The 144179-nt window shown below is 40.9% G+C and overlaps 4 protein-coding genes across 7 annotated transcripts; 2 read left to right on the forward strand and 2 right to left on the reverse strand.

Annotated features, from left to right (window-relative positions):
• Positions 1-7874: 7874 nt before the first annotated feature.
• Positions 7875-63622, forward strand: jph3b (junctophilin 3b). The gene is made up of 6 exons (XM_004564613.5): positions 7875-9699; positions 27594-28080; positions 29258-29623; positions 44472-44596; positions 46856-47832; positions 61203-63622. Exons 1-6 carry the CDS (start codon positions 9318-9320, stop codon positions 61281-61283), a joined length of 2418 nt encoding a protein of 805 aa, XP_004564670.1. The 5' UTR covers positions 7875-9317; the 3' UTR covers positions 61284-63622.
• A 1507-nt stretch (positions 63623-65129) lies between these two features.
• Positions 65130-93938, forward strand: zcchc14 (zinc finger, CCHC domain containing 14). Of its 4 annotated transcripts, none has more exons than XM_004564614.3 (14): positions 65130-66508; positions 68659-68883; positions 77240-77468; positions 81990-82060; positions 82202-82273; positions 82706-82770; positions 84529-84701; positions 86282-86318; positions 86428-86941; positions 87082-87179; positions 88527-88624; positions 88937-89089; positions 89323-90567; positions 91194-93938. In XM_004564614.3, the coding sequence occupies exons 1-14, from the start codon at positions 66014-66016 to the stop codon at positions 91247-91249; spliced, it is 3531 nt and encodes a 1176-aa protein (XP_004564671.2). In that variant the 5' UTR covers positions 65130-66013; the 3' UTR covers positions 91250-93938. The 4 variants fall into 4 exon arrangements, with proteins under 4 accessions (XP_004564671.2, XP_004564672.2, XP_004564673.2 ...); XM_004564615.3 differs by having other exon boundaries at positions 88530-88624; XM_004564616.3 differs by lacking the exon at positions 88937-89089.
• Positions 93939-96626: 2688 nt separating this feature from the next.
• Positions 96627-105770, reverse strand: map1lc3b (microtubule-associated protein 1 light chain 3 beta). Its single transcript, XM_004564612.6, has 4 exons — positions 105499-105770; positions 102247-102302; positions 97583-97689; positions 96627-96941 (listed from the first exon to the last, which is right to left on the reverse strand). The coding sequence occupies exons 1-4, from the start codon at positions 105536-105538 to the stop codon at positions 96764-96766; spliced, it is 381 nt and encodes a 126-aa protein (XP_004564669.1). The 5' UTR covers positions 105539-105770; the 3' UTR covers positions 96627-96763.
• Positions 105771-115140: 9370 nt separating this feature from the next.
• Positions 115141-128820, reverse strand: det1 (DET1 partner of COP1 E3 ubiquitin ligase). The gene is made up of 9 exons (XM_004564611.4): positions 128633-128820; positions 127692-128014; positions 127273-127539; positions 126969-127181; positions 126663-126886; positions 122687-122816; positions 119927-120117; positions 117920-118111; positions 115141-115981 (listed from the first exon to the last, which is right to left on the reverse strand). Exons 2-9 carry the CDS (start codon positions 127938-127940, stop codon positions 115792-115794), a joined length of 1656 nt encoding a protein of 551 aa, XP_004564668.1. The 5' UTR covers positions 127941-128014; positions 128633-128820; the 3' UTR covers positions 115141-115791.
• Positions 128821-144179: the final 15359 nt, after the last annotated feature.

The raw sequence follows: 144179 nt of genomic DNA on the forward strand, positions 1-144179 counted from the left end.
GACTTTCACGCAGCATCATTCATTCCTTTTATTCCAAAGTCATAATTGGGTTGGTGTGCCCTCTGCAGATGGCTGTTGGCAACAAATTTTCTTTCTCTCGCTTTGACTGGGAAAAGCAAACAAGCTCAGCTGAGCCGGGGAATGACTGCATTTGAGGAGGAGGAGCAGAAGAGCAGGGAAAGGTGGAGAGAAAGCCGGAGTGTTTTACAGGAAGATGGCAAAAGGAAAGAGGAGTGAGGCATGCAGGGAAGGATGAGAGGGCAAGTGCACGATGTCAGGAAAGACATCAGTCACCGTGTGAGCACCAGCCTATCCCTGGGTGACCTATTTTATCCTCCGTCAGCATAGCAAACAAGGGATGAGAAGAGACTGATGAATAATAGAGGAGGAGATGGCTGCCTTCCTCTCGTTCACCCTCTCCCCTAGTGCGACCCCACCCCCCACCCACCCCTCTTTTTTTTTTATTTCAACTGCGGTACAAAAAAAGATTTTATAAATAACTTAAGAGATTTTTTTGGGGTGTGCTGCTGACGTGGGGGGCACGTAGCGTGCAGTCGTCAGAGATACGTCAGCCGTGAGTGTGCGCGAGAAAGACAGAAACTTGTAGAATGTGAGTGCATCAGTTCGAGGCAGAGGGATATTTCTGGATATTTCTGTTCTCGCTGTACATTAAATTGCAAAAATAGACGTGCAGGGTTTTCATTCAGTCGTTTCAAAAATGCACACTTGTGTAATGATTGACCACGCAGAGGAGCACTCTTATTGATTGCTTGGAGATATCACCCACTGTATGTACCGAGCAGATTGTGAGCAAACAGTGAGCTGCTGGATGAGGTTGCCTAACAGCGAGGAGAAACGGGTTTAGAGACAGATGTGGGTTTCTTTACTTTACCATCAATGTCTGAGCCAGTATGGAGGAACTGGCCTCTGACATTCCTAATGGCTGAAATTTATATCCCCGGAGCATTTAAGGAGTCATAATTCTCACTATAACGCTGACACACATGAGTGAAACCATGCTCGCCAAAGCCGTTTTCATACAGGCGCTGCAACTGCACACTGACTGCAATAGAAAGACTAAAATAGATTTTTTTTTAAACTGTAATTTGTTGTGCTTTGCTTCTTTTGAAGCTACAGATATCAGATATCCCTAATATGGCCATCTGAGCACAGAAGCTCCACCTACCTGCTATTAAACCCTTCTGATTGTGAGGAGCAGCCAATCACAACAAAGCTGGCTTAAATCTGGGGCGTTACGAGTCTTGCTAAGCTAGAATAAAAATAATGAGTTGGAAATAAATAAAATGAGAACTTTAAATGTGGCTGGAGCTAGAGTGACCAGATGTCCTCCTTTGTGTGGGACTCCACATCATTTGTGTTCCTTCTCCTCTGTCCCACATTATCCTGAGGTAATGTCCCACATTATGAATGGTTACGCAGCACAAGCTCTTTTCTAAAATCTGGCTTTTACCCAGTGAGTATGGAAGGAAGGCATTTATTATTAGGAAGAGGAAGGTTAACCTGTCTAATCACTAAACAAAGGTGTGACAGTCTGTGATACATTCCTGGATAAACTATTATTTAACATAAAAATTTAAGATTACCGCTCAGCATTGCTGACATTTCCCACTTTGTCCCACATTTTTTTAAATGAGTGAATTAGCTGGTGGGGCCTTGTGGACTTAGCTAAATTATCCTTACATCAACCTGCATATAAAGATAACAAAATATGAATATCTGCTGTCTTGCTTTGACTAATTAATTTGCAGTTAATGTGAACCCTGTTTGTACTCCAAGTTTGGAGTTGAAGTGGCCAATCTCCACCCCTCACCGTCTGAGTGCCACTTTTATTCAGGGCTCCTCTTCATTCACTCAGTCTTCCTCCTCTCCTCACCCCATGACATTATCCGTGATTAAGCCAGTGCTGTAATTGAATCTGTTCAAATGATGTCAAGGATTTGTGAACCTTCGTTACTCTTTTGCTTCCAACTTCTCTAAATCCTAATCCATTTGTTGTGGTCAGGAAATCACACCAACCCAGTCTCACTCTGTTGCCCGCTCACCTGCTCACCTTCAGCCTTCCCCCACCTTTGTCTCTCTGTCTGCTGTGTTTAGAGGTCTAAGCCTTAATCCCTACCCTCAGTGATTTTATTACCATAATCTGGGTCAGAATTGGCTTAGCTCTCATAGACACTGCCATGCGGAAGGACAAAGACAACAACAGCAAAAGGACAGCAGTGTGAAGAAAGTGAATGGGAAAGGAGGACGCGATAAGTCTTGTAGGAGAAAGTGAGAGACACAGGTGTGAATGTATTATGTTTTACATCACACATTGAAAATGAGCCACACTGGCATTAAACATTACATCCACTTGGAGGTGTTAAGTTCGCTGAGGTACACTTGAGGCAGAAATCACACAGAGAAGAAAGAACAGCGCTTCGAACCCCGGCCAGCATAGTGGACGAGTCAGCAAAAAGGTCAGCAAAGAACAATTTTGGTTTGTTAGAACTGAATCTAAAGTAGAAAAGGCTCTGTAGTGTCTGCCAGTGTTTTATGGTTTTCAAAGTTTTCGGGAGCAGCTCCTCTACCTGCAGCCTTTCAGATGTCAGCAGGTTCAGTGGTTCATACCTCTTGCCTCGTGAGCTGCTTATGCTCCATTGAAATCGCTTTCCTCACCCTGAGTGTGATGTTATGTAACAAGTGACACAAAGACATGGCCAAGTGGAGCGTAGCCCCAGCTGTCTTGGCTGCAATATCACAGAGAAGAAGTTGAATCCCGCTGGAACCAAACTCGGAGACGCAACTCTATGGCGTTATTTTTGTGACACTATTCTGAGCGCACGTAAAAAAAAAAAAAATTGAGCGCATGTAAAAAGAAAATTTGCAGGTGCAAGTGTTGCATTTTGAGGAGAAATTTGTTTTGAGCTAAGAAAAGCTCAATTTGAGTGAACAAAATTCATTGCTGCGTGCAAAAATGTATTTCAGTGTTTGCTATTATCCATACATACAATAGCACAATAGGATATTGCGTTTCGTCATTTCGAGCTGGTTGGAGACCAAAACAGCCAATCAGATTTTTTTGCAAGTCTGTGATTAGCTGGTTTTGTGGCACAAATATAACGGTGTACAGGAACAGTTGAGCGCGCACAGGCAGAAATGTTGAGAGCGCAAGCAACACATAGCGAGCGAGCGCAAATGCAAAAACTGAGCGAGAGGGGCTGCTATTGTGTGTGTGTGTTTGTGGATAATAGCAAACACGGAAATACATTTTTTGCATGCAGCAATGAATTTTGTTCACTCAAATTTAGCTTTTCTTAGCTCAAAATAAATGCAACACTTGCACCTGCAAATTCCTTTTACGTGCGCTCATTTTTTTTTTACGTGCGCTCAGAATAGTGGCACAAAAATAACGCCATACAACTCTTTGGAGTGGCCAAAGTTGGTACAGCACTTCATGCAAGGCACCCATAAATATTACAGCAAAGCAAAAAGGAATGCTTTTCTTGGTACTTTACATGCCATTGCACACAAACATCTAATATTTTTAGCATTTAATATACCCCCATCCAAAAACACAAGAAAGAAAACAAACAAAAGGTAAAACCACATCTCTAGTCCATTCTGCAGCAGTTAGCTTAGCCTCAGTGAAGACCACGAGAAAACCACAGGAACTGAGGAAATTAAGCCAAAAATGAAATAACCCAAAGTGTATTCCTCTAGTTTTATTTATAGCTCATCCACCTGGATATTGGGTCTTAGTTATGGGTATCCCAATAGTGAGAGCTGTAGTCAATCTGCTCTGCTATTTAGCTAGCCACCAATCTGCCTTTATGCTGTGCTTGTGCTACTGTTGTCTTTTGGAGGATTTCTAACGGCCTGTTGTGTGGTCCAGTCTGTCCAAGGGACATTGTGCTTCAGTTTTAGTGAGTAAAATTAAACTATTTCATTAGTTTTTTGAGTATCAATAATTAGCAGATATGAGTGTCTGTGTGTTTGCTAACTGAGCTAACTAGTATTAGTGTATAACTTAGCGCTCCACCCTTTGAACAATACATATGGTTACTTCTGACTCCAGGAAATTAACAGCTATAATGATGTTGAAAGCTTATGGCTCCAAAACCAATCAATGGCCACATCCACGTTTTATATATGCAAGCAGTACATTGAAGTTCTTCAGAAGCAGGTCCACACACGTTTGCATATCAGAGACTAAGAAAAGCACTCTAGCTAAGCACACAATGCACTTAAATGAAATAATTAAATGACACTGTGTTTCACATTAATTAGTCTGTGTCTCCCTCCTGCTACAGAGTAAACCGGATTCTTCTGAACCCAGCATGAAGCCTCTGTAGGTGCTAGTGAGCATTACTGATATTATTATGGGTAGATTAATCGAATTTCATCATTAAATTGGAATCCTTTTTTAAGAAAAAAGTTATAACTGTAATGCATCACCGAGTTATTCATTACTTCAAGAGATTGCATTATGACAGATTTGATTAGATGTTGCTTTATGATGATAAACATATGAGAAAAATGAGAGCCTGAAATTGATTACTCCTCTGCAGATTTCCAGATTTCTTAAGGCATTATTAATTTGAGCTGTTTATGTTAACATCTGCAACAGAAATGGAGCAGAAACTGAAATCGATTATAGAATACATACACATCCCTGGCTTTTTTTTTTCTATGCCTAGGTACTTTTTAACCTAACCTTCACACACTCACACTCTGATGGATGCATCCAGGGCATCTCAGGGTTTGGCATCTTTAGAGATACTTCAACATCTAGATTGAAGGAGCCAGAGCTTGGACCACCCTCTTTCTTAACAGTAGACACCCACCCTCTTCCTCCTGAGCCACAACCGCCTTTAAAGGAACATAGAAGACAGGATATGCAGCATATTGCAAGTTTGGCACACGGCTCAGGCAGCATCGAGAGATTACTGACGACCTGTCTGTAAAAATAAAGAAAAGGCAGGAAATTAAAATGACAAAAATGAAAAATGCTAATAATAGAAAACAATAATGGGATGCTCCCAGCGCTCCCATTGAAACAGATTACCTTCCAGCTTAGTGACAGATCCGACACCAAGGCAATATACAAAGGGCTGAACATAATCATGCAGTATACAGAAGCATCACAGAAGACGTGGTGGACATGTAAGGAATAAAAAGAGTCTGCCGATTTATTCAAACATGGAACAAGACAGCTTTAATGGAGCACTGTAACAAAAAATAATTTCCCCCAGGGATCAATAAAGTATTCTGATTCTGATTCTGATTAATTTCTCATTAAGCCCACAGAGAAACACTTTTCCTGGGTGAAATCCCCAGTGATGGCATCATCACCTTAACGCTTCACACCTGTGCATCTTTATGCCAACAACCACACAACACATCTAAATCCACCTGGTTGTGTTCTTACAGTTAACTTGTGACAGTCCATGTGACAGCATTTGTATTGGTCGTGACGACAAATTTACTTGAAATCTGTTTTCAAATCTCTAGCGCATTTCTTAGTAGCGCAACTTGTTGCTGGTACGCTAGCTACCTCTCACAGTCCAAAGGTTTGCGGTTTAAGTTAAATGACAAATTGGCTGCATGTGTAAGCCTGAGAGTGTGGAGTCGTATGTCTTTGTGTTAGCCCAGCTACGGATCATAACCTGTACAGGATGTACACCAACCTTAGCCCTATGATAGGTGGGAATTACCATTGATAATTGTGAGTAGTTGAAAGTTGATTAAAACTGTGAACCAAAACATGTGGCTCAATATTTAAGGTCTGACTCTCATTATCCACTGGAGCACTAATTATGTGTCATTAAAAAAACTGCAACACTGAGCAAACACTGTCCCCAAAGACACAGTTGCCAAGGAAGCAGAAGAACACCATATCAAAGATGATCTGGGTAAATTTGGTTATCCCAGCTGAGCATTTGTCAAAGTAGAGAAGACACCTAAAGAAAGCTCCAGGCGATCCAAGACAGAAGAAAAAGGAAAAAAACTGCCTGAGTGAAAACCATATCTGTGATCCTGTGTCTGTCAGCTGGGTGTATTTTTAAAAGGCTCGATCTCTGTGGTTTATAAGCCCCAAAACATGCTACACCAGAAATTAGTCCACCCCAGGGCAAGCCGGCTGTTTATGTAATAAGCAAACAATCATCTTTGAATTGAAGAGTGGACCTAAGAGTACATCTTTGAACATCTAACTATGCTTTGATTGCAGCCATTCATCAATTCTCTTTGTATAGCGCACATGGCCAGTGATTAATGGCAATGACAACTTTGCATATCAGTGATCTTGAATCTGATCTCATGACTTATTGCTATGTAGGGGTGCTGGTGTTGATCATTAGGGAGCTATGCGTTTTTATAGGGTTGTGGAATCTGCTGTCAAGTGAGACTGAACTCGTGTCCAGATGAACTGAATGAAACTCCTAGGATTAGCTGTGATAGGCTCCAGCCCACGTAACTATATGTCCAATAAGGAGAGATCCTTAAAAGAAGCTGAAAGTTTATTGATATACAGACAATGCTATTTGGCTATAAGCCTCTGATGGCCCATCACAGCAGAACACAATCGCAGCAGTGATCGGAATTAGGGAAGGATAATCAGAGTCTAGGCACCGGTGGGGAAGAAGATAAGATGGAGGCTTGGATGGCGCACTGAGTGACTTGTGTTTAGGCGGAGGTGGGTTGCGCCACAAGTGAGAATCAAAGATGAGCAGTATGATTTAAAGTATGCAGAGTGGAGGCTGATTGGCTTGAAGAACCAGGGCAGAAAGATGGCTGGGCTAGAGCGATAATGTCAGAATTGAGTTCTGCTGTGTAAATGGTCTGTATTTGTATAGTGCTTAACTAGTCCCTAAGGACCCCAAAGTGCTTTACACATTCAGTCATCCACCCATTCACACACTGGTGATGGCAAGCTACATTGTAGCCACATCCACCCTGGGGTGCACTGACAGAGGCAAGGCTGCCAGGCCCTCTGACCACCACCAGAAGGCAACGGGTGAAGTGTCTTGCCCAAGAACACAAAGACCAAGACTGTCCAAGCCGGCGCTCGAACTGGCAACCGTCCGATTACAAGGCAAACACCCAACTCTTGAGCCACGAGCCCTGTAGGTCTTTGATCCACTGCGTCCATAAGTGGTTTATCCTCTGCGTGGGCTGCCTTCAGATTGCCTGTTTGATGAAATACTATCCATCTCTACAGTGTATAGAAGTGGAAGTGATGTAAAGAACAGACTAGCAACCAAACACCCTAAAAAGCAGACAGATTAGTAAATACAAAACTTCCTTATTGCACTTAAGCATAAGCTTCATTTGGATAAATAGTTAAGAAAATCGATGGATTAATGATTATTTCTTCAAGGCTATATTCTACAGAGCCTGCAGTGTCAGAGAGAAAACCCCAACAATCTAATCCTCTTTGAGCGATTACTTGGCAACAGTGGGAAGGAAGAGCTCCCATTTAACAGGAAGAGCACTGAGATCAGGGAGGGGGATTAATTTTGGCATGAATCTTTGGGGGATGAAAGAGAGACCACAAAGGACAAACAAGGCAAACAGAAACTACCCAGTAGACAAAAAGTTAATGACATGGAATAAACCATCCTCAGGACTTTTAGAATCAGTATCATCATCCAGCCCTTGTGTATTCAGGCCAATAAAATTAGAGATAAGCCGAGATAATGATAAACAGTCTAAAAAATAAAGCTACAGATGAGGGTGGCAATAGAAAGTTGTGTGTGGCGTTTCTATCTCTTTAAGAACTGGATTGTGCTATTGAGCAGGGAAGGAGGGGGGTTGTGGCTGCATTGGAACAGTCCTCTCTAATGAGCAGATTTTCTGAGAGAGAGAGAGAGCGAGAGAGAGAGCTACAGAGATCCAGCCGTAGGAGGAGAAGAGATTGTAAGACCAAGGCAGCAGGCAGGCTGTGCGTCAGCCGGCACTCCATAGGGAAACATGGAGACGAGCAGGCGATGCTGAAGAGGACAGAGCGCACCTTAACAGGATCATATAGATGGATGGTATTTCATCAAACAGGCAATCTGAAGGCAGCCCACGCAGAGGATAAACCACTTATGGACGCAGTGGATTAAAGACCTACAGTCAGACTGAGAGAGAGAGGAAGACGGGGAATAGAAGAAGAGAAATTAATCAGTTCAGTTATTTATTTTCATTGTCTGTGTGTGCGCACTTTCTGTCAGAAGGAGTGTGTGTGCATATGTGTGTGTGCCTGCATATAGTGTATGCGTGCATAAGGCAGGAGACTGCATTGCTGCTCTCCGGCACCACAGGACAGACGAAACAGGCAGCCAAGCAGATTACATTCTGTGTTTTTCCCATTATTTCTGTCTCTCTCCCTCTCTCTATGCATGTGTGCGATCCCTGGCTGTGCAGCAAAGCGCAGTATATGTGTGTGTGTTAAAGCTGAGAATGAAGTCTGGTGTGAGCCACAGAGTCTCACTTTAAATATTTTTGTCTGATCGTCAACAACAGACTTGGAGAAAAAGAAAAATCTGAGGAGGAGAATCTTTTTTTTTCCTTTTTGTTTTTTTTTTTCTTCTTTTGTCAAATATCATGTCACCGCTCCAGCTGAAGCCTCTGTGCTGATCAGGGTGGCGTCTATGCTGGAGGCTCGGAGGTTTGAAGGGCTGCCACCGGGAAAACTTCTCGGCTCTACACCCCAGAGAGGTGGAGGCATCATCAGGTAGGAGGTGGCAGATTGAGTGGGCCTGAGCGGAAGGCAGGCAAGAGAGTAGGAGGAAGAGTTCTGCGTTTGTGTCGTAGACTGTGTAGGCAGGCCGATGGCAGGCCGGCGGAGCTGCCTCATGGATTAAACTTCTGCTGAGGGAGAATAATGGCAGCTCTGGCCCTACTCTCCTCCTCTCTCACCTGGAAAGGCCACAGAGAAGCTGGAAAGTGCTAGCCAAAGCTACAAAGAGCCTACGAAGAGGATGGAGTGAACAGCAACCTTCTACCTTTCCCCAACAGGCCGGGAGAGCCCTGACACAGCTGTGAGGGGCCACGCTTTTTTGTTTGTTTGTTTTTTTTTTAGTCCACCTCATTTCCAATTCTTCCACACCAAGCTAGTGGGAAACTGAAAGTGGCCTATCTTGATTTGTGTGGGAGTTCACTCCCTCCCACTCCCTCCTTCACCTCCTTACCCCTACCCTCACCAACCTCCAAACTCCGCTCCATGGATTGGTTCTAGCACCAACCTGTCCTTTTTCCTTCCTTCTTTTTTCTTTTCTTTTCTTTTTCTTTTTGTCGAGGCTTCAGGGGAATTGCCAAGACCTGTTTCATGCATGTCCACTGGCGGCAGGTTCAACTTTGACGATGGGGGGTCATACTGCGGAGGGTGGGAGGAGGGCAAGGCGCACGGTCACGGGATCTGCACTGGACCCAAAGGCCAGGGCGAGTACTGCGGCTCCTGGGCCCATGGGTTTGAACTGCTGGGTGTCTACACTTGGCCCAGCGGGAACACCTACCAGGGCACCTGGGCTCAGGGCAAGAGACACGGTGTGGGCGTTGAGAATAAAGGCCGCTGGGTGTACAAAGGCGAGTGGACGAATGGCTTTAAAGGACGCTATGGCGTGCGGGAGAGCACGGGGACAAGCGGGAAGTACGAAGGGACGTGGAACAACGGCCTGCAGGACGGATACGGAACAGAGACGTACTCGGATGGAGGTAAGAACTATAGGAGATACAGAAGGACAGATGCATTGTGGGTGTTTTGGGAGTTGGTTTGCGTGTGGCAGAAGGCACACCACTCAGTTCCTGTCAATGAGCGATATTTGACAACTGTCCTCTGTGAAAACAGCCTCTTACTGGTTGATGATTGACAGGCCGAGAGCAGATGCACAGTAGGAGGAACTTTTCTAAAGGTTTTCTAGGGTCATCCTTTCTTCTATCACGCCTTGTTAACACACACACATGCTCATGCTGAGGCAAGAGGTCGCGCCAGGACAGCTTTTGAAAATGTACTTGCTCTCATTTTCTGTCTCTGATTCCTCCTTTCTCTGTCTTTCTCCTCCTCTTCCTCGTGTCCTCCCAACCCTCAACTTTCAATTCAGCTGCTGAGGACACTCTGTGTATTTAGAGTCCTTCAATTCAGGCCACGCAGTCTTAAGGGATGAGTGAAAGGTTAGAGGGATGGAAGAGGACATCAGCTCCCAAGTAACAAGCCCCAAAAACATTGCTGAACAGAGGACAGACATTGCATTTGTGCACTTTTTCATAATTTCCTAGTTACCTAAAATTTGAACTAGTTTGTATAGGACAGAAGTTTTTAATCCATCTTGCACTTGACCTGGCTGCAGTATTTGCTTTTATAGGGAGGGATATTTTCTCTACTTGTATTAATGGGCTTGAATTGCTGGAGGAAAGTGCTATCAGAAAAGATAGATTGCTAATGCATGTTTTTCTGTTATACCAGATGCACCAAAACTACTCGTAAGTCTTATATTTTTGGTGTTTCTTTTCAGGAGATTAAGCAAGCTTTTAAAGGGTCTTATTTTCAGACGTTTGAAGGCTTAATTTTACCCCTGAAGCCAGAAAAAAGTCCCAAAAAAATACATGAAATCTTTCCCACTGTTCTTTTTTTTCCTGTTTCAGGACCACGGACAGTGAATAATGTTTATCCAGGAAAAGTAACAATCAGAAAGTAAATTAAAAGTTGGGAACCGGTTGGAGGTCAGTCTTGTGATTTCCAAATGGTGTGCAGTTACCACACAGCCTTGGTGGCAGCAGCGTTCCAGATTGAGAATTGCTGGTTAGCACAAAAATAAACCGACTGTTCATCAGTGTACACATTATTAGTATTCCAGTCCCGCTGGTGCTTTTCCCCCTCCACTTTAAGCCATTACAGTAATTTCCCCTGCTTATTAAAACTGGCCCTACGCATCTACAGTCATGTTAGTCAGTCACATGCTGCAATAAATACGAAAGTCAGCATCCTGATATCTTTATGACAAGGGAAATGTAACGTTTATATTGTTTATCATTCTTTATTAGCATGTTAACATGCTATAATTTACTGATTAGCAATAAACCCAGTGGCATATGGCTTATCTCCCCCCAGTTTGACCAGAATAACTATATTAAAATACTTTTTAATTGGAATTTTGATCCAAAGAATAAAAACTATCATAGTAAATCTGTGGAGCCCATAAATACATTCACAGTTTGATGCTATTCCATCCAATAGGTGTCAAAATATTTAATTTTATGATGAAATGATAATCATAAGAGCCACTAGCATGACTACAAACACAGCCAATATCAGCACACTATTTGTGCCAAACACCCAAAAGCATCCATCAGTCTGCTAGGGACACCAGATGAAATGTTGGTCGCTTAAATGCATGAAATATGTCTGTGTTTGAAAAAGCAAAACATGTAATTATACATTTGATTCTTCTTCTTTCATTTGTAAAGTCTTCCAAATCTGCATCACAATTGCCTAGAAAATGAAATCAGTTGCATGTTGAGTCTCTTAGGTTGTGACCTAGTTCAGTCGCTGTGGGTGTGACTGCACATGCATACACTGCACAGCCATGAAATCTGGTAGTATGTGTGTAAGTATGGAGCTGACAGTAGCATACGTGCCGCTAAAGCCTCGTTACATAACTCTACAACTACCAGGCCGCATTACACTGCTCTTCACGACACACAAACACACACAGTCCTGAGCAGCCCGATAAAATCCGCAGACCAGACTGGTTTTAGGGGTTGATTCGGTACAAAGGAGAATAATTCGGCTTGATAGATGACCAGACAGATGGACGGACTGACAGAGGGAGGCATAGATGATTCAACAGATGTACAGATTAATGGATGAATAGATCACTTATATGATGAACTGAAAACTGAGAGATGGCTCACTCGGTGGATAGATGATTATCGTGATTGTTATGAGAGATACTCTCTAATCAGGAGGCGAGTGAGATCATTAAAGAAAGAAAGAGAAAGACAAAAATGGGCCTTTCAGAGAGGGATATGTTGGAGCGTAACTGTATCATTTGAACCCACATACAGTAAATGCAGCAGAGATTGGCCTAGTTACGCGTGGTTATCTAGCTCCAACAGTACACAGTGTCCTTATTATAACAGCATGCATCTGTTCTTTTTATAGATCTGTGAGGTAATAAAACTAATATGTTTTAATAGAGGAAGTAACCATTGATGCTGGTGCAGAATTTAAGAAACAGAAAACAATAACCAGAAAAAGATAAATAGTTCAGTAACCAAAGAAGAAATGCGAACATGAATCTTGCCTTCCTGCGGCCGAATGTGTTCCTGACTTTACTTGTAATTATAAACCTGCATCAGCGCCTCCATAGTGTAGTGATGAACACATTTGCCTCACACACAAAAAAGATGCCCAGTTCAAAACTGGGAGGAAACAAAATCCCAGCCTCAGTGGGTAACACGCTAGTATGACTCCTAGGGTTCCTCCCAAGCCTGGATAAATGTGAACGTCAACTAAGAAGAAGCTGGTGGAGCCCAAAAGTTGTTTGCACCAAAAAACGATATTTTCTAGCTGTCCGGTCTGTGTGTAAAGAGAATGTGAGCTTTTCCTACTTGCGTTCTATCCTTTTCCTATTTTCTAATCTGTGCTAATGCAAACTTATATTGACATGTGTAAATTGCTTCTTCGAATGCAAATGCTGCATAAATAATGTGTAAAAATTACTTGTTTTATCATCACTTTGGAAGAAGACATGCAGCACAGTTCAGTCCGTTTTTTTCCATTATCCAAGTTGTACAATCACTTGGATAAGTGACTGTACAACAGGTATTTTCTCGGCAAATGAAAGATACAGTAGAGGCTATTCAGAGAACATGAAAGCTATCAGAAAATAAAGTGCAGCTCAATATACAGACAGTATTCACAGAAGCAGCAAAGTTAATCTGTTCATCAGGTTTTTCTACTTTCATTCGAGCGGCAGTCGAAGGCTACATCCTGAACTGACATCACAGTGTCCATGTCATGAATAGGGAGAGTAGTCAAAAAACTTTTATTTTGAAAGTAAATCTCCAAGGAAATTACTAGCAATCACGATATATATAATCTGCTATGTATCAAATAAGGTTTATCCTTACACTTAACACTTATCCTGAGAACCCGGTGGTTGACGAGGCGTCACTGCTTTCAGGGCTGAGTGAAAGGGGCCTGAATGACTTGACCCTACACTGTCACAATTATTGTGACATGTCTAAAATATCGGACAAGTTAACGTCACATAGTTAGTTGTCATGTGACTGCAAAACTTTAATAAAGTCTAAAAAAGAACATGAATCTTATACAGTGTCAGAAAACCTGGGACTTGTCAGTCCTTTTTGCCCCTCAGCCATAAAAGGGTTATTGGTGTCACGTGGACACCCAAGTTTGTGAAGAAGATATAGGAGTTTAAAATTAATAGCTGTTAATTTCCATGAAAAAAACACGAGCTTAAACTATGCCAGGTCTAACTGTTGTTGCTTATTAAGACAGCTTAAATGTGATTTTAAATGTTTAGCTTAAAGCTGAAATAATCATTTTCCTTCATTGGTTTTGTGATACGGTCCAGTGCAGAGCGCTTCACAGTAAAATCTGCCTTACAGACTCACAGCTCAGTCATCTCCAGAGCAATATGAGCCAGAAGCCACAGCATTCAAAGATGCTCTGCTGCCTACATACTTTTGAAACACGCTGTGCAATTTGAGTCAGCTACACTTCCCCTCCAACTCCACCTGATGCCAAATTTCTAGGAAACACTCCTCCTCCGTCTCTACCGCTGCTGTTTAGTTTTTCTCTTCGTTACTCTCCCACGTCTGCCAGCATCCCTCTCTCCTCTCCTCCCACCTCTCTCCTCCCTCCCTCAATTTGCTGCATTTCCACTGAGCCGCGCTGTACAGTAGGGTTTCCATAGCAATGCTCACTGACATGCAGCAGGTCACTGTGTCACGAGGGACTTGATGTTCCTCGCTGCTATTGGCCGCCCAGCCGGCTCTGCCGAGCCTGGATTGGCTGGTTTGGCCTTCCGGGCTAATGTTGTTTACTGAGAAGAAGAGCTAAGCTGACTGATTACCAACCACATAGAGAGAGAAGGAGAGAGGGAGTGGAGTAGAAAAATGAAAAGAGAGCAGTAGACGGATTCAGTAATCACTTTAGTGAGAGTTGAAGTCACAAAGAGAGATTACAGCTGTCACTGTGTACAACAATGCTAACTGCTAGAGATTACAGCAGTAGTGGTGAATATGCTATTGTCAGAGATGTACAAACTGACCTAAAAATTCCCCTTTCCAACTTATGTGAATATGAAATGTCAAAAAGACAAGAAAAAGCACGAGAGCATTCATATCATGGCAGATGCTCAATCACACGAGGTGTGCGGCCGCTCACAAGTATCTCTGAACCTCCCTCATGTCCTCCAGCTGTTGGTAAATATGCTAAATCTGATTTATAATTGTTCTAAATTAACACACCCTGCTAGCCTGCTAAAAGCCGCTATCACTGCTGTAATTATTCTCGCTCTGGCCGTGTTATGTAAGCATAATAAATCCGCATAATAAATAATAAATCCACTTATCTTGTTTTAAACTCACCCTGCAACGGTAGGTGGGCCAAATGAGATCAAAAACCTGTTTCCTTTGGCTCGCTGATTAGTGAGACATGCATTTTACAGGAAAAATAACAAGCATGTGTAAAAGAATATATTTGAGAGAATATATTTTCAGTGTGTGTGGGAGGAATCACTTCGGTCAGAAGTGCCACTCTGCTTTCTTTCACCCAGTCGGCCATGTAGTTAGCTCATGCCCTATAGCAACTCATGTAACCAGCATATAATGGACTTATTACACAGAATTATCTTAGACATGGCCAAGATAATGCTCGAGGTCTCAGACAACCCTAACAGGCTTACAACCGTGAGCACGGCTGAAGTCTTCTGAGCGTTGTCTCAGTCCCCGTCAGCTTCAGGATTGCTGTTTGCAGGAAAACCTTCACTTCTCACCTCTGTGTGGAAGAGAGGAAGGGAAAAGCAATTCACAAACAGTTTGAACTCTTATTTGTGACTATGACAAGTCACAAGTAGGAATTGCATATTCAGACAGCCCTTTCCTCTCATTTGACTCAACTTAGTTTCATGTATTCTGTCCTTCTACTGTCTATTTTTATGATTAGTTTATTTTTAAGATTTTTTTGCTTTGTAAAATCTCATCAAAAAGAGAAATATTGAAATTTCCCAAATTCTGAGGCTTATCCTGTTGATTATTTTAGCCTTGAAAGAAAGTAAATTCAAAGGAAGTGTCATGCAAGTCAGGTGAATCCAGTATTTTACCTGCAATTCTTAGACTGTCCATTCGGATGAAGAAACATTTGAAACCAGCAGATGTTATGCATTTTGGTTTAAAACATTATAAGCAACGATTAAAGCTGTTTACAGATAAATAAATATTTCAATCATGTTATTTTGATGTCATTATCAAGGTAGGTTTGCTGTTAGCAAAGTTGCTGATGTTGGTTTGCTAGTGGTAGTTTTTAATAGCATTAGTTAACTTGTTAACTGAATGCTATTGAATGTGATTGGCCATCTCCTTTCATTTCTGCCTTCAGCATTTCTAGCAGCTATAGATTGTTTTTGACATGCTCACCTTTATTTGTGTAAACTGTATTTCTGTAAAAGCAGGAAGTCCTCAAGATAAATTCCTGGGAGGTCTGCAATATGATAGAAGGTTATAAGTCAAATCAAAGCATGTTATTTTCAAAATAAAAGCCCTAAAGTTGTGAGATACCTTTCTTATTTATTTATTTTTCAGTTGTTCTTTTGCAGTGCACAGTATTGATATCCTTTGTTATTTTATTTCCTCTTTTTAGAGAGAACACCTAAAAAATCCAAACAAGGTCACTAGAGGGTTAGTGATGATGTATGCTTTGTCCCATGGGATTTTTAGAATGTTGAGTTTTGTTTCAAGATGTTGTGTGGCACCATTGTTGTTTCCTTTTATTTTTTACTTTCATATTCACACACTCTTTGATTAGTTCTGGGTACCAAAACTACTTGGTTAGATTAGAAAAAACATTATATAAGTCACAAAGTTCAATTGTCCATCTGGCAAAGCTGTTAAAAGGATTAATCCTGGCTCTACAATGGAACTAAAAAACATGTAGGTATCTCACCATTTTACAGCCTTTACTGTAATATTACTACATTTATGGCTGAGGCCAAATGTAAAGTTAGGTCCATAGGGTTTTTTCACAGGGAAACTTTGTTTGGTTTTGTTATTTTGTTGTAATTGTGGTCTTTTTTAATGTGGATTTTAAATAAAACAATCAAGTGAATGAATTACTGACTTTAATTTCTTTAATTTAATTTCAGCTCCTGGGCATAGTCCCTATTTCCAGAAGTTAAAAAAGTTAAAAAAGTAATTGGACAAACTAACACAATTAAAAATTATGTTATGCAAGTCTAGAAGTCACAGACGTCAGCAAATGCTGAATTTCTTCCATTGTGATGCCAGGCCTTTACTTGCTGCTTGTTCGTGGGTCTCTCCTTCCAGTTTTGTCTTCAGTAACTGTAAAGCGTGCTGTATTGGTTTGAGATTATGTGACTGTCTTGGCCATTGAGGAATATCCATCTTCTTTGTCTTGAGAAACTCTTGGGTTGCTGTAGCAGTATTCCTTGAGTCAGGAAGTCACCCTCAACCAACTGCTAAAAGCATTCAAATGTCTAATAGCAATATTAGACATTTGAATGCTTTTGCTAAAGGGCGACCCAAGTACTGCTAAACTGGATATGTTGACTGTGTTGGCAGTAACCTTATTACTAATAATCTGTATTAGTTATAGTTAGCTCCATACATCTTTGGGAAATATTAGCTTTTTTGTATTTTTAAATCCAACAAGATGTGATTATGATTAAGGGAATTAACTAAAGTATTACATTAACTAATCAGGAATTGTTTAGCAGAAACTAATGCCACTTTAAGTATAAAGATTGTTTTCAACGCTTGGATGAAAATATTTTGCTGTAGTGCCTGTTTGAAATTTAGAACTCATCAACAAATGCTGTGTTTCATCCCTTGAGATGCTCTACCAGGCATTTACTGCAGCCGGCTTCAGCGTCTGCTTGTTTGTCTGCATCCAGTTTTATCTCCAGTGTTGGCTTGAGAACAAGTGACTGTGAAAGATCTCATATCTTCGCCTTAGGAAACTCTCGGGTTGCTCTCGCGGTATACTTTGGGTCATTAATCATTTGCTCTGTGGAGCACTGTCTGATCAGTTTTGCAGTATTTGGCTGAATCTGAGCAGAGTATATAGCACAGTCACATCATCAATAAACACTGCTGACCCGCTTCCACTGGTAGCCATAGATGCCCATGCCATAACAATACTTACCCCCATATTTGACAGATAATATGATATGCACTGGATCGTGAGCTGTTGCTCTCCCTCTCCATATTTTTGTCTTTCTATTTTTTGAGTACAAGTTAATCTTGGTTGTGCAGCTATTTTAGATGTTTTCTGGTAATGTCTAATCTGGCCTTGCTGTTGAGTGTCACCAGTAATTTTCACCTTGTTGTAAACTCTCTATGTTTACATTCATGAAAGTGTGTACCTTGGAAAAGAGATGCCTGCCTCCTAAAACGTGTCCCTGACTTGGTTATCTGTTTTGAAGTTGTTTTTCTTAAATCATTCTGTGCTGTCATTCTGATAGTCTTATATCTAACTGTAGCTATTAAAGAAAGGGATCTCACCATGTTTAGTTAAGGTTTGCAACGCGTCATTTCCAGGAAGTATTTATATTTGTACTGATTAATGGTTTTCAATACCTGCCATCTTCTTGTATGGACCAGTTGACAGGGAAAACTTAGGAGGAAAAACGAAAGAGAACATGAAATTACTATATTCTCATCCATCTGTTGATAGGTATTGTACTGTAATGCCAGGTCACCTTAATAGTACTGGCTGACAAATCCAAATGTCCAAATCCTAAGTTGCTGCTAGCAAGGTAAAAATTGACAGCGTCTTCTTTGGACACGTTTTTGAGCTCCCTTTCGTGATGAATACTTTAAATTGTACAGCAGAAAGCTGTCGTCCATTCTTGCTCGGTGGTCACACAGTATCTCGGTTAGTACAGGATCTATTCTCTGTGAAGCCCAGTGGAGCTGAATGATGACTAATTCCTTTATTCTGTGCAAGATGATCCTGTTAAGCACTTTGCCTGGTATGGATAGGATTGTAATCCCACGGTAGTTTGCACAGTTGATGAGGTCACCGATTTGCTGTATTGACGTAAAAGGAAAAGCATCTTCCCCGTGTTGCTGCCAGGTCATGATCCCTTTCCAGATTCCTTGTTTGAGTTATTTATGATCTTTGCTGCTTATCCCCTTCAGTATTTCATCTTCCACTGGTTTTCAGGAATCTTTTACTTGTCTGGTAAGAGCGCCGTCATGCTGCTAGTTTATTTATGAATGCCAGGCCACTGTGCTTTTCTTTTTCATGCTCTTTCTCATTGAGCCATTGACATCATGCATTTTCTTCTTTACCATTTCTTTCTGAAAGTAAAGCGTGTTCTGTTGGTAAGAAAGATGCACATACGTATACGACATTGAAAACTTAGCACAGGATTGTGGAACTCCATTTGATTAAGGGTTGCACAAGAAAATGGGAAGTAATTTATACACATGCATTTATAAAAAAAAATATGTAGCCAATTTGATCCACATGAAGGTCTCAACGAATGAATAAATGCATCAAAAAAGCAAAGTGATCCTGAAGTCTTACAAAATCCCACCGACTGTTTCACAGCCCAGAACATCCAACTCAGTGACTGTGAAGCAAATCATGCAAGCCTGAAATGGGGAACAAAAGAACACCAGTTGACGAACATGGATGCAAACAATGAGAATGTTAAACAGACTAAATGTTTTATGGGGAACAAAGAAATCTGACTGACTGAGGTTAAGGACACATGACAGTATTTGTTTTTTGCCAAACCATTCATAGTTGGATAAACTATTATCACCAAAACACTGGTTACAAGATGACAGAAAATTGTAGGCATTTTTTCAATGTGCAGGTCATCAGAATGTCATCGCGTTATCGCGAGCCTTTTTTATGAAATTTCTGAGCAGATGAATAATCCTCAAATTGCAATCTGAAAGACTCAGACAGAAAAAAGGGGCCCAAGCAAAATCCCTTAAACGGATAATAGTCCCACACAGCGATTTAGGCAGGAAGAGGTTTAGCTTTGAACAGACTTTCCTTGCTTTCAGTGTTCAGTGATTTGACCAGTTTAGTGGGTTTGTCTGCATGCCTGCACAGCCTGACTTTACTGCCCTTTTTCTTGGCTTGTTGCCTGTTGGTTTTCTTGTCTACCTGTCTTTAGTTACCATCTGTCTTTCCTTCTGTTTGTGTAGTTGCTGTTTTTCTCCCCCAGCCGATGTGTCCGTGCACCGTCCTCAGGGCTCTCTCTCCCTTTGCCTCTCTTCAGTAGTTTTTCTCACTACAGACTGCTCCACTGTATAGCATAATAATAAGAAGAATAAGAATAATATAATCAAAAATTATTAAGGAGGATTGATGCATAAGATTTAATTCTCCCTGTTAAACTAAAACATTTTTTTTAGTGAAAAACGCCCATAAAAAACAAGTTTTCAGTAACTTGTTGTTTATCTTTTTTTTCCTAGGGTCATTACTATTATGTGCCTTCTATAAAGCCAAAACAACAACCCATCTGCAGGCTTTAGCTTATGTAACGGGAGAAGTTTTATGGTTGCAGTGAGGATTAATGGTGCTGACTAAATCATGAAACTCTAAATATCTGTCTTGGAAGTCTGCCCCGCACTGTTGTTGATGCGTTACTAACTGCGTAGATAGAGTTTGCCCGAGAAGCACTTGCGATGGTGTAGTGTTATATGAACAGCAACTGCCTGGGCTGGAAGCATCATGATCCTCCTTCATGATATATAAGCTATAAGGGGTTGAACCGTTACAGTACTGACCCATGTAAGTTTCATTAAAGCTTATACGTATGCATTATTAGGGGAATAGCCAGCACAGGGGGCTGTTAGCCACTGTCTGCTAGACTTCAGCTAGTTTGAATAAAACTTCAGTCACACAGATCTAGAGACATGTTGGAGACCACTTGGCAAACTCCATGGTTGTCTGTAGTTTCGAAGATGCCAATGTGTCTGAAAACACTCTCCAGTTCATTATTCAAGTTGTAGTGAAACTTGAAAAAGTGCATCGCGAGTGGAGAAAGATCACCTTCAATGTAAAACATCCTGATTTTATCATGTTTACTTTATTTCACCTGTTCTGTTCAGGTATAGCAACTCAGGATTGTAGCTCTCACAAACTCTCTCAGTTTGTCTCTGAAAGATTTAAATCCATACTCAATATCTTAGAAAACAATCCACCTCGTCAAATAGCCGTTTCCAGCCTCTCCCACACTGTAGCCAAACTGAGGGAAAGCTCGTTGCTGTGCACAGAGGATTCTTTACCTAACTTGGAGGACCACTGCTGAGCAGGACCTCAAATCTTGTATGGTCAGACATATTGAGTTATCTTGTGAAGATGTTTGATGAGAGGGTTTCAAGTGCTATGGAAGGCCTAAATATATTGAAAAAACTTTTCATGTATGACATATCGGGTCTATTACCAGATTCAGACTTGTCATTTTCTTTTCTTAAGTGGTAAAAATGTGGTGCACGCTGTCATGTCCTGTAGCTTGACAGCTTCATGTGATCCTTAACCTACTGACTAGTGCAGTCTAAGGGATCTGCTGGAGGGGAGAGGTTTGCACTCATGCGTCCCCCTTCTGTTTGGCTTGCTACAGCCTCATAGATGTTGACTTCAGCGAGGGCTGCCTCTGCATCACATTGCTGATGAAGCGCTTCTAACGTGTTTCTTCCTTGCTTAGCTCTCATTTCCATTCATTCCTTCTGAGTGAATTCTGCTCTTGTTTTTGCAGTTTCTGCCTTTATGCAACCACTGACTGCAGCCAGCTTGCTGATGGCTTACTGGAAGTCTTCGATGATTTAGAAATGCGTATCCATATAGATGTAGTTTATCTGTAGCGTATCTGTCCACCTGAGATTTATTACTGTAGACGCAATTTCCCTTTTTATTGTTCTGCCATTACTGACCTAAGCAGATTGAGAGGTTTTCAAAAAGCCACAGGTGTAATGTCTTTTTTTAAGACGTTCCCTTCAGCATGCTAAACAGAAACAACGTGTTAATTTCTTTCAGAAATTAACAATAATATTTTTAAAATGGGTGTATAACCAGCATCAAACACACATACAGTAAATTATGTAAAAGAAAGCCTGCTAAATAATTGCTGCCAAGCTATGCATTAGACATGAAGAGTGTTATATAACTTCACAAAACAAGTGTAGATGAGCAGTTTTCACAAGCACAGTATAGCTGCACATCTGAAACACTCACAGAAAACACAGCAGATAGAACATAATAAAACTTACAGCTGCATAGCCATATACAGGGTGTTTGTTCATATAAAACACCTTCAATAATAAATCCAAAACATACTAAAGCCCCCAAAATGATGACTGAAATTATTTTAACAACTTTGCAAGCAACAGAGAGGCTAAACGACAAAGACTTCAAGCTCTTCAACTTTCCACTGTGAGAGCACATGTGAGTTGCTGCCTGTTTCTCGCTTTGCTAAGTCCAGATTTACTCCTGCAACACATAAAATATGAAGACAGAAAACAACGTCCCCACCGGCTGGTGAGATTTAATCTCTGCTACCACAGCTTACATTCTGCACGTTTTGCTGTTTTACCCTGCAAAATAGTTTGCAAGTGTTCGCCGACAAGTCAGCATCTTCCAAACTGCTGGTCACCACGGCAACCTACTAGATCCCAAAGCAATCGGTTTTTGGTGCAGTCGTAAAGCTCTTTGTGACCAGTTTCACTCCAACGACCACAAGCAACAACCAGCCATTTGTACCGAGTGTCTGCAACATAAAGGAGAAAAAGTGTTTGATAAACTCGGCCTTGTCTTGTCTTATGTTTTTCTCCCTCCCCATCTCTCTCATATGCACAAGGGCAAGTGCTGACATGGTAAAACAACACATTTATAATTCATATAATAACCAGTTTGAGCTCCTTCCAGCTTGTCTTGCTCCATGTTTTGTTCTTTGCAAGTGCTGTGCATCACAAATCAATACTTTGAGTTGTAAAGTAGTCTGCTATGCAATAATGTGGACACACAAGAACCACAGACTAAGAATCACAGACACCTAGCCGTGTAATCACATTTTTTTTGTGTGTGTGTACAGTCCAGTAATACTTTAAAGATTTCTGTTTGCTGTGAATGAAATACAGACCCTATAATGCAGAGGGTTTTTAACCTAGAAACAGAGGACAGACACGCGCATTTGTTAAAGAGACAATTATGAATTCAGCCTGGGGGTTGGCGCGTGATCAGATCGCTGTGACTCTGTGATGTTTCCGCAGCTTTGATCTCACCGTGTTAACTCTTTCCGCGCAGCTGCCTTGTCCTTGCTGCAGTAGTTGCAATGAGAGTCCACTTTGCTTGTGCCTCCCGTTGGCTTCCAGGCAGAATCAGTGAAATTTTGTCGGCGTGGGAGCTGTGGAGCAGATTCTCCTTGCGACTATACTCCTGAGGTTGAGGCGTTGACATCCCAACAGTGTTTGTTTTGTCAGTGCAGCCACGGCAGGATAATCCAATCCAGTGTATCTTCTGTCAGAAAACTCCTGTACAGTTACCCCACTGCACTTGCTTTCAGTTAAGACTCTGTAAGGTGTGATATTGCAGTAAATCACTGCCAGCTGCCTTACGCTGTATTTTTCAGCACCATGGAGAGCGACAGGCAGACTGAGAGTGGTATACGCTTCCAAGAAGTCATGAAAAAGCTCAAACCCACATACTGCTTCACATATATTTATTCATTTACACACTCACTTGCCATTTTCTTTGGTGCACCCAGCTGCAGTTAACACAGCCTTCAATAACTCCTACATGCTTGAAGGTTTCAATGTTTCAGTGTGTTAGTGCTATAGAGAGGTGCTGATTCAATGTAGCAGGCATTTTTAAAGCTGCTGATATCTTGTATTGTGCTATACTGCTTTTTTCAGTATTTACAGAAATATTAGTGTATTTAAGTCTATGAATCACAGAGTTAAGTAATAACCTAGATGTAATTTAGCTAATAATAATCCAGTAGTTTAGAAATGTGGGATAAATACAGGTTCATAAATGTGTAGGGCATACAGGACAATGTAAAACATTTACACGTTCTTCTGGGTTCCTGTGCTCATCGTACACACTGAGCTTAGCAGGACGGTGCCGAAGCGGTTACTTCTTGGTTCAATTATTATGTCACAGTTTAGCTTGTTGTTAGCTATTTTAAATATTTATCTGTTATAATAACTGGACTGTAAACAGCAGCGCTGTAAACAATGATCTGCACACAGAGACACTAGTACACTAGTAGCTCAGAAACAAGCTGTCCAGCACAGTGAATGGGCCCTCAGAGTGTACTACATACTACCTATAGTACACTGTATATAGCATAAGAAATCCTCCTATTTGGAGGTTTTACTGTAACAGCAAATGAAACAACACTTGTCCCATTTTTCGCATTTTACTCATACCGTTAATTTAAAGGGATAGTTCATTATTTTGGGAAGTGTACTCATTTATTGTCATATTTGTATGGTTGATGCAAAACTACAGTCAACTTTGCCAGACTATTAAAAAATTCAGTAGTTCAAAAGCTGACAATTGAAGTACGAAACATTAAATTGTTGCCTTCTATCTGAAGGGTTATTAGCAAAAGGCTTGGCCCTGATTTTTTCTTTTTCTTTTAGAAATATCTTCAAGTGGATTGGTAATAAATGAAAGTGTTGGTATAATGAGTTTTTAAGTACCTGTGGGTGAAGCCGACAGCTTCATATTCTAATTTTATTTTTAACCGTGAGCAGTTACTCCTTTACATTTTGTACATTTGTGTACAGGAGCAGCATTATGAAAAATCAGTGTAATAGTCGTACTTTTAAAAAATTTATTTTGTATGTTTTTTCCTTTTTGGATGCGGCTGGTGCTTCTTTTTTTAAAATCATTTACACAACTGCCTTTTTAAATGAACGTGACCTGTTGTAGCAGCGGGTTATTTCCGTTCTGCTCTGTCAGCACAAACACGCACTCGCAGGTGATGCTCGCTCTTCTTGCGCCGGCCTTGGAGCATTCTGGCGGCCATTTAATGAAATGCTGATCTCGTCAAGCTGCTGCACAGGTGCTCGTTTGTGCATGTGTGTGCGAGTGTTCTTTGATCCGCCTTTCATATGGTCGTACAGCTGTGTGCTGATGTGATTACAAAGGCCTTGCCAGATGTGCTCGCCAGCTGTCTGTGACACAGCCTCTGTTTGTTTTTGTGTGTGTGGGGGGGTGAGTGGTGGTATGAGGCAGCACTTCGTGGGGGCAGGTTCAGATTTAACACCACCGCTCACACGGGCTTTTTTGAAAGCGGCGTCTGGGTGCTTGTTGTGCCCGTGTGATCATGTTCTCATGTGTCCTGGAATACGATTGGCTTATAATATTGTCTTCATTCAGCACTTCCCATTTCACCGACACTTTAGCCCACTAGGGAAACATTTGTGTGTGTTTGTGATGGAGACAGAGAATGTGGTTGCAGTCCTTATATGGTCATGTAGTTTGGTTTTGAGCGAGTGCGTTCGCTACAGAATGAATCAGAGTGCTGTTACATCAGAGGTATGGGCAGGCGGGATGGATTACTTGGCCTCCTATTGGAACACACACTTCCATGGAGAGTGAGAGAGAGAAAGAGGAATGACGGCACATGCATGCATATGCATACTCAGATGCCCTACTTTTCTGCAACACAGAGATATAGGGACTGTTATGTAGCAAGGGATGCGGACAGTGCAGATTCATGGTGTGAATGAATGGGAGTGACAAAAGGAAGCCACTCCCCTGTACTGCTTCCCAACACCTTAGCACAGAGAACACAAAAAAGAGGAACTAGTGAAATCTACAAATGCTTGGCAATGAATGAAATGCAGAATGAATTACACCAAACTGCAGGTTGCTAGGGGGCTGGAGCCTATCCCAGCCTCCACTGGACACCGTGGACAGGTCGCCAATCTGACGCAGGGCCAACACGGAGAGACAATCGTTCGCACTCACAGTTAATTAGTTAAATTAAATACCAGAGAGTACAAAAAATCAGTACTTTGCAGCAAGTGGTGTAAGTGTTCATTACTCACAGATGAACTAAACATCACTGGATTAAATCTGTTCTCCAGTAAATTTTCATTATCATCTGTATAACGATTAATTGAGTCATTCAGGAACTCCTCATTAATGATGCTTTAATGGTCATGTCTGTATTGCCTTTATTGAGAAATAAAACCAGAAGCAGATGCCTTCATTTTCAAATGTTGCCGGGAAACTATTGTAGTTTTGGTGTTTTTATATTGTTATTTCAGGTCTTTAGTTTGACTTTGAAATGTGGATTTTTGGGTTAAATGAACTAAGTAGTCCAGAGACCATAGAATAGAGGGTTTTATAGATAAATACTAATATTTGGTATGAGTAAGTCAAGCTGAGCTATGGAGCTAAGGAGTTTTTTTTACTGACCTCAGGAAACCTTTTTGGCTCCAAAACCGACGTCCCTCTCTCTTCAGTAATCTTCTGCTAAATCAAATGGTTCTTTCGGGGTCACAGTAGCCGTAGGTTAGTGCACCTTACCACATAACTGCAGCACCCACTGTGTTAATGTCACAAACCCCTCACTGCTCTTTACGCCTCCTCTCCTTCAATATCAAAAACAAGAGTGCGCGATGGTGAAGATACCAGCAGAGCAAAGCAGAAAGAAAACAGAGAGAAGCTAGCCCAGCCAGACAGCTAGCAGGATGAAAGCTGTGATGTTGTGCATGCTGATAGCTACTATTTACTGGTAAAAAAAAAAAAAAACCCTTCCCACCTATGGGTGGTTTTTGCCAGGCTTGCAGTGTTTTTTCAAATTCTTCATTTCGTATTTGGTGGTGAGTCTAAAACATATATATATATATATATATATATATATATATATATATAATCTTAAACGTATGGATATTCATAATTGCTCTATGTGTGACGGTGTTAAAGTTTCATTCCTACAATTTCTTAAGGAGACAAAATTGGTAAATACAGGCAAATATAAATGAGAAATTATTAATACATTTGAGTCTACATGTAGTATATGCTGTAGGTTTTGGAAATATTTCACACTGTATACAAAAGATGGCCTCTCCTGGGAGAGCATGCTGTGGCTTTTTGGATTGTTTCATTGAAACCTCCATCGCCATCTCGTTTTCATTTGTTTGTTTATTTTTGTTTGTTAATGTATTTGTAAAGGGGGTACACCTGCTAATTTGATCACTGGCTTGCCAGCAATTAATTGACAGCAGTGTTAAGTTACAGTCCATTATTTACTAATTGACTTTAGTTGAGTTCCACTGTTATCAGCAGATATATTAACATTAGAGACCAAAACCTAAACATGTTTCTTTCTGCTGATGGGTATTGTTAGATCCCAGTTACCCCTGTACACAAAGTCTGGACCTGCTCTTCTTGTAAAGAGTCTGAGTGGCTGATCCTGTGGGCATTACTTATCTTCCTGTATATTGTGACCGTTTTACAGAAAGACTTCCTGTTCATGCACGTCTGTCATTCAGACTCATTACAGAATAATTATTTTCACTTATTTTGTTCAATTTATAATGCTGCATTTCAAGTTAAATTACCATTAGTGCAATCACATCCGTATATATCTCTGAACTCCATATTTAGGGACAGATATTAACCTTTAAAGCCTGAATTGTGAAATTGTTGCCAGAAAATTTAAAGTTAAATTTAAAGTTTTTGAAAATTAAGCATTTATTCAGGCAATTAAAAACAATCAATTAAATATTAATGTGCTTAAATTCGTTTTAATCTTTTTATCATATTTGCTACATCCCACATTTTTTGCAATGTATTGATTAAAATTTATCGTTTATGTAAGTTTTGACAAAAATTAGGCGTTAAGGGGTTAAATCCCTTATTTAGACAGTCTCAGGTGGATGAGGCCTCGGGGATCTCAGTCTCAGACATTATGTTAACAACAAACTCTATGGGGATTTAACTTGAGCTGCCCTACACCCGTATAACAACTGCAGTTTAACACTTTTGTGTTGACGACAGGTATTTCTAGGCAGCACCTTTTGGCACATTTTAATTAATGCAACTGTAAGTATTTTGCATAACAGCTGACTGAAATGATCACTTGTGAAATCCCTCATTTAACCCATAAAGAAATCCATTTTCTTCCCGTTTTTGAATTCATTATGTATCTGACTCTGTAGCTGTGGGAACTATAGTGTCAGTCGACACAGTAAAGGTGTACAAATTAATCATTATGTGCGAATTATTATCACTTCATGACTTTCATTAATGCCATAAAGCATTGATTGTTGTCAGTGGTTGGGATTTTGTTGTTTGTTTATGCATCTCCATGTGATCTTGATCAGGTCTAATCAGTGTTTTCTTCTTTCCCCCTCAGGAACATTTCAGGGTCAGTGGGTTGGCGGGATGCGTCATGGCTACGGAGTTCGTCAGAGCGTCCCTTACGGTATGGCAGCCGTTATCCGCTCCCCGCTTCGTACCTCCATAAACTCTCTCCGCTCCGGTTCAGAGCACAGCAATGGGACAGCTCTGCTGGACCGGACTGGGGCAGTGGTTCCTGGACCTCCCCCCCTTCCCGGCACGCTGACCACCAGCGTCTCCATGTGCAGCACAGGCAGCAGCGGCAGCAGCCCCGCGGTGTCTCGGGGAGGTTTTGTGCTGACAGCGCACAGCGAGGCTGAGCTGCTGAAGGGGAAAAGGAAGGGCGGGCTTTTTCGAAGATCCATCCTGTCAGGTCTCAAGCTGAGGAAGTCAGAGTCCAGGAGCTCTTTGGCCTCCCAGAGGTCTAAACAGAGCTCATTCAGGAGTGAAGCTGGCATGAGTACCGTGTCCTCTGCTGCATCTGATATCAACTCTACCATCAGGTAATGGCACGTGGACAATAGAGGTGGTAGGTTTGGGCTGCTGCAGGATACCAGATATAAAAGACCCACAAAGACCTTTTTGCACATATAGTTTTCATCCAAATTTGGGGCAATCTGCCAAACCTTTTGTTCTCAAACATAATTTTTCATTAGTTTGAAGCCTGTTTCACGCTGTATACTAGGGCACCAGTTTAGCTCACTGGCTGAGCAGGTATGCATATGCCTTATGACTAAAACGCAGCAGACTGGGTTCAAGTCTAACCTGCAGCCCTTTCCTGTCTACTCCACACTGTTTAACTATCAAATGAAGGCAAAAAGCCCCAAAATAAACCTTAGAAATCCAGCATACTGTGTTGGTTAACTAAAACTGATCCTTCCTTGACCAGTTCCACAGTAATCATACTGATACTCATCATCGTTGTCATGTTTTAGTTATGCAATCTAATATATTTATCCCTGAAAAGTTCAAATTTACTGTAAAAGTCAGACATTTAACACTCTAAGAAATTCTGGCAGGATTTTAACTCAACAGCAATGTTTACTTGAAAAGTATGTCAATCAAACATGAGTCTATCCACCAAAAATCATACAAATAACACCACCTACTGTGGTCTCCTTTCTTGATTCACGCAAGAGGAAGTCTAGCTTTGAAAGATTGTGACTGGAATGACTTTGGAACGTGGTTAGTCCAACGTGGTGAGTCAGATATCAACTCTGTGGCAGGGTAGTGGAATGACGTACTATGAAGTGACCTGTCCTTCATTTGGAGGACAGGGATTCAAGGAAAAAACAAACACCCATTCTTCTTAAGTGCCTTTAAATGGATTGGCATGCATTCCAAAGGAGACTATAGGTCAAAGGTCAGTATGTTGGTCCACTGGACCGGTGCCTGAGGAGAAGTTTAATGCCAGTTTCATTCATTGTGTGAACTTCAGCTTCTTAATCTGGCTTAGATGTTACATGGAAGTGCTTGGCGTCAAACTCCAGGTATGCTGGATTGAGCCGGCTTATTTTGACTTGAGTCGCTACCTCGTAACCTAATGGCTGGCAGTAGTAGATATTCTTAATATAGTCACCGTGGCACAGAAGTCTGGCTCTGGCTGTTTCATTTCAACATTTTATGATCCTTCCATGATTGATTATTTACTATTTTAATGTAACCTTTCACCCTTTCCAGCCTTGGAGATGCAGACACAGAGCTGACAGTCGCTGAAGACGATGTGGACGCCACAGCAACAGAGACCTACTGCGGGGAGTGGAAGAACGACAAGCGGACCGGATTCGGCGTGAGTCGGCGGTCCGATGGGCTGCAGTACGAAGGGGAGTGGCTCAGCAACAAGCGGCACGGCTATGGCTGCACCACGTTTCCTGATGGCACAAAAGAGGAAGGGAAGTACAAGCAGAACATCCTGGTGAGCGGCAAGAGGAAGAACCTGATCCCCCTCCGAGCCAGTAAGATCAGGGAGAAGGTGGACCGAGCCGTGGAGGGAGCGCAGAAGGCAGCAGATATCGCCCGGCAAAAGGCTGAGATTGCTCTTTCCAGGTAGGGAATTATAGGCGCGATACCTTTTAATGAAGTCATGTTCTAGGTCCTGGTTAATTTAAAATTCAAGTTGTTTGAAGCTGGCACAGTTCATCTGAAAAAAAGTGCTTTTAAAGTCATTTTTTATGTTATACACCAATCAGAATTTAGTGATACTTAAATCAACAGATGATGCCAGGTGTGGGGTTGCTTTAAGGCCACTGCTAATAAAATCTCACCCACACAGCCCTGATCAGGCAATTTCTCTAAGTGTTAATAAAAAAACGATAAATAAATAGTCATTAAGGGAAATTCCCCCCTAACTTCATAATTTGTCGTTTTTTTATGTTATAGAGCAAATCCAAGAGCCTGAGATTGTAATTTGCTTTGCTTTTCTGACCTTCCTCATATTTACAGCTCTGCAGTAATCATCAGCAATAAGGCTAATAGCATATTTCTTGAAGTGTTAGCATATTTACTAAAAATGTTGTTGTGAATTTTTTCTCATCTAAAGGCAAAAAAAAACTATTATCTGTTATACTATGCTGCATTTCTGTTAGCAGAGGATGCTAACCAAAAATCAGAGAATTTCGTCCCACTCTTCTTCACAATGTTGCTTTAAATTTGTTGCTGTTCGTTTATGCACAGCTCTCCTGAAATCCTGCCAGAGCCTTTAATAAGGTTGAGGTCTGGACATTGACTGGGTCATTACAGCGACTTGATTCTTTTTTCCTTTTCAGTCATTGTGTTGTAGATTTGCTGCTGTGCTTGGATGTTGCGTGATGCAGTTTTGGCCAACATAGATTAACAACAGATTAGAATACTTTGAAGACAGAGGAGTTGGTGGCTGCAAGACGAAGTCCAAATCATCAGCCCTCCACCACCGTGCTGACAGCTGGTGTGAGGAGTTTGTTCAGATAAGCTGTGTTGGGTTTTTGCCAAATGTCGTGCTGTGCATTATGGTCAGACGTCTCCACAGAAGTCTTGATGCAACTTTGCAAGCCTGAGCTGTGCTGCCGCGTTCTTTTCAGAGAGAAGAGGCTTTCTTCTGGGAGCTCTTCCAAACAAGCCGTATTTGTTCAGTCTTTTTCTTATTTTCCTGTCACAAATTTCACATGGCCTGTAAGATGTAGCTCTTGGGTTTTTCGTCGTTTATCTGAATGTTGCACGGTCTGAAGTTGTTGTGATGACCATAACTGGAAAGATTTTGTAATTGTGTTAATACACACCTGAACTGAATGCTCGGGACCAGCAAACTGCCAAAATTTCTGCTTTTACAGAGTTGCTCACACTTTCTGATAATCAGTTATTTAAATGAATCTGATTAGCAGCACCTGGCTGCTACTTACTCTCTCTTGAATCCTTTAGAAGCAGTAAACTCGCACCTCACAGGACGTGTAATGTTTAAAACGATTAATATGATACTATTATAAAATGGTTCCCATAGTTTAAACAACTTGTCCATTATATTGCCTCAATGCTTTTATCCTCTTTATTAAGTCAGCTTACTAGGTACATCAATTTAAACATGTTCATAGCAAAACTGTGTTTCCAGGTTCTGGCACGTCTTTAATAAATGAACAAGTTTTACCTGGGGTGAGTCAGAACCCCCAAGGAAGATGGCAGTGCCAGGGCTGCATCTCAAAAGCCCAGGCATCAACATGTTTATATCCACGGGGTGCTGTTATGTGTTAATCCATCTTAAAACAGCTGTTTTTCCGTCTTTCACCTGTCCATCCTCTGCTTAAAAACAATTGCTGATGGCTTTGTTTTACCATGTAATTGAGATCAGTGACATATTAAAAATAATATTCAGGTTAAGGTGAAATTAGGGTTACAGAATGATTGAAATTGGCAAGCCAAACAAGCCCATCTGGAGCTGTTAAGACTCTGATAAAGCTGTTCTGCTGAATGGAGATGAGAGCTGATTCTCATTAAAACTGAGTTCATTCAGCTAAAACAATGAGAGCAGTCTGTCTGATGATGTTAATGGGCTTGCCCTGACCTTCTTTACAGCTGCAAGAAACTTTTGGACAGCAATATAGAACAATTTTTGTTTTTTTATTTGTTTTGTTTTGTTTTTTTACAGCTAAGGACTCAAAACAGAAAATAATTAGCTGTCCTGGGACCTGAAGCCACAGATACACATTGATACTCTTGTCAAGTGGGGACTCATCAGAAGTAGGCCCATGGCCTAGTTTGTGTCCAGACCTTGTTGTTTCGAGGATCCAGGGTATGGCTACAGTACCTCTGGTGGTGACAAAGCTGCTGCTTTTAAACTCTTTCTGTAGAGCTTAGACAGGAAGGAAATAACAGGTACCAAGGAAAAAACTGGAATACAAATGAAAAAAAAAAAAGCCATTACGAGATGAAACTCTTTGAATTCTTTTAAAAAACATGAAGTTGTTAAATTCCTGATCAGGCAACTCAAACTCAAACATCTCCATGTAGATCTCTTGCCACCTGTAGCATCTATGTTATGAAAAGTCCTGCTGTGATTTTGGAGATTTAGCATCGACTTGGTACCAAAGTGTGACATCCCATGTAAAGAGAGAGAGGTGTTCTGCATCTGTGCATTTATGCACATATATCTAAGTGACATAAATTTTGTCAGCTGGCTAAGTATGTGCTGTCTTTCATGAACTCCACATGCAGAATTTGACACTGCACGGACGGCCTGCACAGCAGAGGCGCCGTTATTTGTGTAACAGATTTCACACCCTTCGTACTGTTTCTGATTTGTTCACACTGTTTTCTTTTTGATTTTTTTTTTCATGTCATTGAGCCAAACACAGAAAAGCAAACTAGCTCTTGTTCTTGCAGCCAGAAGTTGCCTTCATGCTTTCTGGAGCACATGGTCGAAACGCTTGAACGTATTAGAGAGGAGCGGACCCAAAGATGGCACCTGCTCGCTTAAATAAACACATGAGTCCCTATATTAATGTGTCTGATCTTCTGGCCCCACTCACAATAACCTGCCTAACATTGTGATGACTTAAGAAATTTAAGGCTCAGTTTGTAGGTTTTGTGTTTGTTTGTTTATTATAAAATGGAATGCATTAAAGTGCTTTGGAGGACTACTGGTAAAACTTAAAGCTTCGATTTAAAGGCTTAGCCAGATTCTGGTCTATATCTGTGAGTGTTTAGTGTGTGCAAGTTGACTATTTTGAGTTAAGATATTTTTCCCAACACAAGAACACAGGAGCAGTGAATTGGCTAATAAAAATGTCTGAATCTTCCTGGATTTTAAACCTAGTAATCAGTTATAACATCCTCCGACTTCTGTTTCTAATCTTAAAGGTTTGAATGTGGGTCATAAAATAATTTATATATAATCCATACATTTTTTTGGGCTGTGGATCATTGTCCTCTCTCAGTTTTGGTTGTGCTTCACCCAAATATGAAGATCTGAACTTTGGCTCTGTCTGTGACTTTGTGTTTACATGCTTTGTTGTCATGTTAGTATTGCATAGCTACAGATCACGCCTTTTCTTCTGTACAACAGATACTGAAGAGTGTGATTAGAAACAGCTGGCTGCAGAGTGACAACAGTGTCAGTCAGCGTGTGAAGCAGCTGTCTGAGCTGTTTTTTTTCTGATTAGCAGTTGACCTTGGAGCAGATCAATAATGCAGTAATGTTTTGCACTCTGTTAATGATGTACAGCATATACGTTTAGGAGCAGATCGCCAATTTTCCGCAAGATGTCAAGTTGCTTTCTGAGATGGATGAGCTCGTTAAAATGGAAATATTGAAAACACCAGAGGGTGTCAAAGAAATGATGTGAGGTGGGACGAAGAGAAAAAGGCATAATAAAGTGAGAGAAAAAACCCATTAGAAGTGAGGGCAGATTTCCGCATTATGCCAACAACACTGGCAGAGCGCCTGAAAGAGCAGAGAGGCTGAATTACTCTCTCACAGACTAACCTGCTCTTGCTTATAAGCTTACCTGTGTAGATCGTGAATGAAGCTGCTGAACATGTCTGTGTTTGTAGAGTGCATGCATGAGGAGCTGAATAAGTAAAGATCCAATCCTATTAGTCCTGCTGACGGTCTTCCGCTGAGGGCAGTGTGACCACAGCGAGCTACAGCTGCTCAACTAATTCCTCTCACACTGTTGAGAAGTCACGTACATAGAAGAAAGAAAAACAAATTAAAGGTAGCAAACACATCAGCCGCTCGGTTTCTTATATTATGATGACAATATATTTGCATTCGTAGTGACTTGTAGGCTTTTTACAGCACAGGCCAAAACATCATACTGTAGGTTGGCTCACATAGTTTCCATGGTTTCATCTTTCTTGTGAGAACTACTTTATGAATTTAACTGTGCTTAAATGCTCAACTTGACAGAGACCATTTTTTAAAATAAAAAATAAAAAAGTGCATTAGTTTGCTGTAGTAGCTAGTTGAGTTATGGGTGAGTAACTTTTGCTTCCAGTTTACCTGTCGATGCTAAATTAGGCTTCAGATTGTGGACCTTTCTCTGGACACAGACTGATACATCTGGGTCACTCTGTAAAACACTGAAAGTGCTGACTTTTGGTTTTAAAGGCATAAAAATCCCTTCAGTTCACTAAATAGTCATATTAGTTATTGGTGTTCAAATAAACAAAGTTTATTCATCTAATATTCAGTGTTTATCTCAGTCACCGTATTTAAAATATATCTAGAATATATTTATTTAAAACTTTATTTTAAATTTCATAAAATATCTGCCACACAGAATGACGTCAGTGGTGCGACTTTTACTTTGAAATAATGAAGTTTTTCTCGCTTTCAGAGGTCATTACATTCCAATTTTAAGCCTAGTGTCTTCCTTCATTTTTAATAAAATGCCGACTTATTTAACAATTTAACTTAAATTTCATTATTGGTATAATTCATTTCATACTCGCAGGGTTTCCTGGTTTATATCTGTTCTTTCCTCGTCACCATTTAATTCTGTGGTTTGCACCAGTTTCATTTTTACTCTTTCTGAACTCTTTTTAAAAATATATATATATTCTAGGTCGCATATTCTGTTCTTTGTTGCAGTCATACCTCAGTTTTTATATGTTTATCCAAAATACAACCTAAAATCTTATCCTAAGTCTCTAACATAACATGAAATGTAGCTGTGTGGTTGGAAACGGTGCTTTGCAGCTTGATCTTGCAGGTCTAAGACATAAAATATGGAATAAAGACTAATGCCGTAAAAGTTAAGCTAATGAATGCTGAGTTAAATTGTGCTTGAATATTTGGAGGGCAAGAGCTCATGCACAAGTGGGTAGGCCTGAATTATTTTTGAGGAGGGACGGAGTGTCCTTGTTTAAAGTAGGGTGCCACTCTATGCATGCTTAAAGCAGATAAACCCAGATCTTGACACAAACAATATTTAAATGAACTTTTTGCATGATAGCAGTTGGAACAAAACCGAAACTAGGCATCCGTAACAATATAAATAGTTTTGCAATGTGTGCTGGAATTTTGAGTTAAATGCAAACTACGATATTGCAGGCGTTTGGGCATATCTTTACTTAAAATTAGATTAATGGTAGTGGCCAGTCTGTAGCTTGTGTCATGGTTGTGTTTAAGAAACAAACTGGTAGAGTGTTTTCCTTCTGAGCTGCAACTGTCTTCTTAGACACATCTTCATGTAGCTTTAATCTGTGCTGTGTTGTGTTTATTGAAGCCCAAGTGTGACCACAAAACTAGCAATCTAGGTGGCGCCCGTGGACAACTGCTTTTGTTTTTCCAACATTCTGCAGGTTTTTGCTGTCTCTTGCTGTTGAGTTTCATCTATTAAAACTGCTACGTAGGACACCTGTGTGTGAACTTAAATATGGATGTCTAACTGACAGCAATTTGTATAAAAGGAAAGCATTTATTCCACTGAGAACTCCAACTTAGGGCCCTCATTGGACGTTTGTTTCAACTATCTGAAAAAACTCATGTAAGGTCTTCTGAATGGGTTTCATCAGATAGGGCATCTGGCATAAAAAAATCAAAAATACGGAGCTACCTGCTGTGGTGACCCCCAGCTGAAAGTAGCTTTACTACCGCATTAGCAAAAATAATGTCTGTAGACTGTGGGACGATTGGCGATCCCATTGCCTTTGAAATGGTTGCTTCAAAGGAACCAGGTCTGTGACCTCTTGCAGTCAATTGCTGCCTTCAAAATGACTTTGATGTATCAAGATAGCAATAACAAGTCAAGAAGAAGGAAAACGTCTGCTAACAGTTTGGGATTGAATGGACTGAAGTTGGCAAAAAACTGATAAATTTGTGAAAATCATAAATCGGTTGCTTCTAGACTCTGCTTACAATCAGAGTCCAGTCTGAGCTGTAACAATACAATTTTATTTATATAGCACATTTAAAACCAAAGGTATACCTAAGTGCTTCACAATAATGCAATAAGAACGGCTCCATAATTTAGTGATTTACGCATTGACATGGCTTTTAAAGGGTTCCTTGTTTAAGTTCAGCTGGAGATGATCTCGGGGTTGCATCACCATGGCAGCCCCTTAGAACCTCATAGATGTTATACGGGGATTCAAAGATTCCTCCACAAAATGGGACGTAGTTTCATCAGGATGACAATGTAACTGCAAAATGGCACTGGCACTTAATATTCAATTTAATTCATTTTAATTTATGTATCTGCCACCAAATCACAACAGGAGTAACCTCTACAGCTACAATAGCAGAGAGAAAACTCCAACAATCAAACCACCCCCTTTGAGCAAGCACTTGGCAACAGTGGGAAGGAAAAACTCCCTTTTAACAGAAAGAAACCGCTGGCAGAACCAAGCTCAGCTATGTGCTATGACCAGATAAGGATTGTGGGGGAAAGTATATATAAATGAATATAGGAGTATAATGAGAGTACAATCAGTTGAATCAAGCAGTCATTCTGAGTCGAAGAACAGTTTGACTGCCTTGAGATCAAAAACAGTTGATGCAAATACTTGTAATTGGACTGCAAAATAAATCCAATGCAATCACTGGGCAACAACCGATTTTTCCTAGTCATAAGGAGGTTGTTGTTCTATTTTTACTCTAGCGTGATTGAGTGTTTCCACTGTTACAAAGCCCACAGTCCACAATAGGAAGGGCAGTGTTGGCACAAACACACCTGAAATCCCAGACTCATCTGGAACCAGTTTTTTACCTTTAGGTTTTACTTTCTGATTACTTTCATTCTTACTCACAGTTTGGTTATGTTTGGCCCAGGAAATTACACAGAGAGGTAAACATGTGTATGAAAGAACCATTTTCTAGTAAACATGTAGAAGCTTATACAAGTAAGGCATTTTAAAATCACTTATTCACACATAACTGGCACATAGGTGCAAAACTGTGGGGGGGTTCTTTGGTTTGCTGATTTGTTGTCAAAGCTGTGGGCAAGATGTGCCAGCTCAAGGGCAGTAAGGGGCAACAATATGACAATAAACCCCTCTGAAAGCATGGATTTGTAAACATATCATCCTGAGTTGGGTCATTAAAAGATCATGATGTCAATTGATTGCGTTGTTAGTGAATGCTCCAACCTAATTCAGGATGTATTAAGCATTTAATGTTATTTCCACAGAAGCATAAATATATATATATATTTATGCTTCTGTGGAAACAAAATGGTAAAGTCCAATTTATTAGTATAGTACGTTTATTTTGGCCTGTTTTTCATCATTTAACATCAGGGTTCTGAGACTGGAGCATGAAGTTGTCGGCATATTGCTGAGGTAACATGCAGATTTTACTAATTTGATGAGTAACAAAGTGGTGATGCTTTAAATATTTGCTCAGAGCAGGTTGCTGATTTAGGATAACGGCACAACTTTACTTGCCCAGAATAACCTAACTGTACATACAGTTTTAGCCTGGCCTAGCTCTCCGCTCTCCTACACACACACACACACACACACACACACACACACACACACACACACACACACACACACACACACAGAAATGTCTAACCCAGATTCGGGCAGCAATGTAGCACAGCACAGAACAGCCTCTCTGTATGTGTGTGTGTGTGCGTCCCAGAACAGAACAGCAGGGTATTTCCTTGTGGAACACCAGGAGAAACCCTGAGAGGTGAAACAGTCACAGGATAATTGCTTCAGTTCTCTTTGAGCAAAATGAAAGCACAATGTGTGAGGATTTGTGGCCCTTTTTCGTCGATTTCTTGCTGTGTGTATGTGCGTCTAAAATTGTCCATAGGCTGAGTTTGAATGTACATCCTACTTGTTCCTAAAGGCAGGGCAGCAAGCAGTGAGGTCAGGGGTCGGGTTTATCTCCTGAAGAGAATCCAACAGCTGGTAGAAATTCAGGGTCAGCTGTCCACGTGCCTGATGTTACAGTAAATCCCAGATTTGTTTATATGTGTGAGTGTGTGTGTGTGTGTGTGTGCGATACCAAGCTCATGTGCCCTGATTACTGCTGTCACATGTGCTGATGTAACTGATTTCTCATCAGGTTACCTGTGATTAGTCAGTACCAGATAAACACACCAGTGACTCACTGTGTCACAGGACTCCAGTCGCTGAAGTTCTGTGACCTCGTTTCATTGGTAAGCCTAAAGTTCAGCACAGAGACACACACACACACACATTGAGTTTCCATCACTTCACAGGGCGTTACACTGACTTACATTCATTTGCCGGTGATTTATTCTAACTTTAATCCAAAACTGTATTTCATACTGTGTACTCCAGTATTTACACTTACTATTGTGAGCATGATTATATGAAGTACTGGGGCTTTGCAGTCACACGACAGCTTAACCGCATGAGTTTAGCCTCTCTCTACCAATTTGGATGTGTGACAATATAGAGTCAAATAAATAAGGCCTAGACACTGCCTGTGACTACTCGGCAAGCACCAGTCACAAGGGAATAATGCGCATTTCCTGGCAAGTCGTTGCTAAAGGCTGATAAGAGCTGCTTTGAAACGGTCACACAGGCCTAGAGACGAGTGACCTCCTGGAAACCACTGGTCTCTGTTTCTGGTTGGCGTGTTTTAAGGCTTTTAAAGCTGTTTTACTCCAGCTCAGCTAGTAGCTAGCAAGCATTTGCAGACAAGTTGACATCTTCTGTGCAAAGTGTGGAAATCCCAATGCCGTAAAAGCATGCCTGGATAGAAAAAACCCACAGTGGAACACTAAAAGTTATGGATTGGCCTCCATACGTGGAAGTTTAGGAACAGAAATATCCCAACTGAGACACAGCGGAAGTGTCCATGCTGAAATTGACAGATTTACCTTATGGGGGCTTGTTTTTGTTGGAGTCCCGGCACTGTTTAGACAGATTTATATCCCCACAACATGAGTAATACAGACACACACACTATTAGCAGTGATGCAAACCGGAAAGCTTTGTGAGATATGAATCATCCTCATCATCATCAACTGGTTCAGAGCGATGACAGAGATGATGGAGGAGCTTAGAGCGTGAGCCCCGGATTAGACTTTCTCTTCCTGTCTCTTTCCTAACCTCATCTCATTGCACTTTGTTGTCTTCCTCCGTATCTCCTGCATCGCTCTGTTTTCATTCTCCTCATGTCCCCTGTCCTATTATTTCGCCTGTCCTTTTGGCCTTGATATCCCTGCTCATTTAGTGTCCTCTGAATGTGTCACGTTTTAAGCATCAATGCGGCTTTCTCAAAGTGTGCCGTCAGTTAAGGAACATTTAGAAGGTGTCTCCGAGATGTAAGTTAGATGTGGGGGTGGGGATTGTATGAATATACAATATTTTATTAAGCCTTATTTCTTTCTTTTAGGGATCTATTTTAGCACTACTGTGCACAGCAGGTGCTCTACACAACCTCTGTGGTGCAGATACTGTATCTGTAGTAGCCATCATACGTTTTGAGAAACTTGCTTTTTTGTTCCCTAGCAACAGCCCCAAACCCAAAGATTTGCTGTCTGGCATTAAGTCAGGCCACTGGTTTGTTTCAGATCATAGACTGTATACAAATGATGAATGTAGACAGGTTTAGACAGGTCCACGTTTACAAAGTGAAGCCGATGCTGAAATGGCTTTGAAATTTGTTCTTTTTTAACACCAGCAGGGGGCGACTCCTCCGGCTGCAACAAGAAGTTTATTTATATAGACGTGTATTAGGAAATATATCTACTTCTCATGCAATATGTGACCTCAGTAAAAACTTTCTTGATTAATTTATTGTCTCAAATGCTAATTTGAAGTCTTACAGTATGATATTAAATAGGTGATATATGAGGATAAGCTTTCAGGCTGGCCTCTGTTGTGATTGTCACTAACACGTGAGCACAGTTTTCCTTGCTTTCTCAGCAGAGTTATTGTCAGTTTTGTTGTTGCTGTGTTTAATAACACATTGTTTGTTCATCCATTTTCTTCCACTTATCCAATTCAGGCCTACAGGGTGGAGTGCTGGAACCTATCGCCACTTTCAAAAGCTGAAAGGCAGAGTACACCCTGAACAGATCACCAGTCTATTGTAGGGTTAACACACAGAGGCAGACAGCCATTCACACTCACATTTACACATACTACAAGTTTATGGCAAGCTGCCCCTAATTATTTTTCATTGTATTTATTTTTTTATGTGGTGTTTGCATGTTGTCCCTGTTCTTGTGCAGACTGCTTCCACCTACAGTCCAAAGACATGCATGGATTGGGTTAACTGACAATTCTGAATGGGCCACAGGTATGAATGGGAGTGTGAATGATTGTCCAACTTGCTCATTTTGGTCATCCTTTTATTTTGATATCTCAAATTTTACTTTGAAATCTGGAACTGCGGTCAGCTACGTTTCCCAACAGCACAACAAAACCTTTGGTATCCTATTTATTTTTATTTTCTTAACTGAGCTTTGAATATGATAAGACTATGATAGTACTAAAATCCAGGTCTGCATAAAAATATAGCAGCAACAGTGCTAGCTTGTTTCCTCCTGTCCACTCCTGCCATGACTAGGATACCACTGGTTATCCTCCTTCCCACAATTAACCCGACAGTGATTTGGTAACGTCGAATATGTAACATCTTTTAACTCAATCTTTCTTTCAGTCTCACACCAATCTTCTTCACTCTCCATCCTCACACTGTACCTGTCCTTTGTCCTCCTTCCCTCCTCCTCATCACCTCCCTCCAGCTCTGCTTCCTTTCCTCTCCTCTTCCTGCCCTCCATCTGTAGCTCTTTTTTTTCGTCTTCTCTTGGACAGGATGCTGTGTTGTATAATCGAGCCCTCTTTGAACAGGCAGCTCCTTTCTCTCCAGGCAGTTGATTCATCCAGAAACAGGTTGTTCCCTGGGAAGACGGGAGCAGGACAGGAAGTTGTGGAGGAAAGGATGACACAGAATTAGACAGAGAGACTTTTTTAAGAGTGGGCTTGTGTGTTCGTGACATTTAAACCACATGAAGATTTTTTTATTTATTAAAAAAGCACTATCCTTGATTATGCTGTGTAAATTAAGGAAACAGTCTTTTCCCTTTCTTTATACCTCACCTCCCTTACAACCAGGAGGCGTGCACTCACATGGTGGTGTTGTGTATGCTGTGAGCCTGACACAGTGGATGCTGGCAGAGAGTCCACAGAGGGGAAAAGAGAAACAGAGAGGCCGAGAAGAAAAAATCAATAGCCATCGACATGCAACACTGCATCAAGACTGTTACTGCCCAGAGAGGGAAAAGGGACGGATGGAGACGCTTTTGTAGACGAGTGGAGAGCCCTTGGATAGACAGAGGAAGATAGGTGAATGGAAATATAGAGATGATGGGGAGAGGAGGGTTGTAATTGAGAGAAAAGATCTATTTGATATTACCAGAGAGAAAGAAAAGAGGGTGGGACAAGAGGTACATGAAAAGGGGTTTGTTATAAAGAAGGCAGGGGCAATTAGAGAGAGGCAAAAAGAAAAATGAGGAATAACAGAAAGAGTGAGAGAGTGGTTTTAAAAAGGAGACTGAAAAAGAGGCTGTTAGTGAGATGAAGGGGATGTGAAAAGCCTGACAGCCTGAGAGGCAGTGAGATGAATTATTTTGTGATAGTAAACACATTTTCAAGCAGAAGATTACAGCGCCTGTAAACAGATGAATGCATGCTATCTCATCATATTGTGGCTCTGTAGTAATTGTCCCTCCGCAGCTTCTGTTTGAGGTATCATGTAATATGCTGATGCCTGCGCGTGTTTGTCACCTTCTGGCTCAGGTGTCTTTTATGAAAGAGATTCCATATAAACACAAAATGAATAATGCCGGTTCTGTTAATAAGAATACCCCAGAATAAATGCTTTATATGGGCACAGCAGTGATGTGATTGATGTAGGTGTGTTAGTCAAGCTTCCATAATGACAGGAAAAATGTTATTATACAACCAAAGCATTATGACCTTTTCTCCAGTTGTGTTTTTTTTTGGCATTCATAAATTTTCTCCTACTTAGACGTAATTTCTGCACAGAGTAAAAATGACAAAAATCACCTGCTTGGCTCTGAGACGCTCTATTATGCTCATTTACACCTCAGTTTATTTATTTATTTATTCAATTCTTGGACTTTACTAGAGGTGCTGTGCATGATTCACATCTCAAAAAGTAATCATTGATTGTCTTATACTGCAGCACTTCAGTTCATTCACTCTCTAAAATTAATCGTTTAGCTTCTCTTCTTTAAAGCACAGCCTTTAAGCCTGCTTTCTTCTGATTGGCAGCCCCTGCAAAGCAAAATGTTTTAATAGCAGGTGGGTGGAGCTTCTGTGGTTATAGCTGATGCCAACAGTAGGAAAATAAACTGCCTGGAACTGAATATTTGGCTCAGAGAGATACTTAAGATAAGATAAGATAAAACTTTATTAATCCCTCAGGTGGGTTCCTCTGGGAAATTGTACATACACTGACCTCACTTTCTAAACTTTATCCATGTTTAATATGAACATTTGTTGCCTTGGAAACCCAGATAACCCACCTTCTCTGGGGGAAAATACCCATACAGCCAAGGTATGCAGAATAGCATTTCTTTTAATGCAAGATATGTCAAAGTAGCAGAAGCACTGTAACTACAGAGGGCAAGGCCTTACTGAATGGTTTGTTGAATATGAAAAACATATCAGTCTTATGTTGTGACTTTCTTGGTTATCAGATTTCAAACCACTCAAATAGTTATAGTAGGTTTTGGACATGCGTGTCAGACAGCACTTTCTGCCATTTAAAGCACTAAATGAAGTTCTTTTTTTTTTAAAGAGTGGTGTAAATCCCTCCATTGGATTTCCAGGAAGGTACAGAATCAGTAAAAATGTGCCGTGATGCTGTGATGCCCAATATGACAGCTGTTGGCTTTTTCTGCTAGTTTGAGAAACAGTCAGCCAAAAAGGTTGCTCACAGTGTCTTCGCTTTTTATATAATGAGCTAGATACTTAGCAATGTTTATTTAAAAAAAATCTATTAAAGGGAGTCCCTGTTTAGAATAACTGTGACAATAAACAGATTTTAACCTTCCTTTTAACTATGCAAGTGTTCAAGCTACTACAGTGCGACATCACCCTTTGGGCTACAAACACCGGGATCTAATTAATGGAGCAAAGTTGGTGTGTTCTGTAGGTGCTGTGTGAATAAGCCGGGGCTCAGCCACAAATACCCCTGTATCAGTGAAAAACTGAAACACTGTGGAGCATTGTTGGCACTTTTATTGTTCGAAAGGTCAGTTTCTAATGACTTTTTTAAAATTACAGTATTTTTGGACAGTGGTTTTTCTTTTATTCTATTCTTTTCCTTATCTCCCTCTAATGTACTGCACTGTTTTATATTCCCTATTTTTAGACATGTATAGCTAAAAACTCCTACTTAACACTGTTCTACAAACTTTTTATAAAAATAAAAGAATTATAGCCTCAACTGTGTCTATTTGTACGCACAGTTGAAGCCATAAGTGCAAAAGCCCCACCCACTCTCTGGTCAAACCTTCTTCTTGCAATGGTCTGATAATCATAATATGGTTGATTGAAGGAAGGGGAAAGGAGACACAATTGATTATTCCAGCTAGTGGATGAGCTGAGGAGATGCACCAGAGGATCAAGGATTATTTTTGTGGCTCGATTTCCTCAGTGTGTGGTTTTTTTGGGGTTTTTTTGTCCTGTCTCTCTCCCCTAACCCCCAACCGGTTGTGGCAGATGGCCATTCCTCCCTGAGCCTGGTTCTGTTTGAGCTTTCTTCCTGTTGAAAGGGAGTTTTTCCTTCCCGCTGTCACCAAGTGCTTGTTCAAAGGAGGTGGTTTGATTGTTGGGGTTTCACTGTATTGTTGTAGAGTCTTTACTGTCCAAAATAAAGTACCTTGAGGTGACTGCTGTTGTGATTTGGTGCTATATAAAAATAGAACTGAATTAAATTGAAATTTTGAGCTGTAGTTCATGCAAATGTGCTCTAGTATAGTCCAAGCATGAAAACGTGAAACTGGAAATGAGCAGAATAGGTCCCCCTTAAAGATTAAAGATTAAAGTTGGCCTTTTGTGCTGTATTCATTTATGTTAAACTGGTATGTTTTAAAATAGATTTTAAGATTTTATTGACTGACTTTAAAGGGTTTTCATGAACCATATACACCAGAATGTAGTGAAGGGAACAATGGTTACAGTCAGGGCTGAGTGGGCTGAGTCAGTTACTATATTTAAGTTTCATATTTCAATATATTTTTAGGGGAAAAACATTCCTGATTTTTTTAAATACATTTCCCAAACCGTTTCTCTCTCTTTTACTTTTACTATGGTTTAGCTGTCCTCATATGCGTTTTTTTCAAATGTTTGCTTCATTTAGTTGCTGCTGTCAAAATGCTCAGCAACAGAAAATTTGCTCAGAAAATTTGTAATATGCTATATAAATTAAAGTTATTATTTTTACTATTCTGTGTTTCAGGACGGCTCACGCACAGGGTAAAGCTGAGGCGGCGGTAGCAGCAGCTCAGAAGGCCCAGGAAGAGAGTCGCATCGCGAGGGTCACTGCCAAGCAGTTCTCCCCTTCTTTCCAGCACCCAGGAAATGGTGGGCAACCATACATGCACTGATTAAAAATTTTATATATAGCACATGTTCATATCCGTCTCTATAGAGATCCAGAAACCAAGCCAAGCAGGCAGCAATACGTAAGCATACACCCCGAACACACAAAACACATCAAGAGCTGTGTGTGTGGTAAAGGTCAACGCCAACCACCCTCCAGCTTTGCGGTTCTGCAACTGTCACTCATACCTGTAGAACGCTGCAGGTAGCCTACACAGTCCAACATGCAGCGTGACACACACGCACACAGTGACTTCATGCCGTGCGCTGTACACACACACGGAGCTGAGATGACAGTGATTGTTCTTTTGCCGTCAATTCTGCTCGTCTGCTTCTTCGCACAGCTAAAAAAAAACCTCACACACACAGAGTTGTGAGAGCATCTTTGTCAACAAGCATCAGCGCTGACATTTTGCAGGATGTTTGTTTTGATAACCTGTTTTGATAATCATCATCTACCTTACTGTTGCCGCCTCTTCTGCTTTCTGACAAAAAATAAAGGACTGTATAGAAAGATGTAAAGGTGGAATGGATGAGAAGATCGATAATGGAAGGATCTTTACACTTCTTCTCCTCCCAGTTTAATTTTTGTAAATGTTTTTTTAAACAGGCTTATAAAAAATCAGTGAGATGGCTTGTGTTTTTATACTTGACATATTTTTTTTTTATTTGGAAGGCATTGCCAGGCAACTTTGGCGCCATGTAGCTGATTTGTTAATGTTAATCAAGTGGACTTTGAGTGGAGGGAAACTGCTGCAGTGCACAAGTCCTTCAGCAGACACAGAACTCCCTACTGTGCTTTGTTCACTGTTTACGTAACAGTTTCAGAAAAACATGGAGAGTAGCTAGAATATTCACAATTTACCGTGTGATATTTTTTTAAGTTTATTTATTTATTTATTTTTGTAAAAGTCTCAAAAACTCACAAAAACTGTATGTATCAAATGTGATACACTAGCCATAAACCCGGCATGCTTGTGCGTGGCTTGTCCGTAGTTGCTGTGCCCATGTTGTAGCTATTTACTGTCAGAAGGGGGCAGTGTCCTGGTTGGCCTGTCACTTAGGGGCTGCTATGGAGAAAAGTCATAATTTACAAAAAATACTTATCAAATACTGCAACCATTGTTTGCAATTTACACAAATGCTTTTTGAAAAATGTTTTGTACAGTCTTTACTGCTCGCAGAGATCTTGACATCAACTCTTTTCTGTTCAAGCCAGCTTTTTAATCAGTCAGCATTTGACCTATATAGTCATCAAAAAGGAACCTGACAAACCAGTGGGTGACATCTACCTACAACCATCTCTTATACTGTGTGATTGGGCTACACACTGCAAGCTTTTTGGTGTTTTTGTGTTGTTAAATTCCCACAATCCCAAAGATCTGCACAAACAGAGACTTACTTAATAATGCTTTTTTACTACAAGCCAAAGTTTCACATTTTACACAAACATTTATTCATTTATTCTGGGCTTTTGAGCACTTATCCTCTGTCACATATACACTGAAACTCTAATGAATACACTGAATCGGGGGAATTTGGGGTTCAGTATTTTGCCCAACAATACTTCAACATGCTGACTGGAGCAGCTGGAGGTTGCTGTACCATAAATGCTACAGTCGTCTGATGACTTCCCTTCTCTTCTTCTTCTGTCTCCTCTCCTATGTGCTCTGTGCTCTGTCTACCCCACATTGCACATGCACAAATTAATTAAATCAAATGAATTATTTTTGCTTTGATCATTATGTTTTCCTCTTTGGCTTCTTGGTGATGTGGGAGAAATGAGAGTTCTGTTGGCCCAGTGGCTTTAATCCTGTAAGCAGATGGAGTAGGGAAAACACTGCAAACATAATGTCTAAAGAAAATTGTATTGTTTTCTTGACAGTGTTAAATTCAGCCCCCACTCTAACCCAGTCATTTTTACACATGTAACGAGATTTTATGCAGTGTTGTGCAACTTGTGGGATTATTTTCTGTGGGTGTTGTCACACTTACTCACCAGCCTAAAACAGTTGCATGTGATAATTGGAATTGCAATGATATATTTTATGTAATTGTAAGATTTAACCCCATCATGTTTTTACAACAGGCCCTTACTTTTTATTTATATAAGTTTTATGTTATTTTTTTCTACAGTGATACTGGTGTATCATTTAGAAACCCAGATTGGGTAATTCCAACAAGTAAAACTCCTTCATCTCCTCCTTCTCATCCTGAATGCCTTTCTGATGTCTTCTGCAGGTATGGAAGTGCAGCGTCCCAAACGTCAAGTGTCCAGTGAAGTGGAGGGCGAGGGTTTGTCGAGTAGCGCTGGTACGGCCGACAGTCCTGACCTGTATGTGAAGAGCGCAGCCTCTGACGACCCCTCTAACGACGCTGCAACCCCTGATCTCAGCCCGCCTTCGTCTTCGCCACCCCACACTCCGCCGCCACCTGCCCGGCCGTCGCAACGCACCAAGAGTGCCCGTTTCCACCGGCAGAGCGCAGTGGACCATGGGGACAGGGGAAGGGAGGGGGGAGAAAGAGGTGAGAAAGGTATGGGGGTGGTGCAGACAGAAATTCAGGTGTTGATGGAGGGAGGCAGTGTGGGAGGCGAAGGTGTTGGAGGTGGAGGAGGGAAGGGGGAGTATCCACGGGCCAACAGCTGGAGTGAAGACAAAAGACGGGGAATGTTGTCAAAAGGAGGTGGGGTCAGTGGGAGAGGCACTAGCCGGACCAACGGACACAAACACAGCTCCTCTAATCACAAGTCGCGGGAGCACAGCTCTTCCAATCACAGACAGGCCAGGTGGACAGAGTCATCCTCATCTGCCTCTTGGACGTCCAGCCACAGGGGCGTGCACGGCAGGGGAGGCCGGCTGCTGGAGCAGGACGAGGAGAAAATTAGCAACTACGAGATGGAGATGAAGCCTTTACAGCCCAGAGACTCAACCACCCACAAGCCCCATGGGCACGGGGAGGAGAGGCACGGTCACGGAGAGGGGCGTTCACACGCCGTACAGCGACAGAGGCATAAGAACCGAGATGGGAGGGAGGGAAGGGAAGGGAAAGAGGGGAGGGAAGGGGGAAAGGACTCAGCGCACAAGCTGGACAGACAGGGGGAGAAGCTGGACTCACGGCCTCTGCGCCGGGACCTCACCCTCTCCCCCCCTCTGAAATCCTCCCCCATCACACCGATGCAGCAGGACCACAGCCTCACACAGAGCAAAGGCAATTCGGTAAGACCGTCTTATTCTCTTACACGCCGACACTTTACCAGCTCTAAAAGACGAGGTCAAAACGGCACAAGGGATTTTTTCCCCACAGAGCTGTTGATTTCTGGCACTTAACGTCTAAATCATCACTTGCGCTTCACTAGCCACTGGAATATAACAGCTGACTGCTATAATGTTAGATTAATGATTCTTCAGACCATTTTTTTCAGCTTTAAATCTTAAGGTTGCAATCAGACCTGAAAGTTAAACTGTTACAACACAAATACCTCTGATGGCACAAAACTCAGCTCTTATGTTCCTTGCCTTGAAAACAACAATAAGTAGTTTTCTTGGGGTACTGTGTGTGTGGTTGCATTGCATGAGAGAGGACACAAGCAGCTATATGTAATATCCATCCATCCATCCATCCATCCATCCATCCGGGGGAGGGGAAGGGGGGACTGGAACCATTCCCAGGCACAGGGGATAAGAGGAAGGGTACACCCTGGAGAGGTCACCAGTCTGTCACAGGGCTTTTATGCAAGAGTTTAATAAATTTGTATGATTTGGGCTTCAGTTAAGATTAGTTAAACCTCTTAGCTCCCAGAAATCCTGCCTATGCCAAACTTGCTCAATAGTACACCACTCTGGTTTCTGTGCATTTTGTGGCCATATGCTGTGCCTGATGCACATTGACCGTGATGAGCTCTCTCATTTATTATCACGCTTTGTGCTGATAAATTTGTGCTGAAAGCATTTTTATTATTCTCAGGAACAAACAGCTGCAGAGCAGATTGGCAGAGTCAGCAATTTCTTTAATTAGTTTGATTTGTTTTACTGAACAGTAACACAAACCTTTCCTCTGGTTTGAATCCGGTCGTCTTAATAAATACTGTCGTATTCCTGTGGATGTGGCCATGTGAAAGAAACATACAGACCTGTTTCAGTAATTATATATGTGTGGAAGCAGTTCCTCCACTAAGTCTGTTTGGGAGAATTACCTTAATGTGCTTAAGCTTAACTTCATATAATTCTGTGTTTAAACCTGTCGGAAGGATTCTGCAGCCCTGTCTCAATAAAGTCATGACATAAATCATGACTTAAACAAGCCCATTTAAAAAAACACAACATCTGGAAAGGCTGCACTCAAAAAAATAATTCATTGGATGAACGTAATTTTATCTTGCCTCTTATATTCCATCTAAACAAATCATGTTATATTAATCCATCTTGGTTGTGTTGTGTCAACACGATATATGTGTGTAGGTTTAACGTAATATTAACATTAACATTCAATTAATTTGATTTTTGTTCAATCAACATGTTTGTACCACGTTAGTCTAATTAGATTTATTTAAATTCATCTTATATTGTTTAAACACTTTGGCACATCAAAAGTCTTGTTACAGGAACTAAAATATTTGTTTGTTACACCAACGATAATCTTGTTGAATGAATGAAATGTGACTTATGTCTGTAGTACATGTTGTATTCATATTACATAATGTTCAACAAAAGAATTCAACGGATTTACAGCAACTTCCAATCCACCCATCTCCTTATCTTTATCTGGGCTGCGGAAGTGATAGGGTAACAAGGGCAGGGTACACACTAGGTCGCTAGTCTATCATACAGAGACAAACAACCATTTGCACTTCAACACCTTTGGGTAATTTAGAATAACCAGTTACCCTTTAACTGTGGAGGAAACCAGAGTACGCAGAGAGAACCCACTGCAAACTTTGCCACATTGTGGATTTGAACCCAGGATCTTCTTGCTCTGAGGCAACAGCACGAATCACCATGGCATTAATCTGTCAATACAGACTTAACAAAAGTAGGAAAGCTATGCTTGATGATGCTTTATGTTGTTGTCCCTGACAAGTTAAACCATAAGAAATAGTAACAGCATACACGCGGTGTGGTTGTCTGCCTCTTGTAACCCCAGTGATTTTCCAGTGGTTTGACATCTAACGTGATCTTGTGAATTTCGTGAGTCAACTCAAAAAATGAAATTGGGTGGTTGTTACATGCACAAGATCCAAACTTGTAATTTGAACTAAATAATTCCATGTTTCTATGGTGAACGTAATTAAATCATGTAGCATCTGCATGAAATTCAGCAAATTAATTTGTTCTTGTTGAGATGACATGATACAATCCAGTAAGAGTGGCTGGATCCAGGCAACTAACCTTTAAGGGTGACATCACCCTTAAAGGTGTTTGTGTCACCCGTTATCTGCAGTATTGTACGCCACAGTACTCTTCTTTCATTTATCACTCAACTATTTGTGCCACTTTTTGTGTGTACTAGCCAAAAAAGCACCATGAGTGTGTCCCCAGTGAGACTTTCTGAAAATGTGTGCTAAATGCCATCACATCCCCATCAGTGCTTTAATGACAACCACCTTTTCACGCTGCCTTCCAGTGTGGCTGTTCAGATCAAGTGGAGACCTCCCCCAAAAAAGAGTAAATGTGAGGGACCAAAATGCCCATCTTAACCACACCAATTAAGATTATGGAGAGGTTAATGTCCACCTGTTTAGTAGCATTACCAGTTTTTCTGGTCATTTTGGAGCAATGAATGTATATAAATAATATACAGTGGGGCAAAAAAGTATTTAGTCAGCCACCGATTGTGCAAGTTCCCCCACCTAAAATGATGACAGAGGTCAGTAATTTGCACCAGAGGTACACTTCAACTGTGAGAGACAGAATGTGAAAAAAAAAAATCCATGAATCCACATGGTAGGATTTGTAAAGAATTTATTCGTAAATCAGGGTGGAAAATAAGTATTTGGTCAATAACAAAAATACAACTCAATACTTTGTAACATAACCTTTGTTGGCAATAACAGAGGTCAAACGTTTACTATAGGTTTTTACCAGGTTTGCACACACAGTAGCTGGTATTTTGGCCCATTCCTCCATGCAGATCTTCTCGAGAGCAGTGATGTTTTGGGGCTGTCGCCGAGCAACACGGACTTTCAACTCCCGCCACAGATTTTCTATGGGGTTGAGGTCTGGAGACTGGCTAGGCCACTCCAGGCCTTTCAAATGCTTCTTACGGAGCCACTCCTTTGTTGCCCGGGCGGTGTGTTTTGGATCATTGTCATGTTGGAAGACCTAGCCTCGTTTCATCTTCAAAGTTCTCACTGATGGAAGGAGGTTTTGGCTCAAAATCTCATGATACATGGCCCCATTCATTCTGTCCTTAACACGGATCAGTCGTCCTGTCCCCTTGGCAGAAAAACAGCCCCATAGCATGATGTTTCCACCCCCATGCTTCACAGTAGGTATGGTGTTCTTGGGATGCAACTCAGTATTCTTCTTCCTCCAAACACGACGAGTTGAGTTTATACCAAAAAGTTCTACTTTGGTTTCATCTGACCACATGACATTCTCCCAATCCTCTGCTGTATCATCCATGTGCTCTCTGGCAAACTTCAGACGGGCCTGGACATGCACTGGCTTCAGCAGCGGAACACGTCTGGCACTGCGGGATTTGATTCCCTGCCGTTGTAGTGTGTTACTGATGGTGACCTTTGTTACTTTGGTCCCAGCTCTCTGCAGGTCATTCACCAGGTCCCCCCGTGTGGTTCTGGGATCTTTGCTCACCGTTCTCATGATCATTTTGACCCCACGGGATGAGATCTTGCGTGGAGCCCCAGATCGAGGGAGATTATCAGTGGTCTTGTATGTCTTCCATTTTCTGATGATTGCTCCCACAGTTGATTTTTTCACACCAAGCTGCTTGCCTATTGTAGATTCACTCTTCCCAGTCTGGTGCAGGTCTACAATACTTTTCCTGGTGTCCTTCGAAAGCTCTTTGGTCATGGCCATGGCGGAGTTTGGAGTCTGACTGTTTGAGGCTGTGGACAGGTGTCTTTTATACAGATGATGAGTTCAAACAGGTGCCATTCATACAGGTAACGAGTGGGGGACAGAAAAGCTTCTTACTAAAGACGTTACAGGTCTGTGAGAGCCAGAGATTTTCCTTGTTTGAGGTGACCAAATACTTATTTTCCACCCTGATTTACGAATAAATTCTTTACAAATCCTACCATGTGAATTCATGGATTTTTTTTTCACATTCTGTCTCTCACAGTTGAAGTGTACCTCTGGTGCAAATTACTGACCTCTGTCATCATTTTAAGTGGGGGAACTTGCACAATCGGTGGCTGACTAAATACTTTTTTGCCCCACTGTATGTAGTGTGTGATTAAAACAATGGTTAAAGTCTCTGCAGATAATTTTTCCTTTACTGTATGGGGTTGAATTTTTCTAAGAACACATGCATGTAAACCTATTAAAGTTAAAGGTTGCTGAAATTAGATTATTTTTATGTTATGCTACTGAGATACACATCATTGGCGTTTTGAAACTTTAATCAATATAATATATGTCTAACACTATGGCTGAAATTTTCCTGGCAAAATTTTTTTGAGGTGTTTTATTCAGAGATGCATTAAAGCGTGTTTCTGTCTATTTAGCTCAAAATTAAATGTGCGCTCAAAGATGTTTGAGGTACTGAGTATTTTTGTAGCCACCCACCATGCTCAAATTAAATTTTCTCTTATATCAGTTTTCGATCACTTTCATATCTTGATTAAATCTTTCCCCACGCTCATCGCTGTCATCTAGATTTAGTGGGAAAAAGTCAACAAGAGAATGTAAAAACTGCTTCTTCAGTGACAGTCTGGCACTCATTAGCTGATATGATTTCAGCATGTTATCCACAAGCTCAGCATAATTCTCTGCTCTGTGATTGCCAAGAAAATTCTGGACAACCTGCATGGATCCGTCCTATGCTGCTGATGTAGTTGGCTTCAGTTTTTTTTGAACTCACGCATCAGTTCATGAATTTCAGAATCCACAAAGACCAAACCTGGAGACCAAATGTAACTCTTAAATGCTAAAATGCATCAGCATTCCCACCTGGTCATCCTAGTTATCCAATTACTAGAAGATCATAACAACAACAAAAAGAAAAAATGTTTTTTTTTGTTGATGCTAGATAAAAAATAGCTGTCAGTTTTGGGGTCACCAAGTAAAATTTGTAAAAGCACAAGTAGAAAAATGCTTGTTGACCAGTGTAGCATTTGCTGATAATGTAGCACTTCACCTTCTTGTGGAAACACTCCGACTGCTAGCTGCATAAAAGCAAAGATGATGTTCTCCATAAGAGCAGCTTTAAGTGATGCCACAGTGGCCAAGTCCATATTTTATGTACAGTCTGTGGTTCAGGGCCTTTATGAACACATTCAGACAGCATGTCTTAATAACTCTGTAACGCTGTAACGAGATAAGCTCTGATATCGTCAGGAACACTCATTCTCTTACAGTTACAGGACTTGTAGTAAGTTAGTGACTCATGGACCTGCCATATTTACAAAAATAACCATTTCTTCTGGAAATTGTATCTGTCTTTTTCATAAAAAGCATGTAGAAAATAAACATTATTCTGGTTTTAGATTGTTTTGATACCTTATTTGTCTTTATAGCCTTTTAGCTCCCTTCACTTCTATTCACTGAGGACTATCTTCCAAGCGCCCTCTACTGTCCTCGAGTCTGAACTGAATCTAGTTTCTGAACCCTAAAGAAAGTGGAATGGTAGCTCTGAGTTCACCAGCTGTTCATTAACTTTGCCTGCAATTTAGTGCTGGGCAAGTAAAGAGAGATTTTATCAAACTTTTATTTCCTGGAAACACTCTGCTGCTCAAACACGTTTTATGCAAGTAAGTATGAAGCCAAAAGGCACTGAACAACTTTGGGTATAACATAAGTGACCCATTACACTTTACATTAAGCAATTTGACTTCATATAAAGTTGTTTACATAAAATATAAGTTATTACTCGGAATTTTAGCATGAAATTCTCCACTTGGCTTCAGTATCAGTGGACAGCAGCTGAATGGAGCGTTTTTCATATCTGTCATGTCACTGCCACACATTGATTTGACTAAAAGGATTTGTTGCCCACTGTCATGAGGATACATCCCATCCCCAGTGACATAACACAATGTTATCCCACATATTAAGATAATCCGGGTGGAGAGGCACAAGGTTTAACCTTATGAAATAAAGAAAGATTTTTTTGTACTGTGAGCGAGCGGGGAGGGATTATGCTGCTGTAATATAATTTTTTGGCTTCATCTTGACTTAGGCTGGTGGATGGCCCCATCCATGCTAATCCTGGGTGATAATATGGTCGCGGCATTAGCTAATGAAAGCAACAGGAAAATCACCAAGTGAAAACCACACATCGTACGCCGCAGACGTTCACTGAGCACATAAGGACGCACCCCATTTCTCCCTCTCGCACTCTCACTTTGCTTGTGTGTAAACTGCTAAATACAGTTCCTCGCTCCTCAAACAACTTGCTCACTTTAATCAGAATTTTTCTGCAGCAGTGTGATGGCTTTAGTGGCTGAGGCCGGTTGCTCATCAGTTCAGTGTGTGCTGCTACCTGCTACATGCAAACACAAAGCCTTAGACACATGGACACACACACTGATAGAGATACACAGAACCCCAGCAATCCTCTCTGCACCTTAGTAACAGCAGACTGGCAAACTAGCCCCATCCTCACAGACGGCCCCCTATTGGTTAACCAGCGCTCTGTTGCTAGGGAACAGCGTATGCCTTGCTCCAACGGCGCCAATCAGTGGGCGCGTGTCAGTGACAAAGGGGGGGGGGGTGGAGGTAGGGTGCTTGTGTGTGTGTTTGTGTGTTTGCAGCCGCAGAGAAACAAGTGAGATTTGTGTATGACAGGTTCACAGCATGCACAGATACTATCACACTCAGATAAATACACAGCGAGAACGCCATGGGAATGGACACCGGGGCCCCTTCCGCATGCAGATGTGCAGCAGCACAAACACAGGCCCTCAAAATCAATCAGTCGATTGATCACTTACATCCGTCCATGAAGTGTTCGTACAAGTTTGCAACAGAAAGATGCATACAATAAAATTACTTTAAAAAAAGATGTGTTTTCTTTACCGTGTCTGCTCTAACATGAATACTCTGGACTGAAATAGTCACTCAAGAACATCAACTCAGCATCATGTAACACAGAAGCCAACCTCTGTGCATCCCATAGGCTCATATTTACATGAAGCTGCATCCCCATGGCCCATGTCCTACAACAACCATTAGTAACTCGATGACGAAGATATCTAAAAAGTAAACAACTAAAGTTACATTTAAAAATAAAAAGCATATTAGCGGATACATCTGAGACAAGCGCTGAAAATATCTTTAAGATTAGCTACCTCTGGAGGATCCCAGACTGTTTCTTTATTAGTCTTAGTTGCAGATTGTGGAGGAACAGGTGAAAAGCCCGAGACAGATGAAAGAAAAATTAGCAGGAATGTGTAATAAAAAGCATAAATAGACGTGTAATCAGTCACTAAAGTAAACTAGAAGCAGAAAAAGACAAATCTACTACAGAAAATAATCTGTCCTCTCCTGCTAATCCTGGTCAGCACACCTGCTGCATTTTGGCTTCTCTGCAGTTCATCCAAATCTTCCTTGGTATAGGCCACAAAAGAAACCATTACAGTACAGTTGTCAACCCCTGTAAGTGATAAAAGCACGAACAGGTCTCTCTGTATCTGCGTGGGAGAGATATGGCTGTGCTTTTGCAGCATTTCTTAAGATGATAAAAAGGCAGTTTTTGCGATATTTTGTCTGTGCACTTCAAAATTCAGATGAGGATCAAAACGCACACCAAGGTTACTAGCTTGGGGCGTATGTTGTGTGCTTGTGTTAAGGATTTTTTCAAAGTCACCTCAAAACTGAATCACTGCTTTAATTATCAGAACCTCTGTCTTTGATGCCGTGTAGGACTGTTTGACGGATAAAAACAGTCGTATTGTGACTTGTTGCGTCTACCAACAAGCGAGTGCCTTTAATGCAGACTTTTATAGCTATATGGATACTCTCTTAATTAAAAACATTACGGTAATTTAATTGTTGTGTCCTCCAGTGTTAATATTTCAGGTCTGAAAAACTAATTTTTTCAGGCTGGGCATCGTGATGGTGTAAATAACAAGACTTCAAACAAAAGTCCAGTTCTTTCTTTTTTTTTTTTATTGAGGCTAAATTTGGAATGCACCATGCATACTGATGCTAAATTTTTACTACCAAAACATATTGTAATGTAGACACGCTAGCTGGTGTTTTCAGTGCACAGGTAGTACAGCTGCATCAATCTTCTAACTCTCAGCATGATAGCAAGTAATTGTGTTTTCCACAAAGTGCAGCTATTCATTTGAGAGGCACACAGCATCCAGCTCAGTCCCAATTCACTTCAGTTTTATTTATACTGGACCAGTCCACAATAAAAGTCATGTCAATGTTCTTTATGTTGGAAGGAAAAACTCCCTTTGAACAGGAAGAAACTTCCAGGCAAACCAGGCTCTGGGAGCGAACAGGTTCAGGGGAGAAAACACGAACTATGGGAGAGCACAGGTAAAAGTTAAGTGGGATGTAAACATGCTAGGAGTCAGAGAGAAATGCTCAGTGCAGCATGAGAAGTCCCTCAGAAGTCTTAGCCCATAGTAGCATAATTAAGACATGGCTGATGGTCATCTGATCTAGTATTATTTTGAGCTTAGAGAGAGTTTCTCTCTCCTGAAACCCAACCGGGAGCTGGTTCCACAGAAGAGGGATCTAATAGCGGAAAACTCTGCCTCCCATTCTACTTAGAGTACAAAAAAGTCTGCAGTGTAAGAGCAAAGGCCTCTGTTGGGATAACATGATACTATGAGATCTTTAAGACATGATGGGACTAAATTTTTAAGACTTTCTTTGTTGGGAGAAGGATTTTAAATTTAACAGGGAGCCAATGAAGAGAACCCAATGTGGGATAAATATGCTCTGTCTCTTTTTGGTACCCGTTAGTCTTTTCACTGCAGCATTTTGGATCAGCTGAGGTTTGTGTAGGGAGCTGTTAGAGCAGCCTGATAATTAGAAACTAGAATAGTCCAGCCTTGGCAAAAACAGTGCATGAAATTTCTAATTTTAGCAATATTGTGCGGATGAAGATATATGTTTGTGGTGTGTGCTCCATATATTTTACTAATTGAAAATACTAGTTACAAATAAACGTTCTCCAGAACCAATGAAGGAATTAGACTTAAGGCCAATCTATTATATAATCAAGTACCCACTTTTTTTAAAAGGGTGCTCTTAGAAGTTGGGTGTCAATATGGAAGTCATTAGTATCAAGTGGTGTGATAACACAAATAAGGACCTCATTTTTTAAATAAATTAGGTTAAATAAAACACACAAAAACAGGCCATCAGATGAATCATCCACTTGTGGTCTGGTAATCATTTATGACACGGATCTGCGATAAGCCTATCGCTGTGTTGATCAGCACAAACCTTGTTTACAACCTCTGGACAGATTCATTTACAACTGTGTTGCACTAATGCAGCTTAATAAGTGTGTGTAGAGGTTCACGGAGTCCTATTTTCCCTCTCCCACTGCAGCGATTGTTAAAATTATTTCAGAGGTAGACTTAATTAAAACCATAGGTCTTCTGCAGGTCCTCCTCTTTCGGTAAATCTTTTATTAAGAGTAAAAATCCGCTCTGTGTGTGCTAATGCCAGTGCAGTGCGTTATTTTGCAAAAGACAAAAAGTGGTCGTGTCAGTGGATATACTCGTTTTACTTGCACATAATTACCCACAGCGTACAGGTGGTCAGAAAGACTGGCCTTCACCCACATGACCCAGGTTGTCAGCAAGCATCTGCTGAAGTGTCACTGAGCAAGACACCACAGTGACACCAGCTCAAGGCTTCTGTAGTGCAGCCAAGCTTCACCTCTGACCTCACTCTCTCAGAGAATTTAGGCTTCCTTGTTCGATAAAGGCAGAAATGGAGTATTTATATTCACGTGCAGTTTTCGCCTTCGATCTTTTTCCTGTTTGTGTTTATTGAAAGTCTTTAACAAGAAGACAGGTAACACAATGCAAGGCAACAAAGAGATCACAAAAATTTCTGGTAGGCTTAAAACAGTTAACAGAAGCTATGTAAGTAAAACCCAATAGCTGTCTTTGGATTTTTACATGCATCACCACTCCTGCTGGTCTTTTCTCAAGTACTGCTGGTCAAAAAGGCAACTTGGCCCTTTCAAATTGTTTCTTTTCTGTGACATTTATTTTAGGTTACATATTTTACATGGACAGGGGTGCAATGGTTAGCACTGTTGCCTCAAAGCAAGAAGGTCTTGGGTTTAACTCCATCAACTCTAGCTTCCTCCCACAGTCCAAAGACATGCAGTTAGTGGCATTAGGTTAATTGGTGACTCTAAATTACCAATGAGTGTGAATGGTTGTCTGTCTGTGTGTATTAGCCCTGTAGCAGACTGGCGATCTGTCTGGGGTGTACTGGCCTCTTGCCCTATGACAGCAGTGTTGGGCAAGTTGCATTGAAAAAGTAATTAATTATAGTTACTAGTTACTTCTTCAAAAAAGTAACTGAGTTACTAACTGAGTTACAAGATTCTAAAAGTAATTAATTACTTAAAAAGTAACTATTACGTTACTTTAAAAAAAAAAACTTTAACGATGGGGTCCAGGGTAGAATTGGCCATTTTTAACTACTTTTGATGTTTCCTCTACATTTCACCTTTAAAAACTATTTACTTTGCCTTGTTTGGTATCATCCTTTTAAGCACAACCTCACGTGTCTGAATTTACAGTTATTCTTTCATTTTGACATACTGTGTTAACACAATTGATCTAAAATCAGACAAAAAAACCCCATAAAATCCGAGTAGAAAAAGTTATATTTTTTACTGTAACAACCACAAACATGTTTAATGAATCATATTTCATAACTTTAAATGCAAATATAAATTGTCAGTTTTAAAAATCCTATGCACAAGTTTTGCAAACAACAAAGTTATTTGCATCCATTTACCTTTTACCTTGATTTTTTAAATAACCATTTCAAACTATTTACAGAACAATCAGCTGTTCTGCATTCAATAAGATGCAACACAAATTATTTGTGCCACTCCAAAAAAATAATTTCTGTCCACTATAAAGGAGAACATCACAGCCTGATACCTGCAGGTCTGACAGCAGGTGTATCACTCCTGTTTCTACCTGGAGACAGCAGTCGCCTCATTGTTCTGACACACAACACAAAACTATCCACAACACTACACACTAACTACACAAGACAACACATTAACTACACACTCCAAACATGCTAAACGTCGCAAATCTGTCACATCTCAAAACTCGCTCTCTCTCTTTTTCTGCTGCCTTTCTCTCTCTCTCTCTCTCTCGCCGTCACTCCTAAAACTTCCCCCTCTTCCTAAACAACCAAATGTCATGTTGCCATATCATTTTTGATTGGTCGACATGTTACATTTTTCCATCAACACGAACAGGCTGATTTTTGTTTTGTTTTTGGTTTTTTTGCTCATAAGCAGAGAGTGCTCGCTGCGCTGTCCTTAGACAGTAAACGTGACGAAACTATTGAGGAAAAAACGCCGCGTATATATTGTTTATCATGACTCTGGCTTTACGTGGCCTATTGACACAATTTAAAAACTGGTATATATCACCTTGTTGCTTTGTCATCTTGAAGTGGTCATGTGATTGGCTTACCACGACAACTTTAGTATTTCTCAGTCAAACAGCAGCACTCATGCGATTATTTTGCCCCCTCAGCTCCAGGTGTTGTGCCAAAAAGTAACTGCTGCCTGCGGGAGCGCGTGGAGCTGCTAATCACTGTAGCGCCCAGATTACTTACGTAGACAGCTACTTCAGTGGAACTGATATAAGACGTGATAAGCTGAACACAGCTTCAACCATCTGTTTGTTGAAAAATAGTAACGCGACCGCACCGCATTTTCTTGTTAGTAACGGTAACGGCGGTGTAACGATAGAAATAGCAATTAGTTTGATTACTCGTTACTGAAAAAAGTAACGCCGTTGCTTGTAACGCTGTTATTCCCGTCACTGATGACAGCTGAGATATACTCAGCCCCCCTGTGACCCTGATAACGACAGAAGAAAAGAAAGGATGGATATTTTAGATAACATATTATTTTGTGTGTCATGTTTTCCAGTATCACCTCCACTGCAAATCAAATAACAAGAATGAAAAGTAATAATATTGTATTAGTTGGTGTATGTGTGTGTATTATTCTTCTGTAAACAATATATTCTGAGCTTAGAGATGGATACAAAAAAGACCTTAAAATACTTTTTTTTAAGACTTTTATTACAACATCATAAAATAGCAAATTAACAGCAGTTTTTAAATATATTTTAGAGGAAAGCAGAATAGTATAAAAAACAAAATACTCACATTTGTTTAAAGAGTTCCATGATCTGATATTGAAATTTTGTCTTTGAGAGAAATGCTTAAATTAAGAAACCAACATGTATTGCATATTTTAAGTCAGTATCCTAAGCTCGCTTTAACTGGGAGTTGTTTACTGTGCCAGTCCAACATACCTTAATGAATATGGTAACTTACCATAACTAACTAGGGGCTTTTATTGTGAAAAGCAGAGATATTCCAAGTTCCTTCTGTTGTCCTGGAGAGATTTAGGACTAGGTCTTCAAAAATGTCACAACACTGTATTTAACTTGACACTTGTGTGTTCAAGATGATCTGTACTGAAAATCCCAGAACTACAGGATTTGTAAACTAGTAATATGCCACAGATGAAATACCAGAATTCATCTGACAGCGGCAGTTATGCAGTGAGCAGTGCAATAACACAGTTTCCAAAAAGAACAAGAATAAATTAGATAAGAAAATGAATGAATGGATAAACAGAAGAATAATGAATACTGTTTTGTTTAAGACAATCACGTGTGAGCACTAAAAATATGGCAATAATGAAAACAGGATCTCCACTATAGCCTCCAAAGGGTTTGCACTGTTAAGAAAAGGTTTTCCAGTTCAACCAAGCCTTAGAGTATTTTAGCTGATGCCAGGAATTCTCATTTTCTTGTTGACCAAAGTCACACTTTCTGTCATATTGGCTGAAGCTGAATTAAACCTGCCATATCCTACTGGGGAGTGAGTTTAGGGCTTTAGAGATGGGTGAAAGTGCACCACTTTCAGCTCAATTGAGTTTTGTTTATATAACGTCAAATCACAACAACAATTACCTCAAGGTGATATACCTCAAGGCGTATGTGTGTGTGTATATATATGTATGTGTGTATATATATATATATATATATATATACATATATATATATCTGAGGAGATAAAAGGATGAATATAAATGTGAGTGGTTTTCAGGTTGAATGTACTGAAAACAGCCTCTATTGTGAGCTCTGTGTGTGTGTGTGTGTCTTTATTATTGACACTTTCTCTCTTTTCTCTCTTTCTCTCCCACGCAGGCATACAGCTCCATCCTGGTTGTCATGGTGATTCTGCTCAACATTGGAGTGGCTATTTTGTTTATCCACTTTTTTATTTAAAGACAGCACCGCTTTCAGAGTCAGCCCACCTATGCTACAACAACTATAAATTCATATGAGTATTACGGCGAATCTGCTGCCCCTTCGTGTTCCTGGTGAGATTACTGCAACCAGCTGGGACCAAGGAAGGCTCCACCCTCATTTGGGCTAAAGGTGGCTAACCCAAACTAAGCAGAGCTTGGTCCGGCCGTCCTGGAAGAAATGCTGAAGTGCAGAGCCCAAAGGGGTGGACAAAGGAGGGGTAAAGCAGTCCAGATGACTGGACTGCAGTGAGATAATATAGTCCAGAAACTGGACTTAAGTGAGCTTCAGAGGTTCACGTCAAGACTCGAGTGGGCTGCCTGATTCTCAGGCACGAAAGCTGCAGCTGGCATTTACAGCAAGTGCACAGACAGGACTGACCAGACAGACTTTTTCATCTTCAAATCATAGTTTTCAACAGATTTGTAACTTAAAATTTATTTATTAACATTTTCTCTCATGTACAATACATTGATGGATATGTTCTTTATTTTGTAACCTTCCTCCCCTTCTTTCTAAAACTCCTGCCTTTTGGTTCTTCCGCCTGCCCCGGTGTTGTTACTGATGGTTGTGTGCTTATGTTCCATTGTGTTGGCTGAGACACACTCAAGAGCTGCAGAGTGTGTATGCGCTGTCCACACAAACACACACACACACACACACACACACACACACACACACACACACACACACACACACACACACACACACACACACACACACTCATTGCTTTTACCCCATCCTTCTTCTTCTTTATCTGGTTAATTTTTATCGCATACTGTGTGTGAGGAGCAGCATGTTTGGATATCATGTTCACAGTGAAATGCGAGTTTCTATCAAGCTTGGATGTTTTTGCCATCACAGTGTATGCCTGTGTGTGTAGGTGTGACGGTGTGTGTGTTTGTGTGTGTGGTCTCAAAATTGCACAGTGGCCTTTCATGCTGTTCATGAACTTTACAAGAGCATCTCACGAGGACAGAGTCGGCGCACAGCAACATCTAGCCGACTAGCATCAGCTGACAGCTGCACTCGCTCCATCTCTCTCCCTCCCACTCAACCCCACCTCCACACACACCGGTCAAAGGATGGAACTTCCTCTGAGTTGGTGGACATTCACAGCACAGCGTATTGGCAGAGCCCTGCGCCTGCTGTACCACCAGCTGAGGTATTTAAAGGAAAATACCGCTTCCATCGAAGCCTCACAAATACGGCTTTCCGACTGCTTCTGTTAAAACCTAACCTGAAGATAATGACAACATCTTTTATACTATACTTGCAAGATGTCTGAAAAAAATCCTAGTCGCCCAACTGCATTGCTTTTGTAGAGCAAATTGATCCAAGTACAACAATGCATGCATATGTGCTGTAATATCTTAGTTGTGCGTTGAATCTGGAAGCTTCAGAAGCTTCAGAAGCAACATGTTAGGTTTTGACAGGAGCACAGTTTGGAGAGCGGCCTCTTTCTCATTGATTTTACTCAACTAAGCGACACAGATTGAAGTCCCTAGTTGGAGCTAGGTGATGCAATGCTGTTGTAGTAAGCAGTAGCCAGCGCCAAGTGAGGATTTATCCTTTCCATTCCTTCACTTCTCTTCTGCTGAGCAAGACGCTTACTGACACGCAAGACTGTCGCAGACAGCTGTCGTGCTTTTTAATCAACTGGATTTCTCTCAAACCGCCCAGTACAATCCCTCTGTTTCTTTCCATGTGTGCACATGACTGCTCAGAGAGTACCGTATATGAACATCTGTGTGTGTGTGTGTGTGTGTGTGTGTGTGTGTGTGTGTGTGTGTGTGTGTGTGTGTGTGTGTGTGTGTGTGTGTGTGCGTGTGTGCGTGCGTGTGTGCATGTGCGTGTCTGCTCGTCCTTCTCCTTCCTCATGATCGGATGGCAGGATGGCTGAAACCCTCACCATCAGTAACAACTTCCAGGAGGGGCAGAGAGGTTTGCTGTTGCTTTTCTGTCCGACAGCGTTTCTCAGGCTGTAGGCTCATTTCTGGCGTTTCCCCATGTTCTGAAAACACCTCGGTCTAGAAGCTCTGCTGTATGTCATCAGCCTGGTGACGATGCCCTGCACCACCCCGTTAGTCTGCAGCATGCTACAGCATGCCAAGCTCTCTCTCTCTCTCTCTATAGTTTCACTCTCCTCTTTCTTTCTTTCTTTCTTTCTTTCTTTCTTTCTTTCTTTCTTTCCGTTTCTGGGAGTTACTCTGTTTTTCAGTTGTGTGGAGAAAAATAATGAAAGTGTTTGAAAGAAAACGACTTGGCTCCTGTATTTTTGGTTTCTCTCTCTCTTTCTTTGCGTTGCGTTGTGTTTTCATACTTTCTGTGTGTGCAGTTTTTGCAGCATCCCTGATGCAGAGAGGGAGTGGTACAGAACCTGCTTGGGAGGGAGGGGTATGGTTACTATAGCAACCTTAGACCTTTCCTCCGTCAGCAGAGGGCGGGGTCTTTATTTATGGGCGGGGCTTACCTATAGAGACTAATGTGCTGAAACAGTCGAGACGATGGAGCAAGGGAGAACTGCAGGTGGAGGAGAAAGAAGATTAGAACTACATTGTAGGGCGAGGTGAGGGGACACAGTGCACTAGAGTTAGCGCATTTTATTATTACGTAAATCAGAATTTAAGCAGCACTTTTAGGGTGTGTGTACATTTTTTATCATCTGTGAGGAGGCAAATATTACGCTGGACACAACACCACGTCCGTCGGCAATGTGCCGCTGCAGCAGGCATCAGCATAGCCATCTGCTGCCATCTTCTGGACCTATATATGAACTACACCAAAAAGGCTGTAAAGTTTAAATATATACACTGTTCCGCCACAACAGTTAAAAGGAAAAAAGGAACCCAGACATGAAGTGGAAAACCTGATTTATCCTATTATAAGTCTTAGGTCCTGACATTCACACTGAGACGACCAGATCCACTTAGCTAAGTTGGATAAGTAGTTAAGTGATAGTTATCCCAGCTAAAACTGGGCGAAAGTCAGGGGGGAAACGCTGGACACATTACCAGCTCAAAACAGCATGACCAGATTCTAATATACTAAAATAAATTTAAAAAAAAATGTTTTTGTGGGACATGAATTTACGGACGGGTCACAAGGGATAAAAACATGGTGCATTCCCAAAGATTAATGCCAGTTCAACCGCCATACACTTAAATTGCACTCCCTGACGACTGCAGCCTCATTCAGAAGAACACCAAACTGCCCACATCTTTAACTCAGGTCTTACTCCCAGCACACGACTTTAAAGGCACATGAAGTAGTATCAAACTCTGAACACACATCATTCTGCTCAGAGGTACTCAAAGATCAGTAACTATTAGCAAAACTCACCTCTAAGTGGAGGGGAAATGTAAAATACTGTGCCAGGACTTCCTCAAAAGTGACAGTTTATAAGTCATGATATGCATTTTTAAATAGACTGATGATGCCATACTGAAATAAATAACTAAATAAACGACTAAAGGGAACTTTACCAAAAAAATCCCCGAATTTACCCAAAAAAAAAAGTGAACCAGTACTGACAGGAAACTACTATTCTGCATATTCTCTTCCGTGGAGATTATTGATTCGATATTGGAATAAAGACAACTGTTGCAGTTCTCTTTATTCCATGAAGCTGAAACTGCCTTGGAAGCATCAGTTGAGTATGTGTCTGGCACTTTAAATACCTAATAACTAAGCGGAGTATGAACGCATGAGAAAAAGATGTGGAATAAAAGGGCAACGGATATCGCTCTGAACCAATCGCAGGAGGAGCCTCGATTAAAGACAGCTCTCGCAGCTAATCAGAGCAGACCGTTCTCTGTGGTAGGTTTGTCTTGTTACCAGAGTTGGGATAATGTTATATACAGCTGTTTTTCTCGCTTCCAAGATTCATGGCAGAATGAGAAGAACCTAGAAGTAAAATGTGCACCAAATTCCTTCATGGCTTCTTTAAAAAACGCCTCCAGAGTCGTCAGTGAGATTTCTTTTTAATCCACAGCTGCTTTTGATGAGGTAATGTCTAAGAAATGTTCTCGTGGTATTTCCACTGGTAACCAGCAGTAGCTTCGGGATCTACTAGTTGTGTTTACAAACTTGAAATCCGGCAGTCTTTGGCTGGTGCCCGCGGCTCCTCGTACAAGTTTTGGGAAGCCATGAGGACGGTGGAGCAACTCTACAGGAAGGGCTTGTTGTTGTGCCTTTTGGCTTGGCGGCTCGGATCAAAAAGTCTCGGTGTGTTTGAGGGTATCATTGAATGGGGCGGTGTGTTTTGATCTCGCTTGCCTTTGTGCAACCACTGTTTCTGAGCCGTCAGGGGGTCCGCGGTCCGACCGGCGGAGGGGGACACGGCGGAGGGACTCTGGGCTGCCGTGCTCCGTGGTGAATGCAGACCAGTCCACTTTGGCTCCATGTGAGACGACTTTGGGGAGATTCTGGTTCGGGAAGGCCTGCTTAGGTGTCGTCTCTGCTCCGACAACAAAGGAAACGACTGTTGCTTGTTAAATTTCACTCCTGCGGCCGCTCTCAGACAAACACCGAGAACGTTGAAGTGGCAAACAGCCGCTTAAACCTAAGTTGGTAAATTAGGACTGAGTTTGCCAACGACGCCTGCGCAATTTGTGCGCACACCCGAGCGCGCTCCCTTCAAGTCGTTTTTAAAGTGAATTCTGTAGTTACTGTACCGGTCCACATACAGTGTGAGTGCGTGTGTGAGGATGGTGGAGAGCCAGAGCTGTGTTCACAGAGAGGGGGTGTACCGCTGGTTCTCCTCACTCAACTCAGCCCAGAGGGCAGAGTTCCTGTGCGGCCTGCTGGACCTTTGCGTCCCCATCGAGCTCCGTTTCCTCGGCTCGTGCTTGGAGGACTTGGCTCGCAAGGACTACCACTCTCTACGGGATGCGGAGATCAAAGCCAACAACCCCGTCGACCTGTCGGGCCTTACCAACATCACAGATGAGGTGGTGCGCAGCAAGCTGCTGGTGTCCCTCGCACTGCTCGGTTCAGACAATCGGGAGGCTGCGGGGGTCCTGTACCGGACCCTGACCCACATAGACACGGTGATCAATAACTACGGCCTGGCGCTGAACGATGGGAGGACAGAGGAGCAGTTTCTGCTGCTGTTCACCATGGCATCCAACCACCCCGCCTTCAGCTTCCACCAGAAGCAGGTGCTGAGGCAGCAGCTCAGCCAGATCCAGGACATCCTGCAGGTGAGAAAGTGCACCTATAACTCCTTCAGAGGGAGAGAAATTAGTTGGGGAGGGGGATTCACACTTTATTTGTTTACAAGAGCCGTATTTATTGGTAGACGTGTCAGAGGAAGTTCTGGCTTGATTGGCAGATGGTGCATTAAAACAGCACAGAGTGTGATATGAAATCGTGTGCCAACTTTTTTGGCAGACTGAGAACTGTTTCAAGAAACGTTGGCAAAACATGCTGGGATCTAACTTCTGGAGGGAAAATGCACAATTATCAGACAGGAAATGAGGCTATTTCACTTGAATTCTCCCACTTAGGTGCTGACACAGCTGTTCAGGAGGTTCAGTTTATGTATCAGATGGAAAAAGCCTGCACAGAGGAAGAGACTTTCAGTGAGATTTTTCTGTGGTTCCTCAAAAAGAGGAAGTGAAAGGCACTTCAGAAAACAGTACCAAGTTTGAATGATATAACCCAAATACATAACGTAAGTCCAGTTGAGGGATTTACTAAGATCCTGTGATTATCCACTGCAAAAATAGTTAAACAAGATGAAAATGGAAATTCAGATCACCTCAGCTTCGCCATCCAGGGTTATTACTGGTGCGTGGCCAGAGGTGAGGGTTTCTCTTCTGGTCAGAAAAGAAAGTGTGATTACAGCAAGTGAAACACCAGCTGGTTACAGGTGTGCAGCACATTCATGTTACCTATGCAGCAAATTACAGGTGAGATACTGTAAATGACAGGCTGCCTGTGAATGCCACAGACCTTGGTCTGTGCTGTTCAGTACTGAACAAGGTCAATTACATGGTTGTAGGTGAAAGCAACAAGTGGTGGGTTATCAGTGCTGAATAGATTGAAGAGGAGCTACCTGTGCTTATTTCAAGCTCAATATTTTCTTTCTTTCTTTCTTTCTTTCTTTCTTTCTTTCTTTCTTTCTTTCTTTCTTTCTTTCTTTCTTTCTGTTTTTTTTTTTTTTACTTTGCTTCATTTAAAATTGAAGATAATCTTTAATCATCTGAAATGAGCCGTTTAAAATCTCTTTAAGCTATCTCTGCTGGGATTGGCTGTCCTTTGCAAACTGAAGGTTTTGAGGAGCAGGAATTAGTTTATCGTTTTTAGTGATAACAATGTTATTCTCTGTCGCGAAATCAATCAATGTAGAGCAGTGTCACAAACCACGGAAGCCCCAGAAAAGTGCAATCAAACGATGAGTTTATTAACAGCCCGGAGAAAACATCAACATATGTCTTCTGACCAAAATACATGTTGTGGACACTTATAAAGCAGTGGGGTACACGCCCCCCCATGGCGTCAATGACAGATTAAAATAGGTTCCAGACATTAGTCACAGTTAATCGTACATCTTTAATAGCTATAAGCAGACATACAACTTCTCTTTTCTATAACACCTTCCATACAAGGTAATAAACTTCAAGCCCTCAGGGTCTCTGAGGCTAATTATTGACTCTGATTGTCTGTTACCAAGTAGAATAAAATATATTAAGACACCAAATGAGTTGAGGCCTCAGGCCAGACACATTCCTAGATTATATGTATTATATGTACTATAAGCATGCATTGCAGTTATCCTTCTATGTTCTAGTTTCCCTCAGCATGTATCACCTGGACAGTCACGCCAGTGAAGCTTAAAACCCTTAATGAACTGAACATCAACTCAAAATAAGCACAGATATGCAATGTGTATAAAATACTTCTAACCGTACTTGTAATAAAAGTCAACATAATGGAAGGATCCTCAAATGGACATCTTCAATAAACAACTGTAATGCAGTATCAATACTGTGAGAAATATTATTAGATGAAATAATGCTGTGAAGAATGTTATTAATGCAGGTATAATGATGCAGATTATATGGCAGCAATAAAAGAATTTCTGTATCTCCACATTCTCTCAGAAAAATCTCACAGTTAAACATCTCCTCCCAGAAAAACTCTTATATATGACTAAAATTTAATTTAATTACTTCCATTATGATGGAAAATCTCCTACAAATAAGCAGGAGGGTAGTTCCACATTTCTTTTTTGTGTCCTGTGCAGACCAGAGATGAATAGATAAATGGATCACGCTGTCACTCAGCATGTTGCAGGTAGTCATATTTGTGCTCTTCACCCTGGTACTGTGTGTGTTTGTTGTTCCAGGCAAGCAGTGGAGGAGGAGGAGGAGAAACTCAAGCTGCAGGGCCGAGCGGTGAACGAGCTGCCATCTGTTACGCTCAGCCGCATCACCACTATCACCGTCAGTCGGTGTCCCTGCCTCTGTCCCCCTTGTCTCCCACTGCCTGCTCCCTGCCTGATGCCAGCGCTGCCTACCTGCCTCTGTCTGCCTGCCAAGCTTGCCTCACACACTGCACCTGCTGGCACAAGGTAGGAATAGTTTAACACTACACCAAGCTTCAGTTCAAACACAAAATGTATTTGAGTTTGTTTTTGGGGGGAGGGGGGTTTTGCCTCCAAACGCGAACTTGTCCTTGTGAACGCCTACTTAACTATAACTTTCCATCCATTCACTTCCGGGTGAGGGATTTACGCCCTGGACAGGTCGCTAGCCTGTCGCTAACTAATTAATGATAAATGTTCTTTTTATAAGCACAATATCAATCAAATTAAAACAACTTGTTAAAGTTTAAACATTCAGCAAATATTTATTTATTAACTTCAGCAATTGGAAATAAATATAACAGTCTTATTAAATGCAGCTTCAGGGTTCATCATAGGAATGTTATTATTTTGACGCTCAAGGCATAAAATATATCTTTCATGTTGAGACCAGTCGAGCTAATCCTAGCTCGTTTTCTTTGGCTTGATGTGCCGGGCTGTACACATCAACCCTTATACACACTGTGAGCTGAACAAAGAGGGTGAAAGCTGTGAAAGAACACGTTACAATATACAGTTTCTTAATATTGTGCTAGAAAAATGGCAAATAGGTTCAGTGAAATACAGTATATAAGTCAAAAGCAGAGTTTGTATAATTTTAACAGGTTGTTTGATATGATCACATTTATTCTTTAACACAGACTGAAGTTGGCTGCCTTTATGTTGAATTCTCGATGATCCCACACTGCTTCATTAATGTTGTAGCCTGGGCTCTGGGGAGGCCAGTCTGACTGATAGTGTCCCGTTGTGTGTTTTTTGCACTTTTACTTTTTTGAAGCTGCAGATGCTTTCCACATGGCATTGCATGGTGGATCAAAATCTGACTGTCCTGTCTTCCTCCCCTCACCCCCAAACTGGTTGCAGCAGACGGTCGCCCCTCCTTAAGCCTGGTTTTGATGAAGGCTTCTTCCTGTTAAAAAGGAGTTTTTCCTTCCCACTGTCACCAAAGTGCTTGCTCATAGTGGGTCATTTCATTATTGGGGTTTTCTGTCTCTTTATCTTGCAATACACAGTATCTTGAGGGTACTGTTGTTGTGATTTGGCGATATATAAATTGAATTGAAGAATGGCTTTGTCACAGCCATCCTCCACTGAGAACATTTCTGATGCTTGTCAAACAGCTGAAGGGCCAGATGCATCTCTTAGGTCTTGTTTGAGGTCTTTGCTGGATTTTTTCTTTCAGTTTTTTAAGGACATGACTTTCAGATACTGTTCGTCTGGTGTAGATGGCTTTTTTAGGCCTGCTACTTATTTTGTCCTCCACCTGTCCAGGTTGCTCAGATTTTCTGAGGACACATAGCACACCATGCTGAGACATGTCATGTTTTCCACTAGTAGCTCTCACCTTGTTTGTGAAAAAATATTGTTTTATGCCCGTCAAACTCTGTTGTCTTTGGCATTTTTTTATAGAGTCAACTAAATAAATGGGAACAAATAACGTGAAAGCCTGGAGAAATACTGTTCAACATCACTTTAAAACATGACAAGACCGTCTAGCTCCTTGGAAGCAAAATATAAAGAGATGAGGGGGGTGGCTTGAGACTTTTGCATAGTAATTTAAGGAAATCAAGCACATGTGTTATCAATTTTCATGTCAGTTATATTCTAGTTTTCAAGTCAGCAGGACAAGGAGTTTGAACCGTCAACCTGGCTTTTGAGGATGGACCAAACCCCATCCAGTGACAAATGATTAGAAATTGGAAAAGTGCACTTTGTGTAAAACAAACAGTATCTCTTAACAACACTCATAAAGCCATAAATATTGTATATTGGTGCTAAAATGATTACAAGCATGTGGTCTGTCAGCTTGGATGTGTTGCAATGAAAGGTGGAGTCTGTTGGAGGAGATTTCCCAAAATGGTTCATTAACCAGCTGATACAGTAACAACTGAGATAGTGTTGCAGAGATTTGAGGGATTATTTTGAAATGAATCATAAATGTGTAGTTTGGGTACTTTGTTTCTTTCTTTCACACACACACACACACACACACACACACACACACACACACACACACACACACACACACACACACACACACACACACACACACACACAGCATACGCTCTCTCAGAAGCAGGCAGACACTCCGTTTTAAACATGTGTAAGCACTGAAGGGAAAGTACCCAGCTCAGAGAGGAGCGTTTGTATTTAGTGTTTTGTTGCCCTTGGCTCTTGCTTAGTGCAGGTCAGCACATTTCTCTATGCTGAAATCAACCCTCTGTGGTGTGTGTGTGTGTGTGTGCTTCTCCAGTGAATCCCCAGGAAGTTATAAATGCTCTCTCCCTCTCTCTCTCCCTCCTCTTTTCTGTTTCTCTCTCTGTCTGTCTTTCCTTTTCTTGGCGCTCTGAAGGGAATGATGGCGTTTTATGTGCATTATCTACATTATAGCAGCTTTTCAGCTGAGCCTGCTGCTGCCTTGTGTGGATTGCCACGTGTGACACAATAGCTGAAAGCAGGGTTTATGCTAGCCACGATGCTAGGAGCACAAAAACACGTAACCACTACCAAATTTCCACATAATCAGTGGTATGGGAAAATGCACAAAACCTTAACTTAAAGCTCTGATCTGCACTAATATGAGTTTTCATTAAGAATTTATTAATATGTAAAGGTTATGGCTCTAATATACTTTGGTAACTCTTAAAAAGAAACAATAAAAACCCCCCAAACAGTACTGCCTATTAATACAGCTGCTGTACACTCATAATTAATACAACAAAACTATTAAAGCCAGTTCTGTACTTTCAGTTTTACAACTGCACAGCATAAGACTGCTGTTCTGTCTTTATATCTATACTAAACAGAGACTTAATGTGTTGTGTGTTCCACCTGGTGGGTGGTTTATTGATTGATGCAGTGTTAACATAGATGTTGCAGGTTATTGCTGCATAGGAAGACTAATATAGTGAATTAATGCTGTGCACAGATTAAATAAGAACTGCACTGTGTCTGCTGAGCTTTTGAAGCTAAGCCTGCCAGCATGCTCTTGGGGCTTTTGTTGTCACATGACCATTAGTCATGTGACGCTAACTTGTCAGCCATTTTTGTGCACCACAGTGTAGGGTTCAAGTGATTAAAGCCCCAGTAGCAAAGGGCTAGAGACCAACTGGCAACCGCTGGTTGCTAGGGAAAAATGTGCATTTTTCTGCAGACTGCATGGAAGATGCAGACTCTTCTGCAAACTACTCTCTAAATTGTGGCGAAACTGAAATGTGCGACACATATAAAGATGGAGATTGTTTGCCTTCAAGGTAAGAGTAGTGCCTTTTGAAGGCGACCTGTCTCCATTTTCAGTTTACATCACAACTTTTCAATTACTACTGCGCTGCTAGCAAACTAGCTAGTGCTAGTGGGTGTATTCCATTCAAACTGGAGGCAAATCGTGGCAGTCTGCTAGCAAGCACAAGGAAGCTTTTGGTGCAGCACCTTTATTCCAGTGATCGTATGTTCCAAAACCTATTTTGTTTTTATTTATTCTTTTAGCTCTCATCAACTTTACTTCCAGAGGCAGAATTATTTGAAATAAAAAAGACATTTTAAACCAATGCATGCTACAGTTCTTTGGTGTGCTTGACATCAAACTTCAACTACATAATTAACCACTAGTTGGTGAACCTGAAAGTCCATACCATGATTATTTATTCATTTATTTATTGTTACACTGCATAGATTTTATCCTTGTAGTTTTAGTTCAAAGAGCTTATGTGAGCACACTGAAGGACTTTACATGACCTACCTCTGCTGCCATGGCTCATTTCTTTTCTTTTAGTGCTGATGACAGCCCCTTTTTCTTCTTCCTGTCATTGGTCCAAAATTCCAAACCATCCAAGAGTGTTTTGACACTGGAAACAAACTAAACCCTGGTTCAGTTTGATCCAGCTCTTTGTCAGTCTCAGGATTGGCTGTTTGGTGCCTGATGGTCTGTGGTAAGTTTCACACCTATAATTTTCAGTTCATGCCAAAGAAAATTCCACACTAAGCGAGTTAGGTGTGAAAAGGCCCAAAGTGCAGCTTTTATCATCTACAGAGAATAAAGCTAACATGACTCGGATTGTTTGCAATCATCAGGTAACTAACTTGTTGCTCTTTTGTTTACAACTTGATCTACTGCCCCCAAGTGGCCAAAAATGAATGAAGCTTTAAAAACAGGATTGAATTTAATGAATGTTTGTTGGGAAATTCACAGAATGCACAGAAAAACTGTTATTAGTGAGATTAACAGCATTTCTGCTTTTCTCAACTACACATAGGACAGACCTTAGTGCCACTCCAGTATTTTCCTCCTCCAGGATTTAAAGCCAACTTTCATGATCTCGTTTTAACACAAAGCAGCTGGATTCTGAGCAACTCCGGGGAGGGAGCAGTGGTCGGGAATTTGATTTTCTCCAGCAGGATCCAGCAATTGCTCATTGGTATAAACAGCAAATGCAGTATGCTGCCCACATCTGGTGGTCCTGCACAGACCTGAATAATTGCCTCATTATATGAGAGCTTTATACGTCTATAAAAACAAAGCTAGTGTCAGAATTAACAGCAGAGTCGAGCTGGTTTCTGAATGCAGGGGGAGGAGGGGCAGCTGTCAGCTCCCAGTCTGAGTTTTACAGTTTTCAGGAGGGTTTTTTTTTGTTTTGTTTTTTTTTGTGCTACTTGCAGCTTTTTTGAATTACTTGGAAGGTCTCTTTCCACACTCCTTGTTTTTCTGCTTTCCTGCCTCATAATCTTGCTTATTCTTGTTGTTCTCGTGAGTGCTGCTTTTGCTTCTTGTACCTCCAGTCTGAATTTCCATCCCCTCACTTGCAGTCTGCAGATGGAGCAGAAGTTGGCCGAGTAGCATGCGGATGTGGCAGTAGCACACTTAATTGTTTTCAGATCTACCGCCTGTTTGATTTTAGGCTATAGTATGTTTTGGCTTTTTCCCTTTGAAGAATCATCAGAGCATATCAGCTGAAGTCTCGTAACACTAATCTTTTTGTGTTTCATTTTATGACTCAGCATTATAAGGGGAATTTCCGAGGAACCGGGAGACATAACAGCAGTTAAAGAGCTGATGCTTCCCACTGTTTTTTTTTTTTTTTTTTCACATTACTGTACTTAAAATGAACTTCTCATGCTAATTTACAGTTTCACATTTTTATTCTGGGATTCTATCACAGTAGCTTTGCATGATTCACAGTTCAAAGTAATCCTTATTTACCTCATACTGGAACCTCAGTTTATCCTCCTTGTGAAACCAGAACACACCCTCCCTCTGATTGGTTTGAACAGGATGTGGGTAGGGCCCGAGATGACCATGTTGTAGATAGCCCATCTAACTGACATCATCCAGATCCAATACTAGAAAAAAACAGTTTAGGGAACTCAGAGGCCTGAACAGCGATTACTGATTGCCTGTAGTTTTTCATGTTTGTCTGCAAATATTCGCTAACTACTAGTCGGGCAATAATAAATCTGCAGCCAACATGTTTCATAAGGGACAGCTTTTACTTTGAAGGTGAAACGTCTTCATATCCAGTTTCACTGCAGCTTGCAGAGTAGCTGGACAGTGTTTGTGGACACGTCTGTAACTCCCAATCAAATTGCAACTGCAGCAATATGCTAGTGACCAAAGGAATCACAAGGAGGTTTCTGCCACCCATTTGGGGAATATGTCGTTTTCCTTAGCAACAGGTGGTTGCCAGATCATTAACTTGATCCTACATTGTCACTATGATTGTCACATGTCCAAAAATGGGGGTCAAGTTAATGTTGCATTGTTTGTGTCTGCAAAACCTCAAAATGACAATTCATGGGGAAGTTTTTTAATATAATTCTATACAAATGGATTGATTCTCTGATTCAATTCATTAGCCATTAGCATTAGCTGCAGCTTATAGTAAACTAGGTAAACACTCTATGAAAGTATAGAACAATCTTTTTCTTATGAGTACTTCTCCTTTTAGTGCATTAATACATTTCCTGGTCATACTTAAGAAAAAAACTTTATTTGTAACCTTATTTACCAAATAGGACTTGACCTCAATAAGGGCTACAGTGTTATCCCATTAAATGGATTTGGATGGTTCTCAGGGCATTTTTATTGAATTAAGTTGGTTAAGTGAAAAGTCTGATGGGTGTTTGATCATCCCGTCAATTCAGACTTGAAAATACTCCTCCTTGGCCTTAAGTGCAGGACCTTAAAATAAAGGCGAGTGTGAGGGTGTTAACTGGTTTGTTACTACACAATAACTTATTTTACTGGGAAGAATGACTTAACAACAGCCTCAAGTCTGGTGATTGAACTTCTGTGACTCAGTTATCTTCAGCAGCTGTGAGTTCCCTGCTTTGTGTACACAAAAGAATAACGTAGTTCTCCAGCTAAACACGTAAACAGTGCATTATCCTGACAGACTGCAAAGCTGGTTTTGGGCTGGGGAAATATTTCATAACCGCGAGGGTTCTGCTGGGATTCACAAACTGTGTTGTTTGTGTTCGAGGCTGACAGTTTGTAGCGCAGGAATGGTGCATGTTAAAGTTCTGCTTTCACCAAAGCATGCGTTAACGTCACCTTATAAACAGCAGACTTGGTGAGGATCTGTTGTAATCATAGAAATGTTTTTCCTCTCTTTTTCCATAAACCTGTAGGCAACCTCCAAAGCTAAGCTGTAAACCCATCATTAATTTGTTATCACCTTATAACATTTTTACGACTAGCTTGTTAGCACAAATTCGCCCGTTTTCACGTCCAGCAGATGACATTAGCATGAGCATCAAAGGCCATGTGATGAAGGCATGTCTAATATTTATTCTGTTTATCGGGGTTGCGTTGGTGTTAACCAAGTGCAGCCACTTGTGTTGAAGAAAATGACCAACATGGAAATGCCAAAACTGCTGTTCTCATAAACACTCATAATTTAGCCTCAGTTCCCTGTGAGGGAGCCTTAAAGCTGCTCGTAATTAGCGTCGCACAGGTTTCATCTTGTTCAGCTTTGGTTATGCCAAGAGACACTGTTCAAAATTTGTCTGCTAAGTTTTGCTAGTAACTACATTGTGTTTTAAGCCTGTTTTTTCTTTTTTGGTAGCCTAAAATAGCATCCCCGCCCCCTTGGTTGCCAATGCTACCGTTAGCCAATAACCCTCCAACTCTATGGTCTCTTACAGATATTGTCACCTTAGACTTGAAAAGCAAATATGTTGATGGGCACAGACTAAACTCAAGGCTTGTAGTACACAGTGGCATCGGCCATTATTTATATACAGTCTTAATATATCTGAAGCAGCTCCTGAGGCGAACGTTACACTCTTTAACTTCTTTGTCCTCCCTGCTATTTGTTTGCAGATTCTTAGCTGAAAATGGCTTCCTGCCATCCCTGTAAACTACTTCAAAATACTTTAGAGTTGGGTATTAAGTCTCTTATGCTTTCCCACTTAAGATAAGCCCTTTGATGTCAGACACAATCACTTCATCTGTTGTTCATCTGAAGTATTTATCGTTGTTGATTAAAGTGGCTTTAACGAGTCTTAACTTAGTTGACAGTCTTGGCTTGCATTGTGGACTTTGTTCTGAGGCATTCAGGACATAAAGGTAACTAAACATAACTGAAATGACTTTTACCAGAAAAACTGTTTTCATAATAACTTAATAATCCATATGTGACCAACATGCAATAGTTTGCATGTTGCGGAGTAGCTTTGCAAGCTTTGTTTGGGCGTCTCTCGTCATAGCAGTCGTAGCAGCAGCTCAGCCAGCAGCTCCAGTTTAAGTAGATGTTTGGATGTCAGCTCTTCCTCCCTACTACTGCCCCTCGAGGGCATTGCTATAAATAAGAACTCCCTCTCATTCGACGGGCCTCGTTAAATATTGGTTTGCTTGGCGCTGCCAGATCTTTCTCCTCACTTGGTTTTAGCATCGTGCCAGCCGCTGGAGAGAGAGCATCGCTCAGAGTTTGTTTGCGCGGCGACAGCACAGAGTTTTAAGCGTTGCATCCATCTCGATGCTCGTCAAACGTCGTGTGTTTTGTGAGCCCGTGAAGGCGACAGCTCAAGGGAGGGGGCGTTGTGAGGAAGCTGATTCACTGTTTGCTTTTTCAAACTTCTAATTTGTCAGTTGAACTCTGTTTTATTTCGCTGTGTATCGTCTGAAAGAAAATATATAAAGAAAAAAAGCTACGAGCTTCATTAAATAAGACCGAAAATGTGTGGGTCATGGCAGTCATGTGTCATGTGACATGACCCACATGCTTGTCATGCTTCAGTGTGGTTACCAACCATGGCTAAAGCTGAGGAGTAAATATTTACCCGAACTGTAACTGCTTCTCTCTGATCTTCGCTCTGTGGTCGTGACCTCTCACCTCTGCCCCTCCAGAGCCAGACCAGAGAGACCGGCACAGTATTAGGAGCTGCTTTGGGACAAGGAGACCAAACAGTCAGCCAGGACCTGACTTCTCCCCACCAAGAACTCCGTCCTCCACCACCACCTCCTCCTCCCCCTCCTCCACCACCTCCTCTGCCGCCCCCTCATCTGCCTTCTTCTCCACCTGCTGGGCAAAGTCAGGATGCGGCAACTAAGAGCCAGCAGGGGAATTCTGGAAAAGGTGAGCCGGCATTAATAAAAAGTTGTGTTTTACATTTCTAAATTGCCCAATTTCTGACCCACTGCATGGATTTAAGAATATGTATGAATATATTGCCCCCTGGGTTTAACTGGGTGTCACGCTATACACCCAGTTAAACCCAGCCAAACAAGACGTGACATGCTGGCACATCTAAACACTTTGACTGCACTGAAAGAATGCTGCCCTAAGGCTCAGGTGTGTGTAGGCTGCAGTGGAGATGCACCTGGTTTCAGGCTCGGGTGGGCGGTACTATCGCCAAACGGGTAGAAAAAAACATTTATATTGTGGTAAAACCCAGCAATATATCCTTCTTGCGCATCCTCTTCCACAAATATGTTTATAAAGATGCGGAGCAGATATGATTAGGTGTAAGAGACTGTGCACGCTCACAGGTTAGCAGCTTGTCAGTCACGTTGGGCATGCCCTCCTTTATGGTGCTTTCTCCCTCTAGTGGGGACTTGAATTTAAAATGTTTATGTCATGTTGTCTTGAATAAGACCTTAAAATACCGACTGAGACCATAAAATAATCAGGAAAGTGTTTCACAGGAAGCTGGGGGAGCAAAGGGCTGTCGTACAGTTTTAAAGCCACATTGTCACCCAGTGAGCAGCTGGTGTGTTGGGGTGTACGGTACGGTTTAAGGTGGGATGAATCTCTACAGGGCGGGTGCTCGCCTCTGTCCGTAACACAATACTCAACTATCTCTCTACATCATGGTCACACCACATAGCTGTCACCAGCAGAAAACGTGCACGCACACACACCTAGCATACACATACTGTGTGTGTTCAGTATACTTGCAGAGAACTGTGCATATTTCCACACACAGTGAAACCTTCCCTGTTATTTTCCCTCTGCATTTTTTCCACTTCTAGCCAGACGGAGTAGGCCACGTGTTGGTTTGCAGCATGTTTTCTGGCTCGCACAAAAAATTTTTTTGCAACTGTAAAGTAATAAAGACCGAGAGGCCACATGAAGGATATTTATCTGTGCCATGTCTCCTCAGTGGATAAATGAGACTCTTCATCGGGACGTTGACACTGCTGGGTTTCATGGTTCGTGCTGTGTGTGTGTGTGTGTGTGTGTGTGTGTGTGTGTGTGTGTGTGTGTGTGTGTGGCAGCCCAGATTAGTTTGAATGGCAGGCCTTCCACAGCTGCTTGCCAACTCACTCCCGACAGAGTGATGAGAGATGCGCGACTCCTTTATCTCTCTGTATATTGCTCATGTCTCCTCCTTCCTCACTGCTTGTCTCTGCACGTAGGTGCAGTTTCAAATTGTCCTAAATCAATACCTGAAGGCCTGGCATGTAGAGACACACACACACACACACACACACATGCACCTCAATGTCTTTTTCAACTTTTTCAACCCAATTCTGATCTAACAGCGGTGGAGCAGCTCTAACCTGCCACTGTGCCTGAGGCATGTATCCACAACAAAAAGAAGACCAAAAAAACCCAACATGTGTGCACATATGCAAATATTCAAAGCATTATCACAGAGTTTGCCACAATTTGAATTTGCTTGGAGAGAGATTCTTTTTTCTTTACCCCTCAGCTGTAAAAGGTTGGTGGGGTATTGTTGTCACCCTCCTAGTCGGGAGGTCAGCGTGGACACCCAAGTTTGTGAATGCAATAAATCGTGAACAACGCAGCGTGAGAGTTTCAAATTGATAGCATGGGTGTATCTGCTAAAATATGTGTGTCTAATGTGTGTTTACTAGGAGCTCGCCAGTAATTTAACATTTTAATTTCACATGAGAAAATGACACCTAGCTAATCAGCTACCCTGAGGCCATTTCAGTGTTGTGTTCTCCTACTGGATATAGTCCTCGATATTATACAGCTTCCTCTCCAGAGATGTAAATATCATCATCAGATGGAGAGTTCAAGTGTGTGTGCAGATGTCCACATGTCTGCCAGTGTTTTTCAGGACCAAACAGACTCGTCTGCAGAGACTTTACATTACAATGAAGCAAGTCCCCAGGTGATGGGCTTCAAGTGGTCTTCAAAGAAGTATAACAGGAATAACTGCTTGGCTGTTTTATCTCCAGCTGGATGTATCCACAACAGAGTATAATCAGGTGGAGAACTGGTTCGTATGGTGCTGCATGAGCTCACCAAGCCTGCAAAGCACAACAAGGACTACTGTCGCCACCTGCAGTCCAACAGCATGGAGTTACAGTTCCTCTGCACGATGAAAAACTCACCGGAGAGTCAGCTGCTTATATTAATCTGTTATCTGTTATTTATTTGTCAAGTAGTTCATTATTAAAGCATTTGCGGGGGAAGCTCTTATAAACGGGGAGTTTTTCCTTCCCACTGTCGCCAAGTGATTGCTCAAAGGGGGTCGTATGATTGTTGGGGTTTTCTCTGTATTATTGTAAGGTCTTTACATTACAATATAAAGGACCTTGAGACCTTATTATGATTTGGCGCTTCATAAATTGAACTATATTATAAGACAGTATTCATAGTTTATATCTAATTTATGGATAAAATGAGTAGAGTTATATTTATTATTTGATTGGGCTCAGGAATGACCCCAATTTTCTGATAAAGAAAAGCAGGAATCAGCCTAAATCAGCCTTAATCAAAATTAAGCTCAATGCAGTATGACCCAAAACGAGTGAATGATTGAGACTCTAGTGACCCTTAAAAAGACGTTTACGTTTCAAAACCTGAAGTGACGTCCATCTTTTATACTCTCTATGATTAGTATTATCACTGAGGCCAGCTTTACTGTTTTTTGTGTCAGTGTTTTTTAATGCAGACAGCATGTGGTTAGCATTGTTGCCTCACAGCAAGAAGGTCCTGAGCTCGAATCCACCAACTGGCCTTTCTGTAAGGAGTTTGCATGTTCTCCCCACGGGTTCCCTCTGAGTACTCCGGCTTCCTCCCACAGTCAAAAGACATGCAGTTAGTGGGTTTAGATTAACCGGTGATTCTAAATTGCCCATAGGTGTGAATGGTCGTCTGTCTCTATGTGTTAGCCTTGCGATAGACTGGCAGCCTGTTCAAGGTGTACTTATGACTGCTGGGATAGGCTCAACCCTGATAAGGGGAAGAGGATGGATGGATGTTTTCAATGCTGATGTGAGGCAAAAAGATTTACTTACTGTTTAATTGCAGTATTTTTGTAAGCATTTATCTTGTTTATAGTAAAACCAGCATCATACTTGTGGTTTTACTTTAAAAGTCTTTATTGTCCACCTCTAACTGGGAGTTTGTTTAGCTTATGTGGAGTGAAAAATGGAGTTTGGATTTAATCCCCTGATTGAGGCATGAACAAGGTCTTAGAGTATTCACTGGATGTTAAATCAGAGCCCCAGATTCTAAAATCTCAGAACAAATCGGACCAAAACCGAAAACCAGTAAACAGTTCGTAGGACTCACCGTCAGAAAATTCAGGCCTGTTGTCTTATTCTCCTTTCTGTCTGAGACATCTTAGCCAAGGAGTGTGGTTTCTTAAATGAAGAAAATTTAAGTGGTTGCCTCCTGCTCAACGCTCAGGACTGCACGCTGTCATCTTACATTTACAATGGAAGGTTTCTCTTTACAACTGTGGGATAACAACTTAATTCTCTTTAAATAATGGAGTTGTTACACCCTGGTATCTTTTTGGGTGCTAGTGTAATGAAAGCATTTTCTATTTATATAGAAAATGCTGCACAAATATGTAACACAGATGCTGGCACTGTGGAATATCAGAGGCTATAAAGCCTCTGATATTCCACAGTGCCAGCATCTGTGTTACATATTTGATTTGATGCTTGGACTCTGGTAGATTCAGTTATTCTTCACATAACGCTGCAAATATATTCATTTTCTAATTATACGAATTAAAAGAAAAAAGAAAGAAACTCTTCACATTTAGAAAGAGAAGAAATGTTTGCTGTTTTTGATTTAAATAAGCCTCGCTGACAATAACTGTTGATTAAATTCTTGTGAGATAGTCTTTCTCATTTCACCACTAACTTTCTGACTATTAGTTTCACTTTTTTAAACTTTCATAAACTGGACTAAAATCTAAAGTAGCTACAAACCTTCCTATAAAGAGATGATAACACTTATATAATGTTGTACAGCGTTTTACTTTGTTTTTAAGCATTTAAATGTTTCATTGTCGCAGGGGGATAATCTCTTTTACAACTTCATACAAAGAGAGCTAAAAAAAGAAAGTAGTCACAGAGATTTCTCAGCAATCTTATGCTAAACTTCTCGCTACAACATTCACCCCAACCCTTGACCTTTGACTTTTCTGCTGAGACAATGTAGTTAACAGGCCCAGTGACACCATAGTACTCGAAACTGCTTCACCTCTAGCTTGTCATTCTGTCCTTTTCTGATTCATCATGTTGCGAGAGTAAGCTCTGTTTAAATTCCTCTAGGCCATTGAAACCTACAGTATCAACCCCGAGTGAGTGATGTGTTGAAGCAGCTGTCTCAGATATGTGACATGTGGTTAATCATCTGCGGAACGATCTGTGCTTCTTTCAGCGGTGATTGAAAGGGTGGTGCTGAAAGGAGTTCCTCACAAGCCTGAAGACTCCAGCGAGTATAGTTTTGAGGTGGGTACCTTATAAATATGAGTACATGCCGGCATGTATTGTTTGACTCCTAACTTTTTTAGACTTTCTTTAAATATTTTTCCCCCTCATTTCCCTACTCCTTCACTGCCTTCTTCCCATTCCTTTCCTCTCCTCCTCCAGGTTAGCTGGACCAATGGGTTGGTAGTATCTGTTGTAAGAACTCAGCAGGAGGTAGCAGAGCTGCTGACTCAGGTCAGGACCAACATTTCAACACACGAATGAAAATGAGCCCGAGTTACATTCAGGCACTTTTTATTGCACAGTAAAACTAATATGTGTCTCAAAGTGAGTAGGAGATAGAGCTGCTTTGTTTGAAATCAAATCAATCATTACACGATTGGTGTAATTCTAGATTTTATGGTAAAAAATGTTTTATGTTTTCTCATAAAACATGATAAATATCGTATTTTATCATTACAAATCTTTTTGTGATGTTTTTGTGTTTTTGAGGTGCACATTAAACCTTATGAGCCTGACCTTTTCCAACTGTGCCTATAAATTAAGAAATCATCAGCTGCGATTGAACAGTCAGGCATTGCTTGGTATCATCAGCATAGCAGTGTAATGACACAAAGAGCTCTATTTACTTTGTTTTTATAAAAAAAAAAAATGTTTCTCACTTAGCTGTCACGAGCATTTCCTGATGGAGTGGAGAAGTTCCCGCCTCAGTCCATGGAACTGGATCCCAGGTTAGTCCCAGAACCCCCATCCTTTTGAGGTGGTGTTTTGTTTGTTTCAGGCCGTGTCCACACTAACACATTTTCGTTTGAACACCATTTTCGCGTCACAGTGTAGACTGTGTAAACGGAGGCTTTCGGAAACAGTGATGCATTTTAGTCATATGATGCAGTCATGTGACCAATCAAACAAAGATAGCGGAGGGCATTATACAACAGTTGTTTTGTTTGCTCTCAGTTTTGACAGCCCTATTAAAGATTAATATCAGTCTGTACATGCTCCAGATAGCTTTTCTTCAAATTCTTTAATTCTCACTCGCTTTTGCAACTTTGTACTTGCAAAGTTACTCGCAGCAACAACTCCACCTCATTGTCAGTCCATTTAAAGAACTCTGTGCTTTTCCTCGACATTTTGCGGCAGAGAGAAATGACACAGGTCGAATCGTCTTACGTTTCACGCATGCATAATACAGGAACGTAAGCGTTTTCAGTCGTGTCAGTGTGGATGAACAACTGTTCGAAAACGATAGTAAATGGCCTGTATTTATATAGCTCTTTACTAGTCCCTAAGGACCCCAAAGCGCTTTACATATCCAGTCATCCACCCATTCACGCACACATTCACACACTGGTGATGGCAAGTTACATTGTAGCCACAGCCACCCTGGGGCGCACTGACAGAGGCGAGGCTGCCGGACACTGGCGCCACCGGGCCCTCTGACCACCACCAGTAGGCAACGGGTGAAGTGTCTTGCCCAAGGACACAACGACCGAGACTGTCCGAGCCGGGGCTCAAACCGGCAACCTTCCGATTACAAGGCGAACTCCCAACTCTTGAGCCCCACGATAGTGTGGATGCGGAGCGTTTTTAGACAAGAACGCCGTTTTCAAATTTATCAGGATTAGTGTAGACGTAGCCTCAGCTTACAGTCTGTGAGAAAAAGTGTGATAATTCATATCAGCTTCAGAAGTTACAGTGAGAAATTTCACACTTTAGTGTAATCCAGCTGTTTAAAAGACCTTCAGAAGCCTGGAGAGCTATTGCCCAAGACTGCTTAAAATACAATTACAAGAAAGCTTGGCTCCTTGGAAGCAAGATATAAAGAAATGAGGGTTAGCTCAAGACTTTTGCACAGTATCTTACTTTGGTTAGCAAAGCTACTCGTGTTAAATTAACCTTAATGTATTAGAAGTACTCTTACAGTATAATCCATCACTATGCTAGCCTAAACAAGTCTTGTGTGAAGCATTGCTATGTAAACTCTAGTTTTCCCAATTCACATAAAATACTGGCAGCACTTCAGGATGTTAACATATTGTTAATAGATGATAAGTGAACGTCTAAACATATCAACTTGAAATCCTCGTACAGATCCAAATGTTTTGCATTCTGGCTTTTTATTGTCTACAAAAACATAAACAATCTCCTGACATGGCTCAGTGCCTTTTTAAAACTCAGTCTATTGTTGCACCTGCGCTTGAAAGGCCCATCAAGTTATAAAGTTTTGTCCTCTGCTTGTTCTTCGTCTCACTCTTTCCTGGCAAAACTGCTTTAAAGGCACCCTGTGGCTTTTTCTTATAAACAGACCAGAGATATGTTTAGATTAGAAATGTTAGGTCTGTCTGTACAAATATAGATTTTATGTTAAAGTTTCTTCCTATTGCAGTTAGATATATGCGTTTGTTTAAATCTGACAGCAGAGCATCTATTCCTTTAGCTTTTAATCTACTTCCCACTTCATTTCCTTTTCTTTCTGTTGTCCCACTCAGGTGTCTAACAGCCCTGCCCTGCCATGTCCTCCAGCACCAAAGTGTCCAGCTGTTCTTTACCTCCACCAGGCCTCTCTCACCCAACTGTCCCTCCTCACCCCTCTCCTCCCCACTTGCATCCTCACTACCAACCTCTCCTATAGCTCCATCCTGCCCGTTCACCTCCAGCTCCAGTAAGTCATTATTTCATTGCAAAAAAATTATAGCAAGCAACAGAGATATAAAGGAGGAGACATTCTTATTCATAGACGATGATGAAAGATCAAAGGCAAGAACAGCAAGATAAAAGATATTATGCCTGTGTTCGGTTTTTGGGGATGAGAAAGGAATGAGAGGTAATGGAAAGGACAAGGCTGCAAGTCTGAGCCCTGGTTGGTTGTAGTGAGGAGGTGAGACTGCAGGCAGGATTTTCAGTGTGTGCCTCTGAGGTGTTGGAGGGCGCGGACGCAGTCTATTTTAGTCCGGTGTGGGAATTCAGCATGGCATGTTTGTGTTGGGAAGCCTAGAGTGTGGTGACCTCATGTTGCTGTGTGTGTGAGTGCTCGATCTATTAGTGTGACTTCATCCCAGAGGGTATTTATAGCCACCAGTGCAGTGTGTTTCTATGTGTGGTTGTACTTTGTGCATGTGTTTATTCCTCTGTGAGTGGGTATCAGACTCACAGGAGAAGCAAGGCTAAAATGAATGTGTCCGGTTTTGCTCCACAAACACACCCATCAGTGAATTCTGCACAGACTGCAACAGTTGGAATTAGCTATAAGGACATGTTTTCACAGCATTTCTAACATTTTGCCTACATATATATATTTAGTCCATTCAGGTGCAATCAGAAATGTACCTACACTCGTCATGGGCATGAATGTTACGGTAATGTTGGGGCTTTTAATGATTCCTTTGAACTGTTCTGCTATGGTGGGATGATTGTACAGCATACATCTTTAAAAAAACTGTTTGAATTTATTCTGGATTTTTCTCTAATACACAGGCTCAAATATATACATACACTTGTATTTGCTTAAATATCCTTTGTCAAGTTGCACCTTGACCTTTGGTAGTCATCAGCAAGCTTCTGGTATTATTCTGGCTGGACATTTGAATATTTTCTTGGTAGAATTGGTTTGAGAGGTTTGATGTTCACCTGCTTGATCCATTCCAAAACCAGTCTCGGTGAGTGTTTGGGATTAGTGTCCTATTCGAACACCCACTTGTGTCCAAATTGCAGTTGTTTTGCTGTTGAGAATTTGGAGGAGGCGCTCCATTATTCCATCCACTTTGTCCCAGTATCACTGGCAAAACAGCCTCATAGCATGATGCTACCACCACCATGCTTTTAAATAATGTTCTTAGGTTTATAAGTCTTACTTTTACTCCTTTAAACATACTTCATCATTGTGAGATTTGCCCTTTTTTTTACTAAATTCAGTGAGTCATTTTAACTCAGCTTTATCATTATGGCTGTTTGTGCATATAATACTGATTGTTCTCATCGTTCTCTAATTTTATTTTATTTTATTGACCTGCATATCCGCTAGCTCTTATTTAAGATATTTGTTGTATCTTATGCTTAATATTTTTTTCTGCTGTAACAAGTGAATATAACTATTTTGGGATAAATAAAATAAATCTTATATATTTACTACTTAAATGTTCGCCCAGTTGACTGACATTTCAGATTTTTGTGGACTGTTAGCCTCGTGTTGTGTGACTATCGCCTGATGGTGATGATGGTTTTTATTGTGAATCTGTTGCACAGATCTTGGCTGTATGATGCAGTACAAAGGAGGTAACAGGTACGAGTTTTGCCCCTCTTTGACCTCGTTGCATTAAAACACATCTACATGTACAGTCTTAGAAGTGCACTTGTACCAATGTTGCTCATTGGCTCTTGCTGTCTCTCAGGGTGGTGTACAGAGTGGCCAGCGTCCAGCCCGTCATCAGCACCCACAACTCCATCTTGACTCGCTCCACTCCTCACTTGTCCTCCCTTTCCTCCCCTCCTCTTCCGACTCCGGCTCTCCTACCTTCCATTCCTCCTCCCCAGCACTCCCCACAGCTCTCCTCTCTCCCTCCCCCCGTGCCAGCCCTGCCAGCACGTGGCTCTGCAGGAAGCGGGGGCGACAGCTCCTCCCAACCGCATCCTCAGCATGGTCAGCTTCATTTATACCCACAGCCCTCCCAGCACCACCTTCATGCACAAACCAGCAGCCAGCCCAGTACGCAGCCTCAGACTCTGCACCTGTCCCATTCCCAACCATCGTCCCATTCACATTCACAGTCCCGCTCCCAGTCCCATAATCAATCGCTCTCCCAGTCTCAGCCTAATACGCCAGAGCAGAACGGCATCCTGGACTGGCTCCGCAGGCTCCGCCTCCATAAGTATTACCCCGTCTTCAAACAGCTCACCATGGAGGAGGTGGGTACATCTTTAGATTACATCACGTTATGTGTATAAAACGTCGTACTCCTGTGCATGTATAATGTATTTGCATATTTCTTGATCAACGTTTTGATTCTTTGAAAGCTTCTGAATTTGTTCCTCTGTATAAATTGCAGTTTTTAGCTCTGACAGAGGAGGACCTGAACAAGTACGACCTCACCCAAGGAGCAAAGAAGAAACTGAAGACCCAACTAGAACTCCAAAAGTCTGCAGAGTAAGGGCAGATAACAAAAATTCAGTTTTTTTGTCTTTAAAAAAAAAAGAAAGAAAGAAAATATTTGAGAAGTCACTCAGATTTGTCACAAACTTGTCTCTCTACCATCTCCAATATTAGTATACAGACCGAAGTTGGTTTGTGTGCTTGTGGCACTGATAGTTTTGATTCTGCAGTTCAGTTGTTTTCCAAAATCACCTCTTTGACTTGACTGATGCCTTACCCTGTTTAACAACTGGCAAACAGACTGACCCGCTGCTGCTCTCCCCGGTAAACATCCTGCACCAATGGTCCATACAGCATCAATGGTTAACCAGCTGAGGATGGGCCGGAGAGATAAGATGTGTTTTACGTGCAGAAGCACAAAAACACAGGCTCTGATTTAAGTACACAAGCATCTGAACTTGCGCACCCCGGATGCACACGCACACCTGAGCGTGAACTTGTTTTCTCTCAGCTGTGTTTCCATTCCCAGAATCAACAGGTTCCCATTAGGCAGGCGATTTGTGTATTTGCGTGTGTACGTGCTTGAACAAGACTCAGAAAATGGAAAAGTTCCTGTGGTGATTTTCCAAAGAGATAGTTGTGTTTGTAGAGGTGCAGCTGAGACCCGAGGAGCACGTTAAGTGGGTAATGTCTCCCCCATGTGGTCAGTAAAAGACACTAGTTGTTTTTGTAGCACAGAAATTGCCTGCAGTTCAGCTGGGCACAGCAGGGGGCGCTTGTGAGATAGTCCTTAATAAATAGGAGTGAATGAAGATCTATGATTAAAATAAGTGCACCTGCTTCTAGACAAAAAGTCCTTTATATTTTCTTTCAGTGAAGCTTAGTTAAACAACAGCTGAAACTTGTGTGTAAGAAGCAGCTAGCTGGGCTATCAGGAAGTTGCTGCTCTCTACTGTTCATGGCTGAAATACTGATTCAAGATGCACACAAGTGGCTCAAGTTGCTAGGATGTCCCTAATGCTCACAGAGAGAATATTACATTTTTGGTGTGGGAACATGATGGAAAGAATTTCTGGTCAAAAAGAGCTATCTAAAAGAAGTACACATGGGAAGCTGCATGTTTCCTTTGTTTAAGGATCTCAGAAAATACTTCACTTAGTCCACTTATGATGGCACAAAGCCAATGAGTCAGTCGGCTTTAGGTCTTGACCTCTCTGCTCATGGCTGCTGGTTTCCTCAACTGAGTCTTGTTAGACTGTTACCGCCTGGGTGTCTAGTTAGCCACCGTATGTGTCTGTTTCATTGACCTTTAATAAACACAGTATAGTACATACTTATCTTAAGTATTCGCTACACTTGATAAAGACTGTGTTTCTGACTCGAATGCTTGCGTGTTCCCAGCAGGGAGATGAAGATGGAGAAGCGGCCGTGCAGTGGCATTGCCAGGGTGACGCCTTCCAGTCACATGGGACCCTCAGCTCACTCCACCTCCGGTGCAGGTAAGAGAGCAGGGTTGTTTCCAAGTATGGCCAAATCACTCTCAGGCTTCAGATTGCTTTAAATGTTTCCCTTTTGCGTCTTTATGATGTCATAGTGAGGGAGTGTAATAATATGGTCATCACGAGCTGCCGACCTGCTCTTCTCTCCAAGAAAATTTGGTTTCAAATTCAAATCGGTTTCATAAACGTGCTCCAGAACTATGAGGTTCCATTAGACATGTACTAGATATAGATAATGAAGCAGACTCACTTCACTGGACCCAGGAAGGATTACAACAGTTCAGAACTGAACTGTATTCAAATGTTTTGCAGGAGAACTGCGAGTGGAGGTGGACGCCGTGCCGCACCACCACCCTGTCTCCACAGACAGCAGCTCGTCCTCGGGCTACTCCAGCTCTTCCTGCTCCCCTCGCACCCCACACAGTTGCGACTCCACCTTTGACAGGACCAGAGACATTCACAGACGTACGTTTTTATCTCACGACTGCAGAATTAATTCAAACCGCGTCAGCACGATTTACGAAGAACAATTCTTAAAGTCTAGATTGACGTTAAGGAGAAACAGGTCAACAAAATTAGAAATAGAAGTTTGTTAAAACGATAAGATCAATGACGCAAAACTAGAGACTTTTGCTTTTTCCATACCGTTTATATCCAAATATATATGCAAATGTTATATAAACACAAATCTCTTTCAGGTGTGTTGGCTCCAGATACAGCAGGAAGTGGTCCAGAGAAGGATCGGCCCTGCATGTTCATTCTGAACTCGACAGGCTCCAGTCGCCCCACAGCCCAGGTTCTGCCCGTCCAAACCGATCCAGCTCCTCCTCTTCCTCCCACATGCTCCTCCCACCTCCCCTTCGGCCTCCCGCAATCTGCTTATCACCCACAGGGCGGTTACCCACAGACGCTGCTCTCCCCGGTCTCAAACCCAGCACGCATCCTCACCTCCCCTCGCAAGCCAAGGCCCCCTCCGCTGGCCACAGAGGACCGGACTAAGCCGTTGGGCTCGAGCCTTCCTGTGGCCGGTGCAAGCTTCAGTTCAGGGCTCGGGGTGGGGGCTGGGGTGGGGGTAAGACGGGAAAACCTGTTCTCCAGGGTCAACATGGATGGCTCGTCTGGACTCCAGGACTCTGTGGTTTGTCGTGGTCTTGCGGGAGGTGGTGTTAGTCTGATGGTAGAAACCAGCTGCGCTCTGACCTCCACCTCCAACAGCCACCACCACGTTTCCCACCCCCCTGTCCACTTCCACCTCTCATCCTCTTCCTCCCCTTCTCCATCTGGATTTTACTCTTACCCCCCTGTATCCTCATCCTCCTTCGCGTCTTTCTCCGCTTCCTCCTCCTGCACCTCCTCAAAATCCGCCTCTCAGACTGGCAGCTCCAGTGGTGGAGGCAGCTATGTTCCCATGGCAACAGCAAGCACAGTTCCTGTGGCTGCAGTCCCGGGCAACACTTACTACCCACCCCAGCATACCTCCAGCCCCTCTCCTTCGCCCTCCTCTGCTTCTTCATTGGATCAAAGTTCTGGTCACAGTCCTTCCGTATGTGTTTGCAGTTCTTGCGGTTGTCGAGGGAACTGCGGCGCCTACGGGGCGTTCCCTGGATACGCCGCAGCCAGCTACCTGCAGCCGTTCTCAGCCGGGCCCTCACTCTTCACCCTGGGTCCTCTGCTCCATCTCAGCCCCCTGATAGCATCGTCCAGCAACGCCGGCACAGGCGCTGCACCATTCTCCTACCCAATGATGGTACCGCCGCCCCTCTACCGCCACAGCCCGCTGTCACATGACCAGCAGCAGGGGTTCGGCTTTTACCAGCCCCATGGCATCATGGGAAACAGTGGGCAAAAAAGGACAGCAGGGAACCTGTCATGTTATAACTGCGGTGCCCACGGACACAGAGCCGAGGACTGCAAACAGCCACCCATGGATGCGACACAGCAAGGTGAGTCAGTGAGTACGGAGTGTGAAAAATACCATATTTAAGGTGTGATATACATTTATAAATGCAATTGGCTTTAAGGACAGTACATTTGAGAATATAATAACTGATATTTCTACTTCATTTTGTATTTAAATATAAAATGTTTGTTTCTAACAAATTTTACTTCAGTTTTCAGTCGTTTTCTTCACACGATTTAGTTTGCAAACTGTGCCCAAATGCACAAAAGTATAACAATTATGCAGGAATTAAAATGGTGAATTTGTAAAATGAATTATAGGTATTACGAACTTTAATTTGAATGTGTAATTGGATTAACTGAAATGATGATGTGTAATATACAAAAGTAAAACTTGACCTGTTTAGTGAGATGGAGTTCTTTATTTCAGTATAATTTAATATTTCAAAACAGATTTTGATGTTACTAAAAATTAAAATCTGTTTTGAATAAATTTCTCATTCATTACTTAAAATTTTAAGTCTAAAAACATATTTGTGACTTCATTTACATATTTTACCCACTTCCTTCATAATGTCATGTGTCCGTTATATAATTTTGAACCCTTTGGGATGCCATAGATTGGGACATCTCCAAGGCATCACTTTAACAACTCTGCTGTGTTTCTCAGGGACATTTCGCTTGAAGTACACACCTCACTCTGACAGCAAGGACTCAGGAGACTAAGCAGCAGAGGTGGCTTTGGATTTGAACTCCAGACTAAACTGTACCTCGTGGTCCTGCTGAAGCCAACAAAAAAAAAAACAAAAGGGACAGGAGACAAACAGCCTGCTCCTTTAGTGCAGAGGGTTCACTGTTAGTCTGTTCAAAGACTGCTGAGTTGAATCATTGGTATTCGTTCTTTCTTTCTTTTCTTTTCTTTCTTTTTTAAGCCAAAGCTTGCAAAGAGATTAGAGGAGGAGAAAGAAGATTTTAGGCACAAGTAAAAGTGGACATTTATAAACTCTACCATGCTTGATCTCAGAGATGTAGCTCAAAGTCTTCCTCAGAGAAAACACTACAGACCGACAATCAGTCACATGATCTGAAAAGAAGCTTCCCAGTCAAATGATGGGGCATTCACCATGACAACCACAGCACTCCAGATGTGGTCTTCCAGAATACGCAGCCTCTTGCTCTAATCAAGTACCAGTGCTATCCCTCCTTTCACAGGATCTACTGGTGCACAACATCTCACAGTACCACAGCTAATCGTTTGAGTGTTGGCTCGTTGCTTCTCATGGTTGGCATGTCCACACAAAGATTCCACTTTAATCTACTATTTCTAAAACTGGCACTGTATGTTCAGGTGGTCGAAAGTTCCAAAGTTAATCCTGACCAAATCCTGAGTCACAGTATTCACATATTCACCTGGATTTAAGCTCTGTTTGATTTCAAAACAGCCTCAATCTACCAGTTACATATTCAGAGGTTTATTCATTTGCTTTGCTTCTGGTTATCAACAAGCAGGAGTCAAATGTCTGGTTTGGTGCTTTACATCTCGTGCACCAGCCTTTATACAGGTGTGCACAGAGCTGTCGGCCACATTTAAACAGGAACACCGTATTTAAATGTGCTAACAGTTGAATGAATGAATTCTAACTGTCACACAGACTGCATGAACTGGAAACCACCTTCAGCAACTGGAGATCTAAGAGGAAAACTGGTGTCTGTTGTGCATCTTCAGCCCGAGTCTGTATGTAAAGATGGAAAATCTGATGGTTGATGTAATGTGCAACCAAAGTAACAACCAGGGGATGAACATGTGGTATTGAGTGCATGCCTTTTTCTCAGCACTGCTGGCTAAACATTATCACACAGCACTTCATCCAAGACTACCAAAATAGTTTCTTTGAAGCGTATTGTATCACGGTGATGTTTGAGTGTTCATTTTTCCATTTGCTCAGTTTGTTTTGATTTTTTAATTAGTTTCTGAGCCACCTGTTGGCCACTGTTCAGGAAGTGTACACAGGAACTTTCTGCACGAATCTTCTAATTGAAGTAAACTGCCAGTTATGTCCTCTAGTTTTTTGTTTGTTTGTTTTTTACAACGCTGTTGTTTTTACCCATAAAATGCTAGCACTCTGCTAATGCATGCTGATTGGTTGACTGAGGACTCTCCTAAAAGAAAGTGTTGCTAAATAACTTCTTCTCCACTGCTGACTTGCCTTAAATCAAAATGATGAACGCCAAAAAGTGTCTCAAAGTGCCGAGACCTTCCTAATGGGGGAGAAAGGGATTTTACTAATAATTAAACCCATATATACAAAACAGAAAATGGAACGATATCTAAGGTTTCAAACTGTTTTATGAAAAACATGGTGGAAACATGTTTACCCCTCATATGTAACATTTTTGGGTCTGTAGGCTGCTGTGAATTCTGGACTGCCTGGAAAGCATCTTCTTTCTTCTGGTTGCTTGATGTTTAAGAGCACTGTGCTTAGACCTCAATACCATGTCTCCACCCCTGATGGGTACTGCACAGACTCTGGTTGCAGATAACATCACCATCACTCAAATTCCATGTTAGTTGGGCTTTTATGCAGTGGCATGCATTGGGGACCTGTCAGCCATTTTTATTCACTTCTTGGCGATCTGCAGCCTTTCTACCTCTGAGCATGCTAGAGGGCGAAATGACCCTCTGTGCACAAATGCAGCAACGACAATCAGAAAATATCATGTGGTTTACATCAGGACGAACATTCAAAGTGCCAATTTTCTCTTTTCATAATTGTGGTGTAAGCGGGAGTTGTTCTTTTGTACATTGTTTGTACAGGTCTAAGTATGTCGAGCATGTTGGAATTTTAAGAAAGCAATAGGAAGTGCTTCTGTGTTCGGGTCTTTGACCCGGTGGGGTTGGGCGGGTGGAAAGCTGCTGAGCTGGACCCAGAGCTGCACAGACACAAGGACAGCTGGTCCTTCAGATGAAACTCTCTTTGTACCCCTGGAGGGCACAGCACAGGGATGTGTGGGGTGTTTATTTAAAATAAGAAATCCGAACATTAAGTATGTACGCGTTTGTTTGAGGTATCGGCAATTCGCTTTCATAATGTAAAATAAATTGTTCTGTGTTTTATTCCATTAGTTACATAGATGAGGGAAATTTCTTTATATTGCTAGTTTATCCTGTCATTGTTTTATATAGATTATACCAAAGAACAGAGATGGTTTGTAGACAGAAAAAGTTCCACTTTTGTAGGTTTTACTTACTCTTTAAGGATGTTGGTAACTTGATGCATGCATGTTCCAAAATCTTTGTTTAAATATGCTTTTAAAATATTTGTGTGTTTTGAAAGTTTGGACTTAATTACCCAGGTCTTTGTTGGTAAGATTTTTTTATGGCTTAAAATTAAATAATTTTGGATTCTCCCTTTTATCACAGTGCCTGTGTGGCTTATTTATTATGGGACCGGCTGCTCCGAGAATCCTTAAAAGGTTGAAGGTGAATGTTTATGTACAATACAATGTGTAAAAAAACAAACAAAAAAACAAACAAAAGGCGGAGCCTCAAGCTGAAAGTTTTTGTTGCCGTCATTTTAGCTTTTCGAAACATGACGATGACACAGTGGACACGCTCCACGGTAATTGGCTAAGCGACTGTCAAAGACATGCATCGGCATTTATATGCAGTCAAAGGTATGAGTCACTTTCACATCTTTTTCCATTGTCCTCTGAATATCTGCACTGGCTGTTTTTTGTTTGTTTGGGGTTTTTTTTTTTTTGGCAGTATTTAGTATTGTCTGTTCCTTGTTTTATCAGGAAGTACAAAATCTTGTTTTTCTAGTTATTTGAAGGATTTACCTAAGCTGAATAGCATGCTGTCTAACCAGATCCTAACTCTTCACTACTTCAGTAACACTGAGGAACATTGGGAGCCAGTTTTGACCAGAATATGTCCTTCAAGGCACATATTATACAAATATGCAGGACTGCTTTCTTCCATTTGTGGAATATCTGTAAAAATTGGAAACATCCCGTCTCAGAATGATGCTAAAAAGCTAGTTTATGCAGTTATTACTTCTAGGCTGAATTACTTTTATGAAGTTATTATCAGGATGTCCTAAAAACTCCCTGAAAGGCCTTCAGTTGATCCAAAATGCTGCAGCAAGAGTACTGACAGGGACTAGAAAGAGAGGGCATACTTCTTCATTGACTCCCCGTTAAATCCAAAATCAAATATAAAATGCCTCTCCTCACATACAAGGTCTTAAATAATCAGGCCCCATCTTATCTCGTAATATTGTATCACTATATTAGGGCACTTTACTCTAAGGCTTTAGGCTTATTTGTGGTTCCTATTTGTGGTATTTAAAAGTAGAATTCTCTAAGCTGCCTAACATTTGGCATTTTTGCTGTTACTGCTATGATCCTGTCTGCTCTGGTTCAATCTAATTGATTTTCAGTGTAAAGAACTCAGAAGAGGGTTGCCCTTCAGCATTAAAACAAGCAACAGACAAGGTGATTAGTCAGTCGGGCAATCACGTATTTTATGTGCATCTTTTATACAAATCGGTGATCAGCTGTTGGACATGTAAGCACAGACGTCATTATATGGCATTCTATTGTTTAAACTACAGCATCACCTTTTAATGCTGTCCTTTCACATATGTAGCAGTAATAAAGTCAATTTAGGGTTTAATGGTCAGGAAAACAAAACAAAATACAGGAACCTTTTTTCCCTCCTTTTATTGTTTACAAAATACCAACATAAATACATAAAGGAGGCTGTGTGATATTGCTGTATGTGGATGTGTGTGAAACAGAGGAGCAGGCGGAAAGGACAATGCACACACCCACACACACAAATGCTCCACCCCTCTGTTACAAACACACAGTAGCTTAAACTATTTGTACTGCAGACAGCGAATAGTCGCAACACATCGTACAGTCAAAAAAAACAAAGCCTATTAAATAAAGGAACCAAAAAGATAAAAATACTGTGATATAAAGCAGCTAAAACTCAAATCTGTGAAAGAGTGCCGCCCTTTAAAAACCTACTGGGCAGGTGTAAATTCCTAAATTCCCCTGTAGTGACAGTGCTTGTTGTAATTCAGTGAAGTGAAACTGAACAGCAGTGACAGCTCTGGGAAAAATCAGCCCTGTGGGTTAAAGGGAAAAAAAAAAAACCCACAGCCAGACACGATGTTCGTGAACCTGCCTGTGTTTTGCTCTCTCCAATCATCGTTTCTGCAAAAAAAAAAAAAAATGAATTTAAAAAAAAAAAGAAAAAAAAAGGATGAGGACATGGCAAACTCCTCCCCTGTTCTGCATTTTTTTTCCTTCCAGCAACACCATCAATCCTCCAGTCACTCGTGCAATCAGACCACGCTCCTTATAGTGTGTCCAAAAATCAACTTGGTTACACTCACATCGGAACCCCTTTTATATTCAAAGTCAACAATATCTGTACACCAACAAACGAGGCATCTTTTTTTTTTCTTTTTCTCTTTTCGGTGGACTACAATCATCTGTTTCAAGAGCAAAGCAGTTTCCTAACATCATACAGCGAGGATGCTTCAGACTACAAAATGCAGCAAGGTGTAAAAACGGCAAAGAAGGAAGACCGTGAAGGGAATGTGACGACACGTGACGCTTAAGGATCTTCTCTTCTTAATTTTCAAATCTCTCTGGCAAAAGAAATCCCCAAGCTTTATCTTCTAACTGCAACAGAAGGCTGGCTTTGTTCATTGTCTAATGTATATATAGACACAGATAAGTGGTGAGCCTCACCACCTTTTTATGTAACATCACTACCTGAAATTTATATATACATTAACATAAATACAGCCTAGGAGACGTTTAGCCACAACACTGGAAACTGAAAATGCCATCAACATGTAAATGCCAGAGGACAGGATTTATCCAGACAGGAAAGACTCTTATTGGCCTGAGTCGGTTACATTTTAGGTGGGGTGGGGATCTCTCTACCTAAACTCTGCTGTTTCTGGTCACCCCTTGCGGCTTTATGCTACAGGCTGAGAGTGGCGGCACACAGACAAATAACCAGGACCAAAATGAGCTGACAGACGATCAGATGCTGTGTTTAGATTTAGCAGTTTGTGTCTGTGTTTTAGTTCTTACAGTTAATACTCAAAAGAATGTGACAAGAGACATGAAAGGGGGGACGGGGAAACTAAAAACTACAACTGTCCAGTCGCCGGGTCCAGTGGAAGAAGAAACTGAGGGATGAAGGAAGGTTGTTCACTGGGCAGTCGTGGCAGCGCCAAAGGTTTCCTGGGAGGCGTATACCATGTAGAGGAAGCCATCTTGGTCGCGCTCTCGCTCGTACACCTCAGAGATGGCGGCCGACACAGACACCATACTGTGACCGTTAACCAGCAGGAAGAAAGCCTGGTTGGAGTTTAGCTGGAGGCGCCTCCTGGTGGGGAATGAAAGACATGACAAGAGTGAGAAAAAGGGGAGACATTAGAAGAAAGTGAGAGGGAAAAAATATCCTAAGTATAAACTATGGATAGGAGAGGAATAAAATCAAGAAGTGGAAAAGAACTTGTGAAAGGAAATGAAAGAAGGGGAAGGAGAGTGAATAAAATATGAGATTGAAAGAAAGAGAAAAGGAAATGTATGGAAAAAATATGGCATCCATCTATTTATCCCTTCCTCCCTCAATCCATCCATCCATCCATATGTTTGCTAGCTCAGAAAAGTGCAACAAAGGTTTGGTATATTGAGGTCATTAAAAATACAGAACATGGAATGAGTAAGTAAGAAGAATATATATGCAAATATGTTTTGTATGTAACAAATATGCAAAACAGATGAAAGAAAGAAGAAAGGAAATTTGATGCCAGGAAAAGGGATGAAGACGTTTTTTAAAAAAAAAAGGAAAAGGGAAAGCCAAAGAAAGAGGAGATGAAAGGAAATTAAAAGAAGTGAAAGTGAAGGAAAAGACAGACAAAAGAGGAGTTGGAGATATTTAAGAAAAGCAAACAAAACTGAAGAGGAGAAAATGATGAATGTAAAGGAGAGATGGTGAGGAGGGGAGAAGAGGTCAGCGTCTACCTGATGATCTTGATGAGTTCACTCATGTTGACATGGTCTGGCACCAGGAACTTGGTCTTGTCCAGTACGGGGAGCTGCTTTTCTCCTTTATATCTCTCAATGATCACCTGCAGGAGGCAAAAACTTTATCAGCAATTCATTTCTCCTCTTTTTCTTCTTTTAGCTGGTCAGCTTCCATGAATGGTGCATTTCCTGTGCCCTTTGTGTGTCTGAGACCAGTGAGATGTAATAAGGAAGCTTGAGCTGCCAATATCAGATGGAGAGGTTAAATAAAAGAACACAGCTCTCTGCCTCACAGTCGGGTCCCTGTGAATCTAAATCCACATCTACTAGATCAAGATTTGCGTTAGACTTGAAAGGGAATGCCATTGTTTTACTAAGATATGTAAGATGGGTTTCAAACCCACAGGATTAGACTCCACTTCAGAAAGAATCACAATCAGACTCTGTATTAAAGGCTGGCAAAACCCAATTTAACTCACAGTGATGTGCTGATTAAACAAAGGCTGTCAGCCTCTACTTAACGCTCTGAAGCGGCCTATAAGTTCAACGAATCAAAGCTTCTCTTAACAAAAAACAACCAATCACTGTCACTCAGGCCGCACTCACAATCTTAGTTTCCGATCACATGTTTTGTCTTAATTAGCTGTTTTAACTGATGGAGCGCAACTACAAGGGAAAACAAGAATGCAAATCCAGCCCAGTTCGGGTGACAATGATGATGAATGACTGGATAGCTGTGGAGAACTAATATAGCAGTGGGGTTGTGTTTTTTTAGCACAACTTTCCTCGTTTGTTACGCAAATATTTAAGACACTTCTCTGTGTTTAACGTGTCTTATTCAAAATGTAGACACTGTTCTTTCTTTCTTTTTTTAGAGCCTGCCTAGCAGCAGGCATTACTCCCTCTTTCCACTTTAGGAAAGCTGCTAATTCTAACATGTCTCACTGTGAGCAGAACACAAACAATGTTCTGTTGTCGGCTGCAGGAGTGAACAAGATGTTTCATGCACTCGCGTTTCAGGAAATGAAAAACCAATATTATGGTGTTATTGTGTGTTATTGTTCAGTGTTGCTTAAATGTACCGAGGCAACACCGCACTGTCTGATGGTACATGGTTTAAAACCACAAATAGTCCAGTGCAAATCTTCTTGTGTCCTTTGTTGGATTCTGATTGAAACCTGGTTGAACTTCTGGTTTTTGTTACAAACCAACAGCTCTTACGAGGTTAAGGCTATACTAGAGCTTATATAGTTAAGGTTATAGTACATAACCAACTTTGCCATATTTCTCCTGGGTCAGCTAACCAATCAGAGCGAATGTATTTGCGAAGGAAAACCCTTCAAAAAGTTATGGCATTTTGTAATGATCACATTGGTACTAATGAAGCCATGCACCACAGCACTGAAGGTTTGTAGACTCTACCCCGCGGAGGCCCCTGTGACAACGCAAACATCTGATGAACTGCGACCTGACGTTACACAACATTAGCGGACTGTGTGATAGAACAGGCGTCAGCTACACAAAATTCTTGCAACTGAGTGAGTGTCCTACATGCTCGACCCACCCAGTGCAACCCACAGAAGTCCATGAGTGTGTGAGAGGCTGCCTGGGTCTGAGTGACCTACATTTTATCATCACATGAACACAAATTGTGTGAATGCTTGCGTGCCCTTCGATAAGTTGTGAGTGTGCAGACGCTGCACTACAAGGGCACCAAGTGCAAACTGGAAAACAGTCTAATGAGAACAATTACTTGTCTGTATGCATGTCCAGAAGTGAGTATAATACCAGCATGATGATCACCTGTTGACAAAGGGAAACTTCAGATTTACAGTCCAGACCACAGCACTAAGGGGTTCTAGCACTAATCCAGTGAGACCTGCTGACCCAGAGCTTCCTCAGCTTTCGCTTGGCATGCTAATGCATTTCATCTGGGCAGAAAAGCAGCGGCCTCAGTAAACCTCTTCACCATTTCTGCTGAAAGTGCCACAAGACAATGACAAGGCTGCTTTCACAGGCCAGTGATGTGTAGACTGACTTTACTGTTTGAATTAAGTTAAAAGGTTAGAGCAGCTGTTTAGTTCAGAAATCCTAATTTTATATTTTATTAGTAAGTACAAGATAAAGACATTCTAATATTTAAGCCTCACAGATGAGAAAATGTACTGTTTTTCTTTCTCCAGACTTTCAATATTGTCGTGTTAGGGGCTGTTTATCAAGCAATGCAAGTGAAAATGAAGCTGCAATCAGTTTTGGACATTGGAAATTGGTTTGCTGTTTTGTTTCAAAGTAATTGGTTCATATATTATTTCAGATAACAAAATACTATTTGTCTGCTTCCACACAGACCATGAATATTTGATATTTTTTAAAGAGCATTTCATTATTATTTTTAGCCAATGTCATCCATGATTGATTTACTAGTGCACAACTTCTTCAGTCTTTAAAAGTTTACTGTGCAGCTGGCTGACTGGCCAGAGCTCATTCGGTTGCTTTCCCAGAGAGGATTTCATCCCACAGTTGAACCTGCTCCTGCTTGCACAAAGTACCTGGTAATTCAAATATTTGCACAGAAGAAACTTATAATTTAAAATTGTCTGCAGGCAGCATGTCTGTGTGGGCTCTCAATCACCCAGGTCGTGGCAGTTTCAAGTGCTTGAAAAGATAATAAGTGGGTTCTTTATGTTTATGAAGACATTTTACAATTTTTTAATTTAATTCAACTTTATTTATTTAGCGCCAAATCACAACAGCAGTTGCCTCAAGGCGCTTTATATTGCATGGTAAAGATCCTACAATAACACAGAGGAAACCTCAGCAATCAGATAAGCTCCTATAAGCAAGCAATTGATAGTGGAAAGTAAAAACTCCCTTTTAACAGGGCGAAACCTCAACATGCGCAGGGAGGAGCAAAGTCCAAAAAGCGCCTTCAGTTCTAAAACAACCAAACCCAACAATCACTCCACAAATGCATGACACAGAGCAGGTAGGAGGCCACCTCAACAGGACAGCACTCTGCTGTACACCTGCACCTGAAAGGACACTCTTTTGAGGATCCCAAAAGTCATATCTTGGCCTGAAAAGACAGATGGGACTCAGTAGAATTCTACACTCTGTTTTCCATTTACACATATGTTTGCACATTTCAATAAATCACTTAGGACTGCACGATTTTGCATAGAATGAGAATCACGATTTTTTGGCTTAGAATTGAGATCACGATTCTCTAACGATTTTCTTTTCCAATATAAATATTTATTGCACTTATTAACTGCACATCAACTTCGTAACAGTTGAAACTGAACATCAAAACAACAAATGTCTCACGTTTTGTGGTTGCCGCAAAATGTTGTACTGCTTGAAATTCCGTCTCCACCGTTGCTCGACGCTGCGTGTATAGAGCAGGTAGTGCAACAATAGAAAAATAGTTGCGGGACGGCACTGTGTAGCGTTTGTCTAGGGTGTTGATCATTTTCCTAAATCCCTGGTTTTGCAGTGTTGATGGGAGCCATATCTTTGGTCAGGTGATAATAGCCTCCGTAATTTCTTTGTGCCTGCGGGAGTTCGGCGTGTATAGGGTATGAGGTTTCCGTTATTGATGTTTGGGTGGTTGACCGGGACGGATTTTCTCCTGTCACGTGCTCTCCGTTGTTTTTCCCTGCTAATTTTAGCATCACACGGCACAGCTTCTGTATCACGTGGTATACCGCCCTTGTCATTTGTTGAGCAGGAAGAGTGAGCGCTTGTTTTCATGCAGATTACGTCCCGGATCAAAATGCGGTACAATCGTCGTTGTCTTTTTTTTTTTTTTTTTTTTTTTTTTTAAATCGTTGTCATTTGGAAATGAGATCGCACATAAGTATGAATCGAGATCGCGATTTTCTAATGATTAATCGTGCAGCCCTAAAATCACTGAACACATTTCCATTTTCCCAGCAAAACATAAAGAAATGTGGCGAAAGAGTGATGCGAGACTACTATATCACCTGAAGTATTTAGACATGTGCTGACCCCTGTGTATTGTGAAAGCAGGACACTACTGAGTCTGACCCTAATGTGAAAGCTATTAGCAGTCTGCCTCTCCACCTCCTTCAGGCTCCACTGTGGCTGTCTGGGTGGAGTTACATTACAGTGACACAGCACATCTGCCTCTGGTCTCATACTTACTGTGACACGGCAGTTTATAACCCCGGGGAGCACACAGGAAGCGTGCACAAACACACAGACGAGAAGAGCCCTTACATGAAACGACAGGTGCAAAGCTGTGCTGATACTCTATCTCACTGATAAAATGAGCAGGTGAAACACGAGGTGTGCGTTTGTTTATTGGTGGTTGCTAAGAGGTGCTGGCCACTTACATGGTAATGCAGCTGCACCCACTTTTAACACAACATTCCAGAAAAAAAACAGCTGCTACATCACAACTGCTAAAATGATAAATGCATCTCCAACAGAGTCGACTGGAAAATCCCATCGAGGAACAGAAAGCTCTTTCAGACAAAAGACATTTAATCAGTCGCTGTGAGCTACAACCAGGAAATATGCGGTAACATTTTCTACTGCGGAAAGTTCCTGTGTGCTGCTTTGCACATCACACTTGTCCACAACCACACCAACATCACTGTCAGCTTCAGACATTTTAAACATGTACTTGAACTCACAGGTATCTTGTTGGGGTGCTGCTCCCGGATCAGTCTGACATCTTCTACTCGCTGTTCTGTGGAGCAGAAAAAAGGTCAGTGGGCATCAACCGGAATGAGCTGATAAAAGACAAACACGGTCAATGACAAATAAGGCAAAAAGAAGAAAAAAGCTGGCAGCAAATCCTATCCTATTTGCATGCTGTTTGTTTTACATATCCCTATCTGCACAATAATATCTTTGGTTCTCGTATCAGGTGACTGTGACTGTTTTTACAACCTGTGGTTCAACAGGTTTGCGAGGTGATGCACATCAGACCAAACAATGTCACAGCTGTAAGTGGCTGCCTACTAATTTCTGAAACAGATTAAAAAAGCGTCCCGTTAAACATTTATAACACCGGTAAGCTTTATGTACTAGACAGATCTATAGTTTAGAATATGTCTTCTCTCATTTGGTACAAGCTGTTTTAGGAATCCTTACTGGCTGTCCTAAACAAAGAGGGCAGCAGGTGGGTGCTGTTGCTGAGCATATTATCTGATACCTGCTCTTACTGACATCATACATAGCCAAGAGCAGAAAAAAAATGTCTGAAACAGAGTGCGTTTTCAGAGCACAGGGTAAACTTGTACACACGTGCCTCAAAGTTGAAAGTTTAGTCACGTTCAGTATGAGCAACCACTATTTTAACAGTGCATACATGTAAGAACATAACGAAAACCATAATAGGTCCAATTCAATTAAAAAGAAAAAGTAGGATTAGAGACATGGAGCACAGAATCACACGGGAACAAACTGCTTACTGGGGTAAAGCGCTCGAGTGAAAACAAGATGGGCTTTTCTAAAATCCACTCATGGTGCAACAGCATTGTTCTGCAGTGATTAGCAGATCATTAGGCAAAAAATTATGATCCACTTATTATCTATTCAAAGTCTGCACTGATTACTGGGATTGCAAATCTTGTGTGCGTTTATCGGACATGTGCATTCTAGTTCCTTGGAAATCTTGGCTGAAAGCAGAACTAATAATTGGGTTTTTTCTTCACAGTGATAACCCAAAGACTGGATTGAAATTCTACTATTAATTGGTCTGTTTATTAGCAATGGTTAGCAGATATGCATGTCATTGCACTGCACCTGTACAGCTTATAGATACAGCTGCTAACCAAGCTTGTTGGCGTCAGCTGGTCATCTAATGCTTTTGACTCCAGAAAACAGGGATAAAAATTAGTCCAAAACCAACAGGTGGCAACATAATTTTTGTACACACAGTCTACAACCAGCACATATGACCAAAAATATCACCTTCTACTTGCAGCAGCACTACCTACTTGAACTAAACATCAGATTTTGGACCTTGAATTACCTGAATGGAGTCGAGTAGAGACAATTAAAAAAAAAACTGAAGCTTTGAGTCTCTGGTGTCCCTGTGACCCACCGCTGAAAGAAGTTGTTGTTCAGAAAACTGTGCGGCCACTGTAAGACTGTCTAACTAAATTAACTGATTAACATGCTGCGGCCAAAACACAAATGTTTATTTTCATGCTAAAACTGAAAAAAAAAATTCTATTATTACATTTTTCCATAACTGCGTTTCAATCAGAAACAAGGAAGTTCTGCATGCGTCAGTCTCTCATGACCAGACCAAGAAGGGAGAGAGAAAAACCAACTAAATGGGAAGCAAATGACTTTGAGGTTAAAAGGATGTGCTTTTTAAATACATCTTTGTTATGTAATATTGGGAATTCGTCAGTTACCTCAAGGGGACACTGGGAAACTCCCTTTAAGTTCCTGAGTCATTCTATGACAAGCCTAGTAACTACGTAACGGATCATTTATGTTAAAAAACAAAACTAAACACATGGGGCTAGATTATTCTGTCCACAGAGGACAGTAACACAAAGATTAGATAAAAGGCAACATGACTACCAGCTAGTGACCCTTATCACTGAGTAAACATTCATATATACACACAAAACTGTTTCTGAAATGGCAATATTACAAAAATTTTCACATGACCACGTTAACCAGTAGTTTTTGGACCAGACTTGTTGGACTGTCACAGCTTCATGCCAACTTTAACATCATCATATGTACACATAACACGTTTGTCAGAGCAGGCTGGAACGCACACGCTTTGTTTGTGTATATTTAGACCAATAACATGAAGCACATGCATGTTTAGTCATGCTGGGAAACATACTTCTAACGTTGAAGGCAGCGAGTACACATCTTTGTTTATTAGGTAGTAATTATGATACGGACATAAGTTAAAAAGTTATCTACTTTTATAACGTCACTCTTTGGTATCATTATTATTTTATTTAAATATTAAATACATTCATCCAAATTTCATCTTTTCATTGAGATAAAAATGCTATTTTTAAATCAAATTTGAATAATTCGTATGATTTGAAAAGATGTTCAAAATTCTAGCAGCAAAACTAACTACACCAAACAAAAACTAGAACGACAACACTAAAAAAAGTTCCATATTTTTAAGTTCTGGCCATCAAGTCTGTTGAACTTAGTTTATGATTTTCATCGTTTTGTTACAAGCAGCAAACCCAATAAACAGGATAAGAATGTTAAATAATCGTTGCGTTATGGAAACTCGGCAGTGAGTTTGCAGGCCTTACATTTAGCTCTGTTGGCTGGGAAACACAAGTGAAAGTATCCTCTGCATCGAGGCTATATGGCCTGTGCACCAAAACCAAAAAAGAAAAACAGGAAGAAAGAAAATAAAGAAGGACACGTAAACTCCACGTGTTCAGTTGCAGTTTTACATTTTCTCCTCTTTTAAACTCTTTTCTTTTCCTCCACAAACTGTCCCATCCCCCAATCCTGCAGCTCTCCTCTCTCTGCCCTGCGTTTCGACACCACTTTGTTTTCCTCGCACTGCTCTCGCACAAGTAAACATTACAGAGACACGAGCCAGCAGCTCACAGCCTCATCATATTCGTCTACATCTAAAGCTCAAAGTCCACGAGTGGAAGCAACTGTCTTTCATCTATAAGTTAAAAGGAGCACATGCCCAACGAGGAGGCTGATTCTGTTAATCAGCAGCAGCAGAAAGTAGAAGCAGTCTGACAAAATGTAGGCTGATACGCGGCACGGGGATAACAACTAACCCCCACCTGGCCTGTGCACGCCAACGCTGTGATTCACTTTTGGGCAGTTCAGAGGACAATTCGGGGCACAACCGAAAACCCACGACCCAAGGCGGAAAAGCAGAGCGAGACATGTTAAAATTAGGAAACTGTAAGACCTACCGAATGTCCTTCTTTGTTTGAAGGTTTTTTCTGAAGGCATGTTGCACCAAAGTCGGTCAGCTGGCAGTAGGTGAAGGCGGAGGTAGTGTCTGTTTCGAAGCAGCGATATAAAAGCTAAAAACAACGTATTAAACTATCCGTGTCCGCGGTGCTGGCAGCTTCTTGGCGACACACCAACGCATAGAGATGAGCTCCTAGCTGGTTTGATGTCGTCGCTTCCTTCCTCTGCCTCTGTTTTTGTCAGCGCGAGCTGGAGCAAGCAAAACAAACCAGTCACATGACCCATGACGTCACGCACCACCCCTCTCCTCTCCTCTGCCTCCTCTTTTTAATTTATTTTTTCTTCCCCCTAACGGCCACTGTCTCCACACGGACGATATTTAAAATTGAACCAACCTATTAAAAAATACGTATGATTTAATTAAAAAAAATACGCTTATTTTATCAAAAAATAAAATAAAATTAAATGTTTAAATGTTTATGGAAAGAAAACATTGTTAAAATGGCCACAAATTTAATTTGTATATCAACAGTTTATCTTCAGTTTCAGAAATCTGACCATTTTCGCTTTACAAAAAAATTAACATAATAATAATAATAATAATAATAAGATTTTTAACAGGGGGCAGCCCATCGGAAGAAAGCTGGATTAGGGGGCTAAAACAGCCCCATTCAGACAGTCGACGACCTTTCTTTTATATTGGGCCCTTGAGGCCAGTATAAAAGAAAAAGAATGCAAGTGTACGCTACTCCAATGGAGTATAGAGCAGGAAATGAGCAGAATAGGTCCTCTTTATCTGGTGTTAATGACCATACTTCTTGAACACTTCTGCTCTGTGAAGCATCCTTCACAATGATGCCATTCTAGTCCACACACCTCAGCAGGTCCAAATATTTACATACCAAAAGCTTGAAGTGCTGTAGAATTGACTTTTGAAGGACTTCATAGCATTGTACATAAAAGCCACTGAAGTTACTGAGAGTTGTGGGGACTTCTTAAGCATGGATCTTTTTCAGCCTCAGAGAGAGGTCAAAAACATGGAACTGTATAGGAAAGCTGGATTTGATGAGTATATGGCATATAGAGGAGCAGTCTATAAAAGGAACATAGGAGAAATGAGTGGAGGTGCCCTCCTGCTTCTGGGAAGTATTTCAGTGTTGTTGTTGAGGGACTGGGGGAGTGTTGGTGGGAGGAGACGGCCATTCATGGCCTTGTAGTGCTGGAGAAAGGTATTCTAAGGAGGGACACTAGAAACCACAAGGCTGGTTCAGTCTTTTAACAACCCTGTTGAAAAACTGGTTTACCTGCTCCTCCTCCTTTTTTTCTCATACCAGTAATGCTTTGTCTGATCTCTTTTAAGTAGTTGATCCATAGCATTTATTTAAAAGAATTAAGGGAGCACGTGCTGATTTATAAGTGAAGTAAAATCCACATAAATTATTCAGTAATCCACAGTAATTATACAGAACACATGCAGCAAACACGAGACAAGAAAGAAAAAGAATACCTCTTTAGAAAAATCACCATAACATTAACTGATGAATCGTATGTATCCCTGCCACACACATGCAATGTTATTATCTCAGTCAGCAGCTGCACCTCTGCAGCCTTTTCTTTGGTACTGTACACTAACAAGCATGTTGTAACTGTGGAGGAGCCAAAATAGGAGAAAGTCAAACATTAGGAATTTTTCAGAAAGTGTTAAATTTTTTGGTTCCATGTTACACAAAAGGAATGAGTGCAAACAGATGTAATGGAGTTTTTACTTATTGTAAAGACTACAAATAGATTTTCCACCACTGCTTTAATAGCCACAACATTTAGTGCCATCTTGTGGTTAAAACACATCAGCCAAATCATATGAACAACAAAATTTCCAACACATATAATACTTTATTCAGTTGTTGTAGTGATGGTGTATTATTATGTATCTGTTGTGTTATAAACCCACAGCCCCTGTAAACAGTGTGTACTAAACTGACACCATACTACAGACTGAAGGGCGAGCATAACCATAAAAGATTTTGAAAACTAAATATAAGGAAGAGAAAATGTGATTGCTACAGGCAAAAAAAACAGATATGAAAAAAACAACAAAGAGACAAAACAAAATCATAAAAGCACAAAAATAATTCAGTCAATCACTTTTCAGTTGAAAACGTCCCTAAATATATTTGACTGATGGGTTTTCCTGATGAGGCCACATGTCTGTGCCCAGGCGCCAATTACCTGATTGTCACTGTTAGTATATATTGATGCCAAACCTAACCTGGATGAAGAAGCCATTATGTTAAGGCTGTTTTTGTGGGTTTTACAAAAGCTGCTGCCACAATTGTGAGACGAGGACATACATGAAGATGTCAGATCCACAAAGTAACAACAGGTCATTTTGCGTGCAGTGAAGTGATTTGATAGTTAATGTTAGGAGCGCCTATAAATGCAGTGCTTGGGTAAAAGTACCCGATTACTTACCGAGGAGATCAAGAAGAAGCTGCAGGTGTTATTTTTGTCCAGCAGGTGGAGAACTCTGATCACCTGTTGCTGATTGTAACGAGAAAGCGAACAGCGCTGGATTCACGGATATCGACGCTCTGTATTTCCAGCTGAATCTGAAGTGAATACACTCAGTTTTCCTTTTACTGTAATAATATAAATCTTATATCGGAAGAGCCCTCCGCTACTTTTTATGCCATATTATCACAAGCATGAAGGCGTACATATTAAGAGGTTGTTTCTTATCTTTCTTTCCCAGTTCAGAGGATTACAGCTTATCCACAAAGTACCTCCCAGTACTTTATATTTTTAGGTCGACCATACTGCGAAACCTTCCCTGCGGACTTCCACCTGAAACCCCCCAACCGTTGCTCAGTCAGGTGTGTTTGTGTTATAGGGATGAAGACAAATCAGTGTTTGTGTATGTGTACGTGTTGGCACCCAACTGGGTGTGTCTGGGCCAGAAATGAAGTCAGTTAGAAATGATCTCCTACAGTCAAGCTGTGTATTTGTCTCAGCAGGGTGCCGGGCCTGAGGACTGTGTGTGAGGCATCCACCTCTCTCTGTGCACGTCAGAGACGGCTGTAGCGCATGAAGGTGTGTGTGAGCACACATCTACGAGCCGGGGGACACCCCGACCCTTCAATCAAGTATTAGCTGTCAATATTTGGACCTCCTTCCTGCTCCCCCCGCTCATTAGGTGGTGGTGGTGTGATTTCATGCTTCTCACCAGGAGGCCTTCGCAAAGTCTCAGTCTGCTGTACAGACAGATAAAGTGCTAATTTGTGTGATATGAAATGTTGACACTGTTATAGTGTTATATGTTACAAGGAGGGACAATATGAGTGTGGTCAATAACATGACAGATGAAGGATATGAAAGGTGCAAAGGCAGAGGTTGTGTGGTGGGCTCTAAACCTCATTGATTTACTATATTAATTCAGAAAGATAAGCACAGACAGTAGAGACAGCCAGTTTCAAGAAGAACTGTCGGTTCACATTATCTATCTATCTATGTATGTATGATTATTTAGAGAAACCAGAACATTGTTACCACCTTATTTGCAAGTTATAGTTCTTTAAAAGAAGGAAAACATGGCTATGTAAGAGACTAAAACAGAGTAATACAGTTGAGAAATGCAGCAGTCATCTGCAGTGTAATAAAACTGTGGCCCTTCTCTCATCATTGGGCATTCAGTCTGCTCTTTATATGTCACAGGATAATGAAATCCCCTCCTGGTAAATCTGTTCTGACCTTTTTTCCCCCACTCACCTAGTATCCATATGATTATCTGTTCTTTTCTTCACCAGCCCGCTGATGTTTTTCACCAGTCTGTAGTAAACTTGAGCCCCACGTTCAAGTGGCTGCCTCCTTTGTTTTTTGGCATTCAAGCTTTTCAGTGGAACACAGCATCAGGAAATTCTGTCCAGGTTTCAGACTGTGGACGTGGTCATTAGATATATGGTGTGTGAAACAGAACAAGAACACTTATATAAATAAAATTAAATGCAAGTTGTGTCATAATCACATCTGATGTCTAAAGTTTGAAGTTGAGCTCATTTGAGAGGCTCCATAATTAATCAAAAAGAATATTTTATTTTATATATTTGAAATTGATATCTGTCCACTAATCAATAAAAAAGTAGAGAAAATTATTCCTGAACCCAACTCAGTACTTCCAAGTTTGACCCCAAATTACAAAAATTATCTATCTATATTTATTTATTAACTTTAAAATAAATTATCCATAAGACAGAAAATATGATATTTCTTCAGCAGATCTCCAAGCCCATTAAAATATCTATCAGGTTATAGAACATACAAATAATATGAGTCCACTGCGTCCTTCACATTAAAAGCTAACTCCTGATAAATTTTCACACAGTCCCTTAAATAACATGTCTAAACGTAAACTTTACAGCCTCTTGCTATTGCTAATTATTAGCCTGTCAATGTGCACCATGGTGACTTTGCTCAGAAAGGTGCAACAAACAGACTTGTACTTCACACAGTGCTGTTCATATTATAGTTATGACTGAGAAACACTAACAGACTTTGAATGTGCTCAGTAAGTACAGGGAGTGCAGAATTATTAGGCAAATGAGTATTTTGTCCACATCATCCTCTTCATGCATGTTGTCTTACTCCAAGCTGTATAGGCTCGAAAGCCTACTACCAATTAAGCATATTAGGTGATGTGCATCTCTGTAATGAGAAGGGGTGTGGTCTAATGACATCAACACCTTATATCAGGTGTGCATAATTATTAGGCAACGTCCTTTCCTTTGGCAAAATGAGTCAAAAGAAGGACTTGACAGGCACAGAAAAGTCAAAAATAGTGAGACATCTTGCAGAGGGATGCAGCAGTCTCAAAATTGCAAAGCTTCTGAAGCGTGATCATCGAACAATCAAGCGTTTCATTCAAAATAGTCAACAGGGTCGCAAGAAGCGTGTGGAAAAACCAAGGCGCCAAATAACTGCCCATGAACTGAGAAAAGTCAAGCGTGCAGCTGCCAAGATGCCACTTGCCACCAGTTCGGCCATATTTCAGAGCTGCAACATCACTGGAGTGCCCAAAAGCACAAGGTGTGCAATACTCAGAGACATGGCCAAGGTAAGAAAGGCTGAAAGACGACCACCACTGAACAAGACACACAAGCTGAAACGTCAAGACTGGGCCAAGAAATATCTCAAGACTGGTTTTTCTAAGGTTTTATGGACTGATGAAATGAGAGTGAGTCTTGATGGGCCAGATGGATGGGCCCGTGGCTGGATTGGTAAAGGGCAGAGAGCTCCAGTCCGACTCAGACGCCAGCAAGGTGGAGGTGGAGTACTGGTTTGGGCTGGTATCATCAAAGATGAGCTTGTGGGGCCTTTTCGGGTTGAGGATGGAGTCAAGCTCAACTCCCAGTCCTACTGCCAGTTTCTGGAAGACACCTTCTTCAAGCAGTGGTACAGGAAGAAGTCTGCATCCTTCAAGAAAAACATGATTTTCATGCAGGACAATGCTCCATCACACGCGTCCAAGTACTCCACAGCGTGGCTGGCAAGAAAGGGTATAAAAGAAGAAAAACTAATGACATGGCCACCTTGTTCACCTGATCTGAACCCCATTGAGAACCTGTGGTCCATCATCAAATGTGAGATTTACAAGGAGGGAAAACAGTACACCTCTCTGAACAGTGTCTGGGAGGCTGTGGTTGCTACTGCACGCAATGTTGACGGTGAACAGATCAAAACACTGACAGAACCCATGGATGGCAGGCTTTTGAGTGTCCTTGCAAAGAAAGGTGGCTATATTGGTCGCTGATTTGTTTTTCTTTTGTTTTTGAATGTCAGAAATGTATATTTGTGAATGTGGAGATGTTATATTGGTTTCACTGGTAAAAAATAAATAATTGAAATAGGTATATATTTGTTTTTTGTTAAGCTGCCTAATAATTATGCACAGTAATAGTCACCTGCACACACAGATATCCCCCTAAAATAGCTAAAAATAAAAACTACTTCCAAAAACATTCAGCTTTGATATTAATGAGTTTTTTGGGTTCATTGAGAACATGGTTGTTGTTCAATAATAAAATTATTCCTCAAAAATACAACTTGCCTAATAATTCTGCACTCCCTGTATGTCCTTACTGCTTCTATAGGAATTAAGAGGGTAAATATATTAACTAATTATAAGCAAGTATCACCAACTCTGTAAAAGCAGAACTTTTGGCACTTTTCTGGTCTGGATCATTTAGTTGTGAGTTAACACAATGTCACAACCTGGGAGTGGATGTCCCAGCAAATTCACCTCAACACCAGATTGTGCAATACTCCCAGAAAGTGTAACAAACAAACAACAACAAAAAACATGTAAATTTAAAATTACGGGCCTCAGAACATGTTAAATGTTAATGTTCATGACATTACAATTAAACAATAAAGGAACAAGGACGGCATGTTTGGAAAGGCTACCAGGAGAAAGCCTCTCTGAAAAGCAATAGTTCGGTTTACAAAGTTGCAACTGATCAAACCACAAAACGTCTGGAACAATGTCCTTTGGAAAGATGAGAGCAAAGTGGAGATGTTTGGCCCCAGAATATGGTCATCGAGTCATTGCAGTCATTGAGTCGACCATGAACTCCTCTGAATACGAAAAGTATTCCTGAGAAATGTGAAGCAACTTGTCTGACAGCTAAAGTTTGGCCCAAATTGGAGGACAATGATCTCAAGCAAGCAGAAGGACTGAAAAGTAAAAAAAATCGAGATGTTGCAATGGCCCAGTTAAAAGTCCAGACTTCAACCTGATTGAAATGTTGCAGAACCTTAAGAGAGCTGTGCATAAATAAATTCCCACAAACATCAATGAATCAAATCAACGCTGTAAAGAAATTCCCTCACAACCAAGTGAAAGGCTGATAGTAATACAGAAAACAATTACTTCAAGTTATTGCTGTTAAAGGTGGTTCCTCAAGCTACTGAATCATGGTGTGTATGGTGTGTACTTAGTTTTTCACAGGACTGCATAGAGACCTGTGAAGAGTTTATTTTTCACATGCCTGTATGATATGTGCAGTGAGCTATGTTCTCTTTGACTAACAGCCTCCCGGGCTGAAACAGGACCAGACACCATATCCATCTTTTCTCATGCACCAATTATCTCATTCCTCCTCTACATGTCAGTTAAATTTTTGCAGTTCTCTAAACCAGCTGTGCATATGTGAAAGTCCCCACACTTGTAGTTCACAGCTTTTTTCCCTGTCCTGTCAAAAAAAGAAGGAAAAAAAAGAAAATCCAGCATCCGATTGCCACTTGTCAGATTTCAGATTTAATCTTTGGAAGTTAAACTAACTCTATCCTTTTAGTTAATTATTTACCATTTAGCCATCAATCTGTCCAATGCTGTATTAATTATTATAAGCGAACTATTTGAACCATTTGTTAAAATCTTTTTAGTTTTAACAATGTATCCATTTTTTTTATTTTAAGATAAATATCTCACCATTTATTAATATATTACCTGCTGTTGCTGTTCTTCTCATTTATCCACCAGTAGTATAGACATTTAGGGATTGAGTGTGGAAGGAGGTGTACAGTCCTATAACATTTAATGAATTGGAAGCACCAATTTTGACCACAAGCAAAGTGGAGAACTTTGTATGACGATTACAAGCATATCTCTGGTTTGGCCTCAAATCTACCTGAGCTATTAACTCCTATTTGCTCTTAGGTGCAACATTTTTAATAGTTATCAAAGTTTGTAAGTTATACTGGGGGCTTATTTTGCATATTGAACTTTGGAATCCGTCGTTGTGTACAGTCAGGCATCTTCAAAATGTGTTTTAAACTTCAAGTTTTCATTCACACTTGAGTCCTGTGAAGACATGAGGCTGGTCCAGTTCAGTTTGAGGTGCAAAACGTGGTTTAAGGGCAGCATCAGGGTTACATCACGAGTTAGAAACAAAAGAAAGAACGTACTCTGGAGTGATGGAAACACATCTCTGTGCATGAATTTCCTAATGCTTTCATAACATCCCAAAGCGCACACAGCTTGAATCATTTTTGCTTTGATGATGAGCTAACAAAATAACATCACCTCAAAACAAAAAATGTAGAGAATCTGGTCGTCGTGCATCTGTGACTGCTGTGAACCACACTGAACATGGAGTGAAGGGCTCAGATTAAACAACAGAGTAACGCACAGTGCTGCACCAGCCTGCACATTTTCACTGGGTTCTGCTGTCCGAAACATTAAATGCAGCTGTGTGCAGTTAGATCTGTGAAGACTAGTGCTGCAACAGGAAACACTTAGGATTGTGGCCTTTTCTGGATTACATTGGTTGCGCTGTTGCCTAGACAACAGTAATTAGAAAAGACTAGGTTACCAAGCAGAGAGCGGTTATGTTTCCTTAGCAACCAAGGTCAGGGAGAAGGCTCTGTGTTTACCTGATTCTGAGGAAGGAGACAGATACAACACATCTGTCATTGTAGTAAGTACTGGGAGGCGTCAGATTCATGCAGTCATCTATTTTCCCTGCTTGCACTGAAGACTGTAACTTTAGCACCACAGTAACCTGACTGCTTTTTAATTCATCTGTGCAGAAAATAGAGCTTGCGTCAATTTCCAGCCTAACTGTCAGTGCAAGCTTTAAAACACACGGAGAATACGAGGGGGAAGGAATCTGTTAGGAGAGCTGAGGAGAGCACACATTGTGTCCTCCTATATGTAGGCCTGTGTGTGCCCGCTGCGTGCTCTTCCTGTAATTAGTTGATTATCACAGCTTGTCGTCACACACAAGCTTACACAAACACGCTATAATGACAATGACATAACACAGCCTCCTTAAGTATCAGTCTACCGTTTTGTCACTCCTCTGCTCACTGCTTCTATCATCCATCTTCCCTTTCCCTCGAAGCCCTTTTAGTCCGTCTGTCAGACAAAGACACACACACACAAGCTTCCCATGTCCACGTGTAACCAGAGGCTATGAGAACACTTAATCCCTCAGCACCTGCTTTCCATACTACTGTGACCTCTCCGCAGCTGGCTCGGTGTGTGCCTTGTTGCCTTTACATGTTCATATCAGTGCCAGGAAGGAGGAGAGAGGTGTTAATTAATTTGCATATTTGTAGATTTGTTTGTATCCGTGCATTTTAGTGACACGTTTAAGCTTAAAAACATGGCCAGCGCTGTAGTGCGGAGAACAGATGGAGTGGGTATAACATGGCATCGTTATGATCCCATACAGTGCAGCAGAACAGACTGCAGGGATCAGCTTTTCAAATTAAATATGATGACACTTACACTGTGTCCTGTCTGCTCTCTGTACGCAGGTCCAACGAGTGCCAGCATCACTTCTGGTGCTTTATAAAGCCTCTAAAGGCACAGCTAGTTAAAAAAAAAAATTGTTCAGGTTTAGAGATGAAAAAGGAAAAAATATAGAAAATTTCATTTGGAGAAACGATGCAGATTACTTGTTTCTGCACTCTAAAGTGTGTGAATAAATGAATTCATATAGAAGAATCTGAAGCAAAGAATAAACAGGGCAATTATTTATAGGGGACAATAACGCTGCTTAAATCTACACACACACACACACACACACACACAAAAACACACACACACACGCACACACACACACACACACGCACACACTACCCAAAATGTAGATCATTTTATTGCCATAAAATATATACAAACAGTAGCATGTAAATTAAAAAACAAACTGTAAAACTAATCTAAAATAACATGACCTCTTTCCACATCCATGTGAGGAAAAAAAAAAAAAAAGTTTTCTTGACTGCTGCTCACCGACTGGATAAGAAATTCGGACCTGAATGTGCACAGCAGGAAAAAGAAAACACCTTTGGTTCCTTCTAAGAGGTCCGGCTACCTACAGCTCCCACCTCAGCTGCACATCAATCACTCTCTACACATCTCCATTTACACTTATTCCACCCTCTCCTCCCTACAGGTCGCTCTTTGTTTGGTGGAGGAAGGGGCAAAGAGAAGGCAAAAGGGAAATGGCAGAATTGCAGCCTTCTCACCGAGAGAGAAGAGGGGCTGAGGTGCAGTGAGTGCTGCGTGATGGCAGGGGAAAGAGGAGAGGAACAGTGGTTTCCATCAGGAGAAGAATGCAGAGAGAAGGCTGCTGATTTCTCTGGAGGAGGAGACGGCGACTAAGAGAACAAAGTGTTTTGTGCCTCCCGATGGAGGACATGTTTGTTGTATTGTCACCAGTAGCTGCTAACAGAAGCCCAACAGGCCCGCAGTTTATCTCCAAGTGTGAGTCCATTTTTACGCCAGCTCCTCACGCACACACGTGTCTCATGTGGAAGTTGACCACGTACTCTGCGTTGGTGCGCTGGACAGAAATGGCAAAGGGTTCAAAAGGGTGGAAGGTGAAAGCGACCAGGCGACGCACAGCGTGATTAACCGGCCGTCCCAGCAGGCCCGCCTGGATCTTAAACTTCAGCAGGCCGGAGTCACGTGCATAAAATCTGGTGGGTCAGAGATGAGAGACACAGAAGCTGCGTTAAACTCATTTAGTCCAGTCTCTTCTTTTCTAGAACGCTCTATGATGAAAATCCAAAGTATTGTTCTTTCATCTTTTTTGGGGAGCAAGCGGCTAAGACTATGACTGATTAACCTGTCAATAATTTTGCTAATCAGTTGATAAGCTTAAAAAAAAAAAAAAAAAAAAAAAAAGGTGGTGACAAATGGCCCTAATAATGGGTCAGGCAATCATAGCCTAGCTGTGAAAACAACAGTGTCTATTGCTTATTTCAAATGACTTTAAATTTCAGTGAATGTTTCTTCTGCACTTGGCTCCAGTCTTAATAAGAATTGACTGGTGTGACAGCATATCACAGCTCAACATTAAAGAATTTAAAATTTGCTAATTCTCATATTTTTTGAATCAAAGTGTCTGATCTAACAGCGGTTTTTATAACGGCACGCACATCACCGCATCCAGCGCCTCTAAGACAGAAGCTACAACTGAACGAAGCTGGTTATGAAGGCACCTCTACAACTCTTATAATTATTGGCCAGAGCGTGCCAGTCAGCTGTTTTTAATGATTTCAGTATAGAGTGCATAACTGAAAATGATTTCATACGCTATAAATAATAACAGTCTGTTACATTTTGCTGATAGGTCAGTGAATGGTAAATCTAGAGAAATGATGCGGATGTGATTTTAGCTCCAAGTTCTCCACAACAGACATTTTGATGACAGGAAAAGTACAGGTGTAAGTTTGCTACTGCTGCCAGCTCTGGTGCTCTCTAACGAATGCCAGGTGAGCTGAACGGTGCTGGTCTGTTAGCACAGGTCCCACTGAAGGACACCAGGCTCTCACTGTGGCCTCATGGAGTTTGTTTCTGACAGTTTGGTCAGACACATGGCACGTGAGCCGTCCGTTTTAGGTTATTATGTAGGGGTCTGGTAGTGCTGCTCCTCGCAGAAAAGAGCAAATACTGGTTTCTGCTGCTGTGTTGATGGCCTTCTATAGCCCCAACAGCTCCCTCTTGTCTCTGTATCCTTGCATTTCTTCCACACTGTTGAGACTATGATAGGAAACAGAGCAAACCACGCCATGCTGGAGGATCTGAACTACCTGTGCAACCTGCGAACCAGCGAAAAGCAGAACTGGAGAAAAATCAGTCAGGACATATAAGGACACCGCAGTAGTCTATGGCCAGCACCTGCAAAGCCATTGCCTTTTTGTGCGTTGCCTGTTGCACATTCTGCAGTGCACCTGTTGTCACTTCATTTACTCACACAGGTGAAATGGGCTGACAATGGTTTATGGTTTCTAACCAGACAGATTGAGATCCCTGAGCCATTCCCTTTTTATCTTGAGTAATGTTTTATTTTCACGCCTATGTTTTCATTTTATTACTGGGATATATAAAGATAATGCCAGTGGGAACAACAAAAATGGCCTCAAATGATTATTTTTTTCTAAACTAACAAAAAAAGAAAGTTACCATGTGAGAAGTTTTGTTAAATTTTCTTTCATATTTTGGTTGTTTTGCATTTTTCCAGAACATTTTATCGAAATCGTTGATGTTTAATTTACAGCTGATTAACCATTTAGTTAAGCGACAGTGTGTCCTCCACATCACTACCCAAGTTTCATAGTCAGTAAGGCTGCTGGATTACGGCACAAAAACCACCATCACAATTATTTGGTCAAAAAAATGTTAATCTCAATTGTTTATCACAATTATTTATTACGTTTATAAACACAAAAATGTCCTTTGGCACTGGATTTCTTTAAATATGTAAATGAAAAACAATCAGGATAAATTAAAACAAGATAGTAGTGGAAATCGCAGTCAAGAAGGAGAAAGCCTAATTTCTGGACATTAATTAGCATGAATCGCGTCACGCATTAAGATTACAAGAGGACTGGTCATCCTGATGAAGTCCATACCTGATGGGGTGGTCTCCGCAGGTCTTAGGCCTCTCCATAACTGACACCCACTTGTCATCATAGCTGAAGAGGGAGAGGTCGAGGTAAGGGCTGCTGCTGTAGGACTGTGCGCTGATGGGCAGCTGACCCAGCAGCCGACGCACCGCTTCAGTATGGCCGCCATATTTGGCATTCACAATAGTGTCCTTAAATCTGAAGCGGCAGACAGACAGCTCAACATTAGCTAACCCCTGTGATCCTGAATTGTCTCGTTTCCACTGCAGCTGGGTTTATGTGCAAATTCCCCATTTATTGAATAGATTTCCATAAATGGCATTTAAAATAAAAAACACTTTTCTGAGAACTTCTTATAAATTGTAGTCTCCAAACTCTCACTATATATTTCCAGCACTCAGCAGTGACTCAGTGGTCTCACTCCTCCTCTCTCCCTTCACTCTTCTAAGCTCGGGATCCATATTTTTCAGACGTGCTCTCACTTTGTTTCATACTACATTATCTCCAGTCTTACCGGCCTGTCTGTTTCACTCTACCTGGCTTGTGCTAGACTGAAGCCCTCTGAACTGGGCTTCACTGCCAGCTAGTTGTAAGTGGTACAAATCGGGTTTGCGGAATGTGCTCACCAGCTTTCAATTTCTCCCCTCCTCCTGTCTGACATCAATTTTCACCACTCTAAAATCCAATTCTGAGCTCTTTTCCTCACTCAAACTATCCTTTATCGTCTCCTCCTTCTCCAGCGCCCTTCCTTGCCACCCCATTCTGCTTTACCCTCCACAGGAGGATTTTGTCACCTATGCTGGCCAGTCAAACCACCAAATTCAATCACAGTTCCTCCAGCCACACTAACCGTCTTAATGTCTTTCTTCTATATCCAGATTAAGTCCTAAAACGCCTTTCCTCCCTCCTTTAGGCGATCGTTGCTGATCTGCTTCACTTCCTGACCACTGTCTTAAAATCCTCCCTGACATTTGATGCTGTGTGGCATTAGGAACATCTGTTTATAGCTTGGGTTTTGAAGACAAACATGAATATATTTGGACTAGTTGTCAGCTAATGCTAGTAAGCTTGGTTAGCAGCAGTGTCCACAGATAGCATTATGGGTACATAACACAGATAGTGGCTAATTAAATAAAAATACAAATAAAAATGTCATGACACGTCCAGAGACCTGATTCACAGCTTTTTAATGCCAACATTACAGCCTGGAACAAAAAGTGGTTTTGGCCTGTATGAACAGTTTCTTCCTTCATAACAACTGTATGGTGGGTAAATGTCTTATACACTGACAGAGAGCTGTAGCTAATAGCTCGTAGCTTGGCCTCATCTTCATTAACGTGAGTCACTGAACTGGTTGTATTTGTACTGTTGGTGCTTTCTGGTATCTTTCTTCTCTTCTTTGATCCCTTGCTGGCATTAGGTCTGGATCGACTCATGCGCTGCTGTGGGTGCCAATGGTTGTCGAATTTCCTTCACAACCCGTTTCCATGCATTGCGATCATTGGCCTGGCCTCGTCGAGATTTATTCTGCAATCTCTGATGTCATCTTCTGGTATATTATCCACCAAATAATACAGCTTACTGTGTGGTGCAGTTGTTACTGTTGTCTGTTACTGTGTCTCTCTGTTAGACCAATACAATCTGTATTCGCTAACCAGGCACGTTAGAAATAGATGGCAACTTAGCTATCTAATGCTAGATGATCTATCATCATCTTGTCCAAAATATGGTTACTTCTGGTTATAGAAGAAACCAATATGGCAGTGATCAAAATGCTAAAAAACAGCTCCAAGAGTCCAAAACTAGATTGTGATGGTATGGTGGCTTATGCTGTTTTATATATACAGTCTAAGGTAAGAATCTTAATCTTAACTGAAGCCTAATCTGCAAGACTCACTTTGGCAGAAATCTTCAAATGAGATAAAATGTAGTTTTTGGCATTATGCACCGACTTTGTTAATCATCACCATGTGGCTACTTTTTCATCATTTCACTTTATTTTTTAGTCGGTACCTTCTCTGGACCTGCCGTGCGTAGTTATTTGATGAAGCAGAGCAGGGGAACTGGACAGCTTGGCTGTGCAGGGTAGCATTTCTGAACAGGTCGCAGAAATTCTCAAACAGCTCCAGCAGCTGGTCGGAGGTGTTCTCGAAGACAGCCAGCACCTCCGTGGACACCATGTTGTACACAACAAAGAAGGATGGCTGTGAGAGATCCAAACAGGGGAGTGGAAATTTAGAGAAACACAACAAATCATTCTGTAATTATTTACTTTAATTAATTTAATCGGTAATTAATACTTTGATGTAGCTATGTTTTTCAAAACCATGATCAAGGCCTTTAATGGAGAGAACAAAAAAAAAAAAAAACATAGTCAGACACGAGACATTCATTCTAGCATCATTAAAGCTTTGAAGGCTTCAGCATGTTTACATTACAGGGTCACTGCAAGTTGAATATGGCAATGTTTATAAAGTCTTCAAGGTAGGGCTGCTCGATTATGGCAAAAATGATAATCACGATTATTTTCACTGAAATTGAGATCACGATTATTTGACGATATTTATTTAACCCTTTAAGACCTACTATGGAACCAAGTCCACCAGAGCTTATATATATATATATATTTTTTTTTTTTTTTTTTTTTAACATGCTGTAGTGCCATTTGTGGGAGCATTTCAAGTTGCTATACATCAATACAACTGTTATAGCCCATATTTTAATAATATGTATGCATTAAGTCCATAGTAATTACATAAATTGCAAAAAAGTGCAATAAACTACAAAAAAAATTGAAAATCGCTTTTGTTTTGTTTACATATATTTCTACTTGGAGAAATTTAAGAGGTTTATCCCTCAAAACTTTAAATACAATAAAGTTGCAAAAAATAGTTTCCCACCACAGGAAATTTATTTTGAGTGTCTTCATAGTTTTATTTTGGAGATACACCAATTTTTATATACTGCAGGAAAAACAAAAAACAATCCTATGATGCAAATTTGCAAAGAAAACAGCATGTGCCTCATTTCACTGTGGGAAGTGTTACGAACAGCTGATAGGAACGGCAAAGCGTGTTTCTGGAATATTATGTTTTTGTTCCTGCAAGCGCTTTTTATGCAATTTTTGCAAAGCTATATGTGGAAGGAAACTGTGACCGAGGACAAGCTGATGGCATAAGATGTAAGTACAACTCCTCCGGTTTCATATGCAAAACAAATTATTGCGCTAGCTTACACGGTTCAGGTTCTACAGGGATTTAAAAATAGTTACGCAAAACGGAGCGTGCTGCTCTGACCGGCTTTAAAGGGTTAACAATGACTTTAAAAAAATAATATAAAATAGTGTGCAACACCACTGAAGTTTTGTTTTTTTTTTTAAAACTCTCTTTTCAACCAACGGCAGTCACTCTCCAAATAACTTCTGCTTAGCTTTCCGAGCTTCCCTCGGGTCCTCTTAATCAGCGGTCTCCAACCTTTTTTGCGCCACGGACCGGTTTATGCCCGACAATCCGGTTGTTCAGTCTGACGTCACTAGCCGTGTCTGGGTCTAAACTCCGCTGCAGGTCCATATATCAAACGATCACTATGGCATTACTGAGAGTTGAAAAACTGTCTAAAGTATTTCATCTTTAATAAAATGATCAGCCTTCTCCTCTACCAGGTGTAACAATTGAGTTTAACATCCAGGCATCCATGAAAACGGAATTTATGACATTTAACGGAGTTAGAAGTTAGCAGGGAGTTAGCTCGCTAGCTTCTATCTAAATACAATATAGCATGTCCTGACTGCGGGGTTTTAGAAACAAATTAAAACGTACAGCTCTGCTATCACTTCCAGCATAAATGAAGACAGAAAACTAAACAGCAGTGACGTTTGTAGGGTTACTGAAGTTGGGCTAGCTGGTATATAATGATGTGCTACGTGACCGCTAGCGACACAGCTATGTTAGCATAATATAAACAAGCTAACTTTTTTTCCACTCGATAAAAGTTAACGTGAGTGTTCTCGGTGGTCAGGAACAAATGTAATCGCATGGCAGGATGCTGTAAAAGGACCAAACTTCAGCCAGGAGAACAACTGAGATAATCCATCCACAATACGAGGTTAGTCATTCATATACTGCTGCATGGGCTGGGCTGTAGTTACATCGTAAGGTTTTAAAAACTGAGCTTAAATAAATGATTAGCGGTAATAAAAGCCGAGGGAGGTCAACAGTGGTCGCTGACTGTTTTAGGAGCTTTTTGAGATCAAATAGAAGAAAATACATAACATTAAACATGTTAACAACACAAAAGCCATATTAAACGCAGACTACTTTAGACCCGGAAATAGGATTCGTCGCGTCATCACTGAACAACCGGATATTTTCACGGACCGGCCTTTAAGGTGTCGCGGATAAATGAGGGAGGGGCTAATAATCAGCTCAGTCATTTTTAATGATCGTTGAAAGCCCAGATCGTAATCGTGATTAAAATTCGATTAATTGAGCAGCCCTACTTCAAGGGTAAATTAAAAATGGCTGATTAGCTCAGAAGTCAAATGTGACATTTCTTGAAAATAAACTGAGCATTAATTAGGTCTATTTGTTGCCACAGTGAATTCAGAACTGAACAGAATCTGTAGGACAAGCGTATCCTTGGAGACCTGAAAGAGGAATTCCTGTTACACAGCACAAACAACAAAGGACAGAGAGAGAGAGGTTGGGGAAAGCAACAAAGAGAGGAGAGGGAGGAATTCAAACTCAGATCATATTTTCTGTGTGCTCTCTCTACCTGCGAGGGGTCGGTAACTCTGAGCGTGACCACGTCTTCGCTGGTGTATTTGATGAAGAGGTGATGCTCATCCAGCAGCTGCATCTTCCACATCCTTAAACGTTTCAGCTGATCAAAAAACTGGAAAAACCTGCGAGAAAAACCCCAAAACAAACAAACAAGGAAACTTACATGCTGGATGGCCTTTAATTAATCATAGATGCACAGTGGACAAAATCATGAAGAGTTTCAGTGCTTCAGCAATTAATTTACTCACACAGCATTACACAGAAAATAAGATAACACTAAATAAGCTGAGCTGAAAAACCTTGCCAATTACACAAGTCAGAATTTTGCCAAGCAAATTTAATTTAACTTTTAAATATGAATATTTGTCTGCTCTTTCTTTCTTTTTTTAAATTTAACACAGTCACCATCTTACACTTTATTAGACAGTAAATGTGAAGAGCCAGAGAGGAAATTTTGGGTAGAAAAAGAAGTGGACTGGCATGCAGTAAAGGTCACACGAATACGAATTAAACAGATATATGGCATGTGTGCCATGTATGTATAAGGCCGCCCCTACTTCTTTTTAAATCTGTCTGGCAATCAGAAAAACATGCATGAATTCAGTGATAGCCTGATTCTGTCTGAGTGTTTTTCCTGTTAAAAGGGAGTTCTTCCTTCACACTGTCCCCAAGTGCCTGTTCAAAAGACAAATGTCTGATTGTTGAGGTTTTCTCTCTGATATTGTAAGATCTTTGCTATACAATATAAAGCGCCTTGATGTGACTCATTGTGAAGAGGGATATAAACAAATCACAGGAGCAATGAGGGAGGTGTTCTGGTAGAGCAGGGCGATATGACCAAAAAATATTTATCGTGATATACATTTGAAAATTTGCGATAACGATAGAACTGACGACATAATTGTCACTGGACAAAATATTTTACAACTCCACAACTTTATTTAAACAAGCAGCTGTTTTTTGTGCATTAAAGTAATATAAAAATTTAACAGTGCAAACGCAAATTCCTTGCTGACAGTTTAACCAAAAGGCATTTCCAGTGGAAACTGGCCGACATATCCTCAGCATAACCATGTATAATATCCACTGAGGTTAAAAAGAAGTTATACACACACAATACGGTAATATTATGTTGAAGCACAGCACATATCACTCCGCGAGGCTCCTGCCTATGATAGCCGTAATGCTCCGACAATCCATCAAGCGGTGCGGGTTCGTAGCTCAGCAAAGTCGTACTAAAACATTTGACAGATTTTCGAGCGCCGTGTACCACATAAAATCGTTTCCAGGTCAGTAAACACAACCAGAATTCATACATAAAGCACACGGGATTATAAGGGGCACTGTCGATTTTCAGAAAAATCAAAGGATTGATTTTAAGTGTGCCGTATTTTCCAAAAAACACGGTAATGACGACGGCCCGCTAGCATGCTCTACCAAAAATTGTGCTTTGTTGTGTATCTGACGGACGAAAGCTAAACCAGTTCCACACTGAAGTTGCAGCAATTTTACAAATCAATTCTGGTTCATCAGTTTCATTCAACGATCCGCTTTTGCCCTCCTCATTCTCCGTCGCCGCCATGCTTTTTCTGCCATGTGCATATGAAAACAAAGGCCCTGCGCGTTTGACCCATATTCCATCGCAATATTTCATTTTCTTATCGTTGCCCAACATTATACCGGTATAATATGGCCCAGCCCTAGTTTCTGGGAATTATAGTATACATCGAGTGTACAATGGCTTTACTTTTCAGATCAGAATCAACATCCATGACTTTGTATAAAATTCAAAATGGAATTGACAAACAGATGAAAATACATGCCAAGGAACTGGAGATAATTGTGTCACTCTGTGACAGCCAAGAGATAAGACGGTGCTGTTTCAGGCTTCAGATTTGAGCTACAGCTGATGATTAGTTTTTCAGTACTGATTACGACTCAAATCAACCACTTGATAGATAAAGTTTAAAAATGCGCATCACAATTCTCCAAAGCCATACATACCATTTGATTTTAACGTTGAACCAAAATTAAAATACCCCCAAAATCTTTACTCTAAGTTAATCTAAGATTAAAGAAATGTTCTCATTAGAGAGCCTGGAAACAATCATAAACATCTATCACAACCTGTGATGACATTTAGTACAACTCCCTCTGCAGACAAAGGCTTTCTTATTCGTCCATACAGGCATAGAGATACAAAATATGGCAACCAATAATCAAGAAAATTGAATTATTTTTCTGATAATGGAATTTGAGTTGATAATTACATCCAATAATGTGTAGCCTCCTCAACATCCGGCTGAGCATCTGATTTTTTTGCCTCTCTCTCCTCTGCCATCTTTTGCTGCCCATTTATAGAAGGGCGGAGTGCCTCGCATGCATTGAGGACATAAGTGAGTGAAGAATGGCTGGAGTGAATGACAATCGGGCTCTTTCTCCATATTCAGCAAAATCCAACACTGAGAGATGGCACAAACAATTTATCGTTTGAAGAAGAAGAACATAAACACGGCGAGTCCTATACTCGCAGCTCCTTCTACATCCACCTTTGGTGTGCTTTCCCAGAAGTAGATGCAGAACCCATAAACAACATACAAGCAAACACACCCATCATGAAAAGTGCGTACATATGTCAGGATGTCAGTGGTGCAGTTTGAGCTTTTGTTGGCAGAGTTAGGACCAAATCTAAGGAGGCAGAGAAATAATTTCAGACAGCCAACTGTCCTGGAGCAGAATCTAGCTGTGTGTCTAAGGTAACATAGGATTATAACAGCGTTATTTTACCATTTCCATATCAATGTATATTCAGTGGCAGTCCGCATTTTGAGTTATAACTGCGCTTGTTGCCAAATGCAGTGGTCTGATTGGTCCGATTGGTTTATTCGCATATTGAAAGGATAAAAAAAAAAAAAAAGCCACAAATTTGTTCTTTTAAATTATGCAGTTAGTGTGAACAGCTGCATTAGGAACAGGTGAGTCTGAAAGATCTTTGTGACACACAAAACATTTGCATGATTTTTTAGTGTCCGTGTTTAAAGGCCTCAAGGCTCTGTCAGCATATTCAATTCAATTTTATTTATACAGCGCCAAATCACAACAACAGTCACCTCAAGGCGTTTTATATTGTAAGGTAGACCCCACAATAACACATACAGAGAAAAACCAGAAACCAAAAACAATCATATGACCCTATGAGCAAGCACTTTGGCAACAGTGGGAAGGAAACAGGAAGAAACCTCCAGCAGAACCAGGCTCAGGGAGGGGCGGCCATCTGCCGCAAATCCACGGCAGCATATCCACATAGATATACATTTTTCCCTGTCCACATTTGTATGCCATTATTCTCCACAACAAAGGTTATTTTTTATCAAATCTTAAATTATGGCGCGGTCCTTAATATTTGGCTGTTTGGATATAAATTAATTGGGTCTAAATATTGAAGTATATACAATATCAGATTGCCCTTGAACTTGAGCTTGACATCCCTTTCACTCAAAAGTGCCTAATCTTGCTCTCCTAGCAGTGCACAGCAGCATTTTCCCCACATACAAACTTAATAATAAATAAGCAAATAGCAAATTACACTTAGCGGAGATTCCACCTCTACTGTCTAGAAAAGCAGCTCACAGTTATTCACCCCCTCTCGACATCTGCTACAAGTTAGACAACCATTTTAACCACAACCAGGTGGAGATCTGATGCCACCACACTCAGCTTATCAAAACTGCAGAACAGGCAATAAAGTTTGAGTCTGTCAACAGTTTGACAACATATTGGAGAAGAAGATTATTATCTCTGCAGGAAATGCTGCACAGGAACAGGAAGCTCTCCACCCTAATGTTTTATGTGGCTGAGGATTTAGTTTTAAGTTATAAGTAAGTGAGTACTAGAGATAAATAACTGTAAAGGGCTTTCTGTCACTATATGCAGTTCATTCAAGTCGACTGATCCAACATGATCACTACCTCCTCTTGGCTGTGGCGCTGCCGTCCTGCTCTGCCCTCCTCCAGAGGTAGACCAACAGTCTGTGCTTGAGGGAGTTGATGGTTTTGTCGGTGTACAGACGGGCGAAGCCTGGCTGATTCTCAGCTTGAGTTTCCGTATAAACAGCTGAAAGAGTCAAGAGGTCGTCCTCATAACAGAACCGACCGATAGTCCTCACATCCAGAAAAGTTCCGTCTGGAGTCACCTGACACAGCCACAAAAGCAAATTATTAACGCTTTATATCACAGACTGTCCCATCACTGCAACATGCTATTTAAGCACTCACCTGGAAGACATGGATGGTCTGCTGCTGGACCGACAGCACAGCCAGGATGTTCCTGTAGAGGTAGAGGCCCTGGTTGTGTGACAGGATGATTTTGTCACACTTAAAGGACCTGGTGTCACATAGCCTACCAGTGTGGAGATCGATGATGTGGAGAGAGTAGTCTTCTAAAGGAGACCGGGGGTTGGGAGTCACGGATTCATTGTTGCGGTACACCTGGTGGGAGAAATGTAGATGAAAGGAGCAGCAGGAGAAAAATAAATCATTTCTGCATCTTCCTTTTTTAAATTTTTTACTAAGCTGATACCTCAAAGAAGAATGGGGGCGGCTCCTCGGGAACATAAACAGCCGATCCGACAATGACATAGCGGCAGTCGTCTGTGAAGAGGCTGCACTCCCGGTTCAGGTGCTCTCCATTCGAGGCCACATTTGTAACGTGGAGCAAAGAGAAAAAGCGCTCAAACAGGCGTCCTCGTATGTTGAGGGAGCGCTGATCGTTGGTGGTGAGAAGAGTCTCTCCTTCTTGGCCTCTAAGCAGATCCTGAGCTGCCTGGCAGCCTTGGTATTCGTATATCTGTATGATGAACAACAACAACAATATTTTCTGGTGAATTTCGTATTTCAACAGACTGTGTGAGTTACACTCTGGACCAGATGGAAGATAAGAATCACACAAGATATTTGGTTTAGGGAATGTGAAATAATAGAGGGTTTGTCTCCTCTTACCTCTAGGGAGGTTTGGTCAGAGGAGAAGGCGATAAAACAACGTCCATCTGGTGAAAATTTTCTGAGGAAGCAGGGTGGCTTCTCCACATTAACCACAGTGAAGTTGGGGAACAGGTTCTGGTGGAAACAGCGCACTCGGTACCAGTGAGCTCCAGGTCGACCGGAGCAGATCCTACGCTTCTCAAGACGATGGACCACATTCTGATTTTGGATGCGTCTTGGTTTCAAGGTTGGGAAGTCCTCATCCATAGTTGTCTGACTCTTAAACCCCCTCACAGTAGGTAGTTGGGTTGTTAGCAGTTACAGGTAAGCAGCTACATCACCTGTTACATGTGTGTTTTAAGGGAAAGTGAGAGATGAAAGTGTTAAATGGTTTTGATATCTGTCAAAGTGTCAAAGTTTTAGAGATGGCGAGTTTTACTTTTACATGTGCACCTGCTATTATGACAGAAAGATAGACTATAGCAAACTACGCAATCCAAGAACTTGTAAAACCTTTAAATTTTCTTCCTGTCTTCATGTTCAGGCCTGTGAAACAGACTGTGTGAGATTTTGGAGATATATGCCCAAACTAAAACAAGAGTGATTATTTCACTTTAACATCCACGTATGGCCCATACCATCAGTAGCTGTCACATTTAGGACAACACAGATGGTTAACAAAAAGCAAACTTAACAAATGGGTCCTAACATTTTAAGACAAACATACGACATATAAAGAATGGGCTAAGTTAAGTAAACCATCTGTAAGACATGGTTTCTTCTCTTTTTTGCGCCTTCTTTGAGCCTTTAACGTAAATTGCGTACCTGGACGTTTGATAAAATGATCAATAAAAATAAACTGTTGCATGTCTAAAAAGAAGCTTTCTGTCTTCTCCAAGTCCAGCAGCTTGTGTTAGCAACAGCGTTAAGTTTGGCTGACGAGATCGAGTTTAACTTACCTCCGAAGCGTTCACAACTAGCCACCAACGTGAGTCTCCTCTTATTCGCATACGCTAAAATAATTTCATTCAGCCCACTGAGTCATTGTAACCTGCCACGTTTCTCCAAATCCCAGAAAGCCCGAGGAGTCTCTGGATTCATGAGCCGCTGTGCTTGTTGTTAGACAGCTTATCAGGAAACGTAGAAGAAGACCGCAGACGCCAAAGGGCTGCCATTTAAAACAGCGCCCCCACGTCCTTCCAAGGTGAAGGAGGATATTGCAGTCTGTGACAACGAGGGACTACAAAGAGTATTGTGCAAAGCTAATCTTTGACATGGCTGTAGTGATACTTTTGTACAGTGTAGAAAACTTGCTCAGATCTTTGCCCTAATACAGATGTATTAGCATACATGAAAAGCTTGAAAATTATTTGGTTTTTAACAACTTTTTTGCAAGACTCTAGAAAAGAGAATGTCATAACCCTCTAATAAATGTAATGTAGTGTACACTCATTGACATTTATTAGGTACAAATCGCTAATACAGGGTTGGGCCCCCTCAGAACTGCCCTAATTCTTCATGACATTCTTCATGACACAGATTCAACATGGTGCTGGAAACACCTGAGAGATTTTGGACCATATTGACATGATAGCGTCACACAGTTGTAGCATTTTTATTGGTAGTACTAGCACATCAGTGATGCAAATTGTGTTCCACCACATGTCAAATGTGCTCTGTTGGACTGAGATCTGGTGACTGTGGAAGCCATTTGATTTGGCCAGACAACATTTTCCCCATCTTCTACTGACCAGTTTTGGTGACTCAGTGCAAACTGTATCCTCAGTTTTCTGTTCTTACCTGACAGGAGGGAAACCCAGCATGGTGTTCTGCTGATGTAGCCCATCTGATACAAGAAGGACCAAATCATTGTTTGTTCAGAGATGGTTTTCTGCAAGAGTTTATATCTGATTTACTGCTGTCTTCCTGTCAAATTATACTGGGGATACTGTCCATGATTTAATAAGCCAGTAATCACCATAAACAAAGCAGTACATAATTACTTATTTACTGCTTTGTAGCATTAAATAAGTAAAGTAACAACAAATGTAAAAAAAGAAAGTGACAGAGTACACAGTACTATATTTGTCATTGTAAGATTTTACTATACAGAATACCAATGCTACTTATTAAAACACAAAGTTCACTTTGATTTTTAAAAATTATTAAATGGCAGTAACAGACATACCTTTGTGAAATAAATAAATAAATCGATTATTGTTATCAAATGACACGTTTGTGATTACACTATATAAGCTAAAGTGTAGCCAACTTAAATGTCTTTAATCAAATGACAGTTTATTTTTCCCCAAATTTTATTAACAATATAGAAAACATACAGGGGCCGATCAGCAGTCAAAAGCAACAAAAGGAGCAACAACACAAGCTGAAGTATAAAAATATTCCAATGCCAGCTAGATAAAAACAAAGGAAATGCAACAAAATAAAAAACGGTGCTGTTTATCTTACCATTACTGTATTTTAGAAGCAAATATAGTGCCTTGTACTCTATAACATTTCTTTTTGTATTTTACTCATTTTAAAGATTGACTGAAAGGCATTAAGTCATTTTTGCAATAATTCCAAATAGGCTTAGTTTACAAATACCTACATTTATCAATGAAAACTTTACTGAGAAAATTAAATTACTAATCAAAAAGTCCAACTTTCAGTCCTTAATACACATTTTTAAATTCACTTTCCTTTAATGTTAGTGGGGCCAGCACTCCAAAAAAACTCCACTGACAAAAAACAAATACACAATCCAAAAAACCAAAACCACAAACACCAAAACAAACCGGTGGTTGTATAAATCATGTTAAAAAATTTTTAAATGTGACTTTATTTCAATAGCCTGTTGTTTCAGAAAACCTATTAGCATGATTTGGAACATACTCTCTCACTAACATTTCATATAGATTAAAAAAAAATCACTTTATCAGCTTTTTGATTTGCTTTCCCCCGCTGCCCGCTGCTTTCCTTCTGTGAGCATCTTCCTTTTCTTCGGCTTAGTTAGCTCCCGCCTGTCTGGTGCTCACTCTTTTGATAATTCTGCACATGCTAATGCGGACATCAATCCTTAGCATCAGATAGCGAACTACGAGAGGAAGTCGGTATCGATATTTTTGTCCCACCATTACTACTTCATTTTTCTGAGCATCCCAGTGTATCCTTTCACTGAACTCATTTTTAAGTGGGTAATTGCAGTGGACTGCATTTCGATGAGAACCTTATAGTGGCCAAAAATGAGCCAAATGCACACCTGCTGATTTCACTGAAGTGCCAATTTGCTGATCGGCAGGTGGGTTTGCAGGTGAGGAGCAAGTGCTCCCAAAGACTTTGAACATGATTATAATTGCTTTGACTAAATTGGCAGGGAAAAACAACAGACCTTTGGCCACTGAACCTACAGTGTATATAACTGTCCTGTTTGTTTAGCCTATGTCATTTAACTGATTTGTTTATAGCAGCACGTAGCATACGTGAACCCAAGGTGACCTGTGCTTTGCTCCCCATAATGATAGATAATTAAATTATGATTATCCTCTTTCAATGAGGCATGTTCTTGAGGATGGAGAATAGCATTATAAAAAGAAAAAGAAAAATGCTCAGAGCACATTGGTCTTGGAAGACTGCTAATGGTTCTTTGTGCAATTATCTCTGACCAAAGAGTCTCGATTAAATGTTGTAATTTTCCATAAAAGCACATGTAGTGGGCATAAAAGGCCAGTTTGAAAAGAAAAACGAAAAATGAATGGAGAGAAGAATGTGAAATTATCCACTTTAAAATCTAATGGCATTTTCCTTTTCAGCTATGTCTGATTAAACCTTCGCTTCAAGATGTGGAAGACGTGTGTCTGTATGTGTGGTGTTTGCGTCCGTGAGCGCTCGTGTTTGAGCGGCGCCCGCGTTTGTGTGCCTGAAAATTGTACACGCCCGCATATGTACAGGTTTTTGTGTGCTGCAGCAAAAAATCCACACGGGAGTAATTCAAAATAGGAACTATGTACCATGCTATGGTTGTTCTTCTGTTATTTTCCCTCTAATAAAGCGCAGTACACAGGACACTCGCCTCAGCTTTTAGCATCAGCCCATGAAGTAGAGAGGAGATGGTGAGTGTGCATCTGAGTGTTTTTATACACTTTTTTTTGGCCTCGCTACGAGGAGACACAGTGCTTATTTAAGATCATTTTTTCATCCCTTTGGGCTTTTTACAGCCCAAAATGGATGGTCACTATTTTTCCTGCTTTTGTCCACATCTCTTTCTCCAGGTGAAACAGCACAGATATTTTGCTCTTAACTGCATGCTCTCGGCACAATCAACCTACCTCAGATTCAAGAAATGTGAAAACTTTAAATTGTCCTCTTTTCAGCAGACTGGGGGAAAATGATGGGGAGTAAGAAAACAAGATTCTAATGTACGGTACTGTGCAAAAGTCTTGAGCCACCCCTCATTTCTTTACACTTGGCTTCGAAAGGAGGCAGATTTTCTTTCAATGGTTTAAAATGGTCTTGGATTTCTATCAGAGTTTTTCTATGTGTGTTTGCTGCTTTTTCACTTATTTTCAGTCCAGGCCTTGTAGCCGACCATTTTTAGAATGTTTTTTTGTTTGTTTAAGCCACTCAACAACATAGACTTGGAAAATCTGGAACTCTTACCACTCACCCATGAATAATTAAAGCATGAAAAAGACACCTAACTCAAGGGATGGACTAGCGTTGTGTACATAACTGCACATAACAGATAATTTTGCAAAGAACAAAATTTTAGGCACTCTTATTACTCACAGCCTGTTACAAAAGCACATTGTTTGTTTGGATTTATTTAGCTGAATCTGTAAGAAATGCCAAAAGAAAACACAGTTTGACAGACATAAAATAGTATTTTTGCACTCTCTGATTCCCAAAGAGTTACTAAGAACTTGATGTGCAGCGTATTCTTAAAAAATATGATGAAACAGGACAAGAAGAGGACAAAAGAAGAAGTGGCAGGCCTAAAAAACTATCCACAGGAGAGGAAATCTGACAGTCATGTCCTTAAAAATTGGAAAAACACAGTAAAGGCCCAACACAGGACCTGAGACATCCATCTGCCCCTTCAGTTGATCTACCATCCAGCTACTATTCAGTGAAGCCTCATATGAAATGGTGTCAGTGGGTATGTCGCTGTTAAGAAGCCATTCCTAAGGAGGGGAAACAGGAGAAAGGTTGAGGTATAACACGTGATGCAATGAATGAAGGTCATAAATGAAAATTTGAAGTCTTTGGTTCAAATCATCATTATTTTGTCTGGAGGAAGCCAGGAGAGAGGTACAGCAGTGAGTCTGTACATGTGTAAAACATGGTGGAGGTTCTGACATGTTTTGGTGTTGGACATCCAAAACTGATTTTGTAATGAACACGGAAAAGTAGCAAGACTGTGGCTCAGGTCGTACAACAGGTCATCTACCAATCAGAAGGTCAGTGGGTCGATCTCCAGCTCCTGTTCATCTGTCAAAGTATCCTTGGTCAAGAAACTTAATTCTGAGGTGCCTGTGATGCATCCAACGAAGTGTGAGTGTAAATGTTAGATAAAAGTGCTCAGGTGTAGATAAAAATCACTGTATGAATGACACCTGTAGTACAAAGTGTGCTTAGATTCAGTAGTTCTACATAGTTGCTGGTCCATGCAATGCCATCTGTAAATTGTCTGATTGGCAACAGCTTTGTTTTTTAGCATAACATTGGCCCCAAACACACTGTTAATGCAGTAAAAGCATACATGGAAGGAAAAACAGACAATGGATCACTGTCAGTCACAGAGTAACCTCGCCACAGAAGGACCTCGACATACTGAAGCACCGTGTGGGATCATCTTGACAGAGAAAAGAACAAAAGGCAGCCAACATCCATGGAAGAGCTTTGAATGTCCTTCTAGAAGCCTGGAGAGCTATTCCTATAGACTGCTTAATGAAATTACAAGAACGCTGTGTTGAACAATAAAGGTGGTCATACTAAATATTGACTTTCTCTCTTTGTGCCTCATATGCTGTATTTCTATTTATATGTGCACATTTCAATAAGTCGCGGCACCTATTTCCCATTTTTGAATATATATATATATATATATATATATATATATAAATCACGACTAGGGTAAGACTTGCACAAACTTGTTTTTTTAAGGGGGAAAGGACACCCTGTTTTTGGCACAAAAAAGTAACGGCGCTGAACAAAATGCATTTGCCATTATTATCATCATCATAATAGAAATTTTTAAAAGAGCATTTGCATTAAAGGACATGTGGATGAAAAGTATAGAGCAAATTCCTTGGCTTGATAAAGCTCCTATATAATGGCACTTAGAAAAGGTTATTCGAAGCTTTGGGAGCAAAGAGAAATACATTGTTTTACCATTTCCTCCAGCTTTTGTTTTTTTTGTTTTTTTAACTTCGACAAGTGTGTTTGGCATTTAACAAAAGCTTTTAACTTTTCGATCCAGTGTAATTTCAGAGCACAATAGGACATTTAAACACTGTAACTTTCCAATCCTTATGCACCTGAACTTTTCATGTCTTTTGTGACAGTGGATGATTTCTGCTTTTTTTTTTCTGAGAAATTACAGTGATCACAAATGCATTATGGTGGACCAGTTTGCTGCAGCCTCTTCAGTGCTGCAAAGTGTAAGCTGCCGGACTGTGTAAGAGGTGGAAGTGGAGAGATGGGCGAGGGATGTACTTTTGTGTGTCTCCTTTATGCACGGACTGCTCAACGAACCAAACCCGGTACATGCTCAGGTGCTTAAGGAGCCACCAGACCCCTAAGACTGGACTCACATGTACTGTATGCATCTCAGGCTTCATGTTTAACTTTTTCAAGAACCAGCTAATAAAACCACCATATGAAAACATCCTGATAGAGCAGGCAGGGTGCAGGTTATCTGTATCACAATGGAGGAGAAGCTGATCACCGAGGTGAGTACCACTATGGACTGCATGTAAAGATGGAGGTAACCAGGGGTTAAAGTGGGCGGCATTCCAGCGCCTTCAATTAATGAACAAGAAAATCTGATTAATGCATATTACAGTCCAATGATTTAATTTTTTGTGTTCTGCAGCCTGGCATTGCTTCCAGTGATGGCATGAAGATACTTGCACGGTAATAAGAAAATAATGACATCCCACAGCCCGCTCATTACATCCCTTTTTCCTACTCGTCCCTGTGATGCATTTGCAAAAAGTTGTGGTTCAGCATCTGGCTAGAACTACAGAAGAGAAGAAATCGTAAAGGGAGTAATATTTTAAGTGTCAGGTAATTTTAAACAAGTCCAACTAGCAACTTGTGCACAGCTTGTCTCACAGTGTGTCTGTGAGCTAAATGTACAGCTGCTGTATTTCACAGGAAGAGAGAGGAAAAAAAGGTTTATGTCCCCTGAGACGCAGAGAAAGACCGGACAGGAGAGGAAGATGAGGGATTATTTTCAAAGGTGGGGCCTGGCTCAGCAAGCAGCGTTTCATAAACTGGAAATTTAAAGCTTATCTGTAATGTTCTAGTTCATTTTAGAGTTTTTAAATAAGATGTTGGATCTATACGTGATGTGTTTTTGAAAAAGAAATCCTTCAAAGCTTGGATAAAATTGCATTAAAGCAAAAGTTGTATGAAAATACTGTAATAGGCATGTTAGTGCAGGCTAAGCGGGTTCTTTTGTGGTAATGCAGCATGTTGGATTGATGGTGTTCAATGTAAGATTACAGGAAGGTTAGCAAACACAAGTTTATAATCAAGGTGATGCTGATTAGATTCACTTGCTGAATTTTAAATTTTATGCCAGTCTTATATGTCGGAAATCAGCCGTAAATCTGAAACATCTGCACAGATCTTCTTGAATTCAAGACGTCGGCTGAAAGCAGCATCACATCTTTCTACCTAATCCACCAGCACTCACAAATTAATACCACATTACACTCAATCGTAGGGTTCCCCCACCTGCCAAAATCCCACTTACACCTTTTTCATCTTGGTGTGGCAACTGAAGGCTGGATCTAACTGAGAGACTGAAAAGACACGTACACAATCAGTCATACGTCGGGTAATTCTCCTAAGCAGCTGATTTGTATGTTTACTGTCAATCGAACCAAAGCAAACATTTCAAATGATTGGTGTAAAATAAATAAATAAATGGAAAAAAGCTTTTTATTTTTTAAACAGAAGTGTTTTTCACACATTGTTTTAAAAGCAGCTCCTCATGTCCTCAAATCTCTGTGCAGAGTGCAAAGTTAGTCTGACACACAGAGGGAAAAAGTCACATTAACTGAAGTACGGCAGCTGGAATAAACTATTAGTATAATAAATAAACAGCAATTTGGAAGCTATTTTTGGTGTTTTATGGAGTGATGCTTTCTTTGGTAACTCTATATTTGTCAGACAGACAACATCCAGTAAAGAGCACAGTTATTTCCTATCTGTTGCAACAGGCTGGGAGTGTAAAGTCACACTTTTCACTCTAACATAAAGAGTGATTGAACTACACGAAGACTGCAGTGATATGTGTTGTTAATAAAAATAAATGCAATGCAACAGATACAAAAATAGAACATATAAACCGAAAAATAAAAGCACACTGCTGATTTCAACCTGGGAGCAAAATGCAATCAAATAAATTACAACCCACTCTGATACATAATGCCTCTCACCATCTACCCTCGGCCTCGTGGCTGAAGGTGTGGGTGTGTTTACAAAGCGTATTTTAGCACATGTGATAAAAGACACATTTACTGACATGAAGCTGTAAATCTGAGTGTGTTTCCTGCTGCAAGATTTTGGTTCCACACAAATTCCATCCAGCCTGCGGCGTGGGGAGGGACAGGCCAAGTGTTACTTTGATATTTAGTGGAAAATTTGTTTCCACCCACAAACACATCTCATTTAGACAATACAATAAAATAAATAAATAGAAGTGTTTAGGTTACCACAGAATTTGTCTCCACTTGTTTTTTTGTTTTGTTTTTTTATCCATCATGAACAATTTTGATCAGATACTTGGTTAAAATAAAAAATAAAAAATCATCTTTGAACGTGACTTCTTCTTTTTTTCAAAGGGGGGGGGGGGGGGGATTAAGCTTAATTAATTTCCACATCTCTCTCAATTAATCATACATTTTCTCCAACCTTCTGTTATTTAGTTTAGCCGAAAATAACTCCTCGGCTTCGGGAAGCTGCGTTCTGGTTCTCGTGTGTAATTGGTTATGAGGAACCCTCCTGCTAAATGTTCCACATTTTCAATTTCAATTTTCTTCAACTGAGGCATAATTTTAGATGTGGGTTAGCACAGGGGGGTAAAGGAAGCATAGTGAAAATGCAGCTGGTGCTTCTTTGTCAGTATGCAGTATACGTACCAGGCTACATGCTTATGTAATGTGAAAACTTCCAATTATCCATTGATTTTTCTTGATTGTTGCATATACCAGGAAATTGCCATCTTACAATGACAGTTATAATTTCCTCAGATAGGCATGCGTCCCAGTTTTTCCATTGTGTTTGTGGGCAGAGCAGAGAAGAAGCACGAGACATCAGGGCAGTACTGATCATGAACAGGACGCAGCCAGTTCCTTCCACAGGGTCAAACTTTTCCCTCACTGAGGTTACCTGCGCAGGATGAAAAGTCAGGGACACAATTATCGTGCCATTTTCCTCCCCCTAAGAAAAAGAGACTATGCTCAAAGAAAGAGCTTTAAAAAGGTCACCTGAACTTGCCTTACTACCCTCTCACTTTCCCAATTCAGTCAGGGGCGAATGGCCTTGGTGGGGGACCGAACGGCTGTACACATTACAGCCGCGTCTCAACGGCTAGAGCCGAAGCAGGTCTGTAATTTCTGCCATTTGAGAGTGTGAGCTGAAAAGCAGAGTGATGGCCACTTTTCTGTTATTATTCCTTTGGTGGAGTGCTAGCTGAAGGAAACAACCACGCTTTAAGAACATGTCCATCAGTCACTGGCAGTATTTGGAAATGGTATTTGTAAAAGTAACTCTGCTGTGTTGTATCGCTAGCTTTGAAAAGCATGTCCAGTTGCACATGTTATAGTATAGTATAATATCCCACCCTGCATCTGCCTCCCTGGCCTCCTGCATTATATGGGAGCAGCTGCAAAATGGCAGAGTTTGCTTTTTTAAGATCCAGTGTCGACAGGTTCTCAAGAGAGTTCTTATTACTTGGACGTGCAGCAACATAGCAGCAGTGTTAACTGGGTATTTGCATGGAATTATTCGCCTTAAAAAGCAGGATATTTATATTCAAAAGTTATGTGGAGAAAGCAACAATTTCTGATGTTAAAACAAGTCCAAACACTGATTTAACATTTAGGGCTGAATTTACCATCTACAGTTCTTCTTGAAGCACAATAAATGCTAAAAGAACAGGGACCAAATTATCATATATATAATGTCTAACTGAATATAAATAGACTGTATTACTTGTTTAGATTACCTAGCTGAGCTTACTGCAGATAATCAATGGTAAATTGTCATGCTGTACTGTAGCACACAAATCAAGGAGAATAAAACAGCATCTTACTCATTTTACTTTGTTAATTCCAGTTGTCGTATTGCAATGTTCTTATTTTTTTCAAATGATGTAATTATAAGAGAACCTTTCTGTTACTGTTTTCTATAACTTTCACTGCCTTTGACAAAATGTGAACCTTATATAATAGTACAACTTTCCAGCTATTTTCTCAAGTTCATTGTGATTTGTGTGAATTGTTTTGCCTAGTTTTTGGATTTTGCCCGTTGCCAGTCCACCTTTTGGAACTGCTCCCATTCGTTGGTGATTAACCACCGCTGAATTTGGCCCACATTGGTTTTTCTCCACCTGGCAACTGCTACATTTGCATTTTGTTTGAGTAATAAAAATCAGAGTCTAAAATTGTTCATTTACTATATGGTTAGTCTCTATATAAAACAACTGTCTTCACAAAAGGTCCCTAAGAATAAATACATAACAATAGTATGATTAGTTATCATTTGAGAGTGCAGCACTTAACATAAAAAAAGGTTATTATCAGATTTAAACAGTTTTTTTGGTTTGGTTTTTTTTTTGTATCATGACATCAGGCTGTTTATATTAATGTCCCTATTTAAGAGCCTTTACATCTATTAGCCACCATCACTCTGTTTTATCTAGCTTATGGAAGTCTTTTCAGCCTCCAACTTCAATTAAAAGCAATTTATGAAATTACTATCACATCGCAGAGTGCTCCAGCTTGCCATGCTGCAGGTATTATCAGCCATGCTTATGAATTAAGAAATGAAATACAAGTTGATGTTTGTGTCAAAAGGAATAGCCTTTGCATGTCATTATTATAATAGCGCTGGCTGTCGAAGCATAAAATTGTTTACAGGCTGAGACGACAACATGAAAGGGAGGTGTGAGTGTACAAGAGTTTATTCAATAAGGACTGTAAGTGACAGACAACATAAATTGACTGAACCATTAGTGTAAAAAATAAATAAATAAAATCCAGTATTTGGACTTTTAAGCTCAGGCTCTCTTGTCGAGCTGCAGCTGCGCACGGCTGTCTTTCTTCCGCCTCCTTTTCTCGACATCATCTCACTTTCCCTCTTCTGTTTTCAGACCTGACTTCATTTTAGCAGGTAAATGAGTTCTTAGTGAGTATTAACTAAGATCAGTGGTGGTTATCTGATTAGAGACAGTCACATGGAACATAGACCTCTCCTTTTTCTCCAGCCACCTGCACTGCCTACTACAAATAACCCATGTGCCTATGTGTGTGTGTGCACAACTGTGTATGGTATACCTGCATTTGTGCATGTGACCCAATGCTCATGTAAGTATGTTTATCTATGCATCTATGCATAACTGTGTGTGTGTATGTGTGCGTCTCCAGGGGCTGAGGGGTCGACAGATGCTCCTTCTCAGTGAACACAATGAATTACTTATAGGCCGTTAAGCCAAACACGGCTCGCTGGCCGCTGGTTTACCCAACACTGATAGGGCCATCTGCCGTGGTGGCTCTACCTTCCCTACTGCTCTTTACAGACACGTAACAAGACGCTTATCTGGCAGGGTGGGGCCCCACAGATGATTAAAAACATCAGGACTTTTACAATTGTCTGTGTGGATTTGTGCATGTGCCTCACTATTTGTCTATGCAGGTGATTTCTGAACAATGGTTTAAAAAAAACAGAAGGGTTGGGTGGTGGGCTCAGGCTAAAATTAGGGCTAAGTCTAGATGTGAGGTGTGGAGTTAGGTTAAATGAGGCAACTGAATGAAGACTGAGACTTGCATTATGTGCCTGCACAGTTTTTTTTTTAATTCTCAGATTGTCCTGTTTCAGCGGGAAAAACAGGAGCAGAAAACATGAAACAAAGGGTAAGTATTGATACATTACAGCCTATTCATATTATTAAAGCCTGATCTTGGTGATAGACAAAAGCATACCTGGACTAATAGCTAAAAGAAAGTTTGGATTCGTAGAGCGCTTTTCTAGTCTTACCACTTTAGACTACAAGCCACCTTTAAAAATCCATTCATACTGTTCTTTATTGTTTACTCTAAACTTGGAAGCATGTCTTCATGCACATCATTGTGCCCCACTGCAAAATGACAGCGTTAACCTACCAAAGTTTAGCACGTATGCTAACATGGTGGTCGTCCTAGCTTAACGTTGTAAGCTAATTGCGTTCATTGTAATTAGCATGGAAAACAGAACAGCTAAAATTGTCATTAGTTGTATAATTATTAGTTCAACAACCCAGTACTGGAGAAAAATCATGTCACTTTTAAATATCTGTGTCTAGAAACTGAAGCACATGCAAAAGTACTTTGAACTATGAATCTTTGTGCTAGCTAGCAGGGAGCGACTCCTCAAACAGAAGCCCAAGAGAACACATTGCTACTGCTCACTCAAGCTGATTATTTTCATCATCAGTTTATGGTCTCCTTCTGGGAAACTTGTTTTCTCATAGCAAAAATAAAATAATAAAAAAAAAATGCCAGGCAGCATTAAATTGACATTTTGATTTTGTTACCCCCAAATTCCAAGTTTGGCATCTCAAACATTTAAGTTGCTGACTCAAAATTTTGTTACTTCTGAGTAAGTCAGAATTTCAAAATAACTAAAACTCTGGCTTACAGTTTGTAAACCAAAAAACATCTCAGTGGCAGAAACGAGCTTCCACACTCCTTAGTTTAAGTCTTACTAAATACATCAGTCAGAAACAATGCTAAAGCAGGGTATGTTTCTACCCACCACATACAAGTCATTGCTGTTTGGTCAGCGATCACGATTTCGGTCTGCTCTGTCCCTCATTTATCTTGTTAGGTTTCAAACCAGTAAAACAGCCAATATGCTCAGCTTGAGGATTCAAGTAATAATTAAGGAACGGTTTGTTCCCAAAGTTTGAGGATACTGATAAGTCATGGTGAATTAATTTTAATGAACAAATTCTAGGAAATGTTGGACAATATCACAGGAGACTTCCCTTAGTTTCTTGTTTCCTACTGGAAGAATTTCACTTGGTTGCAGCGATAGCAGTGATTTTTAACAGTTAATCCGTGACATTGGGTTAATAAAACACCTTTGTGGTGTTTTTGATTGGAGGACTTGTTTCTGTCAGGAAACTTACAGGAAGTTAATTTTTTTTTACCTGAATCTGAACTGACAAACAAATGCTTGTTTAATTTTTTTTATGTTATATTTGACCCACAGTTAGTCAATCAACAATTTATATGAGTTTTGCTTTTAGTTTACATTTTCAGGAGGAGTTCATGCTGAGCGTGTGGGTGCAAATGTCTGTGTGACTGAGAGCGTAGGTGAACAATATGTACATGATAGTGTCTGTGTGTGTGTGTGTGTGTGTGGGAGTGTGTGATTTTTTTTGTTGTTGTGGTTGCCATGCTAACGGGACCCTGTGTACCCTCTAACACAGAATTATAAATTTGGGAGGTCTCCCTGAAATTATGTTTGGACCTACTTCAAGCGTACTGAACTGTAGTTAAGTGCAATCTCATATTCAGCTTTATAAATAAAGATGACAATAGAAAGCCTTCAAGCAACATGTTGAGTCCTAAAAAGCACAATGCAAAGGTCTCAAAATGCTTTTTTTTTTTTACATTTATTCGGCAAAAATAAAATTGAAAGAATCTTACCATTAAAAAAAACAACAAAAAACTGGATACTGCCATGTGCAGGTAAAACGTTATAAATTTGTGAGATGCTTCCCCACTGAGTTCTTGAATCCAATTCAAAGCCCATTAAACAGACCCAACATGTGCATTGTTGTCTAGCCAGATATAAGGTAGTTATCAGTGTCATGATCCTGGGTCCTTTTGACCCAGCATTTTGTGTTTTCTCTTCGATTTTGGTTCTGTTCTTCCTTTGTTTAGTGTTTACTCTGTTCTGCCCGTGTGTTCCTGTTTTATTGTGAAGGTCTGCGTCTTATGTGAGTGTTTTCAGTTTGCCTCCCTAGTCTCGTTATGTTAATCACTCCCAGCTGTGTTTCCCACCTGTGTGTAATCTCTCTGTGTTCTCTGAGTATTTAAGTTGTATTTTCTGTCTTAGTAATTGCTGGTTCGTCTGTGTTGTTTCCCCTTGGTCTCCCTGCGTCTTCCCATATGTATTTCTCCGGACCTCCCTGCATCCTCGTTCTGGTTTGTCTTATTAGTTTACCCAGTTTAGGTTTCCAGTTTCATGTTTTGTCGCCACCGCTGTTTGTACTTACCCACCCCTGTTAATAAACACTCACCTGCACCAGAGCTGCTGCCTTTTGGGTCCTTCCTACATTCCACACGGCTTGCCCCAGCAATCCGTGACAATCAGCCTCTTTCAGATCAGTTTCCAGATTGTGACTGGACATTTAATTTTCTAATGAAGCTATGTGCTGTTTATACACGTACACACACATGCACAGCTGCAGTGCCAAACCTTTGTGTGTAATCTTCATGCTATCTGCTTTCTCTGAGAGTACAGCCATTAAAAAAAGAAAAACAGAAAAAAAACCTTTGCAATATAAGAAGTACAGGTGGAAGTTTTTCGTGACAAGATTGAATTCATCAGGACTGCCATCTACCACCACTAGTGCTGCAGTGTGGCTGTTCCTTCCTCTGAAAATACTAAATGACAGTCCTGATTATATTTCATTTTCCCTGAACACTAATGTTTGTCAAAACTGAAAATAACAGCAGGTCATGCAAAACACCAGAAAAAAAATCACACTAAACTGAAACATTATCCAAATTTCCCCATGGGAGACCATTACTCTATTATTTCATCTAACAAATGTCACATCGTTTTTGGTTTCCTTAGCTTAAATGGAAGTGTGTTGCAGATATTTGCTGCAGTAATCACATGCCATTGTTTTTGTCATCGTGTGTGTTGATGTTCTAACAAATTAGGGTTTATCTGTAGAGTTGGCATTTGTGCTACTCTTTGTAATAGCACATCCAATGCATTATAAGAAAGAATGATGTGTTTGTTTGACTAAAACATCTATAGGCCAATCACACTACCTTTTACAAAGGTCAAGGGTACAATCGTTGGTATCTTGTAAAGATGCCGTTGATCGTTTCACGTTTCCAGAACATCAAACTGGATAGTGCTCAAAGTTGTCTGAAACCTTCAGGATACGCTTTCTCTGGAACTGCTCTACTGTTAGTGATGGCTCTAACTGACATGCCAAGTCCAGCAAAGCCTCTTACCTCTACAGGGAAGCACCTCATTCTCCAGCTTTCTCTGTGGCAGTTCTCCTACTGTATGCTACAGATGAACTTGCATGAATACAGTCTTCACTGTTTCCAACAGGAGGTTTGGTATTTGTAATGTGCATCCTTGAGTCTTCCTCACAGGTCTCTAAAATCCTTTTCTAAACTTGTTTTGAGTCTCACTTTTTTAACCTTGTGGTGTCTGTTGATACTTATGGTGTGAAATGACGACATCTGTGGTGCTTTTTGACACCATCAGCATCTTCTTAAGATGTGCTGGAGTGTATCACTCCCATAACACAGACCATTTATTTAGTCTGATACCATCAAAGAAAGACTGAGGGTTTAACACAGACACAGAGGGCAATCAGGTAGGAGTGGAAACACAAGGGAAACACAGCTGAAAATAATCAGATGTGACAAAAAGAAAGGGAAAACTAAATACAAGGCACAAGAGACAAAAGACGACCAAAATAAAATAGTCAGCAGAGTACCCAAATTAGCCTGCACTAACTTTCCTGTTGAACCTTTAAAAATATGAAATATTATTAATTAAATGCATGTCACACACATATCACAAAATAACATTAGCAACACATCATGCAACAATGCATTGCTTGGTTAAAATAAATAAAGATGTGAATTAAACCAAACAACAAATTAAAGGAAATAAAGGTTATACTTAAACTTTAAGTTTGCAGTTTATGCAATGTCTCAGATTGTTCAGCAATCAAGTGACATCACTTCCTTCATGGCATCATCTGAAAAGCCTCCCCAAATATTATTATGTATTAAACTCACATAATAA

The sequence above is a fragment of the Maylandia zebra genome, linkage group LG7, assembly GCF_041146795.1.
Source record: "Maylandia zebra isolate NMK-2024a linkage group LG7, Mzebra_GT3a, whole genome shotgun sequence".
Taxonomy (NCBI): Eukaryota; Metazoa; Chordata; class Actinopteri; order Cichliformes; family Cichlidae; genus Maylandia; species Maylandia zebra.

Coding starts and splice junctions, on each gene's coding strand:
- jph3b (XM_004564613.5), top strand. CDS start 9,318: ATGTCCACTGGCGGCAGGTTCAACTTTGACGATGGGGGGTCATACTGC. Junction 9,700..27,593: donor AGAGACGTACTCGGATGGAG/GTAAGAACTATA, acceptor TTTCCCCCTCAG/GAACATTTCAGGGTCAGTGG. Junction 44,597..46,855: donor TTTCCAGCACCCAGGAAATG/GTGGGCAACCAT, acceptor TGTCTTCTGCAG/GTATGGAAGTGCAGCGTCCC.
- zcchc14 (XM_004564614.3), top strand. CDS start 66,014: ATGGTGGAGAGCCAGAGCTGTGTTCACAGAGAGGGGGTGTACCGCTGG. Junction 82,061..82,201: donor CCAGCGAGTATAGTTTTGAG/GTGGGTACCTTA, acceptor CTCCTCCTCCAG/GTTAGCTGGACCAATGGGTT. Junction 90,568..91,193: donor CATGGATGCGACACAGCAAG/GTGAGTCAGTGA, acceptor TGTGTTTCTCAG/GGACATTTCGCTTGAAGTAC.
- map1lc3b (XM_004564612.6), bottom strand. CDS start 105,538: ATGCCTTCAGAAAAAACCTTCAAACAAAGAAGGACATTCG. Junction 102,303..105,498: donor CAAACAAAGAAGGACATTCG/GTAGGTCTTACA, acceptor TCTGCTCCACAG/AACAGCGAGTAGAAGATGTC. Junction 96,942..97,582: donor GAACTCATCAAGATCATCAG/GTAGACGCTGAC, acceptor ATTCCCCACCAG/GAGGCGCCTCCAGCTAAACT.
- det1 (XM_004564611.4), bottom strand. CDS start 127,940: ATGGATGAGGACTTCCCAACCTTGAAACCAAGACGCATCCAAAATCAG. Junction 127,540..127,691: donor CTGACCAAACCTCCCTAGAG/GTAAGAGGAGAC, acceptor TTCATCATACAG/ATATACGAATACCAAGGCTG. Junction 126,887..126,968: donor AGACCATCCATGTCTTCCAG/GTGAGTGCTTAA, acceptor TGGCTGTGTCAG/GTGACTCCAGACGGAACTTT.